The sequence below is a fragment of the Phyllobates terribilis genome, unplaced genomic scaffold (genome assembly GCF_046119375.1).
Source record: "Phyllobates terribilis strain yellow unplaced genomic scaffold, ASM4611937v1 Scaffold_2__4_contigs__length_985480577, whole genome shotgun sequence".
Lineage (NCBI taxonomy): Eukaryota > Metazoa > Chordata > Amphibia > Anura > Dendrobatidae > Phyllobates > Phyllobates terribilis.
The window spans coordinates 378,636,151-378,761,769 of record NW_027362762.1 but is presented as its reverse complement, the minus strand read 5'-3'; the positions used below and the strand labels follow the sequence as shown (position 1 = coordinate 378,761,769).

At 43.4% G+C, this 125,619-nt stretch overlaps 1 protein-coding gene across 2 annotated transcripts; it reads left to right on the top strand.

Annotated features, from left to right (window-relative positions):
- Positions 1 to 5,781: 5,781 nt before the first annotated feature.
- LOC141210786 (interleukin-18 receptor 1-like) lies at positions 5,782 to 117,391 on the top strand. 2 transcript variants are annotated; one of them, XM_073664765.1, is made up of 10 exons: positions 5,782 to 5,976; positions 35,291 to 35,480; positions 39,525 to 39,681; positions 40,164 to 40,311; positions 42,173 to 42,241; positions 62,296 to 62,440; positions 92,629 to 92,765; positions 100,469 to 100,630; positions 104,548 to 104,703; positions 112,159 to 117,391. In XM_073664765.1, exons 1-10 carry the CDS (start codon positions 5,919 to 5,921, stop codon positions 112,542 to 112,544), a joined length of 1,608 nt encoding a protein of 535 aa, XP_073520866.1. In that variant the 5' UTR covers positions 5,782 to 5,918; the 3' UTR covers positions 112,545 to 117,391. The 2 variants fall into 2 exon arrangements, with proteins under 2 accessions (XP_073520866.1, XP_073520865.1); XM_073664764.1 differs by having other exon boundaries at positions 42,164 to 42,241.
- Positions 117,392 to 125,619: the final 8,228 nt, after the last annotated feature.

Sequence of the window (125,619 nt, the reverse complement as noted above, 5' to 3'; positions counted from 1 at the left end):
AAATTATGGAATCACCCTGTAAATTTTCATTTCCAAAACTAACACATGCATCAAATTAGATCTGCTCATTAGTCTGCATCTAAAAAGGAGTGCTCACACCTTGGAGAGCTGTTGCACCAAATGGACTGACATGAATCATGGCTCCAACACGAGAGATGTCAATTGAAATAAAGGAGAGGATTATCAAACTCTTAAAAGAAGGTAAATCATCACGCAATGTTGCAAAAGATGTTGGTTGTTCACAGTCAGCTGTGTCTAAAATCTGGACCAAATACAATCAACATGGGAAGGTTGTTAAAGGCAAGCATACTGGTAGACCAAGGAAGACATCAGAGCTTCAAGACCGGAAACTTAAAGCAATATGTCTCTAAAAGAGGAAATGCACAACAAAACAAATGAGGAACGAATGGGAGGAAACTTTAGTCAATGTCTGTGACCGAACTGTAAGAGACCGCCTAAAGGAAATGGGATTTACATACAGAAAAGCTAAACATAAGCCATCATTAACACCTAAACAGAAAAAAACAAGGTTACAATGGGCTAAGAAAAAGCAATCGTGGACTGTGGATGACTAGATGAAATTCATATTCAGTGATGAATCTCGAATCTGCATTGGGCAAGGTGATGATGCTGGAACTTTTGTTTGGTGCCATTCCAATGAGATTTATAAAGATGACTGCATGAAGAGAACATGCAAATTTCCACAGTCATTGATGATATGGGGCTGCATGTCAGGTAAAGGCACTAGGGAGATGGCTGTCATTACATCTTCAATAAATGCCCAAGTTTACATTGATATTTTGGACAGTTTTCTTATCCCATCAATTGAAAGGATGTTTGGGGATGATGACATAATTTTTCAAGATGATAATGCATCCTGCCATAGAGCAAAAACTGAAAACATTCCTTGAAAGAAGACACATAAGGTCAATTTCATGGCCTGCAAATAGTCCGGATCTCAATCCAATTGAAAATCTTTGGTGGAAGTTGAAGAAAATGGTCCATGACAAGGCTCCAACCTGCAAAGCTGATCTGGCAACAGCCATCAGAGAAAGTTGGAGCCAGATTGATGAAGAGTACTGTTTGTCATTCATTAAGTCCATGCCTCAGAGACTGCAAGCTGTTATTAACCGCTTCCCGACCGCCCACTGTACATAAACGTCGGCGCTGCCTGGGCTCTGTGCAGCGCCGACGTTTATGAACGGTCGGTGGTCCTGCAAGTTCTGCGGTTGCGGTTCAGAGCGACAGCTCTGAGGGGACATCATCGGGACCTGATTGGATCAGGTCCCAATGATGTTAACCCTTTGCTATCTTCTATATGCCGCGATCTATAGTGATCGCGGCATTTAGAAGATAGTGAGAGGAGAGGGGGTAGTCCACTTACCTCTCCGATGGCCCCCTGATGTCTTCCAGGACCTGCCGTTGTTATGGCAGCCGGAGGTCACATGACTGCCTCCGGATCTGCCATATATGGTGTCCTGCTAGGTTCAGCCTGCAGCTAAACTCTAGCAGGAGACAGACAGTGTGAAACTGTCAGCAAAGCTCTCATGCAATGCAATACATGTCTATTGCATTGCATGAGAACAGTGATTAGAAAAATAAAAATTAATGTCCCATACAGGGACTAAGTAAAAATGTAAAAAAAAAAAGTCTAAAAAATGTTTTCAAACTGTTAAAAAAAAAAATCACAAAATAAATAAAAATAAATAAATAAAATATTAAACCAATAAATCCGTATATTTATGCAAAAACAAAAAAAGTACACATATTTGGTATCACTGCGTCCGAAACAACCCGATCTATAAAACTGTCACACTAATTAACTCCTTCTGTGCACACCGTAATAAAAATAAATAAAAAACGGAGCAAAAAACTATGCTTTTTCATCATATCGCCAAACAAAAAGTGGAAAAAAATGCGATCAAAAAGCAAAATAGAAATAAAAATGATACCGCTGAAAACGTCATCTTGTTCCGCAAAAAAAAGTCGCCATGCAGTTCCATCAGCCGAAAAATAAAAAAGTTATAGCTCTCAGAATAAAGCGATGCAAAAAAATGTTTTTTCTATAAAATTGTTTTATTGTGTAAAAGCGCCAAAACATAAAAAAAATATACAGTAAGTGTAGTATCGCTGTAAACGTACTGACCCGAAGAATAATGCTGCCTTATCACTTTTACCACACACAGAACGGCATAAAAATAAACCTCAAAAAACAATTCCTGCATTGTTTGTTTTTGTTAATTTTACCTCCCAAAAAACGGAATAGAAAGCGATCAAAAAATGTCACGTACCCAAAAATGGTACCAATTAAAATGTCAACTCGTCCCGCAAAAAACAAGCAGTCACATCACTCTGTCGGCCGAAATATGGAAAAATTATAGCTCTCAAAATATGGCGATGCAAAAACTAGAATTTGCAAAAAAAAGCGTCTGTGTGTGACAGCTGTCAGTCATAAAAACCCGATATAAATCTGGTATCTGTAATTGCACCGACCCGAAGAATAAAGTAATCTCATCACTTATACCGCACGAGGAACGGCGTAAAAAATAAATAAAACCAATTCTTCACCTGCTACTGATTTGTTTATGTCTCCCAAAGATCGCAGTAAGGCTCGGCGCACATTTATCCTGCGCTCTGCGCTGAGCACTTACACCAGAGTTTCCATGTAAATCTCTGAAATATGTGATTCAGACGGAACCCATGACTTAAGATTCCCTATAATGAGGCAGATATAGGCCACTGTGGATGCCATCTGGCCTGTGATCCCACGGTGTCAGTTTTTTTAGGCGTGCATAAAAGTGCGGTTGGCCACAGTTTTGTGCACTTCTTCTGAAAAAAAGGACACCGCTAAACAGAGGCCAAACGGAGTCCAGAGTAACTCTGCTGCCTCATTACAGTGAATGGATCCCGCAGGGGTTTCATCTGAATTACATCACTTGGAAACTTAGATGGAAACCCCGATGTAAGTGCTCAGTCTAGAGCGCCGGATAAATGTTACGTAAAATGTTCACAATAAAAGCTTCAACTCAGTCTTCAAAAAAAACTAGTCCTCACTCAGGTCCGTCATCTGTTAAAAATATAAGGGACTTACAAGTTACTGGTAGCAGAAAGGCTCTGCAAAAAAGTGAAATGGCCCTTGCCCCCCAAAAGAAATTCAGAAAATGTTGTGCTCCCAAATCCAAATGCCTATTCTACAATAATTTGTTCTCCAATTGTCAAATAGGGCTCCGTCCCTCCCAGATCTCGCCGTATGGCTAAGCGGTACGATACAGCCACATATGGGGTATTGCCACTTTTAGAAGAAATTGTGTGACACATTTCGGCACCATTTTTACCCATTGCCCTGTGTGAAAATGTAAAATCTGAGGGTAAAACATTTTTTTTGTGGTAAAAATATAATTATGTTTTCTTCACTGCCCAATGGTATAAATTTAAAAATTAAAAAATACTCACTACTTCCCTAGATCAATTCCTTGAGAGGTGTAGTTTACAAAATGGGGTCACTTGTGGGGGTTTCTGCTGCTTCGGCATGTCAGCGACTCTTCAAATGTGACATGGTGTCTGCAACCTATCCCAGCCAACATAGCGCTCCTTTCTCATCCGAACCCTGCCGTACACCAAAGCAGTGGTTTTCCCCCAGATATGGGGTATCGGCGTACTCAGGAGAAATTGCACAACAAATTTCATGGTGCAATTTCTCCTGTTATCCTTATGATAATGCAAAATTAGGGGATGAAAAACATTTTTTGTGGGAAAAATGTGAAAATTTTATTTTTACAGCTCAATATTATAAACTTCTGTGAAGCACCTGGGGGTGCAAGCTGCTCACCACACATGTAGATAAGTTCCCTAAGGGGTCTAGTTTCCAAAATGGTGTCACTTGTGGGGGGTTTCCACTGTTTAGGCACATCAGGGGCTCCCCAAATGCAACATGGCGTCCGCTAATTATTCAAACAAATTTTACATTCAAAAAGTCAAAAGGCGCTCCTTCCCTTCCAAACCCTGCTGTGCGCCCAAACAGTAGTTTTCCCCCACATATGGGGTATCAGCGCGCTCATGAGAAATTGCACTACAAATTGTGTATTCCATTTTTTCCAGGTTACCCTTGTGAAAATAAAAAAATTGGGTCTAAAGTAACATTTTTGTGAAAAAAAGTTAAATGTTCATTGTTTTCTTCCACATTCCAAAAATTTCCATGAAACAGCTGAAGGGTTAATAAACTTCTTGAATGTGGTTTTAAGCACCTTGAGGGGTGCAGGTTTTAGAATGGTGTCACTTTTGGGTATTTTCTGTCATAAAGGCCCCTCAAAGTCACTTCAAATAAGATGTGGTCCCTAAATAAATGTTTTTGTTAATTTTGTTGGAAAAATGAGAAATCGCTGGTCAACTTTTAACCCTTATAGCTCCCTAACAAAAAAAAATGTTTGGTCCAAAATTGTGCTGATATAAAGTAGACATGTGGGAAATGTTATTTATTAACTATTTTGTGTGACATATCTCTCTGATTTAAGGGCATGAAAATTCAAAGTTTGAAAATTGCAAAATTTTCAAAATTTTCGCCAAATTTCCGATGTTTTTCACAAATAAACGCAAGTGATGTTGAAGAAATTTTACCACTATCATGAAGTACAATATGTTACGAAAAAACAATCTCAGAATCAGGGGAATACGTTGAAGCGTTCCTGAGTAATTACTTCATAAAGTGACAGTGGTCAGAATTGAAAAAATTGGCCTGGTCATGAAGGCAAAAACAGGCTCTGGTGCGAAGTGGTTAAAGCCAGAGGTGGTACAACAAAATACTAGTGATGTATTGAAGTGTTCTTTTGTGTGTTTGTTTTTCATGATTCCATAATTTTTTCCTCAGAATTGAGCGATTCCATAATTTTTTCCCTCTGCTTGGTCTGAAAAAAAATTACCCTTACTGAGTATCACATTTTAATCTTTATTTCTTTTAGTGTTTCTTAAAGCCCTAAAGTTGCCATTTGAAATGACTTTAGTTTTGTGCCATGTCTGTGATCTGATTTTTTTCAACAACATTAAACAACTGAATGAACATCCTCCAAGCCCGGTGATTCCATAATTTTTGCCAGGGGTTGTAATAGCCTCTATGTTACACTGTCTATTGCTTGCTGACAAACGGGTTAACTTGAGAATTTGTTAGTGAGCTCATTCTGACGGTCAAACTGGAAAGTTATTTTAAATTCTATGATCTGACTTTTTTTTTTTTTTTAAATCTCCTCTTAGCTGATTTATGGTCGCAGACCACATCAAAATCTAATGTGAATTGAAACAAAGAGCCAGTAAAAGCAAAACTGCTACATTTTAATGAAACAATATTGAAAAAATGATTTTTTAGCCCCAAAGACATGCAAATAACCCTTTTTTTTTACTATTTCACCTGTGTATCAGAATTAATATTTTTATTTTAGGGCTTTCTAGAAATCGATTCTGCATATTATCTGGTTTATCTTACTACATACAGATATGCTTTTGGGTGCTTTACATCTTTCTTACCTGTAGATGTCATTGTCCTCTGTAATTTTGTGAAATATAGATTACACACGTTTGGAGCTTGGAAATCCTAATGACTGTTTAGTGGAAATTAAACGAAGAAATGACAAGGATGTATTAGTAGTATTCATGGGAAATTACACATGAATCAAAGCTTGAAATATACGTAAGCTGTTAAGTTTCCTCCTTGTAAAAAAAAAAAAAATCCCCACTGTGAAAAAAAAGCCTGTTCTACATTACAAGTCGAGCAATGTGACAGCACTGGTTGCGTAATTGCTTCCTTACATGTAAGTGCATGTGAGTCCAGGTACCGGAAACCAGTATAACACCAGAGAAGACGACACTGCACTCAGCCTAAATGAGGGACCACAGATGAGATCAAGCTTTGACCCTGTTTGCATAATATAATGTATAAAGCAAGTCTGGTCAGCTTCTTTTCTGTTCTTTTGTGTTTGCTCACATTAGGTAAGTCCCATTTTTCTTACTATTTGCACAGTGGTAACCAACAATACAGGAAAATTTGAAGGGATCTTTGGACTATTATGAAAGTTGCCACATAGAAGGGAATGTTAAAAAATAAAATATAATTAGTATTTAGTATTTAGCACCACTGGTCCCTGCTTACCCTATAACATACAATTATCTATTCATGTGACCGCTGCAGCCAGTCACTGCCTTCAGCTGTCATGTGCCTTAAAGAGCAGAACTGGTAAGGCCAGTGATTTGCTACAGTGGTCAAGTGAATTATAATTATGTATGACCAGCACAGCCGTTTTCTCTGGCCCGTAACCTGCCAGTAAAGAAACATCGGTTCTTTAATTCTAATCATTAGGCTATGAGGAAGGGTCGAAACGCGTGGTGATTAAAGGTTATGTACACAAGAGGTAGATTTGTTGCAGAAATTTGCATACATGTTGCTGAAACGACATTTAGATTTTTTTTTAAATTCGGTTGTAGAAAAGTTTGCAAAAATCTGCCATATGCGAGTATAGGGTTTTTTTTTTTTTGGGGGGGGGGCAATTATCTTGAAAAAAAAAAAAAATCAAGTGAATGTTTCCAATCATTGTCCAATGTACTGATTGATGAATCTGTAGTAATTCACTCAATGTAGTCTTTCATAATAACCTAAAAATTATCATTGTACTGTCTAATGCATCTGCCATTTGTTTGTACTGGAGAGAGCAGAAAGGAGGAAACAAAGTGATCGCCCGTAAGTAAAAAAATAACATCCGATCATTGCAACATAGAGATGCATGTTGTGAATCATTAAAGGGATTCTCCACTTTAATAAGTGGTTCCCAAATGCTTTTATTTATGTAAAATAACAAACAGAGCAGGTACTCACCCTCTTCCGCCACTCTGTAATTAGTGTATTAATTACAGCTGTGACCTCATGGCTTCATTGCACATCACCGCTGCAGCCAGTCAAAGAGAAGCCGCTTTGTCAATATAGATGGAACGAGCCACTGAGCTCAATGACTGGCTGCAGTGGTGATTTAAGCTATAGTTGTGACATCAGCACTGCAGCCAATATGCAGAGATCTGAGCAGCAGTGGAGAACCAGTGCAGAACCCACGGAAGGGAGAGTACCTGCTCTGTTGTGTTATATGAATAACAGAATTTGAGGACCACTTTTATTAAAGTGAAAAACCCCTTTAAATACTTATAGTTTCATTGTTTTTAAGGTCGAAGGTAGACTTAAGTCTATCAAGTTCAGCCTATATCCTAACATGCTGATCCAGAGGAAGGCATAAACCCCAAGGGGCAGACATTAATAGCTCCATATTGAAGGAAATTCCTTCCTGACTCCACATACGTCAATCAGACTAGATCCCTGGATCAACGCCCCATCTCAGGATCTAGTGACCATAACTTGTAATATCCATCCAGGCCTCCTTGTACTTTTGCAGTGAATCAACCATTACAACATCATGCGGCAGAGAGTTCCATAGTCTCACTGCTCTTACAGTAAAGAATCCGCGTCTGTGATTATGATTAAGCCTTCTGTCCTCTAGACATAGAAGATGCCCCCTTGTCTCCAGGTGTAAAAAGAGTATTAGAAAGCTCTCTGTACTGTCCCCTCATATATTTGTACATTGCAATAAGAGCCTAAGCCTTTGTTTTTCCAAACTGATTAACCCCAAATTTGATAACCTCTCTTGTTATTGCAAGGGGTATTAAAGGGGTATTCCCATCTCCAAGATCCTATCCCAATATGTAGTAGGTGTAATAATAATAATAACAAATACCTTTAATTAGAAATGAAGTATAGTTGTTCTGTAAAATAGAGAAAGGGGAGTATGTATACCTCAACACGCCGTAGAAATCCGTTTGCACGGTTGTAAATCCTCCGGACGGTGCCGGGTCCCGCTGCTGAAGGAGCCATGTGGAACGAAGAATGAAGAGGGGGGAGTGAATTCCAGCACAGACCATTCGGATAGTAAAAGTATAAACTTTGTTAGGATATCATATAAAAACAGTTAAAAGGAAGCCTGACGAGTTTCTGTTACAGAGTGTGCCCTTAGTCGTAGGATGTTTCTAGTGTTTCTGATTCACTATGTCTCTTACCTCATGTGCAGGCATTGCAGGACCTTAGGTAGCCATGGTTATGACCACTGATATAGTGACAATTAGTTAGCTAGTTGCTAATGGTTGTAACCAAGTATACCTAAGGTCCTGCAATGCCGTCACATGAGGAAATCGACATAGCGAATCAGAAAAACTATACTGCATTTCTAATTGGAGGTATTTGCTAATATTATTATTATTACACCTACTACATATTGGGATAGGATCTTGGAGATGGGAATAACTCTTTCATAACCTTGGTCCGCTCTTCTCTTCACCCGCTGAAGTTAAGCTATGTCTTTCTTATACACTAGAGACCAAAATTGTACACAATATTCTAAGTGTGGCCACACTATAGACTTGCATAGAGGCAAACCTATGTTCTTGTCCTGAGTATATATGCCTCCTTTAATGCATCTCATTATTCTGATTGCCTTGACACCAGCTGTTTGACACTGTTCATTAAAGCTTCCGTCCACCCATACGCCGCGGCCCAAGTCTTTTTCAGTGACCGTTTTACCCAGTATTTTACAATTTAGTACATAGTTAAACAATTTATTTATTCTGCTCAAGTGTATGACCTTACATTTATCTACATTAACAACTTATTGACAGGGCCATTTTCTGTTTTTTGTTTTTTTTTCTCCCCTTCTTCCAAGAGCCATATTTTTTTTATTTTTCTGTCCACATAGCCATATGAGGGTTTGTTTTTGAGTTGTACTTTTGATTGGCACCATTTATTTTATCATGCGATGCGCTGGAAAGTGTGAAAAAAATTTCAACAGCATTGAAAAAAAAGGAAAATTCCACAATTGTTTTTTGAGTTTTCTATTTACCATGTTCACTATGTGATAAAACTTACCTGGCAATATGATTCTACAGGTCAGTTCAATTATAAAGATACCAAACATGTATAGTTTTTTTTTATTTAATTGATGAAAAAACATTCTTAAATTTGTAAAAAAAAACAACTAATTTAGCTTTTTTGCCATTTTCCGAGATTTCCCAAATAGTTTTCAATTTTTAGGATATGGGGCTGTGTAAGGGCTTATTTTTTGCTACTGAGCTGATGTTTTTACTGATACAGTTTTGGGTAGATACGGTGTTTTTATCTCCACTTATTGCAGTTTATTGCAATGTTGCGGCGGATAAAAAAAATAAATTTTGGCATTTCAATTTTTTTTGCCATTACAACGTTTATTGATCGGATTAATTTATTTTATATTTTGATAGATCAGACTTTTCTGAAAGCAGGCATGGGGATTTCAGCAGACCCCTGGCTGTCATGGCAACCCATTGGCGTCCTGCGATTGGCAGCGGAATGAAATACCCCCGGCTGTTAGAGGCAGATGATAGCTGAATAAATCAGCCATCATATGACAGGAAATATGCAGGCTTGGCTTGCAAGCCCACATCAAATGCAGGGACACGACATATGACATAACTGTGCGCCATTTGTTGTGAAGGGGTTAAAATTAAATTGCCATTTCTCAGTCCAAGCCTTCAGCTTATATAAATCTAGGTGTAACAATAAATTATCCTCCTCTGTGTTGATTACCTTGCAGAGTTTAGTATTATCTTCAAATATTGAAATTCTACTCTATATGTCCTCTACAAAGTCATTAATAAGTATGTTAAAAAGAAGATGGCCCATTACTGACCCCTGTGGTACTCCACTGTTAACTGTGACCCAAGCCGAGTTTGTTCCATTAAAAACTACCCTTTCTTTCCTATCACTGAGATAGCTGTTAAGCCAATTACTCATATTTTCCCCTAGTCCAATTACTTCACTTTATGTACCAACCTTTTCTGTGTCACCATATCAACCGCCTTTGAAAAGTCCATATAGGCAACATCCACTGTATTTTTCTGGTCCACTCAGGAACTTACCGTCTTATAGAAGCTGATCAGATTAGTTTGACAGGACCAGTCCTTCATAAAACCATGTTGATTCTGAGTCATGAGGATATTCTTATTGAGATTCTTCAATAGAATATCTCTTAGGAAACCCTCAAGAATTTTACCAACAGCAGAGCTTGAACTTACGGGCCTATAATTTCCATGCTCAGATTTTGGCCCCTTTTTCAATATTGGTGTAACATCCCTGGCGGCGTGCTTGCATGGCTTACCACCTCCCACCATGCAAGACCGCAATCTTACCTATCAGGCCAGGCTGCACATTTTGCTCCAGTACCTGCTGTTTGTATGTCTCTTGTCTGCTGGCTTAGGGCGGCGGCGCTGTTGCTTTCTGATTCTTAAAGCTACAGTGTGCGCAGTCCTAATGCGTCCCCAGCCTATTGCTGTGAGTCACTGGATACTTAAACCCCCTCCACCCAGTAGGAGCAACACTTTCCATCTGTGTGTTTCTTGCAACTGAGTTGCCAGGTCCTGTCCTGTATCTAGTCTGTTTCTGCCACCCTGGGGGCTGTATACCCAGGCCTGTTACCTGTACCTGTGACTTCTAGTTAGTTTCTGCCACCCTGGGGGCTGAGTTCCCAGGCTCATTCCTGTATCTTGTTCCTGGTTCAGATCTTGTCTGAACAGTGTCCTAGTCAGTTACCTGTTTGTCTCTATGTCTGTACCTTTCCCTTTTCCTGCCATATCTGAACCTGCACCTAACTCCAACTCGTTGTCTCTGTAATTCTGTTTGTGAGTTGTGTCCACTCGCTACTTCATTGCCAGTACCTTGTGTGTATCTCGTTCTGCTCGTTCTATTTCCCTGCCTCCGTATCTAACTCCTGTGTTCCAGATATCTTCTTGTGTTTTCCAGTCTGTTCCATGTGAACAGAGCCCTGTCCTGTCTACCGCATCTGCGGGTTTTGCTCTGCTCTGCTTGTCTACCGCTTCTGCGGGTTTTGCTCTGCTCTGCTTGTCTACCTCTTCTGCGGGTTTTGCTCTGCTCTGGTTGTGTACCGCATCTGCGGGTTTTGCTCTGCTCTGCTTGTCTACCGCACCTGTGGGTTTTGCTCTGCTCTGCTTGTCTACCGCACCTGCGGGTTTTGCTCTGCTCTGCTTGTCTACCGCACCTGCGGGTTTTGCTCTGCTCTGCTTGTCTACCGCATCTGCGGGTTTTGCTCTGCTCTGCTTGTCTACCGCATATGCGGGTTTTGCTCTGCTCTGCTTGTCTACCGCACCTGCGGGTTTTGCTCTGCTCTGCTTGTCTACTGCACCTGCGGGTTTTGCTCTGCTCTGCTTGTCTACCGCAACTGCGGGTTTTGCTCTGCTCTGCTTGTCTACCGCACCTGCGGGTTTTGCTCTGCTCTGCTTGTCTACCGCACCTGCGGGTTTTGCTCTGCTCTGCTTGTCTACCGCATCTGCGGGTTTTGCTCTGCTCTGCTTGTCTACCGCATATGCGGGTTTTACTCTGCTCTGCTTGTCTACCGCACCTGCGGGTTTTGCTCTGCTCTGCTTGTCTACTGCACCTGCGGGTTTTGCTCTGCTCTGCTTGTCTACCGCAACTGCGGGTTTTGCTCTGCTCTGCTTGTCTACCGCAACTGCGGGTTTTGCTCTGCTCTGCTTGTCTACCGCACCTGCGGATTTTGCTCTGCTTTGCTTGTCTACCGCACCTGCGGCTCCGTTCCTGTGTGACAGTCTGTACTGGCCCCTATCCTGCCTGCGTTCCTACCTGCCAGTACCCGCCTGTCTGCATGCCAGCCGTGCCTGCCAGTGCCCACCTGTCTGCGTACCAGCCATGCCTGCCAATACCCACCTGTCTGCATATCAGTGTGCCTGCCAGTATCCACCTGTCTGTATGCCAGCCTAACCTGCCTGTTCCTGCATTCCCCGGTGTAGGTCAACAGCTGTGGCCGAGGTCTGACCTGGAGTAGCACCTGGTCCCTCTGCTCGGTTCCTCCCTGGTTCACAGAGTCGACTGAGCCGCCGTGTGACCTTGGTCGGACCGAGTTGATACTTCGTTACGCCCCTCCAGGCACTCCTCGGTTCATGGTATAGTGGGATCACTAATCAAGCTCACGCCAGTCAGTCCGGGCGCGAGCGTAACAATTGGCATCACATTTGCTATGCGCCAGTCGTGTGTATCATACCCTGTTATTATTGAAATTTTGAACATTTAAAATAATGGCCTGTCTATCACAGGAATTAATTCCTACATACGAGGGTGTATGTCGTCCAGGCCCAGTGATTTGTCTACATTAGTGATTTTGAGGCAGCGCCGTACTTCCTGCTGGGTTAAGCAGGTGACATTTAATTAAGAATTTTTGTTATCTCTGATCATGTAATGGGATTTTCTTGACTAAATACTGTAGAGAAGAAGTTGTTTAGCAGATTGGCCTTTTCCACTATTTCATCCATTTTGAGTTTCTTTCTGTTTAAGTAGTTGAAAAATATTTTTATATTATTTTCACTTTCTTTGGCAATGAGTCTTTCTGTCTCAATCATTGCTACCTTGATTTGCTTTTACACAATTTTTTTTCTATAATTTATTTAATGCCTTGTCACTACTCTGCTTACTTTGTTTAATTCTGTAAGCGCTTTCTTTTTATTATCTATTGCGCCATTTACAGCTTTATTTAGCCATAGTGGTTTCCTTCTATTTATTGCTTGTTTATTCCCATAGGATATACAGTATATTTTGCACATCTTATTCAGGATGTTTATAAAAGTGTCCCATTTGTTTTGCATACTTTTATTTCTCAGGACATTGTCCGACTCTATAGCACTAAGATCATCTCTTAGCCGTTGGAAATTTGTTTTCCTGAAGTTTAGTGTCCTTGTGGCCCCTCTATTATACTTTTTATTAAAGAATACATGAAAGCTAATTATTTTGTGATCACTATTACCAAAGTGACCCCCAACCAGTATATTTGATATATGCTGTCCGGCCTATTGATTAACGTTAATTCTAGAAGTGCCTCCAAACAATGATTGAGTACCAACTACCCCTTTTTGAACTCCCTTAATATAAAGTCATTCAATCACAAATCACATATTTAAGCCAAATCACACTTTAAAACAAATCACTCACAAGTTCTTTTACTCGCTCTATCAGATGATTTAAAAACAGTTGGTTTTAGCTGCAATAAAACCTGCAACTCCCTCCAAAGTCTGCAAAGGACTTACCATGTCATAAATTTGCATTCATTTTAGCAATATATTTTCTGGGATAACTGGTTCCTATTACTCTTCCATTTATAATGTGATGTGATTCATTAAAAGTATGACACCTGATCTGCTCTGTTCCATGTATAGGGGAGTATTTTTATTTTTTTTTTTATACAGATCAACAATTGGCTAATGACTATATTCCAAATATTCTATAAGAACCCCAAAGATCTTACCATGGATGTAAGGTCTTAGAAAGGAATAAATTCATTGTAACTGATCAACATTGTACTAACTACCTACCCAGACCCTTGGGTGATAGTCACAGTGAGTCCCCTTACTAAAAAAATCAATACGTACATGAAAAAAGCTAACAAAACAAAAGAAACCAAGATTTTTCTGCAACGCCAATCTACAGCAATTTACAAGTGGATAGGGCAGAATTTTTCTGTGTGTGGGGACTCATTCACCATGGGGTGAGTCTACAGATCTGCCTTAATTCACACGCATTGTACTTCATCTCACGTGGCTGTCAGCAGTGTCATGGATGGTAGATAGAGGGTCCACAGGGAAACTTTAGGATGCAGCATTTGCTTGTGTCCTTCTCTGGCTGCATGACATGACTGTGCGGTTCCAGAAGATTACTGTATAGTAGGTGGAGATAGGCTCTCCTTTTGTTAATAAAACGCTTTACAGTATTCTGACCCCACAACTGTCTTTAATTTGTCAGCCTGCTTACTATTATTATTATTAGACAGGTAAGCTACATACCAGGAGAGAAAAGGTGTATTATCTTAGTAAAGTACAAATACCCTCTTCCGCACACCCTCTTTAATATGAATATACTCTTAGCATACAGCCACAGATATGATCATAGCAAGGTCATCCATAGACCCCCCTATAAGTGTGCCAGCTACAGACCCCTCCATAAAAGTGTGTAATCCATAATATCTCCCATAACAAGGCCTAATCAATAAATCTCCCCAATAAGTGTGTCATCAATAGATCCCCCCCATAATAGTGTGCAATGCAAAGAGCTTCGTAACAATGTGTCATCCACAGATCTCCAATAATAATGCATCATCTACTCTATTAACCCCTTTGCAACCTTGGGTTTTGTCGTTTTTGCTTTTCCGTTTTTTGCTCCCCTTGTTCCCAGAGCCATAGCGTTTTTATTTTTTGGACAATATGGCCGTGTGAGGGCTTATTTTTTGCGGGACAAGTTGTACTTTTCAACGCCATTACTAGTTTTACCATATCATGTACGGGAAAACGGGAAAAAAATTCCAAGTACGGTAAAATTGCAAAAAAAGTGCAATACCACAGTTGTTTTTTATTTATTTTTTTTACCACGTTCACTGAATGCTAAAACTGACCTGCCATTCTTATTTTCCAGGTCATTATGAGTTTGTAGACACCAAACATGTATAGGTTATTTTATATTTAAGTGGTGAAAAAAAATTCCAAAATTTGGTAAAAAAAAACCTAAAAAAAAATAGCGCCATTTTCCGAGACCTGTAGGGTCTCCATTTTTCGTGATCCGGGGCTGGGTGAGGGCTTATTTTTTGCGCGCCCGGGTGACATTTTTATTGATAACATTTTGGGGTAGATCCGATGTTTTGATCGCCCATTATTGCATTTTATTGCAATTTTGCAGCAACCAAAAAACGTAATTCTGGCGTTTAGAATCTTTTTCTCGTTACACCGTTTACCGATCGGATTAATTATTTTTTTATATTGATAGATGGGGCGATTCTGAACGCGGCGATACCAAATATGTCTATGTAGGGGTTATTTTTTAATATTTTATTTTGAATGGGGCGAAAGGCGGGTGATTTAAACTTTTATATTTTTTTTATTTTTTTTATATTTTTAAAAACATTTTTTTTTTCACTTACTGCATGCTTCAATAGTCTCCATAGGAGACTAGAAGCAGCAGTTGTCTGATCGTTTCTGCTACATACAGGGGACGAGCAGATCCCCTGCATGCAGCAGAAATGGTCCTGTGCTATGAGCGCCGACCACTAGGTGGCGCTCATAGCAACCAGATCATGACAACCACAGGCGTCTGCTGCAGACCCTGGGTTGTCATGCCCACCCATCGGTCACCCGCGATCATGTGACGGGGTCGCCGATGGGCGGGGCTTATGACGCGCAACCCGGAAGCGCGCGTTAAATGCCGCTATCGGAGATTGACAGCGGCATTTAACATGTTAACAGCCGCGGGTGGATCGCGATTCCACCCGCGGCTGTTGCGGGCACATGTCAGCTGTAAGAATCAGCTGACATGTGCTCGGTTCAGTGAGGGCTCAGCGCAGCAGCCCTCACTGAACCGGGGATACGCAAATGTGCGTACTAATACGGCAAGGGTTGGAAAGGGGTTAAACATTGTAGCATATCATTTTTTTTTTTTAAAGCAGATGTTTTTATTGAAAAAAAACACTACATCACATTTTCCATTTTCCAAAACCTATCAAAATACAAACACTAAAACAAAATACAATAATACTTAAGGCACTATCCGTATAACACAATCTGAAAGTTGCATATTTCTTATGGGAACACTCTGAGTCAAGCCTATTGTCAAGCTCAAAATACTATATAGCAATATTTTCTATTTTTAGGCATAGGACAATTTATCATTTCCATCCCCCCACCTCTCATTAGTATATGTTTCTGTTCAAAAGCCAAATACAACCTCTATCAGTTTTCAGTTAGATACATCATAAAAGCACTTAAAACATCTGTATCATCTGTTCTCTTACTAACATAGTAGAAGGCAACTCTGGAGTATCCAACCATTTTTCCAATGTTTTTTTTAATTTGTACAGTGCATTTTTCAAGTCTTATTATATTATTTATTAATTCTGCAGTAGTAGGGGGACTGGAATCTACCCAGTGTAAGGCAAGTAATTTGCGATCTTGGAATAACATATGAAGCATGCCATTGCCTATCAATATCGGGAACTCTGGGTCCATCTCCTTTTCTAGTATACCCCAAATACACTCTTGGATCTAACCAAAGTTTTATATCATTGACCTGTTCTATCAGAGATACCACCTCTTTCCACAATACTCCCATGCATTCTCATAGCATGTGCATTAAATGGGCTTCATCATTACTACACCTCGGACAAAGTGAATTGTGCCTAATTCCCATTTTGTGGAGTAAACTAGGGATTTTGTATACCCTATAAATTAGGTATAATTGAGAGAGACGTTGAAACTCACGCAGTGACAGCCTGGAAGTGGATTCCAGGATATTTCCCCAACGTCTGCTTCCCATTTGTGTTTAGCATATACTGGGAATTTAGATAGATACGATAGCTCAACTGCAAGAGCAAATAGGAGGGGTGACAGCGGGCAAACCTGCCAGTACCCCTACCCAGTTTAAATGGCTCAGAGAGGTGCCCATTAACTCACAATCTGGCAGACGGAGATTGGTGTAATAATTTAATATATGAAATAAAGTTAGACCCAAACCATATCCACCCCAGAACTGCCCACAAGTAGCCCCACTCAATGCCATCAAAAGCTTTGGCAGCGTCTAGTGAGAGCACCGCTCTAGTCCCGGTATGTGCAAAAGTCAACTGTAAATTTAAAAACAACCAGCAAAGATTAATTGCTGTAGATTTATTGGGCCTGAAACCGGTTTAGTCTTCATGAATATCCTCATTTATTACTTTTGCCGATCTATTGGCCAAGATCTTGGCTATAAGTTTTGCGTCTATATTTAATAGGGCAATTGGTCTATATGATTCTGGTCTGTCCGAGTCTTTCCCTGGCTTTAATAGCAACACTATGATCTCCTCTTTCAGAGAGCTTGGTAAATGGCCTATAGCTATGGCTTCCTGAAAACTATAAGCATGTATGTGTAACGTGACATGGGGCGGTAGCCGTGGGTGAAGTACTTGTCTCGTCCGCTCCGGCACATTACATGAAGATGGGGGACCTGGCTGGGTGTGTGGGCTTCATCTATGAGGGCACAACGCCCTTGCAGGCCGCATGATGTTGGTGACTTTGGTTGGCCAGGACTAGATGTTGGGAAGTTCAATGAAGGAGACAAGCACTCAAAAAAAACAGTCTTTTACTCCACATTAACTTGGTGGGAACTATGTACAATAGATAGCGGGTGCATAACTTTAAGAATGTTTCTTTCACAATACAGAACATCTTCACACACAGTCTCTCTATTTCTTCAAGTCTACTTGCTCCTGCCTCAAGTTTCTCTGTGTTCACTACCTCCCAGCACACTACTAAAGTCCAGTTAGCGATAGTCCTATTCTCAACCTGCAGTTGCGCATCCTCTTTCCTCTTGAGGGAACCAGTTTGCCAATATGGTCAGTATTTTGCTTCTCTGCTTGCTGACACCTTCAAACTTCTGCCCAGGACACTCTCTTTGTCTTGCGTTCCCTGTTCTGTCCTGGCCCGTTACCTCTCTGAGTTATAAATAGTGATAAGCGAACGTGCTTGCCACTGCTCGGTACTTGCCCGAGCATCACGGTGCTCGATAAGCTCGGCAAGTATTTTCGGGTTGCTCGGGCGGGAACTTTGGTCCCCACCCTGCATGTTTGGCGCTCTTTAGAGCGCCAGTGAACATGCAGGGATTGCTTGCCATGCACTGTAATGCCGTAGCCATGTTGGTTGTGGGCATTACAGTGATTGGCTGGCCACACAGCGTCATCAAGTCTATATAAGACCTGGCGCCGCTGTGCTCGTCACAGTCTACCCTGGAAACAGGCAGAGTAGGGAGAGGTGCTGCTGAGTCAGGGAGAGATTTGCTTGTTTATAGTTAGTATAGGTATTCCACAACATATATATACAGTGCATTGTGAAAGTATTTGACCCCCTTGAACTTTTCTACCTTTTGCCACATTTCTGGCTTCAAACATAAAGATATAAAACTCTAACTTTTTTGGGAAGAATTAACAACAAGCGGGACACAATCGTGAAGTGGAACGAAGTTTACTGGATATTTCAAACTTTTTTAATAAATTAAAAACTGAAAAGTGGGGCCCCTTTGGGGAAGAATAGTATTAGTAAATTACAGGCCTGCTATTTAAAACCATGGTTCTCTGTCAGACATATCACATATAACTGTGTTCCAAAATCAGCCATTTCTCGTGAACATGGAAAATATTGTCCTCCATTTAATGAGCAAGGTGAGTGGCAAGGGACGGGAAAGTGGACGTGATGGTGATGTTGTATGCAGAGGCCGAGGACGTGGCCATGAGCAAGCTGAAATTATGCCACAACAAACACCAACATCTTGTCGCTCGACCTTCCTGTCGCAATTACTAGGGGACTGTAGCACACCACAATTGAACCCAGAACAGTGTCAAAAGGTTGTTGGTTGAATAGCAGATAATGCTTCCAGTCACTTTGCCACCACCACCACCACCCTGTCTTCCACATGGTCAAGTCTCAGTAACCGGGAGTCTGGACCGCATTTTTCTCACCCTGATCCTCGTTCCTCCCACCATGCCGAGTGCCCGGAGACAACTGATCCCACACTTGGACACTCCAAAGAGCTGTTCACTTTTCCATTTGTAGATTCTGCCTCTCGCCGGGCCAGCTTAAAGCGAGTCAAGAGAAGAATGCGTGTCGCGATGCCCAAATATTGGAGCAGCCATGGTCACACGAAGGCGACGGTGGGAAAGTGCTATTACTGTCGCAAGAGGTGGATGATGATGATGAGACACAATTGCCAGATAGTCAGGAGGAGGACCAGGGTGCGGAAGTGGAAGACGAGGTGGTGGATGATATGGTAACTGACCCATCCTGGCAGGGGGACATCCCGAGTGAGGACAGCAGCAGACAGGGGGAGGGAGGCATAGCACCACAACAGGCAGGAAGAAGCAGTGTGGCAGTGTGGTGGCCGCAGACACAAGGCGGAAAAGTGTTTCCCGTAACGCCAACACGATGGAAGTTGCCAGTACAACTGTTAGGTCTTCCCAAGTCTGGTTGTTTTTTAAAGACTTTGCACATAACCCCAAAAAGGCCATTTGCATCACCTGCCAGACCAACATCAGCAGGGTAGCAAAACTATCAGCCTGACCACCACCAGCATGATCAGGCACATGGCAGCAAAGCACCCGAGGGTGCACCCGAGGGTCCAGCAACAGTGCACGTGCCAATCCCCTGTCCATGGCGCATGTGAAGATGCCTCTCGCCCTGCACGTGTTGTTGCACACTCTCAACTAGCACCATCAGCAAGCACATCCTTGTCCCAGCGCAACTTTCAGTTGTCCCTACCCCAGTCCTTGGAACGCAAGCGCAAATAAGCAGCCAACGCTCTGCAGGCCACACTACTAAATTCACACATTTCACGAATGCTTTCACTCGAAATGTTGCCTTTTTTGGCTCGTGGAGACTGAAACTTTCCGCAACCTGATGGCGGCAGCCGTCCCTCGGTACTCGGTCACCAGTCGCCACTATTTCTCCAGGTCTGCCATCCACGCATTTAACGAGCACGTGTCCTACAACATTAGCCTTGCCCTCAACAACGTAGTTACTGGGAAAGTCCACCTAACCACGGACACGTGGACAAGTGCTTGTGGGAAGGGACGGTACATCTCGCTGATGGCACACTGGGTTAATATAGTGGAAGCTGGGACAGAACACGTCTTCCTGACGTCGAGAATTTCGGACCCTGGGTCAATCAGGGTTGCCCCCACATTCTACAGCTCCTGCACCTCCGCCTCTTTAGCCTCCATCTCCAAAATGATCACATCAATCACAAGCTGGAAGCACTGCCTCGGCAAAGCAGAAACAGGCTGAAGAGTTGTGGACAGCCCTGAAAGAGCAGGCATGGTCGTGTGTGACAATGGCTGGAACCTGGTGGTGGCTCTGAGGCAAGCTCACACACATACAATGCCTGGCCCATGTGCTTAACCTCGTATTTCAGCGGTTTCTCAAAACCTGGCGGATCTGCTAAATCAGCTTGTCAAAATACGTCGCGTGTGTGACCATTTCAGCTACAGCTTCCGCCGCTCTTTCCGTGCTTCAGCAGCGTTTGCAGCTTCCAGCTCACCGACTGGTGTGCGATGTCCCCACGTGTTGGAACTCTACATTACAGATGTTGGGAAGGATTTGTGAGCAGGAGAGGGCAGTTGTTGACTACCTGCATCAACAAGGCCGTCGGTATTCAGGTCAGACTCCACACATAAGATCTCAGGAGTGGACATGGATGTCAGACATCTGTACCATACTCCAAAACTTTGAGGACTTCACAAAGTTGGTGAGCGACGATGACACTATAATTAGTGTCACCATCCCGCTTGTCTGTTCTGAAACGCTCTCTGCTCACAATTAAAGAGGATGCATTGCAGGCGGAGCACGATGAGATGGAGCAAGGAACCATACAGGGTGATTACACACAGCTCATCCCAACGTGGATTGGATGACAATGAGGAAGAGGAGGAAGAACAGGAGCTAGTTTCCTGCGCTATAGACGGTACTACCAACTGCACAACTTTCATACCATCTGTTCAGCGAGGATGGCCTGAAGACAGGGAGGAGAAGGAGGAGGATGAGGAGGAGAGCATGGTCAGTCGTCCTCTTAGTGAGGACATGGAAGTCTTGCCTGTTAGCAGTCTGGCACACATGCAAGACTTTATGTTACGCTGCCTTTCCCATGACACTCACATTGTCCAAATTTTGGGTGACAGTCATTACTGGTTGGTGACACTTCTAGGCGCACGCTACAAGGAGAACTTTCTGTCTCTTTTTCCCACGCCAGACAAGCCTAATAAAATGGGGCAGTACCAGAATGCCCTTGTTGCGGAATTCCCATCTGAAAACGCTTGTGGCAGAGGTCACAGTTCGTTGGACAACCAAGGAGTACAGGAGAGAGACACAAATGCAATCCATCAGAGGCAGGGAAACACTGTCAAAGTTCTCTTGCAAGGGGCATTGGAGTTCCTCCAAATTTTTGGCACCCATTGCATTTACTGTATAGGCAAACAGTATGGGATTCCCACTTCCTAATAATGGGAGCATTTTTTTCAGAAAGCCCTCCAACCTCTATGTCTTTTGCAAGGGGCTTTGGAGTTACTCCAAATTTTTGGCAGCTGTTGATTCACTGCATAAGCAAACAGTATGGGAGACCCACTTGCTAATAATGGGAGCATTTTTTTAAGGAGGGCTTCCGACCTCTACGTCTCTTGCAAGGGGCATTGGAGTTCCTCCGAGTTTTTGGCAGCCATTGCATTGACTACATAGGCAAACAGTATGGGAGACCCATTTCCTAATAATGGGATAATGTTTATCTGGAGGACCTCCGACCTCTACGTCTCTTGCAAGGGGCATTGGAGTGCCTCCAAATTTTTGACAGCCATTGCATTCATTGCATATTCAAACAGTATGGGAAGCCCGCTCCTTTCTAATGGGAATATGTCATTACTGAGGCCTACCTCTATGTGTCTTTAAATTGTTATTGGGGTTTTTCCTAAATTTTGGCAGCCGTTGGACTCACTGAATACTCTATAACAGTATAGCAGACCCTCTCCTTTCTAATGGGAACATGTCATACTCGTTACTGTAGACCACTTTAAATGTCTTTAAATTGTTAGTAGGGTTTTTCATAAATTTTGGCAGCCATTGGTCTCACTGCATACCCTATAACTGTATAGCAGACCCTCTCCTTTCTAATGGGAAAATGTCGTTACTGTGGCCCAGCTCTATGTGTCATTAAATTGTTAGTAGGGTTTTTCCTAAATTTTGGCAGCCGTTGGACTCACTGCATACCTTATAACTGTATAGCAGACCCTCTCCTTTCTAATGGGAAAATGTCGTTACTGTGGCTTTAAATTGTTAGTAGCGTTTTTCCTAAATTTTGGTAGCCGTTGGACTCACTGCATACCCTATAACTGCATAGCAGACCCTCGCCTTTCTAATGGGAACTTGTCATACTCGTTGCTTTGGCCTAGCTCTGTGTCTTTAAATTGTTAGTGAGGTTTTTCCTAAGTTTTGGCTGCCGTTGGACTCACTGCATACCTTATAACTGAATAGCAGGCCCTCTCATTTCTAATGGAAAAATGTTGTCACTGTGGCCCAGCTCTATGTGTCTTTAAATTGTTATTGGGGTTTTTCCCAAATTTTGGCAGCCCTTGCAGTCACTGCATACCCTATAACTGTATAGCAGACCCTCTCCTTTCTAATGGGAACATGTCGTTACTGTGGCCCAGCTCTATGTGTCTTTAAATTGTTAGTAAGGTTTTTGCTAAGTTTTGGCTGCCGTTGAACTCACTGCATACCCTATAACTGAATAGCAGACCTTCTCCTTTCTAATGGGAACATGTCATACTCGTTACTGTGGCCCAGCTTGATGTGGCTTTAAATTGTTAGTGAGGTTTTTCCTAAATTTTGGCAGCCATTGGACTCACTGCATATGACGCGCCCCCAGGGCTGTGGGGTACTCGGTAGCCAGGCCGGTCGTTGGGGCTAGGGATGTCACAGTGGCAGTGACCCACTCCGTGACCCAGGGCAGTCAATGAAAAGGGGATTGATTTAATAAAGGGGATTTAAAGTTCTTTTAATGTTCATGAAGCCACCTGTGGTATGCGGCTAAAGGGAGCCGCCGCTGCGAAGCTGGTCCTCTGGAGCTGTTGTTAATGCAGCAGAGTTGGTTTAGCTCTCCACAGGTAGAGCTTAGCACCAGGGCAGTGAAGATGTTGAGGTAGCGGTTGTGGTGCAGTGTAGTTCAGGGAGTGATGGCTCAGCAGTAATAATTCACAGAGACAGTGGGGTGCAGTCTTCCGGATTTACTCACAGTTCTCACTTTGCTCCTGGTTACAACTGCAGATGATAACTTCCCACGTCGTGCTGCGCTCAGCGGGCAGGGGTTCAGCAATCCCTCAGGTATTTCAAGAGTGCCTTACAGGACCCCGTCCTATATGCCCTTCTCAGCCGTCTTCCTGCGCTGGCTCTCACCCTTCTTGCCCTGCGCCTCGCAAACAGTGTCCCAAGCCGGTATCCTAGGATCTTTCTGGGCAAACTGGAGTTCCCTGGATCCTATGTGGTTACCTTTTTGGCGACTTGAGTGCGGATGTGGCAACTGCACCCTGAAAGTACAGAAGCCTCCGGTTTCTAGTTGAACTTTGTAATTCTCACTAGTTAGGGGCCGGTCCCCTCTGCGGATCGATCCCTCCACCGCCTGGTAGATTCGGGTGTATGGGTGGCCTCCAGCACTGCCTGTATCCCTGGGATCCCTTCTTCACTCCTGGAGCCTTCCTTTCTGTTCCTCTCCTCTCTTCAGTCAGTCTCACCTCCTGGGCCTCTCACTAGGCCCGCTCCGCCTGAGCAGAGCTCCTGCAGAGCTCTTGCTCCCACTCACTGTCCTCCTCTGACTGGAAGCCTTCTAGATGGTTCCATCCCTTCTTATACACCAGCTGAAGTGCTCCCCTAAACTCCTTCCTCCACCCACACCCACTACATGGTTCCCCCCACTCCAGCCAGGGACAGGGCTCAGCAGAGGAGCAGCGCATCTTGCCCCTCCTGCTGGTCTGGAGTAGTGTAGTGTTGGATGCAGGTGTTAGGGTCCCGGGCAGTACTCTATCCTTACCTGAGAGTGAGATACCACACCTCTGGGTGAGATGCAGTACCTCTGTGGCGACTGAACTCGCAGGGGCGCCACACATACTCTATAACTGTATAGCAGACCCTCTCCTTTCTAATGGGAACATGTTGAACTCGTTACTGTGGTCCAGCTCTATGTTTCTTTAAATTGTTAGTAGGATTTTTCCTAAATTTTGGCAGCCATTGGACTCACTGCATACCCTATAACTGAATAGCAGACCCTCTCCTTTCTAATGGAAACATGTCGTTACTGTGGCCCAGCTTTATGTGTCTTTAAATTGTTAGTGGGGTTTTTCCTAAATTTTGACAGCCATTGGACTCACTGCATACCCTATAACTGAATAGCAGACCCTCTCCTTTCTAATGGGAACATGTCGTTACTATGGCCCAGCTCTATGTGTCATTAAATTGTTATTGGGGTTTTTACCAAATTTTGGCAGCCCTTGCAGTCACTGCATGGGCATTACCACTATAGGAGAACCACTCCTTTCTAATGGGAACCTTTTTTTAACTGAGACCCTCATCTGTCTCTTCAAAGGGGTATTGGGGTGCGTCCAAATTTTTGGCAGCCCTTGCAGTCACTGCTTACGTAATAACAGTATATGAGACCCACTCTTTAATAATGAGAACAACAAAGCATAGCCGACTGCTGGCCCTTTAAGAATAGTAAGGCTGTAAAAATAGTGTTTGTGACTTTGAGTCCCTCCTTCATAAATGAAACAGGATGTGTCTGACGATGTTTCACACACCACATGGCCAGATAAGGTTGTAAAATGTTAAAATGACATTTCCCAGTGAATGCATTTTTTACGGTTGAAAGCAATGCAAAAGTGCAAAAACGCATCAAAAACGCTACGTGTGAACATAGCACAAAGGTGTGGAGGAGCATTTTTGTTTGTGTAGATTTATTTTTCCTTATATAAAAGTAAATAGCCTGGAAAGTTTGTTCCTTAACATATTTCTCAGGAAAATCCATTTTGGTTTCGTTTTTGTATGTTTTATTGTGAGTCCGTAAAAGTGGCGTAATACCTCTGACAACTTTGTTGACAGCAGTGACCTGGGAGTCAGAAATTCTTCCAGGGGTCTTCCCCATGCTGTTTCCATGTCATTTGAGCACTGTTCCCATCGATTTGGGCAATTTTTAGGCCCCCTGCAGACCGACGGGGGGAGCCGCCGGAAAAATGCTTGAGTTTCCCATAGACTTACATTGGGCTCATTACTCGGACCGAGCACTCGAGCATTCCAATTTGCTCGACCCGAGCAACGAGTACCCAAGCATTTTAGTGCTCGCTCATCACTAGTTATAATCTCGGGGCTGTACTGCTTGGCATCCTGTCCCTGGACCCGCCCCCGTGCATCTCTCTGTTCTTTTATCTCTTCTCTTTTCTCTGCTCAATATCACGCTTTCCACTGTATTGGTCTTCACTCACATCAGAGACCAGGGCCGTCATCAGGACTTACTGCTGTTTGGGACCCGGTGACCAGAAGCAAAGAGCAGGGGCCCAGGCTGGGGTATCGTGTTCGTGTGCTGGGGCCGCGCCGTCGGCGGTGTACATCTCCTCGGCGCAGGGACCCTAGGAGCACTCACAGCCGTCAAAACTGAATGGCCGTGCAGCAGCTCCAAGGGAGTCCCTTCTCCCCTTCAGTGACGCACTGGTGAAGGCGCATATGCGATGACTCATCGTGCACGCGCCTGCATAGAGCACCAGGATGCCAGTACTGCTGCAGGGATCGTATGAGAGGAAAGTATGACAACTTTATTTTTTTAAATAATTATATGGACTTGGAGGAGAACACATGGAGAATTGGTAGTGGGGGGATGAGCACATGGAGAATTGGTAGTGGGGGGATGAGCACATGGAGAATTGGGAGTGGGGGAATGAGCACATGGAGAATTGGGAGTGGAGGGTGCGGTGAGCACATGGAGAATTGGGAGTGGAGGGTGGGGTGAGCACATGGAGGATTGGGAGTGGAGGGTGGAAAGAGCACATGGTGAATATGGAATGGAGGGTGGAGAGATCAAATGATGAACTGGGAGGGGTGGTGGGAGAGCAAATGATGAACTGTGGGTGGGGAGAGCACATGATGAACTGGGAGTGGGAAGAGCAAATGATGAACTGGGGGTGGGGAGAGCACGTGATGATTTGGGAGTGGGAGCTGGGGGAGAGCAAATGATGAATTGGGAGTAGGGAAGAGTAAATGTTGATGAATAGAGGGTGAGAGTGGGGAGAGCACAGACATGACATAATGAATTGGGGCAGAGGGTGCATGTAAATATAATGAATTGGGGGAGCAGGAGGTACAGAGTAGGGGGCGTTGAGGATGCAGGAGTGTGGGGGAAAGAGTACAGGTTCTAATAAATTTATATATTAGGTGGGGAAGTGGCTATTTACAATGGGGGGCACAGTGGTGGATTACAATTAATATTTGGAATGGTGGGTTCCATAATAACTAATTATATTAATGGTGGGTTCACATTTGTATTCAGCTGTGTAATGTAGAAGTTGGGGAATGTGCTCTAGATAACTGTGTGTTATTTTATGCAGAGATGAGTCCTGGCTGGAAGAAGTGATAGCGGTCTGTGCTGGATGAAGGAGAAAAGCGAAGATGAAGGACTTCAACTAGTGATGTCACCAGTGAGTCAGTGTGTTATCTGTACACTGACACTATACACTATATAATAGGCTCCTGTGTATAGTGTCACTGGTGATTACTGTATTACCTGTACACTATATACAGAGCTCCTGTGTATAATGTCACTGGTGAGCACTATATTACCTCTACACTTACATTATATACTGTATAACATGTACAGAGCTCCCGTGTATAATGGCACTTACGGTAATATTAGTATTGTGGGTTTTTTTTATCAATAATCAGTATTGTAGTATTCGGTCGCTATGTGTGGTAATATGTGGTTCAGTCATGGTGTGGCGGTATTTGTCCCTTGTATGTGGTATTATTAGGTGACAGTGTGGTGGTAATATGTGGTCTGGTCATGGTGTGGTGGTTTTTGTCCCTTGTATTTGCTATTATTCGGTCACTATGTGGTGGTAATATGTGGTCTGGTCATGGTGTAGTGGTATTTGATCCTTGTATGTGGTATTATTCGGTCACTATGTGGTGGTAATATGTGGTGTGGTCATGGTGTGGTGGTATTTGTATCTTGTATGTGGTATTATTGGTCATTTTAAAAAATGTATATGACACATTCCCTTGAAGAGAAATAAATAAAAATATATTTAAAAAGAGTATTGGATATTTTAAGAAATTTTTAATAGGTTAGAGTAGAGTAGTGCCGGCCAGAAGAGTCTACCTTGTCGTTGGGGCGGCTTTAAAAATCTTTTGGCCAAAACAAAAGTTGATGGCTATGTGTGTGATCTGGCGTTCAATGGGAACTGGTAATGTGTGATTGGTGAGGACGTGGTGCAGAAGTGGAGTTTTTCCAAGAGTGAGCGGTGGGAATATAGAAGGTTCGAGGGATGGAGTCAGAGATGGGATGGAGCCTGGTCGCGTCTCAAGGGGGCCCAAAAATTTTGCCAGTATAGGGCCTGACATTCTTGGTGGCAGCCCTATCAGGGACGCCCATGTCAGACGGCTCTGCTGAATAGTCAGACTTAAGGTCTGCTTCTGGCACACACTGGTCCCTCTCTAACTTTCTGACAGGAAACTGTCTCTGTCCCTTCACTTTGTACCCTCCCACTATGGGCTAGTCCCAAATATTAACCCTTACTCTTGGGCAGAACACAACACTAACACCAATAACACTTGTCACAATACGCATTACAAGAATACAAGTGTTTTCAACAAGGCTGTGGAGTAGGAGTTGGAGTCGTGGAGTTGGAGTCAGTGTCCATTTTGGTGGAGTCGGTATAAAATGGACTGTCTCCGACTCCTAAAATATATAATAAATTAGGTACAGTAGTTCAATTCAGTATGTGCTGTAAATTTTTTCATAAGAATTTGGGAAAGTTATGAATCGTCCTATAAATGTCTGTTCTATTCCTCATCTAAGGATCTAGGCTTTTAGTTGAGATGAATCTGTGCTGCACTTAATTTACATGCTCAGTAGTGAGGCAGTGCTGTGGAGTTGGAGTTGGAGTCAAAAGTCAGGTAAATTGAGGAATCGAAGTCAGAGGTTTGACTTACCGACTCCACAGACCTGTTTTTTGAGGAGAAACGTGGGCAGTATGTCCATCTCCTTACATACGGTAGCAAGATTTCTGCATAAAACTTCTAAAAAAAAACAGGGAAATTGTCTAATTTTCATTTTGCTTTTTCATTTTAAATTGATTGAAGAGCTATCTCCAATTCCTCTATGGTAGTATCTTTTTCTAAGCTATCCCTTGCATTATGCAAGGGCTGAGGGAGACAATCCTTCAACAAGTATTGGACTATTCCCAACTCCTGACCATGAGATCTATGTGAATATAGGGAGTTATAATACCTATATAATTCCTGCATAATTAAGGTATCATTATTCAGCACCACTCCGGATTCAGGTATTTACCTAGTTACAGGGCTGCCACTAGGAATTCCAGAGCCCCATACTGGAAAAATTTTCAGGCCCCTTTGAGACTCCATCCAGGCTCCACCCCAGCTCCACTTCCACCCCAACTCCACCTCCACCCATCGAACCTTACACAGTTCCACCACCAACTCTTGGAAAAACTCCACTTCTGCACCACATCCTCACCAATCACACATTACCAGTTCCCAATGAGCACCAGATCACACACATAGCCATCAGCTTTTGTTTTGGCCAAAAGATTTTTTTAAGCTGCCACCCGACAAGGTAGACTCTTTTGGCTGGGTCCTACTCTACTCTAACCTATTAAACATTTCTTAAAATGCCCAATGCTCTTTTTAGGTATTGTGGTAGATCAGCTCACTCAGCTACACATTGAGGTATAAACAGAACACTGTCTCTTTCAATTTTCAGTTGGTTTATTGTGCAGCATAAACCAATAAAAAGTTAATGGAAAATAAACATAGCCCATCCAGCCTAACAGCAAACAAAAATAGGAAAAGAGTCCAGCAAAGTACTTGCACCGGCTGGGGTCCGGCCATTCTGGGTTAGCAAAAACCACACTGTTCAGGTTCAGCAGGAACAAACACACGCTCCTCTCTCTGGAGCTGGCCTCCAGATACTGACCACAACTGAGTGTCAAGGCTGGCTATTTAAAGCCCAGACACTCCCCTGATTGGAGATATGGTGAATGACCTCCCACCCCTCACAATAATCATTCACAAAAAAACCACTCCCTTTTAGTATAGGCTTAACCCCTCTCAACAAATAATATGCTGGAGGAAATTTAATTGTTTTTAGTTCACTGAAGCGAACAGCCTCAGGGAAACATATCTCTCCTCTAGCACATTACCAGTGACTCTGTCACATATACCCCTCCAGAGCCCAAATCCGGGGGTTTTGGCACCCTCACTCACTAAACAGGGAAGTCTGGACAGAGCATCTGCATTTCCATGTACACTGCTCAAAAAAATAAAGGGAACACTTAAACAACAGAATGTAACTCCAAGTAAATCAAACTTCTGTGAAATCAAACTGTCCACTTAGGAAGCAACACTGATTGACAATCAATTTCACATGCTGTTGTGCAAATGGAATAGACAATAGATGGAAATTATTGGCAATTATCAAGACACCCTCAATAAAGGAGTGGTTCTGCAGGTGGGGACCACAGACCACATCTCAGTACCAATGCTTTCTGGCTGATGTTTTGGTCACTTTTGAATGTTGGTTGTGCTTTCACACTCGTGGTAGCATGAGACGGACTCTACAACCCACAGAAGTTGCTCAGGTAGTGCAGCTCATTCAGGATAGCACATCAATGTGAGCTGTGGCAAGAAGGTTTACTGTGTCTGTTAGCGTAGTGTCCAGAGGCTGGAGGCGTTACCAGGAGACAGGCCAGTACAGCATGAGATGTGTAGGGGGCCGTAGGAGGGCAACAACCCAGTAGCAGGACCCGCTACCTCCGCCTTTGTGCAAGGAGGAACAGGAGGAGCACTGCCAGAGCCCTGCAAAATGACCTCCAGCAGGCCACAAATGTGCATGTGTCTGCACAAACGATTAGAAACTGACTCCATGAGGGTGGTATGAGGGCCCGACGTCCACAGATGGGGGTTGTGCTCACAGCCCAACACCGTGCATGACGCTTGGCATTTGCCACAGAACACCAGGATTGGCAAAGTCGCCACTGGCACCCTGTGCTCTTCACAGATGAAAGCAGGTTCACACTGAGCACATGTGACAGACGTGACAGAGTCTGGAGACGCCGTGGAGAGCAATCTGCCTGCAACATCCTTCAGCATGACCGGTTTGGCAGTAGGTCAGTAATGGTGTGGGGTGGCATTTCTTTGGAGGGCTGCACAGCCCTCCATGTGCTCGCCAGAGGTAGCCTGACTGCCATTAGGTACCGAGATGAGATCCTCAGACCCCTTATGAGATCATATGCTGGTGCGGTTGGCCCTGGGTTCCTCCTAATGCAGGACAGTGCCAGACCTCATGTGGCTGGAGTGTGTCAGCAGTTCCTGCAATATGAAGGCATTGAAGCTATGGACTGGCCTGCCCATTCCCCAGACCTGAATCCGATTGAGCACATCTGGGACATCATGTCTCGCTCCATCCACCAACGTCACGTTGCACCACAGACTGTCCAGGAGTTGGCGGATGCTTTAGTCCAGGTCTGGGAGGAGATCCCACAGGAAACCATCCGCAACCTCATCAGGAGCATGCCCAGGCGTTGTAGGGAGATCATACAGGCACGTGGAGGCCACACACAATACTGAGCCTCATTTTGACTTGATTTAAGGACATTACATCAAAGTTGGATCAGCCTGTAGTGTGTTTTTCCACTTTAATTTTGGAAGTGACTCCAAATCCAGGCCTCCATTGGTTAATAAATTTGATTTCCATTGATGATTTTTGTGTGATTTTGTTGTCAGCACATTCAACTTTGTACAGAACAAAGTATTCAATGAGAATATTTCATTCATTCAGATCTAGGATGTGATATCTGAGTGTTCCCTTTATTTTTTTGAGCAGTGTAGTTTCCCGGGACTGTGCTCTACATGAAAATTAAAGTCTTGTAGTGCTAGGAACCACCTAGTTACCCAGGCATTTTACCTCTCTTTTCTCTCAACCATCTCAACAGGGCATGGTCTAGACTAGATACCAGTCTAAACTTCCGACCAAGTAGGTAGTATCTCAGTGTAGCTACAGTCCATTTTATGGCTAGACTCTCTTTTTCTACTATCGCATAGTTTTTCTCACAGGATGAGAGCTTCCAGCTCAGATAGAGAATGGAATGTTCTTCCCCATTTATCTATTGAGAGAGTATGGCTCCAAGACCAACTTCTGAAGCGTCTATCTGGACCACGAACTCTTTTTCAAAGTCTGGTGCGATCAGAACCGGCTGCTTACACAGTGCTAGCTTCAACTGTTGGAATGCCATCTCTGTTTCCTCCGTCCATGTCACCATTGTTGATCTGGTGCCTTTGGGGAGATCCGTAAGTGGCGCACGGCCATCATGACAAAATTTGGGATAAACTGCCGGTAATATCCCACCATTCCAGGAACGCTCTCACTTGCTTTTTGGAGAGCGGTTGCGGCCAGTTCTGGATTGCCTCCACTTTATTGACTTGTGGCTTTATCTCACCTCTCCCAACTACATAGCCCAAGTACTTGGCTTTTTCCTTTCCAATGGCGCATTTTTTAGGATTTATTGTAAATCCCACCTTCATTAGAGCATCCAGAATCGCCTGTACCTTATGCAGATGACTAGCCCAGTCTGGGCTAAAGATCACAATGTCGTCAAGGTATGCTGTGGTATACTTCTTATGTGGGGCTAGGATCCAATCCATAGCCCTCTGGAAGGTGGCTGGGGTCCCATACAGTCCAAACGGCATCCAAGTGTATTGGAGACACCCATCAGGTGACGAGAAAGCCGTCTTCTCCTTGGCTGTCTGAGACATGGGGATCTGCCAGTAGCCCTTCGTCAGGTTGAGGGTGGTGATATACCTCGCCGGTCCAAGCCTCTCGTTGAGTTTGCTGATGAGGGGCATCGGGTATGCGTCACATTTGGACACCTCATTCAGCCGGCGGTAGTCGTTACAACCTCCAATCCCCGTTGGGTTTTGGCATGAGGACGATGGGACTCGACCATCCACTCTTCGACTCCCCTATCACCCGCAGGTCTAGCATCCTTTTCACCTCGGTTGAGATCACCTCTCGGCGTGCTTTAGGAATCCTGTAGGGCTTCAGGATCACTCGTATATGCGGCTCTGTTAGCACGTCATGCTCTAAAACCTGAGTACGCCCCGGCAACTCTGAGAACAGGTCATGATTCCACTGTAGCAGTTCTCCACATTGTTGCTTCTGGGCCAGCAGAGTCCAGCAAACTCCTTGCACCGGCCGGGGTCCGGCCACTCCGGGTTAGCAAAAACCACACGGTTCAGGTTCAGCAGGAACAAACACACACTCCTCTATCTGGAGCTGGCCTCCAGATACTGACCACACCTGAGTGTCAAGACTGGCTATTTAAAGCCCAGACACTCCCCTGATTGGAGAGATAACGTGAATGACCTCCCACCCTTCACAATAGTCAAAAAAAACACTCCCTTTTTCTATAAGCTTAACCCCTCTCAACAAATAATATGCTGGAGGAAATGTAATAGTTTTTAGTTCACTGAAGCGAACAGCCTCAGAGAAACATATCTCCCTTCCAGCACTTTACCAGTGACTCTGTCACAGTACATTTTTATTTATTTTTCTTTAAGGGTATGTGCCATATACATTTTTTAAAATGATCAATAAAACCACATACAAGGGACAAATACCGTCACACCATGGCAAAACCACATATTACCACCACATAGTAACCGAATAATACCACATACAAGGGACAAATACTGTTACACTATGACCAGATCACATGTTACCACCACATAGTGACTGAATAATAGCACATACAAGGGACAAATACCGTCACCCCAAGATCAGACCACATATCACCACTACATAGTTACCTTATTACAATACTGATCATTAATAAAAAAACACAATACTAATATTAGCATAAGTGCCATTATACACAGAAGCTCTGTACATAATATAATAGTATACAGTGTATAGTGTCAGTGTACAGGTAATACATTGATCACCAGTGACATTATACACAGGAGCACTGTATACAGTGTCAGTGTACAGGTCACACAGTGGTCACCAGTGATATTATACACAGGATCCCTGTATATAGTGTCAGTGCACAGATAATACAGTGATCACAGGTGACATTATACACAGGAGCTCTATATATAGTGTCAGTGTACAGGTAATATAGTGATCACCAGTTACAATATACACAAGAGCGCTGTATATACTCTATAGTGTCAGTGTACCGGTAATACAGAGATCACAGGTGACATTATACATAGGAGCTCTGTATATGCTGTATAGTGTCAGTGTACAGGTAACACACTAACTCACCAGTGACATCTCTAATTGAAGTCCTTCATCTTCGCTTTCCTTCATCCAGCGCAGACCGCCACCATTTCTTCTAGCCAGGAGTCGTTTCTGCATAAAATAACAGTTAGCTTTAGCACTGCTTCCAGAGCACATTCCCTACTTTTCCCCCAACTTCTACACTCTGCCAGATGAATAAAAAAGTGACATAATGCCGCCCTGCACAATAACAGGACCCAGCCTCAATTCATCATTTGCTCTTCCCCATCTTCAATTCATCATCATTTACTCTCCCCCACCCCAAGTCTCAAATCATCACCATTTGCTGTACCCACCCCCAGTCTCAATTCATCATTATTAGCTGTACCCAATCCCCCAGTGTCAATCATTATTTGCTGTCCCCTATCCTACAGTCTCAATTCATCACCATTTGCTGTACCCCATCCCCAGTCTCAATTTATAATAATTTGCTGTCCCCCATCCCCCAGTCTCAATTCATCACCATTTGCTGTGCCCCATCCCCAGTCTCAATTCATAATCATTTGCTGTATCCCATCTCACAGTCTCAATTATCCATTATTTGCTGTCCCCCACCCTCAATCTCAATTCATAAACATTTGCTGTCCCCCACCTCCAGTCTCAATTCATAATCATTTGCTCTACCCCATCCCCCAGTCTTAATTAATCATTATGTGCTGTCCCCCACCCCCCAGTCTCAATCATTATTTGCTGTCCCCCATCCCCCAGTCTCAATTCATAATCATTTGCTGTACCCCATCCCTCAGTCTTAATTAATCATTATGTGCTGTCCCCCAGCTCCAGTCTCAATCATTATTTGCTGTCCCCCATCCCCCAGTCTCAATTCATAATCATTCACTGTGCCCCATCCTCCAGTCTCAATTCATCCTCATTTGCTCCTCTCTCCCCACTCTCATTTAATTAAAAAAAAAATGTTCATACTTACTTACCTCTCAGACGATCCCCTGCAGGTATAGTTCCACTTCTGCTGTCTTCCTGGCGAGTGGTGCGCATACGCGATGACGTCATTGTGTACGTGCTATCACCAGCATGTCACAGAAGAGGCGGAGGGAGCCCTGGAGCTATGTGGCTTTTCTGTATTGACGGTGCAGCACCAGGCAGGAAATCTCCCTGCGCCTAGATGGGCGCCACCGCAGGCCTGGGGCCCTGTGAGGAAAAGCACAAGAGCGGGTGGCCCAGACCGGGCCTGAGCCGCTCCTCTTTCTTTCAGCTCACCGGGCCCCATACAACAGTAAGGGGCAGTAATGCTCTGATGGCTGCCCTGTCTAGTAATATGAGTTGGATCATTTTGCGCCCTTACTATGGTGCCGCCAACAAATGGCCAGCGTTCTCTCCCTCTACAAAATATTTTTGTTTAATAAAAAAAAGTTTCTGAGTAGCCAGAGACATCAAATGATCATTTAATGATTGCTGAGCCTGTTCCCAACTGTTTCTATTAATTTCAGATGGCGAAATGACATATACCCATCATGTCCTCTCCCTTTTTTTTCAGTTTTTGTGTTATTTTCCTCATCTTTGTTTTACTTTGACTAATCTCTTTACTTTACAATCTCCTTATTTAGGGTCTTTTTAAACTTACTTGTATCTTCTATCCCTAGCCTGTAAAATCCTAAAATGCTTTCCCTGTCATTATCTTTTATGGTGGCTGGTTAGTCCCCCTCACACCATCGACCATGTGATATAATAGATTTAAGGCTTTTTAGAGAAGCCCACACGACCACTCCTGACGTCATGTGAGCCAGATCTCTGATAGATCCAATTTTCAGCAATGTGTAAAATGGTATCACTCTTTTTCTTTTGCGCGATCTTTGCAAATTGAATAGCAAATTGTTCGAATTCACCAGGAACTGCAAATTTTATTAAATTTGACTTCAAATTTGCAGCAGGTCGATTCAATTGTGTCTACTCATACCCTTGGCTTCCTAATAGAACTTTTAATTAATTCTGCAAACTGACTGAATCCTCTTGTCCATTTACAGCATATTATTAAAATATAACGATATATTGCAATGTAATTTTTATGTCTCTCACTTACTTCCTTTGTGTTTTCAGCATCTCTACGTCATGTTGAGAATGGGGACTGCATTCTTAATTGTGCTAGGAACAACAGCACATTTAAGGATTTAGCAAAAGCTGAAGAAAATAATTCTGATGACTGGAGACAAATCATGATGAAGAAGAATCTAACTGAATTTTGGCTGTTGTCGTCAAATCATTCTGTTCAAAATTTCTGTACTGCCCAGTAAGTGAATCTTTTGTCATCTTAATAAGCTGGGTATCAACAGCAGAATAGCAATTATATTATACTGCATTTTTATAGTTCTTGCCTGCTTGTAACAATAAGAGGTATCAACCATAATATGGAGATGGCACTATGGTTAACATTGAGGACCCAATTAATCAAGCAGTTTTGAACAGTTTTCTGCTTTTTGGTATTTTTTGGGTAACACAGCCAACTTTTTGAAAAGTGGATTGAGCTTAACAAGAGGGGTGTGGTTCATCATAATTTAAGCCAACAAAGTGACGCAAATTATGACAGAAATGTTCTCTAGTCCATGACTGGAATACATTTCTTGCGGTCGCACACAGCACAGGCGTCAAATTTGTTAACGAAGTGTACGGTAATGAATTGGGTGCATCTTACTCCAGTGCACTCTTCATTATGACTGGTGGACAAAGCATTAGTCTTCATGAATTGAGACCTAAATGTTCACTGCTGGCTATCAACTTGGTGGCTTTGTAGGACTTTCCAAAGTTATTTTGCCGAGGGTGCAGCTCTGTTCACACCAACATATTCTTATTTCATAAAATAACAATTCTGGAGCATTCTGTGTTACATCATTCCCCTACTATTTCTCCTGGAAAAGAATAAATTCCATTATGAATGAAGCATGTGTCTACATGACTCTATCCAATCAATGCTGACAGTGCCAGATTATGTAGGGAAACACCCTATATGCAACAAATTGATATTGAAACTAGACATTTAGGAGAGTTGACAGGTCAAATCAAGCTCTGAGCAATGATAAAGGTTTTTATGTTTCCACTAGGGCCCTTTCATAGTGGAAAACATTGATGCTCTCAAATGATAGTGATGACAACTGTTATCTTGTCACATGTATCTATTATATCTCAGAAGAAAATTTACACCGGATTCTCCCCAAATATAATGTGATTCTGTAGAACATAAGTGAGTGATGAGTGAAAGCTAAGATATTGCATAAAGGCATTGAATTTAAATTTCAATTATTCTAAAAATAAAATGTGAGTCGACAACAGAAAGTTTTAATATTCTCTTTTCCGCCAACCTAGTATAAATTGGTGGGCTAATTTCATGGCCTATTTTGCAAAAGCCCTTAAATTGCATACAGCTTTATATAGCACTGCACACAGTACCAATGCTGGCAGCACAAATCTGCTATGTGGCCAGTATACAAACAAATACATATACTATGTGTCAGTACACTGTCATTAATGAATACAACAGCTCCAATATTGCTATATATGTTAAAAAGGTAAGATACTTAGCAGGGCCGGCATCAGCACCCGGCCTACCCGGGCAAGTGCCGGGGCCCTGAGTAGGCGAGGGGGGGCCCACTCGCTGTCAGGCACCCCGCCGTGCTATGGGACCCGTGAGCGGAGGAGAGCGGTGTCAGCGCCCGAACGCCCCCGCTTGCTCAGGGCCCCGGCAGCCGTAACAATACTTACCTCTCCCTGTGCCTCCGCAGCAGCTCCGGTCTCTTCCGCGTCCTCTGACTGTGACGTCTCAGGTCAGAGGGCGCGGTGACATCTATACACCGCGCTCTCTCCTGAACTGTCACAGCGCAGAGCGAGAAGATGCTGGAGACGCTGAAGTCCAGAGCAGCAGCAGCAGAGAAGTGAGATGAGCATTTTTTTTTTTTTTTTTAATGTATGGAGGCATGGGGCATTATAAGGGAGGGAGGGGTGACATCCTGCATGGGGCATTATAAGAGAGGTGAGTGACATCCTGCATGGGGCATTATAAGGGAGGGGAGTGTGACATCCTGCATGGGGCATTATAAGAGAGGTGAGTGACATACTGCATGGGGCATTATAAGGGAGGGGAGTGTGACATCCTGCATGGGGCATTAAAAGGGGTGGAAGAGACATCCTGCATAGGGCATTAAAAGGAGGGGGAGGGACATCCTGCATGAAGCATTATAAGGGAGGGGGGGTGACATCCTGCATGGGGCATTATAAGGGGGGGTGACATCCTGCATGGGGCATTATAAGGGATGGTGGGTGTGACATCCTGCATGGGGCATTATAAGGGAGGGTGGGTGTGACATCCTGCATGGGACATTATAAGGGAGGGGGGTGTGACATCCTGCATGGGGCATTATAAGGGGGGTGACATCCTGCATCTGGCATTATAAGGGGGGTGACATCCTACATGGGGCATTATATGGGGGGAACAGCCTGCGTGGGGCATTATGTGGGGCGAACAGCCTGCATGAGGCATTATGTGGGGGCGCAGCCTGTATGGAGCGTTATATGGGGGCCAGTATCCTGTATGGAGCATTATATGGGGGCCAGTATCCTGTATGGAGTGTTATATGGGGGCCAGTATACTGTGTGGAGTGATTCGCTGGTTTCTGAGCTACTGTAGAATTTACATTAGATATCACTCATGTAACGTAAGAAGTGAAATATTTGGCCTTGTACTATATATATATTTATCTGCGGTATCTGTGCATCATGAATCAAATATGTGTTAAAAGGGTCCACTGAGACTCTTTCGCCCAGGGCCCACAAAACCCTGGAACCGGCCCTGCTCATGACCTGCGACTGAGACCAAGCTTTCTGACACTGTGCAGCACATTTCTCTCTAGAATCCCTTGATAGTCTTGAGATTTCATTGTACCCTGCACAGATTCAAGATACCCTGTGCCAGATGCAGCAAAGCAGCCCCAGACCATAACAGAGCCTCCTCCATGTTTTACAGTAGGGACAGTGTTCTTTTCTTGATATGCTTCATTTTTCCGTCTGTGAACATGGAGCTGATGTGCCTTGCCAAAAACTTCCATTTTTGTCTCATCTGTCCATAGGACATTCTCCCAGAAGCTTTATGGCTTGTCAACATGTAGTTTGGTAAATTCCAGTCTGGCTTTTTTATGATTTTTTTTCAACAATGGTGTTCTCCTTGGTCGTCTCCAGTGAAGTCCACTTTGGATCAAGCAATGACGGATGGTGCGATCTGACACTGATGTTCCTTGAGCTTAAAGTTCACCTTTAATCTCTTTAGACGTTATCCTTGGCTCTTTTGCTACCATTCGTATTTTTAGTTTCTTTGATTTTTCATCAATTTTCCTCCTGCGGCCACATCCAGCGAGTTTGGCTGCAGTCCCATAGATCTTAAATTTCTGAATAATATGTGCAATTGTAGTCACAGGAACATCAAGCTGCTTGGAGATGGTCTTATAACCTTTACCTTTAACATGTTTGTCTATAATTTTCTTTCTAATCTCCTGAGACAACGCTTTCCTTTGCTTCCTCTGGTCCATGTTGAGTGTGGTACACACCATGTCACCAAACAGCACAGTAAGTATCTGTAGCCCTATATACTGGCCCACTGAGTGATTACAAGATTGTAGACACCTGTGATGCTAATTAGTGGACACAACTTAATTTCACATGTCCCTTTTGTCACATTATTTTCAGGGATACCATCATTTCTGTCCAGGCCTATTTCATGAGTTTAATTTTTTTAAAAATTCTGTGGAAGCAGGGTTGAAAAGCAATGTCTGACTTTCATTTGTTCATTTTCATAGATTTCTAATTTATAGCTATTTTTGTCAGATTCAAGTTATTTCTGTGACCATTGTGGGTGTTTCTTTCATTAAACGAAGGGTACCAACAATTTTGACCACGTGTGTATCTACAGTGATGTAACAAATTATTTAAAAATATAATATAGTTACCCAACCTAGAGAGTGAGAGTATATGTGCATAGTGCAAAAAATCGATGTATATACATAATAATGCACCCAGAAAGGTCTAACACCTGTCACAGAAGGAAACCATCACAGGACAAAGTTTATCAAGTAGGGGGTCTCAGAAAGTGCAAAATAACACACACAGCTGCATATAAATAGTTTGGGGTGTGAAATCCTGCTGACAGATTACCTGTAAAAAAACGCTTTCTTTCTTTTGTGCCACATTGATATTGACAGTAACCACAAAGCTTTGTGTGTACGGACACATACCCTATGTGTGCCCTGATGTTTGCATTTTCAGTTCACTAAATAGTAGTTGTTTTCATTAGACAGAACAGAAGAGATGAAGTGCAGAAAAAGAATAGTGGTCACTATTGTAAAGACTCTTCTTCAGTCCAATCAGTAAGAAGACCTTTAGGAGAACCTGTGACAATCACTGTACCCGATCTGTATAGAACTTCTAACTTCTCCACAAGTTGGTATAAGGTAAGTAAACTATTACTCGTGGTATATTTTAATGAAAGTGATGTTGAATACTGTATACATCACTAAAGCAGTGGTCTCATACCGATGGTCTCTAGGTGTTGGGAGGCTACAGCTGTCAAGGCTTATTGGGAGTTCTCCGCAGTGCTGTATAGTGATGTGAATGGGCACTGCGTAATACATCATTTCCAGCAATTCTGTAGAGGAAATGTATGGCCGCCCACGGCTTCCTCTGGAATAACAGCAGATTTCTTGAGGTTTTTATATTATAAAATCCCTTTAAAGCTTGGGTTCAGTTTTAAGGCAGTGTGCTGAATATATCAGGAAATTTGTTTCATATCAATTCCCTAATATAGTTTAAGTGAGACTACCATAAAGCAGATTATATAAAGACCACACAGGATTTTATGGAACATATGGCTGTATGGTAATTTATTGCAAATTTTAATATTCATTGTATTTAAAGGTAGTCCTTGTGTTTTTAGGACTGTAAGGAGTATGTGACGAATACAAGTGAAGTGTCATTCACATCTTTACAACAATCAGACTCCGCTATATACACGTACATTATTACTTATATGTATAATGGGCAGAACTATGGTGTATGTGGAAAGAAAAGGCTCAAAGTGGAAGGTAATTAAACTGTACCAATTTCTGCAACTAATCTACCATATATGAACGTCCATGTATGCATCAGGTACACTTAATTTTATTGACATTTTACGACAATTATTTAAATTATTTATATGCAATTCTTTTTATTATTTACAGTATATTCTTTACTTATTTATATTTGCATACATTCAATGATTTATTATTATTTATTCTACAATAATATGGAGCAAAAGAGTTTAAGAAAAACTATGCTTATCTGAATGATCAGGATCTGTAACACAAACATCACTCACTATCTAGACTCCAGTAATTCAGATTTTATTTTCTCGCCTTTTATATGTAAAGAAGAGAAAAAAGGAAAACCTGATGACCAACCCGAATGATAAGTTAAAAAGACAACTCCAAAATGTAAATGGAGTCTGTCACCACCAATACCCAAATTTAACCATTTGTACATCCATATAGAGTACTTCGCCCTATAAAAATGAGCTGAGCGCATGCACAGTGTCAGTGTGTGTAGTTGCGTTCTCATGCCTCTCTTGGGAGGATGAATATAAGCGCGCTGACCCTTTGTGAGTTTGCACTCGCAGGACTCCTGCAGTGTCAATGTGTGCACACTCTCATCTTTCTCTCTAGTCGCCATCCACCACCCACTATGGTGTGATCCTGTGTAAATTAAATTAACTTTAATTTAAGTTTTTGGGGTGACAGACGCTCTATAAAAGGTACAAAATCCTAAGGAGGTTGCAAAATATATTCTCAGCATCATTTAAATTGTTACATTGCCAAAGTAATGAGACTTAGGGTTCCAGATATGAAATGTTCCAGTATCTTTTTTCCATACACCATATGGAGAAGTGAATCTGAAAGCGCAATATATGTTTTTTATGGGCGACATATACTGCTTAATGATAATACAGTGGCATATGATACAGCTTTCCATTGGTTTTATATATCATGAAATATTCTCAATGTATGACTCCAACAAAAAGCTGACACACACTGTAAACAGGACCTAAATACTAGAAGGATACCAGCCTTTTAGTTTAATAAAATCTTTATTTTGTTATCAAGCAACTGCAACAATTACAATTATATTTCAGATTTCAAAATCTCTGTAGTAGAGATGAACAAGTCTTCGGGAGAATTCGGGAGATTAGCTTGAATTCGGCCAAGAAATTCGCTATGTATCAAATTTATTTGATATGAATCAAACGGCCACCGACATTATAAGAGGTTTAGGTTGTTGGTGTGAATATATTTGAATGTCTCAAACCATCGGCCAAGACAGTCATGTGCAGCAGCTGGAATGGCCTCTTACCTGACGCATTCACGGCTCTTCTTTTCATTAGTTGGGCTGGCGCAAGATCATTGTGATGACGTTATGCACATGTGACCCCCGCGCCAGGACGATTAATCAAAAGAAGGCCCACGAATGCAATCAGGTAAGAGCCCATACTCCCTCTCCCATTACAGTGGTCACAGACCACTGTACTGACCTATAGAATGTGACGTGCAAATCGATTTGTACCAACTCTAATCATTATCTAAAACCCAACAGAAAATCACATTAATAATTATAATAAGTTAATGGGATTCATACATTTTCATTGATTTTTTAATTGTATTTTGTGCACAACAGCTTAAAAAGTCACTGTCAGATAAAATTTTCCTATAGTCATTTTTGTATAAAAACAAATATATTTATTATTAGTAATTTAGTGACAAACTAATCACTTACATATTGCAGTAGTAGAAATAAATGGCAGCAAGTAAAAGTTTATGGTTGACATCTGTAAATTATTATCTTTAGGCTAAAATGGATTTTTGTATTAATATAATTTATGTTTAACATTATTCTGTATTTTAGTTCCCATAGCTCGTAGAGAAAATATAAAGCCAAGAATCAATGGTATTGGGAATATGACAGAAATAGAAGTAGAAATTGGTAAGTACAGCACTATCTGATGACTTGTCAGAATGGAATATTAGGGATTGATTACAGTATAATAATAATAGGACTAGAAAAATTACATTTTCCATTTAACGGGACTGTTATTCTACAGATAGCCTGATTAAGTTTCTTTGGGAATTACACTGGAATTTCATGCATTTCTTGTAAAATGAAGTAATGGAAAATTCTTAAATAGTTCATGAATAAATTATGATTATACGGTTTTACTTTTTAGACCTGTGATTTTAAACTTGTTCAAATTTAGAAAAGAAATGTGATAGATCAATTAATATATGTATTATCTGTCTGTCCCTTTATGTATGTCTCTATACGCCTTGTTACTTTTTCTGCAACTGATTTTTTAGTGATTAACTTGAATTAATAAATGGAGGTTTAATCCCTTCACCACCTTGTGATTTTCTGTTTTTGTGCTTTTGTTTTTTGCTCTCCTTCTTTTCAGAGACATAACTTTTTTATTTTACCGTCAATATAGCCGTATGAGGGCTGTTTTTTTGCAAGACAAGTTTTACTTTTGAGTGACATTTTTGATGTTACCATCTATTGTACTGGAAAATAGGAAAAATTCCAAATGCTATGAAATTGCAAAAAAATGCAATTTCACAATGGTTTGTTTAGATTTTTCATTTACCATGTTCACTTAATTCTAAATGGCAATATGATTCCCCAGGTCATTACAAATATGCAGATACCAATCATTTATAGGTTCTTTTGAATTTAGGGGGTGAAAAAAAATCCAAAATTTGTAAGAAAATTTTTTTTTTACTTATTTACTATTTTTCAAGACATGTAGCTTCTCCACTTTTCGTGATCTGGGGCTGGGTGAAGACTTATTTTTTATGCCCCAAGCTTTTATTAATACCATTTTAGCGTAGATGCGATGTTTTGATCACCCATTATTGCATTTTATTCCAATGATGTGGCGACCAAAAAAATGTAGCTTTTATTTTTTTTTCTCGTTATGCCGTTTACAGATCTGATTCATTTACTTTATACAGTTCAGACATTTCTGAACACAGCGATACCAGATATGTGTATTTTTTAATTGTTTTATTTTCAATGGGGCAAAAGAGGATGATTTGAACTTTTGTATTTTAGGAGAGTTGAAGCTGCGATCATCCGATTGCTTGTGCTCAGCCCTGCTATGTGTAGAAAAAGTCACGATCTCCTATGAACACCGGCCACAAACCGGTGTTCATAGAAGATTCACAATGACAGGCATGTAGTCTTCTGCAGACCCCCAGCTGTCATGCTAACCCATCGGTGCCCTGCGATCACGTGACAGGAGATCCACCCGCAGCTGTTAGAGACACTTGACAGCTGATCAGCTGCCATGTGCAGGGAAAGATGTGGGCTTAGCGCCGGAGCGGGCATCAAAGGCAGGGACACGACCGATGATTGTCCTATACATCCAAGGTTGTGAAGGTGTTAAAGACCATATATTATCCATTCTTTGCGCAATTAACACCTATGCTGTTTGTAAATTCAGGTTTCTACCTCACTATGAGCATCCCTATCTCACTGCACAAAATCATATAATCAAGGTTGTGGTATGTACAGTTTTCCTATGTGTGATCACAGTAACAGATAAAATAGGAAGGTTAAATAAATATCTGTTCCTTGTGCATATCCTCTTCTAGCCTCATGTTAGGAAACCTTCTGCTCATTATTTTGTAAGTATGGAAGTCCGGCATTGAAGTTGCTGGTGAAATAGGTACAAAAAAGACATTGGTGATTAGAACAAAGTTTTGATAAAATGGTACGGGGCCAGGGGCGTAATGATCGCGATCGCAGAGGTTGTGACCACGACCCGGGCCCGCCGATGCCAGCAGAAACTTAAACTGGATGTGCGACCCTATTGGGCCCATGTGCTGCAATACATGCTTACATGCTGCTGGCCGATCAGAGGCCAGTAGTTGACGTTGACGTGCACGTGACTGGGGGCACATGGCAATGACGTCATGCGCTCCTGACGTTTGCACGCTGAAGTCATCTACTGACTTCAGAAGAGGACACTGAGCAGCAGGGGAGTGGTGGGAAGGTGAGTATTTATTTATTTATTTTTTAATTCAGTGAGTACACAGGGGCCATACTGCTACATGGATGACTATGGGCTGTGCATTATACTGTATGGAGGACTATGGGCTGTGCATTATATTGTATGAAGGATATGGGCTGTATATTATACTGTACGGAGGACTATGGGCTGTGCATTATATTATATGACTGATATGGGCTGTGCATTATATAATATGGAGGCCTATGGGCTATACATTATATTATATGAAGGATATGGGCTGTGTATTATACTAATATGGGGGAACATGATACTATATGGACAACTATGGGCTGTGCATGATACTATATAGAAGACTATGGGCTGTGCATTATTCTTTATGGAGAACTATGGGCTTTGCATTATACTACATGGAGAACTATGGGCTGTGGATTATACTATATGAAGGACAATGGGCTGTGCATTATATTTTATAAAGGATATGGGCTGTGTATTATACTAATATGGAGGACTATGGGCTATGCAATATGTATGGAAGTGTATTAGACAATATGAAAGACTATGGGCTGTTCATTATATTATATCAATATATGTGGCTACTTTGAAGAACCTAGAATATAAGACATATTTTCAGTTGTTCCACACTTTTTTGTTAAGTATATAATTCCACATGTGTTAATTCATAGTTTTGATACCTTCAGTTTGAATGTACAATTTTCATAGTCATGAAAATACAGAAAAATCTTTAAATGAGAAGGTGTGTCCAAACTTTTGGTCTGTACTGTATAGTGGGTAAAATAAGTATTTGATACATTGCCGATTTTGCAAGTTTTCCCACCTACAAAGAACGGAGAAGTCTGTCAATTTTATCAAAGGTACACTTCAACAATGAGAACATAATCTAAAAAGAAAAACCAGAAAATCACATTGTATGACTTTTACATAACTAAATTGCATTTTATTGCATGAAATAAGTAGTTGATCACCTACCACCAACCAGCAAGAATTCTTGCTCCCACAGATCTTTTAGTTTTTAGTTAAGAAGCCCTCCTACTCTGCACTAATTACCTGTATTAATTGCACCTGTTTGAACTTGTTACCTGTCCACACTGTAAAATGGCCGCTGGTCAGGTCCTTGAGGGGAGATATGTGTCACCGAGATTGGTAGCTTCGGTGATATAAAACTTGGATAGCATGCTCCAGCCCATTTAGTGCTGAGAGAATTAATAGGGCGTATCAGGGCCGGTTTTCACGAGCAGTCATAAGAGATGGGTGCGAATAACTGCTCACATATCCCCACCCTGGGGCGTAGTTTTGTGTAAATAAAATGGAGACCAAATGTCTCATTCAGAGTCTGTGTCTGGAGATGTGTGGATCTCCAGACTGTTGGTCTGTGTTAGGACCTAATGACTGGACACTAACCTGAGCGGGCGATCCCGCAACGTTGTATGGACATTTTACTTTGTGTTTCCACTTTGTGCTGGAAAAGGCTGTTTTTGTTTTGCTCCCTGAGTGGTTTATGCTGCTTAATAAACCAGCCTGGATTTCACTGAAAACACTTCTGTGCCTACCTCAACTGCAGCCGAGTGAGTACCAAACCCTAAAACACACTCAATCAATCACACTCTAACCTCTTCACCATGGCTAAGACCAAAGAGCTGTTTAAGAACACAAGGAACAAAATTGTAGACCTGAACAAGCCTTGGATGGGCTATAGGACAATAGGCAAGCAACTTGGTGAGAAGCCAACAACTGTTGTCACAATTATTAGAAAATGAAGAAACACAATATGAATGTCAATTTTCCTCGGTCTGGGGCTCCATGCAAGATTTCATCTTGTGGGGCAAGGATGATTCTGAGAAAGGTTAGGAATCAGCCCAGAACTACATGGGAGGACCTGGTCAATGACCTGAAGAGAGCTAGGACCATAGTCTCAAACATTACAATTAGTAACACACTATGCCGTCATGGATTAAAATCCTGCAGGGCATGCAAGGTCCCTTGTTCATGCCAGCACATTTCCAGGCCCGTTTGAAGTTCACCAATGATCATCTGGATGATCCAGTGGAGGCATGGGAGAAGGTCATGTGGTCAGATGAGACCAAAATAGAACTTTTTGGTATAAACTCCACTCGCCGTGTTTTGAGGAAGAAGAAGGATGAGTACGACCCCAAGAACACTGTCCTAACCATGAAGCATGGTTGGGAAACATCATACTTTGGGGGTGCTTTTCTGCAAAGGGGACAGGATGACTGCACTGCATTGAAGGGAGGATGGATGGGGTCATGTATCGCGAGATTTTAGCCAACAACCTCCTTCTCTCAGTAAGAGCATTGAAGATGGGTCGTGTCTGGGTCTTCCAACATGACAATGACCCAAAACACACAGCCAAGGGCAACTAAGGAGTGACTCCTTAAGAAGTATTTCAAAGTCCTGGAGTGGCCTAGCCAGTCTCCAGACCTGAATCCAATAGAAAATCTTTGGAGGGAGCTGAAACTCAATGTTGCCCAGCGACAGCCCCGAAACCTGAATGATCTGGAGAAGATCTGTATGGAGGAGAGGGCCAAAATCCCTGCTGCAGTGTGTGCAAACGTCAAGAACTACAGGAAATGTTTTACCTCTGTAATTGCAAAAGAAGGTTTCTGTACCAAATATTAAGTTCTGTTTTTCTATTGTATCAAATACTTATTTCATGCAATAAAATGCAAACTTATTATGTAAAAATCATACAATCTATTCTGTCTCTCACAGTTGAAGTGTACCTATGATAAAAATTACAGACCTTTCCATTCTTTGTAGGATGGAAAACTTGCAAAATCCACAGTGTATCAAATACTTATTTTCCCCACTGTATATATATAAAATATTCAGGATGGGGGGAACCCTGTCCAAATCTTGCACCAGGGCCCATCAGACTCTAGTTATGCCACTGTACAGGGCCTTTATATACATAATTGCAACAGATATATAAAATCCAGCACCTAGTATGCAGTCTACCATTACATACATTTGTGAATCTCACCGAAAAGGACATGTAATTAAAAAAACATAGCAGAAAAAAAGCCAGCGGTATTTACCAATACCGAATCCAAACATTAATGCAGTAAAGTTTGCTGCCTGCTAAAGGCGGAAGCAGCACAAGTACAAAATACTGATGAAACAACCACGCATACACCTACCATTGAAGGAAAGGTGATTACCTCAATGTCTTTAGCCAACAATAGAGGGTCTGGCTGCACCCTGCACAAAAATGAAAAAATGTGTAACAGAACTATATAAAAAAATCTCTAAAATGCATGAGGTATTGGCTGATATTTTGGCCAGACTTTGCAAGCTCGCAACCCATGTCAAGAGTCCTCATTGTCTTGTCCCTTCACTCAAATTATTAACCTAGTCACCCCAAAGCCTATTTTCACCTTCCTGACAAGGCGAAATTTTTCCATTCTGACCAGTCCCACTGTATGTGGTAATGTCGGAAGAGAAACAATAGGTGAGTCGTTTTCGCTGCTAATGGAGATCCGAAGAATGGTCCAAGATGCAAAGTAAACTTGATATTTTAAATGCGTTTTGAAGTTTTAAAACTTCTTCATTAGGATATAACCACATACAAATGCTATCAAATTGCCTTTGTATGTGGATATATCCTGAGGAAGAATTCTGAAGACTTTGAAATGCGTTGGTAATAAAACCACATCAAGTCTACTTTGTATCCTGGACTATTCTTTCGGATCTCCATCAGCATCGCAGACGACCCACCTATTGTTTCTCTTCTGGCATTTCAATGTTTTTTCAAAACTACATTCAAGAACTTTAGTAACCTTTTAATTGCTCCACAAGAATCAAAGCGATGTGAAAAAAATGAAAAATTATTTTTTTTCCCAAAAAATGTTGCATCAGGCTATGTGCCCACAATGCAGAAATGAAGCAGAAAATTTCTGCATCTCCCTGGCAGAAAAAACGCATGCAGATTGTGCATGCGTTTTTCCTGCAGAATACATGCGGATTCACATGCGTATCCACATGCGTTAACGCATGTTTCCGCATGCGGACTGACAAGCACTTTCCAGGCGATAGCATCACTTGGAAAGTGCTTGACAACTAGGTCACACTGTATAAATCCATGCAAACGGCATGGATTTATATAGTGTGACCTTAAAAATAAAAAAATAAAGCTATACTTACCTCCGATGCCCCGCCGCGTGTGCTGTCGCGCTCGTCCTGGCTTCTTCCTGGTTGCCGGGCTCTCGTGAGACAGCCTGCGGTCACATGACCGCGACGTCATCTCAGGTCCTAGAATATAAGCGCTGCCGGCAAGCAGAGAGAAGCCGCCGGACAGGTGAATATAAACTTTATTTATTATTTTATTCTTTTTTTCACAGGTACAATGGTACCCAGGTCTGGATGAGAGTCTTCTCTCCTCCAGGACTGGGAATCATCTGCACATTGAAACGCATATAATCCGCGTGTACAAATGTACAGACACGGATTATATGCCTCTCAATGCAAGTCAATGGCGGCAATTCCGCTGCACTTCCGCAAAATTAATGAACATGCTGCGGATTTATGAGCGCTGCAGAAACGCTGCGGAAAAATCCGCAGCATGTGCATTGACATTGCGGAATGCCATTGGGGACCATGGGGTGCGGATTATCAAGCGTTTTTGATGCGTTTCCGCTGCGGAAATTCAGCAGCGGAAACGCATGAAAAACACATCGTGGGCACGCAGCCTTAGATGTGTGGTGAACACCTTGAATCCACAGATGCTTCGCAGAATTGTGTAACGTTGATCCATGAAAATGAGAGTTACGATTTTTCCCACAGAAATGTTGCTTTAGCATCCAATTTTTAATTTTCACAAGGGTAAAAGGAGAAAACGGAATGCAAAATTTGTTATGGAATTTTTCCTGAATACACTGATAGACCATATGTGGTGGAAAACTACTGTTTGGGCACACAGTGGGGCTCAGAAAGGAAGCAGCAACATTTGACTTTTGGTGTGGAAAATTGACTGGAATAGATAGCGGACGCCATGTCGCATTTGCAGAGCCCATGATGTGCCTAAACAGTGGAAACCCCCTACATGTGACCACACCCCTCGTTGAATTTATCTAGAGGTGTAGTGAGCACCTTGATACCAGAGGTGCTCCACAGAATTTTATAACGTTGAGTCGTGAAAATGGAGATTAAGATTTTCCAACAAAAATGTTGCTTTAGCCCCAAATTTTTCATTTTCACAAGGGTAACAAGAGAATATATACCCCAAAATATGTTATAAAATTTCTCCTGAATATGCTGATACCCCATATGTGGTAGAAAACTACTGTTTGGGCACACAGCAGGTCTTTGAAGGGAAGGAGCAACATTTGAATTTTTGGGCACAAAATTGGCTGGAATATATAGCGGACACCATGACGTTTTCAGAGCCCCTGATGTGCATAAAAATGGAAACCCCCCACAAGTGACCACATTTTGGAAACTACACCCCTCAAGGAATTTATCTACACATGTGGTGAGCATCTTGAACCCACAGGTGCATCACAGTATTTTATAACGTTGAACCATGAAAATTACAAATCTGATTTTGCTCTAGCCCCAAATTATTCATTTTCACAAGGGTAACAAGAGATAATGGACTCAAAAATATGTTCGTAAATTTCTTTTGAGTACACCGATACCTAATATGTAGTGGGAAACTACTGTTTGGACACACTGCCAAGTTCCAAAAGGAAGAAGCGACATTTTGGAGCACAGACTTTGATGGAATGGTCTGTGGGCACCATGTCGCGTTTGCAGAGACCTGATGTGCTTAAACTGTGGAAACCCCCACAATTGACCCGATTTTGGAAACTACACCCATCATGGAATTTATCTAGATGTGTGGTGAGCAACTTGAATCCACAGGTGCTTCCCAGAATTTTATATTGTTAACCCGCTAAAATGAAAAATGTGATTTTTCCCACAAAAATGTTGCTTTCTCCCCACATTTTTCATTTTCACAAGGGCTGCAGGAGAAAATGGACCAAAATTTGTTGTGCAGTTTCTCCTGAGTACACCTATACTCCAAATCTGGTGGGAAACTACTGTTTGGGTACGCTGTCGAGTTCTGAAAGGAAGGAGCGACGTTTTGGAGTGCAGACTTTGATAGAAAGGTCTGTGGGCTCCATGTCGCATTTACAGAGGCCCTGATGTGCTTATACAGTGAAAGCCAGCCACAAGTTACCCCATTTTGGAAATTACTCCCTTCAAAGAATTTATCTAGAGGCATAATAATAATAATAATAATAACGCTTATGATTTTACTGAATTGATAATGTGGTAAGTAGTGTTGAGCGATACCTTCCGATATCAGGAAATATCGTATCGGATTGGATCGGACCGATACCCAAAAAGTATCGGATATCGCCGATTCCGATACCGGAAACCAATGCAAGTCAATGGGACACAAATATCGGAATGAAAATAAACCCTTTCTTTCCTTGTAGGTTAATTCTACATGAAGTAAAACAACTAAGAATAATGTAGAATGTATTACGCGAAAAGCTGGCAATTCATCAGCGGCATACACCGGTACCCGACAATTTACAACAGAAAGAATAGAGCTTCACACATAGATTATATAGATAGAAACATGTCAGTCACATATATAAGAAGTACAGTGACAGTGCTGATTACTGTACTTGTCATTTAGTGTAAAGGATTTATTTAAAAAAATAATTGTGTTTTCATGCACCGTCTCTTTAAAAAAGCCGGCCGGCAATTCAGCAGCGGTACCCGACAATTTATAACAGACAGAATAGAGCTTCACACATAGATTAGATAGATAGAAACATGTCAGTCACATATATATGAAGTACAGTGACAGTGTTGCTTACTGTACTTGTCATTTAGTGTAAAGGATTTATTTAAAAATATAATAGTGTTTTCATGCACCGTCTCTTTAAAAAAGCCGGCCGGCAATTCAGCATCTGTACCCGACAATTTAGAATAGAAGGAATAGAGAATCATACATAGATTAGATAGATAGAAACATGTCAGTCACATATATATGAAGTACAGTGACAGTGTTGATTACTGTACTTGTCATTTAGTGTTAAAATAAAGGATTTATTTAAAAAAAAATTGGCGTGGGGTTCCCCTTAATTTAATAGCTAGCAAAGGCTAGGCAGACAGCTGGGGGCTGATATTAATAGCCCAGGAAGGGTGCCATGAATATTGGCCCCCTCCCAGGCTAGAAACACCAGCCGTCAGCCGCCCCAGAAAGGCGCATCCACAGGATGCACCAATTCTGGCACTTAGCCTCGCTCTTCCCACTGCCCTGTAGCAGTGGCAGTGGGGTAATAGGGTTGGGGTTGATGTCAGCTTATAATGCCAGCTGACATCAAGCCCAGGTTAGTAATGGAGAGGCGTCTATAAGACACCCCCATTACTAACCCCATAGTCAAAGTTAAAAAAAAAAAAACACAAACACCCAGAATAAAGTCCTTTAATTGAAATAAACACACAGTTCTTTATTGTTCTAAATTAAACCATACTTACCATCACGCCCATTCCAGCTGAAGCCAACGATCTCCTGCAATAAAAGAAAAATAATAAAGCAACATCATCCTTACCTTTCCATGGTTCCCAGGATGGCTCCAGCTCTGCTACATCGAGATGACAGGCTGGACCGCAGCAGAACGATGCCATCCAGCCTGTCATCCCGCAGATACTGAGAAGCGCAGGCATGCTTGCGCTCCTCAGTGTCTCTCTGTGACGGCATCCAGATGAGCCGAGTTCATGTCCAATGAACTCAGCTCACCTCATGCACGTCACTGACAGCGTGGGAGAATTCTCCTGCACTCAGCGCTTCAGCGTGAGAATTCTCCCACGGTGTCAGTGACGTGCATGAGGTGAGCTCATGTCCAATGAACTCGGCTCACCTCATGCACGTCACTGATAGCGTGGGAAAATTCTCCTGCACTCAGCGCTTCAGCGTGAGAATTTTCCCACGCTGTCAGTGACGTGCATGAGGTGAGCTGAGTCCATTGGATATGATCTCACCTCATTCACGTCACTGACACCGTGGGAGAATTCTCACGCTGAAGCGCTGAGTGCAGGAGAATTCTCCCACGCTGTCAGTGACGTGCATGAGGTGAGCTGAGTTCATTGGATATGATCTCACCTCATTCACGTCACTGACACCGTGGGAGAATTCTCACGCTGAAGCGCTGAGTGCAGGAGAATTCTCCCACGCTGTCAGTGACGTGCATGAGGTGAGCCGAGTTCATTGGACATGAACTCGGCTCATCGGGATGCCGTCACAGAGAGACACTGAGGAGCGCAAGCATGCCTGCGCTTCTCAGTGTCTGTGGGATGACAGGCTGGATGGCAGCGTTCTGCTGCGGTCCAGCCTGTCATCTCGATGTAGCAGAGTTGAAGCTGTCCTGGGAACCATGGAAAGGTAAGGATGAGGTTGCTTTATTATTTTTCTTTTATTGCAGGAGATCGTTGGCTTCAGCTGGAATGGGCGTGACGGTAAGTATGGTTTAATTTAGAACAATAAAGAATTGTGTCTTTATTTCAATTAAAGGACTTTTTTCTGGGCGTTGTGTTTTTTTTAAATACTTTACTACTTTACTAGAAATTCATGGTGGTCATGTCTAATATTGGCGTGACCCCATGAATTTCGGGCTTAGGGCCAGCTGATAATGCCAAGCTGGCGTTAACCCCTTTATTACCCAGTGAACCACCGCACCAGGGCCCTGGATGAGTTGGGTACAGCGCCAGAAGATGGCGCTTCTATGAACGCGCCATTTTCCGGGGCGGCTGCGGACTGCAATTTGCAGCGGGTGGGGCCCAGAAAGCTTGGGCCTCCCTGCGCTGCGGATTCCAGCCCCCAGCTGCCTAGTTGTACCTGGCCGGACACAAAAATAGGGCGAAGCCCCACGTATTTTTTTTTTAATTATTTCATGAAATTCATGAAATAATTAAGAAAAAAAGGGCTTCCCTATATTGTTGTGTCCAACCAGGTACAAATAGGCAGCTGGTGGTTGGGGGCAGCCCGTTCCTGCCTGCTGTACCTGGCTGGACACAAATATAGTGCCAAGCCCCACGTCAATTTTTTTTAAATTATTTCATGAATTTCCTGAAATAATTTAAAAAAAATTGACGTGGGGCTTCGCACTATATTTGTGTCCAGCCAGGTACAGCAGGCAGGAATGGGCTGCGCCCAACCACCAGCTGCCTATTTGTACCTGGCCGGACACAACAATATAGGGAAGCCCTTTTTTTCTTTATTATTTCATGAATTTCATGAAATAATGTAAAAAAAAAATACGTGGGGCTTCTCCCTATTTGTGTGTCCAGCCAGGTACAACTAGGCAGCTAGGGGATGGAATCTGCAGCACAGGGAGGCCCAAGCTTTCTGCCCCCCCCGGTGCAAATTGCAGTCCGCAGCCACCCCGGAAAATGGCGCGTTCATAGAAGCTGGATGCTGTACCTGGCTGGCATACAAAAATATGGCAAAGCCCACGTCAAAATTTTTGGGAAAAATTAATTAAAAAATAAATAATAATTTAGGGACTGCATCTTTATTAACTCCTCAAATGTCATTTAGTGTTAAAATAAAGGATTTATTTAAAAAAAAATTGGCGTGGGATTCCCCGTAATTTTAGTCTCTAGCGGAGGTTAAGCAGACGGCTGGGGCAAATGTTTGAAGCCTGGGAAGTGGGTAATACCCACGGAGCTTCCCAGACTACTAATATCAGCCCCCAGCTGAATACCTAGCCTTTACTAGCTATTAAAATGGGGGACCCCCCCAAAAAAATGACGTGGGGTACCCCCTATTTAATAGCTAGCAAAGGCTAGGCAGACAGCTGGGGGCTGATATTAATAGCCCAGGAAGGGTGCCATGAATATTGGCCCCCTCCCAGGCTAGAAACACCAGCCGTCAGCCGCCCCAGAAATGGCGCATCCATAGGATGCGCCAATTCTGGCACTTAGCCTCGCTCTTCCACACTGCCCTGGTGCGGTGGCAGGGGGTAATATGGTTGGGGTTCAAGTCAGCGCCAGCTGCCATGAAGCCCAGGTTAGTAATGATGGGCGTCTATAAGACTCCCCCATTACTAACCTACAAAGTGTTAAAAAGAAAAAACACACTACACCCAGAAAAAAATAATTTATTTGAAATAAAACACACAATTTTATTTAATTCTTAGTTTACTTAAAAAAAATAGTTACCTGTCCACGTTCCTGCGCTGATCTCCCATGCACAGCTGTCACATCTGGAGATGGTGACAGCTGTGCATGGCTGCTGTAAGCTCACGCTGCTGGGAACACGTCCGCTCCCGGCAGCGGGAGCCACTGACTGAGGTCACCGGAGTGCATTCAGTCAGCGCAGCTCCGAAGACCTCCTTTTCGGCACTGCTGTACCGTGGGAATTTCTCACGGTACAGCAGGCCCGTAAGGAAGCTAACCGGAGCAGCGCTGCCTGAACTCCGACGAACCCGCTTATGCAATGACGGGGCTGCTTTACGGCTCCATCATTCTAGCGGCGGCAGTGGTTCAGAGCGGTCACATTCTATGTGGCTGCTCTAAACTGGAGATCATCGTGGGACACTCGTGGACTACTACGGAGGGGTAAGGATAAGGTTGTGGTTTATTATTTTATATTTTATTACAGGAGATCGATGGCTTCAGGGAATTAGGTGTCTAGGTGAGTATAGGTGTAGTTTTTTATTTTTTACTTTATTTTAGGTGGCGATCAGCGGGGACAGGTAATGTATAAACTAATTTATTGTAGGTAACCACTGGCCACCAATGACATGTATTTAAAATTTATTGGGGACACAGTAGGGCAATTTAAATAGCAGGATCAGGCTGATGGGAACTACTGCTCCCATTGAGCTGATCCTGCTGGCACGAGTGGACGGGGGACAGACATAGGCCGATGGGAGTAGTAGTGTCACATCGGCCTATGTCTGCCTGCACGCACACACCCGCACACATCGCACAGACACCGCACACACTCGCAGACACACGCACAGACACCCCGCACACACCAATCATGATGGGTCTGATCGTCTGGGAGGTGAGGCTGACCTGTGCGGCCGTGTGAAAGTTCATGTGAGTTCATGCAATGCAGTCAAGCATGAACTCACATGAACCCTCTGAGGGCACCGCGGCTACTTCAAATGAACAGCTGATCTGCATCACCTGATACCTCAGCTGTTCATTTGAAATAACCGGCGGGAAAGCGCAGCACAGAACGGGAAAGCCGGTGGTGAAGTCTTTTCACTGCCGGCTTCCCCGCCCGGGTCCTTCGCTCCCCGCTCCTTGGTGCTGCGCTCCCCGCCCGGTCCTAACTTACGATCGGGATGGGAGGTGGCGAGGGGAGAGGAGGATCGGGGTGGGAGGCTGCGGGGAAGCAGTATGGGGCTGTGCGATTGTTTAAAGGCCGGCGGCTTTTTACCGCCCGCCGGCTTTTAAGCGATCAGGAGAATTCTCCCACGCTGGGATGGCATTCTGATGACAGGCTGGATCTCAGCTGAGCGCTGCCATCCAGCTTGTCATCCTTCAGAGACACTGCAGAGCGCAGGCATTATGGGAACTTCCGATTCCGGTATTCGATATTGTAAAAGTATCGGAATTAAGTATCGGAATTCCGATACCGCGAATATCGGCCGATACCCGATATTTCAGTATCGGAATGCTCAACACTAGTGGTAAGTATATGTAAGTTGTGCAGAGTGCATTAAGCTATAAAAGGGTGTTGTGTTAACAGGGTATAACCAAATCTTAACAATTCATGGATGTGTGGTATGCTTTGAAGCAATCTATAATGCAAAGTCTAGGTTTCTTAGGGTAGACATCACAATGCTACGAGGGTCAGTCAATAAGTAATGTCTCCTAATTTTTTTTCTCCTTTTAATTGGTAAGAAATTCAAATGCAATTACATAGGTTGAAAACCACAACATTAACGATTAATTTGTCACTTTTCAATATAATCTCCATCCATTTCCACAGTCTTGGTTCACCGTTTAACAAGGGCATGTATTCCAGCATGGTAAAAAGCATTCTTGGGACCCACCGTGCACAAACTTTTCTGTATCCCAGTTGTCCAATAATTTTCATCACACTGCCTTTACTGAGGCAGATAATGCCACACAATTCATCTGCAGTCACCCGGCGGTCACCACGAATGATATCATCGACTCGCTGAATGTTGCTTGGAGTTACTGCGGTTACTGGCCTGCCACTCCGCATTTTGTCAGCCAACGGTGATGGCCCTTCAGCTGTGTTACAGCGATGAACCCATCGTCTAACAGTACTGACATCCACTGTTGCATCACCGTACACATTTTTCAGTCTCTCATGAATTCGAATGGGCGCTTCACCTTCTGCATGCAAGAATTCAATCACAGAACATTGTCTAATACGAACATCGATGTCAGCCATTTTGCAAACGGATACAGTCCTGCCACCTGTTGGTGCAGGAAGTTGCAATTTCTGTGGATTGGAGAAGAAGGTTTGAGGAATTGTGCCAAATTCGAATATTTAACATAACTACCTTATTTAAGGAGAAAAAAAATAGGAGGCGTTACTTATTGACTGATCCTCGTAAATTGTGTTCTTTTGTATTCGGCTTTTGGAGCATACTCTGCACCTTTTCTGTGTTCTTCCCTTCCTCACAGTTTGGGGAACCTCACTGGGAAAATGTTTCAATGGTACAATAAGCGCACCATCAGTTTCAGAAGTACTGGGACCCTCACCTTTTGGACTGCCAAACATTAGGGCCTTGATAACTACCTCCTGAAACTGAAGAAAGGTCCCCGTATTGCCTGCACTTCAAAACAGCACAAAAGCATTCTATAGTGCCATCTGTACAATATGCACAGCTGTTTATTTGTACCATACTTTTCCTTTTCGCATGGCACTGTCTGATTTCAGAACCTGTTGTGGTATCTTGGACTGTAACAGAGGAGCTGTTGTCACAGTGTATTGTGGTCAAGATTAGGACATCCCTTGCTACATTGGGCTCTGCTTTCACCCTTTCACGGCAATTGCCCAATTAGCGGCTTGGAAAGCCTCTCTGACCTCTGTACCTCTGACAGAGAGGGATTTGAAGAGTGGGATGCTGGTGTAGAAGTTATCCACATAGAGGTGATAACCCTTATCCAACAATGGGTGTACCAATTCAAGCACAATTTTCCCTCTCACTCCCAGGACAGAGAGGCATTTAGGGGGGGTCAATCTGAGTGTCCCTCCCTTCATAAACCCTAAATCTGTGGGTGTACCTTGAGGTACACTCGCACATCTTGTAAAATAACCCATGTAAAATGTGGGGCAGGTAGTCAGAAATCATCTGATTTAAAAATACTTGTGGGAGAGTTTAGACTTACTTTCTGCCATGACATGCATTGAACTTTGGTTGGTTGGCCGGCTTTAGGGGCACCATGGGAATTGTCTCTTGTGCTCCTATTATGACCACTAGGGTCTAAATAAGTATATTTTTTAGGCCAACTTCCTACCACTGATCAGATGATTTCTGACTACCTGCCCCACATTTTACATGGGTTATTTTAATCCAATTCCCAGCTGGTCCTTACTTAGGGGTTATTTTTGCGTTATTCTACTGCACATGGATTTTATACTGTCCAATGTTATTTGTATTTACTTGTTATTAATAAAGATTTTGTTATACTTTTTCTAAAAACGCTCCAAGTTTCTCCACCTTCTTTTCAGTGTTCAGCGCATGTAGTCAAGGGATTAAAAGCACTTCACAAAAAAGGACATAAAATTCCAAGAACATTAACAAGCACAATGCCAAGCATTGGATGGAATGATGTAAAGCATGCAGCCAGTAGACTCAAAAGCAGTGGAAAGTTATGCGGAGTTATGCCATCTCTCTCTGGCAGTCTGATGGACGAGTCTGTTTTTATAGAACGTTACATACCTGGCTGCATTATTTTAATTGTAAAGTTTGCTGGTGCTGGGATAATGCTAAAGGCATTATTTGAGCTGTTCGTCCAAGACCCTTATAATTCCAGTGAAGAGAAAGCCTCCAACTTTGTGGGAACATTTTTGGGAAAGCCCTTTTCTGTCCCATAAGTCCATAAGCCCACGGTTGTTGGGAGGTTGGTGTGCACAGAGCCCTGACGTTAACCCTATCAAACACCTGTGGAAAGGACACCGGGAGCCAGAACCTCTCAGAAAATATCAGCATGTGACTGCACAACATTCCCACAGACACACCCCACAATCTTAGAGAAAGCCTTCCCAGAAGAGTGGAAGCTATTTTAACTGCAAAGATGGAACCAATTCAATAAAATGCCTATGGATTTTGAATTTGATTGGATGAATGGGGGTTTGTTTATACAAATCGACCGGTAGCACTACAAGACTGCCAATCATTTACCGTACTTGTTTGCTGATCAGTGGCCATTTACCCTAATAGACTTGAGGCAAAATCGGGAGTCCAGACCAGAAGTCCACAGAGGAGGGCTGAAGAAAACAAATTCAGGGTATGTGCACACAACGTGAACATATGCACAGCAGTGTCAAAACAACTTGCTGTTCAGTCGTTTTCAGCTTCTTTTAACTGCTTAAAGTTTTGATTGCCATAAAGATGCTGAAAGAAGTTAGCGGTCCATTCTTCAGGAGGCGTCTGTCGGGAAGACACTCGCTACTTTATGTATAGATAACAAAAAAAAAAGAAGTCTGTGGCAAAGCCCCCTCAGAAACAGCAAAAATTATGCCAAAGAATACACTTCAGGAAAAACACTACTGATAGTTTCCTGAAGCATGTTCCTTTAGCAAAAACTCAGCGGTTACTGCGGCATCTGTAAGACGCTGCGTGCACATAACCTGGGTAGAGGCCTGGTTCAATGTGAAAGCAAGGTCAACACGCAGGAAAGCAGCAATAGGAATACACAGACCTTTTTTTTGTCTCAAGGGGTGATTCTCAGGGGTCCACAGGCATGTGTTTAAATAGTCCACCTAAACAAATGTTGCTCTTATTGTCTATGCCCCAATGTGGTGTGCTCCTCTCTGGAAAGCATGGCAATAACATTTAGCATAAATTACATAACAAAGCTGCCCAGGTACTTCCATTTTCCAGATAATTGGTACTAGTATCTTCATAGCTAATCTTATTTAGTGTCAAGAAAGTTACATATTTTTAACATACAATTATTATTCTTTTATCACCACAATTGATTTAGAATGTGTAATGTACTATGCTGTACTCCCGAAATGTAAGCTTGCACGTCACACCCATTAATCCTCATACTGTCATTTCTGCCGAGGTTACATTAAATATACGGTATGTTGTGGTCTCGGCGGATCTAGTTCTTAGTATTTGGTATATATATAAGTAGTATCTTATTTTTACAGTAACTTTCAATGATATTGATTTGAGTTCAGATAATGGCCTGCGGTTGATGATGGGTTGCTTTTGATGGTGAATCACTCTTTCCTTTACCTCTCTTTAACCTATTTTACCCAAATTAAAGACTCATCTTAAAGATAATCTTAATGTAAATGCTATTTAGGTTGCATAGTTCCTGGTCTCGTCAGAGATGTGACAAATATGTAATATGTATTTTTTCCTCTTTTTTCCTCTCTATGGAAAGACACTTCATTAAACAAGCACGACAATATTAGCAAATAAAGCTTATTCACTGTATGATTAAAATTATACAATTGTCCTATATATTTATATTCATTTTTCACACTTTTCAAAATCGCTACTTGCTTTCATTAACTTGCAGCCTTTATTATTATTATTTGTTTACTTCCAGTGCATAAGAAATGTATCCAGGTCACATTATAGGATTTTTTTCTAGCAATCTAAGAGAATCCAAGAGCAAATCTATCTAAGGCTATGTTCACACATTGCTTTTTTGTTGAATTTTTCTGCAGCTAAAACCTGATCTCTTAGCAGTAAAAAAGCTGCAGCCAAAACTCAGGTTTTACTGCTTTTTTGCTGCTTTTCGTGCTGCGTTTTTTTGCTGTGTTTTTCAGGATTCCCAAGTTTAGCTTTGCTTCCACCTTGGAAGCATAAACAATACAAGGTGTTAGGTCACCAATGCAGCCCATATATGAAACCATAAGACATTTTTGGAAAAAAAAGGTAATTTTATCAAATTATTTAGAGGAAAACGTTTTCATGTCTGAAAAAATAGTTACTACTCTGAACATCATGCATGAAGTGCAGCCAGGAACTAATATGACATGAGTTCATGAACAAATATTAAAACAGCAGGGGGAAGTTGAATTGGTGGTGCATTGTTTACTTAGCACATTGGTAAGGTATTGTTTTTTTAACACATTTGTAGGGCATTGAAGTGGTAGGGCATTGTTTACTTAACACATTTGTAGGGCATTGAATTGGTAGGACATTGTTTACTTAACACATTGGTAGGGTATTGAACTGGTAGGGCATTGTTTACTTAACACATATCACTAATTTAATTACCAGGGTTGCGTTAAAAAATAAAATGCACATTAAATTACAGTGAAAAAAATACTCATTTGAGAATACCAAGACATTATGATTTATACTTGGGCAAATCACAAAAATAAATGTTTTACATCATGCTGTACCTGCATTTTTTGCACCAAAAACGCTGCAAAAACTGATAGCTGCGTTTTTGCACTTACTCATTGCTTTTTGTGGGTGAAAAAATCTTCAAAAGTGCTGAAAGAATTGACATGCTGCAGTTATCAAAAGCTCAGCAATTTTCCAATTCAGTCAGGAAAAAAACAAATGTGTGCATTAGATTTCTGAAATCTTATAGCTTTTGCTGGAAATGTATGTAAAAAGCAATTTTTAATTTGCATTAAATATTCAGCAAAAACACAATGTGTGAACATAGCCTAACTATTCATCAGTCCTGACCTAGTTGGTTCAGGAACTTGCAATGTGGATTCAGCATCATGATACAGCTCAGGACAAAGCCACTGAAGCATTGATGACTACTTCCAAACTGGAGGTGAATTTACCAAACCATTTTTTCTGGTAATCAAAAACATTTTCACTCTTAGGGAAAGTTGTCAGCTGTACTTCAGATTCAGCCCCCAATCTTCTGATTCCATGAACCAGTGTGTAGGACCCCACATCTTTGCTGCAAGGTGATCCCCAGGCTTGATCCCTTTCCCTACCTCCTAATGAACCCAAACTCTCCATAGTTGACTTGTTCTTTTAGGTCCTTGACTCCTGTTTGATGACTCTGACTAAGTAGCTGTGGTCTTGGGCATACCATGATTATGCAAACATAACCCGGTTATTGACTGGCACCAGTGTCAGTCAATATTGTTTGCTGGAATACAGATGTATTTCCTGATCTGTAATTTTTTCTAAAAATTTGCCCAGTGGTTTACCTGAAAAACTTTGAAATTTTGCTGATGTTTTTTTCTGTCTGAATCTGAAAAATTACCCCCACACAGGGTTTATGACTGTCCCGTTGATTCGGTACCTAACTCACAAAGGGTAAAATATATAATCTTTTATATACAGTAGAAGCCAGTCTGTAAAAGGGTTCATCACGTCAGGTTTCTTTTTTGTTCATAAAAAAAGATGGTGGTCCAAGACCATGTTTTGGCTTGGGCCCAGATATGCAAATGAGGAGTCGTCGTGGTGCACCAAACTTTTGATCACCTCAAATTTGCACCAAAGCCTCCTCGTTTGCAAAAAAAAAATCTCAGGCCCTCTGCTAGTAACAGGTATAGTGCTAGTATGGTTGTTATGGGGGCTAAATCACCTACAACACTGTATAGCTCATTTAAAATGCATTTGGGGGTGAGGGACTCCCTGTAAACACTTGCAGATAGCTTACCCACAAACTGCAGACAATAGCTATTGTGCACAAGCATAATTATTATTTTATTTTTAGTGACCTGTATGCAGAAATAAATAATGACTATTGGTGGAAGATAGAGTTTATCAGAGCTGTACTGATAGTTGTTACAGCTCCATCCTAACAGAATATCCTTGTTAGTGAATACTGAACATTTTGATTTTGATCTTCTTAGGACAGAATCATAGCCTAAAATGTGAGGCTTTTATTGGTGACAATCCATTTGCAAACCTCTATTGGGTGACAATAAACGGAACTAACGCGGAAAACCTTGTGGACCCCTGCCCTTCATTCAGGGATAAAATGTGCATGGAGAAAATGTAAGTACTAATGATTTCCATACATTAGTGTTCACTGATTTTGTACATCACAATGCACAATTTACCCAAACAATCAGCGTTTTCCACTAAAACTAGTGTACTTCTTTTACACATAGGATCACTAGTGCATTCTGGCATCATTTTTTACAATTCAGATGATTTTAGGAGAATTTTCCAGCTGGGTTAAAAAGGAGTCAATAAGATGGACAGAGTCAATATGACTGACTGAATCCTTTCAGATTTAATACAAAACGGATAAAAATGGATTTATCATATCCATCATGGATCATTTAAAATGAAAGCCATGGAACCCATGATCATTTTATATAATTTATAATGCATAAAATAGCTGAAAATTTGGCAACGATGAATTACAATGCTTTAGAACGCAGTGGTGCATTATACATTCTCTGCTACTTTCATAGTACACATAAACAACGATGCTACATCCATTGTACATTCATATAGCTCTGCTACATCCATAGTGCACACACAGCTCTGTTAAATCTCTAGTACACCCCTGTTACATCAATAGTACACATATACAGCTCTGCTACATCCAAGATACACTCATACAGCTCTGCTACATTCATAGTACCCTCATACAGCTCTGCTACAGCCATAGTACTCCCATACAGATATGCTACAACAATAGTTTACAGAGTCCTGTTACATCCATAATACACATATACAGCTCATCTACCTCCATAATATACTCACACAGCTCATATACAGTACAGACCAAAAGTTTGGACACACCTTCTCATTTAAAGATTTTTCTGTATTTTCATGACTATGAAAATTGTACGTTCACACTGAAGGCATCAAAGCTATGAATTAACATATGTGGAATTATATACTTAACAAAAAAGTGTGAAAGAACTGAAAATATGTCTTATATTCTAGGTTCTTCAAAGTAGCCACCTTTTGCTTTGATGACTGCTTTGCACACTCTTGGCATTCTCTTGATAAGCTTCAAAAGGTAGTCACCGGAAATGGTTTTCACTTCACAGGTGTGCCCTGTCAGGTTTAATAAGTGAGATTTCTTGCCTTATAAATAGGGTTGGGACCATCAGTTGTGTTGTGCAGAAGTCATGTGGATACACAGCTGATAGTCCTACTGAATAGACTGTTAGAATTTGTATTATGGCAAGAAAAAAGCAGCTAAGTAAAGAAAAACGAGTGGCCATCATTACTTTAAGAAATGAAGGTCAGTCAGTCCGAAAAATTGGGCAAACTTTGAAAGTGACCCCAAGTGCAGTTGCAAATACCATCAAGCGCTACAAAGAAACTGGCTCACATGAGGACCGCCCCAGGAAAGGAAGACCAAGAGTCACCTCTGCTTCTGAGGATAAGTTTATCCGAGTCACCAGCCTCAGAAATCGCAGGTTAACAGCAGCTCAGATTAGAGACCAGGTCAATGCCACACAGAGTTCTAGCAGCAGACACATCTCTTCAATAACTGTTAAGAGGAGACGACTTTGTGCAGCAGGCCTTCATGGTAAAATAGCTGCTAGGAAACAACTGCTAAGGACAGGCAACAAGCAGAAGAGACTTATTTGGGCTAAGGAACACAAGGACTGGACATTAGACCAGTGGAAATCTGTGCTTTGGTCTGATGAGTCCAAATTTGAGATCTTTGGTTCCAACCACCGTGTCTTTGTGCAACGCAGAAAAGGTGAACCATCCGTGAAGCATGGAGAAGGAGGTGTGATGGTGTGGGGGTGCTTTGCTGGTGACACTGTTGGGGATTTATTCAAAATTGAAGGCATACTGAACCAGCATGGCTACCACAGCATCTTGCAGTGGCATGCTATTCCATCCGGTTTGCGTTTTGTTGGACCATCATTTATTTTTCAACAGGACAATGACCCCAAACACACCTCCAGGCTGTGTAAGGGCTATTTGACCAAGACGGAGAGTAATGGGGTGCTACGCCAGATGACCTGGCCTCCACAGTCACCAGACCTGAACCCAATCGAGATGGTTTGGGGTGAGCTGGACCGCAGAGTGAAGGCAAAACGTCCAACAAGTGCTAAGCATCTCTGGGAACTCCTTCAAGATTGTTGGGAGACCATTTCCGGTGACTACCTCTTGAAGCTCATCAAGAGAATGCCAAGAGTGTGCAAAGCAGTCATCAAAGCAAAAGGTGGCTACTTTGAAGAACCTAGAATATAAGACATATTTTCAGTTGTTTCACACTTTTTTGTTAAGTATATAATTCCACATGTGTTAATTCATAGTTTTGATGCCTTCAGTGTGAATGTACAATTTTCATAGTCATGAAAATTCAGAAAAATCTTTAAATGAGGTGTGTCCAAACTTTTGGTCTGTACTGTACATCCATAGTACACACATACAGCTATGCTACAACCATCTTACACATAAAAACACAAATTTGCTACATCCATAGTAATCACATTCAACCTTGCTACATCCATTGTACACATATATAACTCTGCTACGTCCATACTTCACGTACATAACTCATCTACATCCATAGTACACACAGCTCTGCTACAACTAAAGTACACATACAAACACAGCTCCGCTACATCCATAGTACAAACATTCAGCCTGCTACATTCATGATACACGCATACAGCACTGCTACATCCATAGTACACTCCTACAGTTCTGCCACATCTATAGTACTATGTTGTGCTACAACCATAGTACACACCAATAGCTCTGCTACATTCATAGTACATTCACACAGCCCTTCTACATCCATAGCAGGGATATACTGCTCATCTACATCTATAGTACAAACAAGCACATCTCTGCTACAACCATAGTACACACACACCAACAGCTCTGCTACATTCATAGTACATTCACACAGTCCTTCTACATCCATAGCAGGGATATACAGCTCATCTACATCTATAGTACATACAAGCACATCTCTGCTGCAATCAAAGTACACACACAAAAGCAGCTCTGCTACATCCATAGTACATGCACACCTACACACACGCGCACACACACATACATTCTCTTTTTGCAGGGCAACCCACACATAATGTGAAATAACCATTACCATCACACTGTTTCCTGGCTGCAATACGATCATTTATTGATGTGTGCTGACAATACAGGATGGACTGCATAGCTTCCAACTTTCCCAGATATAGAGGGACAGTCCCGATGTCCCTGGAAGTCTGCCAGATGAGTAGGTTCCTGAGTGCAACATGAGTGTGTTAAATATATCCAGAGGAAAAATCAGATCAATTTTAAATGCATTGCTGTCTTTTAATAAATGTTCTTAGTTTTTCTACACCTTCTCATCCTTGTCTTCATCATAGGAACGCCCACCGCAACCTTTTTCGTTCCATTATTTTCTTGTAAATAGAAACATCAGCACAGCCAAGGCTTCTATTAGATCCAGTGGTAACAGGATCCCTGGGTCTCTGCCTATCTATCTATCTATCTATCTATCTATCTATCTATCTATCTATCTATCTATCTATCTATCTATCATATAGTTAATACACAGTAATTTGTATGTACTCCAAAACAGAGGCAAAAAATAATACAATTACTCTGACATAAAACAATGCTAGATACAGCCATGCCAGTGATAAGATACAAGATAATTACTTCTGAATTAATTCTGAAAGGCAGAGAGAGAAAAAAGCAAAAATTGTCCTGTCATTAAACAAACGGGTTTTCTCTGTCCACCTCCTGCTCATCCTCAGCATCTTCATTATAAAAATATTATCAGCAAAACCTAACTTCCACTGCTAAAGTCCTACTTTGCTCTTTGCTTCCAGGCTTCAACGGTGATCTCATGTCTGTAGTGCATGTGACTAAAGATGAGCGATTATTTCAGTATTCGGTTCGGATTACGATAGTTGAATTTGCAATATTCCGCGATTTATTCTTCGAATATTCGTCGAACATTGCCGAACGCCATTGGCTTCAATGGGGGGTAAAACCAAACGCATCTCAAGAGACTTTGCCTAAAGAACTGTTTACTTTGCCTGAACTGAAGGCTGTTTATTTTCCTTTGCATATGGCTGGTTTATGACACCGCAATAAACCAGAATGGATTTTTAAATGGAAACGCTTCTTGTTTTGCCTACTGATGCTCCCATGTGAGTAGAAACCCCACAGCAGCCAGTCTACTAAATAAAATTCCTCAGATATGGAAATTGTGGATGGCTTCACTTCTGGTAGTGGGTGCTCATACCAAACCATGGCGTGCCATTTGCTGGATATTCCTGGCTGGTTGGAGCCAAGCTCATTCCCACAGAAAAGTACCAGCAAGCTAAGGAGATGGTGGCCTCTACCATCATGAAGGAGTTTGCTTGTTGTCTAGGGGAGCGACCACCGCTGCTGTCTATTGTGTGAACATTGTGTTGAAGCTTGCAAAGATTAAGAGGTTACATTGAGTCTGGTTTTTATACTAAAGATCCTGCTGTGTTTTTATAGTTTTTTTTTCTAATTTATTTGGCCTTATGTACAAGTCATCACCCTGCAAAGAATGTTTCTTAACATATCTTCCAGGAAAATCCATTTTAGCTTTGTTTTTGTATGTTTTATTCTCCGTCCCTAAAAGTGACTTAATACTCTGACAACATTGTCACAGATATGATATTGGTCAGCGACCAACTGTGAATAGGTTTGAACACACCACTGCCAGACTTTAAATGGAGTATAATATCTTACACATTCCCTAAAAATTTATGGATTAGTACCGCAGTAATATGGGATCATGTCTGATGACCACGGTTCTAGGAAGTGGCCTTATAGATGTGATATTGGTCAGCGACCAAGTGTAAATGGGTTCAACAAAACACAGCTGGCTGACTTTAAATGGAGTGTAATAGTTGGCACGCTCCACAAAATGTCTATATTATTACCGCAGTGATATGGGATCACATCTGATAATGGAAAAGTTTCTCTGCTTCCACAATACAGCAATGTGAATAAAATCAAAAAAATCTGGCTCTATTCTGCTAACAAGAAAATGGAGCAGTAAAATGGTGTACTGTATTGCTTTTTAAGCAAATCATCGGGATTAAGAGCAAAAAAAATAGACCTGATATGTAAGGCTATGGATATCTGCAACAGCAGCAGATCGAACGTGCAATGGACCCTATTGTGCTGTATACAGTGTCCACAAACCCTGCCTGCCTAACTCCTGCTATCACCAGTAATATATGCAGCTGGATTAGTCCTCAGAAGGACTGTTAGTTCAGATGGAACTATATCTTGCTGTGGAATACCTATACCTAACTATTAAAATGCCAATTCTATTAATCACACAGCAGCACCTCTCCCTATTCTGCCTATCTGAAAGGTAGACTGTGACGAGCATAGGGTCGTAGACCTGATGACGCTATGTGGCCAGCCAATCACTGTAATGCCAAAACCAACATGGCTACGGCATTACAGTGCGTTGCAGGCAATCCCTGCATGTTAATGGGCTGTCTAAAGAGCACCAAACATGTGGGGCGGGGACCCAGGAAATACTCTCCGAGCACATCGAGCAGTGAGATGCTCAGGCCAGTACCGAGCAGTGGCGAACACGCTCGCTCATCACTAATGGAGACCCAATCAGGAGTCTCCACATTTCCAAAAATTAGTGGCAGACACCACCAAAGTGACATCAATTTCACCAGAGTAGGACTAGTATAATGGGGACTGACACCCTTCCAGTACAGCCAACCCAGCAGATGGAGTCTCCACATTTCCAAAATTAGGGGCAGACACCACCAAAGTGGCATCAATTTCACTACAGTACAAATAGAATAATTAGGACCGACACCTCTTCCACTACAGCCAACCCAGCAGATGGAGACTCAATCATGAGTCTCCACATTTCCAAAAATTTGTGTTAACACCTGCAGCAGCAGCAACAGCAGGCACAGACGCCATGCTAAAGATATCACAGACTGCAATTACACAAGATCAATGCACCACATAAAAACTACAACATCGCCTAGTGTGTACAGTCTACGATTGGGGTGAAAAAGTCGTTGGAAATCCATGACTTCTTCATCTTGATGAAAGTTAGGCGGTCTACACTTTCAGGGGACAGTCAGCTGTGCTTATCCGTCAGGACACCACCAGCAGTACTGAAGACACATTCTGAGAGAAAGCTGGCTGCCGGGTATGATAAAACCTCCAAAGATTGACAGTCAAGCTCAGGCCACTCATTCATTTTTGAAGACCAAAATGTGAAAGGGTCCAAACCCTCCATGATGGTATTGATATTGATCTCTAGATCCTCCTGCACCATCCTCTCCAGTCGTTCACCACGTGTCAGATTTGTACTCTGTTTTGCTGGTTCGTAAGCTGGCGTAAAAAATTTGTGAAAGGACTCACAGAAATAATAGCTTCTGCTACTTACAGTGCTGCTGCTGCTAATGTTTTCGCGTTGATGAATTGACATGCCGGAGGTTGAAAGTCTTCAGCTGTGATGCACACTGTGTGCCTCACTGCTGTCTTGGTGAAAACCTTGTTTCGATAGTCCAGCATTCGTGGGGTCCCTTTCCAGGACGGGAAGCATCTAGCAATATTTACACTTATAATGTGGATCTAACAAAGTGGCAACCCAGTAGTCAGCATTATTTCGAATCATAACTATACGCATGAGTGCAGAGTGGAATTCCACCATGTCGGCACATCGCATATCAACCTGTTAACTGACATGGACAAATACCTCTGTATCGATGCAAGTCGATGATATGAGGGGTGCGAACGTGGAAGTGAACACACAGCTTCCGTGCTTTCTGCAGCAGCTCATCCAGTCCAGGATAGTGATGGAGAAATCGCTGTACCACCAGGTTGAGGATGTGAGCCATGCAAGGCACGTGTGTGAGCTCGCCTCGGCATAGGGCCGCCACCAGGTTTGCACCATTATCGCATATGGCCTTCCCTGGCTCCAGGTTCATCGGAGACAGCCATTGCTCAAACTCAGCCTGGAGAGCTGTCCCCAACTCTTCAGCTGTATGACTGCGATCTCCAAGGCATAATTATTTTAAGACTGCCTGATTGCGGGGAGCCTTGGCTGTGCAGTATGGAGGTGGAGTGGATTTGCTCTGCACTGTTGGAATGTGTGTCTCATTAAGTCAGATGGAGGCCCAAGAGGAGATGGAGGAGGCAGAAGCAGTGGAGGAAGTGTGAAATACAGAGGTTTGTTTTGCAAATCTTGGGGATTCCGAGACTTGTGAAGCATCCCCTTCCCCGCCTGCCCCCACAGCGACCAGAGTCATCCAGTGCCCAGTCAGCGAGATGTAACACCCTTGGCCATGCTTACTCGTCCAGGTGTCTGAGGTGAAATGCACCCTGGCAGACATAGATTTAGTCAAGGAATGGGTGATGTTGTCTGCGACATGCTGATGTAACGCAGGCACAGATTCCTTAGATAAGTAATGTCGACTGGGCAGCTGGTACTGGGGGACTGCGGCGGCCATCAGCTTTCAGAAACCGTCTGTATCTACCAGGCGGAAAGGCAGCATTTCTGTGGCCAGCAGATTGGAGATGGTGGAGTTCAACCTCTTAGCTTTCTCATGTGTAAGTGTGACGCCTCTACTCAGAAAGCCCGTGTTTTACCCTGGGTGTTGGGGGACTTGGTGTCGGGCCCTGTGTTGAAGAGTTGGGATGCAGCCGTGGCCCGGGCCCGACCCGTGCTCAGGGCCGTCACATTAGAAAGAGATGGTGTGGGCTATTCCGGGTTGAGTGGCTTAATTAACGACTACGCCACCTGTGGTGTCTGGTGAAGGGGCCACCAGCGCCGCTACAGTCCGCTGAGGCCCGATGTCATGACGGCTAAAGTTCTTGCTGCTCCCCACAGGCAGAGCAAGGCCTCAGGGCAGGTAAACAGGATGAAGGGGGGTTAGCAGTAGCAGCGCGGGGAGTACGGGCACCGCGTCGCGTGGTATGGCGCGTAATGAAAAGTCTGGAGGCCATAGGGGTGAACTTCCAAGGCTTTACTCACTCAGAGATATTAGCGGGAAGGCGACTCCCTGCTCCTCGCGGAGTCCTGCGGCCACCAGGGACGGGGGTCCGACTACCTCCGAGGAAGTCCAGTGTTCGGTAGCGACCCTACACCAGAGTGTTCCTGAACTACAGACTTCACCCTTTCCCGTCTGTGCGTGTGTGGCTAGGCCGGGTCTCCCTCTGAGCTCCTCTCAGGTGTAGGGCTCGGGTGGCAATTCCTCTCCATCCGACGCCCGGTGGGATCCTCAGGGCCTAACCGGGCTTTCCCGTCCTGGACGTAGAGTACGAGGTCGGGTGTCGGGGGCCGGTACCCCTCTTGCAGCCGGAATCCCTCTGAATAGATCAGGTAGGCAAGGACAGGTGGCGTGCTCCGCTCCGTTTGCATCCTCCCCGGGACCCATTTGCTAGGGAGCCACACTCTAAAGCTCCCGGGCCTTCTTGATCCTGGTCCTCGGCCGGGTTGAGACATTCCTTGTCTGCAACCTACCTCTCGTCCCAAAGATCGGGGTACGAGGGCTGTGTCCCATGCCGGTGCAGGCTCACACAGGATCTGCGCTCCCAGAGGGAAGTCACATTACACACAGTAGGTGACGGCACACGAACCAAGATCAAAGATGGCATTCTATTAAATATGAAATTTGAAGTGTAACTAACTAACTGTTCCTCCACCCACATCCACTAACTGGTTCCTACCACTTTGTGTTCCCCAGTCTCCCTGTAACCAGGGGAGCAGCACCTAGTGCATAATAGCTCCCTCTGGTGGAAATGTGGTGTTGGATGCAAAAGGCTAGATCACTACCATCACACCGGGCTTAACTCAGAGGAGGAACACCACACTCCATTGGAGAAGTGCAGCATTCCTGTGGCGGTCGAACCCTCAGGGGCGCCACATAAGATGAAACAATCTTTTACATGACCACAACTGCGGGACCGAGGGCTAGCTGCAGTGCTGAGAGAGGGTGGAGTACAGTGAACCGGACAAACTACTGGACAGTGAGTGAGGTGCAGGTGGAGATATTATGGTGGATTGAGAAACATGTGGTGTGCTCGTTGAAACAAACACAGCAGGCATGTCCACTTCCGTTACAGCTGACGGGCTTTCACTCAGCCTGACTAAAGCTGGTAAAGAACCGGAAGTTCTGCAGTCAGAGACCTGCGTGACAATACTTGGCACAGTAACAGAGAAGGAGGAAGAAGCAGCAGATGCGGTTGATGGGGCGGGTGATGGTTCTTGAGTTACGCTGGTCCGCATTTTATCACAGTGAGTTTGCCAGGGTAACGCATGTTGATTACACATGTGATGGTTCATGAATGTAGAGGTCAAATTATTGAACTTTTTCCCTCTACTGAGTTTTTTTTTGCAAAGTTTGCAGATAACGTGATTTGGCTCATTATTTGCGGTGACAAAAAAGGCCCAGGGTAGGCAATCCTTGCTGCCCCTGCGTGCTGCAGACTCAGGACTGCTGCTTGCCACAGCCACAGTTCTGGCTAAGGATGCAATGTTCCTCGTGCTTGCATCGCTCAGTGTCTGCACTGTAGGGCGCAACGTAACCTCCTCGTCTTCCTCCTCCTCCACTTTCTCATATGAGCTACTCAGCTGCGTGCCTCTGGGTTCACACCAAGTGGGATCTGCAACCTCATCATCATTATTCAATGTGTAATCTCATTCCACAACCTGAGAGTCACCCTTCTCCTCTTCTTGCCCTGACAGCACAGTACTGTCCGCGTGAGTCTCATCAGTTATCTGAGTCTCATCAGGATCACCTCCCCCCAGGCTGTTAACAACTGTTGACGAGGGTCATGAAGCTGCTCGGACCTTACTTTGTCCTGCCCAGAATCCAACCTGAAATAATTTTGGGCATCGGTGCAGATGCTTTCCTCCTCTTGACTCTGTGAATCTTTGAAGTACACTTCTGATACCCATGGCATAGAATGTGTGAAAAGTTCAGCAGGCTCACCCATCTGTGGTTCCCTACAGTCAGTTGGGCGGTTGGACAGTTGTGACGCGGGCGGAAGCAAGGGTAATTGGGGTGCCACCTCTGTGGACTGTACTGTGTGTGATGTTGAGGTGGAGGAAGAGGAGGAGAGGCCACTTGCAGCAGTGCTTGCCATCCGCTGGAGCACATGCTCTTTCTGGTCCTCATCAACAAGGCGTGCCGCTTTGCGGCTGCCAAAGAAAGGGAGTGGAGTAGCTTGTCCAGTAACAGAAGTTGTCAGTTGTCTTTGGATAGGATGTGACTGTGTTGGTTCACTAGTGCTTTCACTAACATTATCACCTACCCCACGTATACCTTGAACACCAAGCCTATTCCACCTTCCACCACGACCTCGCTTTTTCCCATTCATGTTGCTCAGATAGTGTGTGAGGAGCACGCTATTATTACTCTGCACCAGCTCTGCAAACACCTGAATTTCAGTGGCACTAAATGACAAGGTGAGATCTCCCCTACTGTATCACATTAGTAACAGAAGAATTTTTTTAGTGTGGATGAGGCCTGTATAATATACAAGATATGCTCCAAACAATTTCAAACTGAGATGTCCTCTGCTGTATCACGTTAGTAACAGAAGAAAATATTTTTTTAGTGTGGATGAGGCCTGTATAACAAAGGAGATATGCTCCAAACAATTTCAAACTGAGATGTCCCCTACTGTATCATGTTAGTAACAGAAGAAAATATTTTTTTTAGTGTGGATGAGGCCTGTATAACAAAGGAGATACAGTTATATGAAAAAGTTTGGGCACCCCTATTAATCTTAAGCTTAATGTTTTCTTAAAATTGGTGTTTTTGCAACAGCTATTTCAGTTTGATATATGTAATAACTGTTGGACACAATAATGTTTCTGCCTTGAAATGAGGTTTATTATACTAACTGAAAATGTACAATCTGCATTCAAACAAAATTTGACAGGTGCATAAGTATGGGCACCTCACCAGAAAAGTGACATTAATATTTAGTAAATCCTCCTTTTGCAAAAATAACAGCCTCTAGTCGCTTCCTGTAGCTTTTAATGAGTTCCTGGATCCTGGATGAAGGTATTTTTGACCATTCCTCTTTACAAAACAATTCCAGTTCAGTTAAGTTTGATGGTCGCCGAGCATGGACAGCCCTCTTCAAATGATCCCACAGATGTTCAATGATATTCAGGTCTGGGGACTGGGATGGCCATTCCAGAACATTGTAATTGTTACTCTGCATGAATCCCTGAGTAGATTTGGAGCGGTGTTTTGGATCATTGTCTTGCTGAAAGATCCATCCCCTGCGTAACTTCAACTTTATCACTGATTCTTGAACATTACTGTCAAGAATCTGCTGATACTGAGTGGAATCCATGCGTCCCTCAACTTTAACAAGATTCCCAGTGCCGGCATTGGCCACACAGCCCCAAAGCATGATGGAACCTCCACCAAATTTTACTGTGGGTAGCAAGTGTTTTTCTTGGAATGCTGTGTTTTTTTGACGCCATGCATAATGCCTTTTTGTATGACCAAACAACTCAATCTTGGTTTCATCAGTCCACAGGACCTTCTTCCAAAAAGAAATTGGCTTCTCCAAATGTGCTTTTGCATACCTCAGCCGACTCTGTTTGTGGCGTGCTTGCAGAAACGGCTTCTTTCGCATCACTCTCCCATACAGCTTCTCCTTGTGCAAAGTGCGTTGTATAGTTGACCGATGCACAGTGACACCATCTGCAGAAAGTTGATGCTGCAGCTCTCTGGAGGTGGTCTGAGGATTGTCCTTGACTGATCTCACCATTCTTCTTCTCTGCCTTTCTGATGTTTTTCTTGGCCTGCCACTTCTGGCTTTAACAAGAACTGTCCCTGTGTTCTTCCATTTCCTTACTATGTTCCTCACAGTGGAAACTGACAGGTTAAATCTCTGAGACAGCTTTTTGTATCCTTCCCCTGAACAACTATGTTGAATAATCTTTGTTTTCAGATCATTTGACAGTTGTTTTGAGGAGCCCATGATGCCACTCTTCAGAGGAGATTGGCTAGCCGCGATTTGCACACATAAAGTTAGGGAAAATAAGATTACAAGCATAGCGCTGCTCTGAGCTTGTGTGAGTTCTCCCCTGCTCACAGTTTCAGTCTGTAAATATAGACCAGAGCGGCGGCAAAGAGCCAACATTGGAGCAGTGGAAGGTGAGTAATGATGATATTATATTTAATATGGGCACGCTGATGATGTATTGAAGACTGAAATGGTAAAATCCCTTTAAGAAGTTGACTAACAAAACAGTCTTTATTGAGACCCTCCTATCTGCCCTTAGTCTAGGGCACATAATGAAACAGATCGAACATGCCTTGGTCTGAGGGCAAAAAGGAGCATTGAGGAGATCACCTGAACACAGATAGGAATGCTGAGGAGATGGCAAGAGGGCAGGGAGGAGCACAAGCAGATGGTCTAAGGGAAGAGAGGAAGGCTGAGGAGATGGACCATGGGTAGAGAGGACCACTAAGGAGATGGCCTGAGAGCAGAAAATAACACTGAGCAAATGGCCCGAGAGCAGAGATGAGTGCTGAAGAGATGGCCTGAGGGCAGATAGGAGTGCTAAGGAGATGGCTTGAAAGCCTTGAGGAGAGCTAAGGAGATGGCCTTAGAGCAGAGAGGAGCAGTGAGGAGATGGCCTGAGAGCAGATAGGAGCACAGAAGAGATGGCCTGAAAGTAGGGAGGAATGCTGAGAAGACAAGGTGAAAATATAGAGGAATGTTGAAACGATGACCTGAGGGCAAAGAGGAACACTGAGGTGATGGGCTGAAACCAGATAGGAATGCTGACAAGAAGACCTGAGGGCACAGAGGAACTCTGAGCAAACGACATTAAAGCAGAGAGGAATGCTAAGGATATGGCCTCAGGGCAGAGAGGAAAGCTGAGCAGACAGCCTGAGGTCAGAAATGAGCAGTAAGAATGTAGCACCCCGAGGGCTCGGCTGCTACAGGGGTACTGCACCTCGACCCAGAGGTGTGGTATTCCACTCCCGGGTAAGGATGGAGTGTGGGACTGAGCTCAGTAGGCTGCATGCACTACATACATCCCATTTCCGGGGGACAGAACTACGGTACTCCCACCAGATAAATGTGCAGGTACGACAGCGTCTGTCCCTGGCTGGAGTGGGAGGGGGGTGGAACATCCCAGTAGTGTAGGGGCAGATAGGGGAGGGGCTCTGGGCATAGAGGTAGGAGCCCATTGGGTGCTAGTCACCTGGGCTCACACATAGAGGGAGTATATAAGGTGGGCACCATCTTAGATCAGGGTCAGTCAGTCAGAGAGTCCAGGAGAAGCAGAGCAGAGGAGCTCAGCCAGGAGGGCTGACAGGGAGCTGTGGCTCCGGCTGGGCCCAGCTCCAGGGCCAGGCCTGAAGCAGAGAGGAAGAAGAAAGGCCCAGAGACGCAGAGCCAGAGGGAACCCTGAGATCCCAGAATTAAGCCAAAAGGGTGAAGGGTTGGCAGAAGAGGGCACCGGATCCCAAGCTGGTGGAGGCAAAAGTAACCCTTAGCCAGGAACCGGAGGTCGTGGTCAAGCTTTGCCACGACCCTCACCACATCCACCAGGAAGGTACACCAAGAATAGGGTCAGGAAAGCCAGAGAAGGTTTTGCCACCAGGAGGCCCAAGGGAACCGGACAAAGGTGGATCCCTGGTGGGGACGGCCAGCAGAAAGAGAAAGAGAAGGGAGCTCAGGACCACACTCCGGAACTGCCTGGGGGTTAGCCGAGTCCCACACCTGGTGAATGCAGCACGGCTCGGGTGGTCACTCAAGGCCGGAGTGACTGAAAGAACTACTGTGAGTAAAAACCCTGAAACTGCATCTCACGCCTCTGACTCTCCTTTCTGCACTACCACTACCTCCATCATCCACACCAGCTGCCCTGAGGCCATACCCCTCCCGTTGGGGGTTATACCACCATCGCTGCACACATACTACCGGCCTCAGCGGACTGTTCTGCAGCGGCGGCCTTGTGACCGCAAATCAACGGGTGGCGTAGTCGACACTTAACAACATCTACAAAGACTGCCACACACTTAGTTTGACACCCTGGGCACGGACCGGGTCACCGCCACGAGGACTACTACCCCTGTCAGATCCGGCTCCGGGTATCCCCTGAACATGGCCCAGGGAGGGCGTCAACTTTGGCGTAGTCGGCAGGATCACGTGCCCGCAACTACCGGGTACTGCGTGCCTGAAGAAAAGTCTAAATGTACCGTAAAAAGAAGTCTCCCGCCAGTTCCGGAGGGTCCCCGCCATCGGACGCCGTCTCGGATCGGTTCCTGCCATTTGCCTGTCATCTGCGGTCTTTTCCCGCCATTTGCAGTGTTTCCCGCCACTGGGAAGCGATTCCCGCCATCTAAGAAGATTTCCCGCCCTGGCAGAGCGGACGCCATTATGGGCGTGCCAGAGGGTGGCAAGAGACCACCTCCCATCGTGGGCCAGGTCGAAGAATGGCGCCAAAAGCGGAGACCGCCCCCACCAGCAGAGACTGTAATGATTGAGATGTCCATCAGTGTGAGAGAACTGCCCCTGGAGCTGACAATCACCAAGTTGCCCCGGAACCACCCTGAATGGGGGAGGAGAAAGGACAAAAGAGAGAAGATGGGAGCAGCTTGGAGGAGTCTAGAGAGATCGCACCCGGAGATGGAGGGAGAGTCAGGCAGCACCGACCCTGTGGTCAGGAGCCTGTTGCAGGCCGCCACTCCAGAAGGCCTGCTGGAGATCCTGGCGCAGCTCCCCGGAGATCGGGAGCGTGCACAGACCGCGCTGGAGGGCCTCGCACGGAAGATGGCCCGGGTACAGCAGGAAGCGCTGGCGGAGTGGAGCAAGGAGATGGCCCAGCAGGCTGGAACCCGCCAGCGAAGCACGCCACCCACGACAAGGAGCATGTCCGCCTCTGAGGAAGGTGCAGGAGGGACGACGGCTGGAGACGACGCCGCGGAGGGAGTTGAAGAAAAGGGAGCAGGTAATGGGGACGACAACACCCCGTGCCCGATGGTCGCAAGCCTGCCCCAGCTCCCCGTCGCAGAGCCCGAGACCCCACTCACCACTCACGTTGCTGCATCGTCACCGCTCCGAGCTAGGCCTCAGGCGACAGGAGCCGCGGCCACGCCCCCTGCTACGTCATGCGCCTCGACTCAGAGCGCGGCCAAGCAAGAAGCGCCCCCGGCCTGGTCGCAAGGCCAAGTACCCCCGGGCGCCGCCGTCTTCACAGCGCCCTCTACCTCCATCATGCCACCGGTCTGGTCGCAAGGCCTGGTAGACCCGGGCGCCGCAGCCTTTAAAGCGCCCTTTGTATTCAGACTACCTTCGGCCTGGACGCAAGGCCAGGAGCCCCTGGGCGCCGCAAACACCACAGCGCCCTCTGCCTCCACAGCATCCCGTCTGGGCGAAGACCGCTCCGCACAAAACACCACCCAGGACGGGCTGCTCTTCGTGTGGCCACCTGAATATATTCACCCTCGATTCCGGAGGGAACGGCCTCTGGATGAGCCTCTAATTCCGGCTCCTGCGGCCGCCAAACTCGATCCGCTTCCGTTGGAGGACGCCCAATTTGAGTGGGACCCTACCGGTGAGGACCTGATGGGATTCACCGAGGAGACCCGGGCAGCCGCAGCCCAGCGTACGGAGTGCTGCCGGCAACAATTGGAGGTTTTTGCTAAGGAGCGACGAGAGAGGCGGGTCCGCGAGGAGCGGCTCCAAGTCCAGAGCGCCGAGCAAAAGCGCCGGGCTCGCAGAAACCCCCGTACTGCCCACGGTCCCCGTGCCAGCGGGACTGTAATAAAATTCCAAATGGAGCACGGGTGGGGTTTTATACGGGACCACAGAACCCCCGGCGACGTCTTTGTCACCCGCAGAGACGTAGAAAGCCATCTGCCGGAGGGACACAGAGGTCGTGACCTTTACCTGGGAGATGAGGTCACCTTCACCCGGCACCAGTGTGCCAAAGGACCCTATGCCCTTCATGTACATCGCCTGACTGAGGAGGAGCTGCGGTGTGAGGAGGAACAAGAGGACCCGGACGGGTCTGAAGATTACCCTCAGGCAGGAGCAGGAGGACGTCACCACTGATGTACAGTAGGAGCACTGTAAATAGTTACCCGTGAAGGTACAATAACTGTTGCCAGTAAGATATAGTCCCCGTTGGGACCAGTGAACTGTTCCAGTGTGTCCCATCTCCCCACAGGCTGAGGACTGTGAGCAGCCACTCCCTTATCCCCACTGGCCGAGGACTGAGAGCGGCCATATCCCTTGTAAATAGTTGCGCTTCTTAAAGCGCCCCCTACTGGTTTTATAGGAAACTGTTTTTTCTACAAGAGACTGTGGCACTTACCTGGTCACAATTTGCACAAGTGGCCAGAGGTCAAAATTGTTTTATATGAAAAGTTTTATTATGCTGAAAGAGTTAATATTATTTTATGATGTGTCTGTAACATTTTAAGAGAGAAGTACCTCCCATAAAGGGACGGGTTGAAAGTTATATTTTATATGTAAGTGCACTTTCAAAATTTGTATGTTTTATGTTTTGCTCTTTTACAGCCCGAGGACGTGCTGTGATTTACCAGGGAGGAATGTAGCACCCCGAGGGCTCGGCTGCTACAGGGGTACTGCACCTCGACCCAGAGGTGTGGTATTCCACTCCCGGGTAAGGATGGAGTGTGGGACTGAGCTCAGTAGGCTGCATGGACTACATACATCCCATTTCCAGGGGACAGAACTACGGTACTCCCACCAGATAAATGTGCAGGTACGACAGCGTCTGTCCCTGGTTGGAGTGGGAGGGGGGTGGAACATCCCAGTAGTGTAGGGGCAGATAGGGGAGGGGCTCTGGGCATAGAGGTAGGAGCCCATTGGGTGCTAGTCACCTGGGCTCACACATAGAGGGAGTATATAAGGTGGGCACCATCTTAGATCAGGGTCAGTCAGTCAGAGAGTCCAGGAGAAGCAGAGCAGAGGAGCTCAGCCAGGAGGGCTGACAGGGAGCTGTGGCTCCGGCTGGGCCCAGCTCCAGGGCCAGGCCTGAAGCAGAGAGGAAGAAGAAAGGCCCAGAGACGCAGAGCCAGAGGGAACCCTGAGATCCCAGAATTAAGCCAAAAGGGTGAAGGGTTGGCAGAAGAGGGCACCGGATCCCAAGCTGGCGGAGGCAAAAGTAACCCTTAGCCAGGAACCGGAGGTCATGGTCAAGCTTTGCCACGACCCTCACCACATCCACCAGGAAGGTACACCAAGAATAGGGTCAGGAAAGCCAGAGAAGGTTTTGCCACCAGGAGGCCCAAGGGAACCGGACAAAGGTGGATCCCTGGTGGGGACGGCCAGCAGAAAGAGAAAGAGAAGGGAGCTCAGGACCACGCTCCGGAACTGCCTGGGGGTTAGCCGAGTCCCACACCTGGTGAATGCAGCACGGCTCGGGTGGTCACTCAAGGCCGGAGTGACTGAAAGAACTACTGTGAGTAAAAACCCTGAAACTGCATCTCACGCCTCTGACTCTCCTTTCTGCACTACCACTACCTCCATCATCCACACCAGCTGCCCTGAGGCCATACCCCTCCCGTTGGGGGTTATACCACCATCGCTGCACACATACTACCGGCCTCAGCGGACTGTTCTGCAGCGGCGGCCTTGTGACCGCAAATCAACGGGTGGCGTAGTCGACACTTAACAACATCTACAAAGACTGCCACACACTTAGTTTGACACCCTGGGCACGGACCGGGTCACCGCCACGAGGACTACTACCCCTGTCAGATCCGGCTCCGGGTATCCCCTGAACATGGCCCAGGGGGCGCGTCAAGAACACAGCCTGATGGCAGATAGGAGCACTGAAAAGACAGTCTGGGGGCAGATAGGAACATTGAGGAGATGGCCTGAGGGCAGAGAGGAACGCTAAGAACATGACCTGAGAGCAGAGGAGGGCAGAGATGAATGCTGAGGAGATGGCCTGGGAGCAGATAGGAATGCTAAGGAGACATCCTAAAGAAGAGAGGAGCAGTGAGGATATAGCCGGGGGCCGAGAGGAACACTGAGGAGATGGCCTGATAACTGAGAGGAATGCTGAAGAGGGAGCCGGAGAGCAGAGGGGACAGCTTGAGGATAGAGAGGAATGCTAAGAAAAGGGCCTGAGAGAGGAGCACTGAGGTCACGGGCTGAAAGAAGATCAGAATGCTGACGAGAAGGCCTGAGGACAGAGAACACTGAGGAAACTACCTTAGAGCAGAGAGGAACGCTAAGGAGATTGCCTGAGGGCAGAAAAAAAAGCTGAGCATACAGTCTGAAATAAAACATTAGCTGTAAAAAGACAGACTAATGGCAAAGGGAAGCGCTGAAGAGAAAGCCTGAGAGTAGATAGGAACACTGAGGAGATGGACTGAGAACAGAGAGAAATGTGGAAGAGATGGCCTGAAAGCAGAGGAGCATTGAGGAGACTGCTTAAGGGCAGAGAGGAATGCTAAGGAGATGGCCTGAGGGCAGAGAGGAGCACTGAGGAGGTAGCCTGAGAGTAGATAGGAACACTGAGGAGACAACCTGAGGATAGATAGAAACACTAAGGAAATTTTTTGAGAGCAGAGGAATGTTGAGGAGATAGCTTGTGGGCAGAGAGGAATGCTGAGGAGATGGCCATGGTGGCAGATAGGAACGCTAAAGAGACAGCTGAAAAGCAGAGAGAAATGCTGAGGAGACAGCCTGAGGACAGAGTAGAATGGTGAGGAGACAGCCTGAGAGCAGAGGGGAGAACTGAGGATGGTTATAGGAAGTTTCGCCCCCAGGTACATTTCGCCCCTGCACATTTCGCCCCTATCATTTTGCCCCCAGGAAGATTCGCCTCCGCACGTTTCGCCCCTGGACCGGGGCGAACTGGGGTTGATATGTGGGGGGTGAAATGTGCGGGGGCAAAACATCCTGGGGGCCAAATTCTGGGGACGAAATGTGCGGGGGCGAAATGTACCCGGGGGCGAACTGCTGTGGGCGAACTGCTGGGGGCGAAACATCCAATTCCCACTGAGGATATGGTCTGAAAGCAGAGCAGCGTTGAGCAGACAGCTTGACAACAGATAGGAGAGCTGAGGAGATGGCCTGAGAGCAGAGAGAAACGTTGAGGAGATGCATGAAGACAGAGAGCAATGCTGAGGAGATACCCTGAGAGCATATACAAACACATAGAAGAAAGACTGAGGAAAGAGAGGAACCCCAAAGAGATGACCTGAGAGCAAAGAGGAATGCTGAGGAAACAGCTTGAAAGCAGAAAGGAATGTTGAAAAGATTGTCTGAGGGCAGAGAGTAATGCTAAAGAGATGGCAAGAGTGCAGAGAGGAGCACAGAGGAGGAGGCCTGAGAGTAGATAGGAATGAAGAGAGATGGCCTGAGAGCAAAGAGGAATGCTAAGCACATAGCCTGAGACCAAATAGGAATACTTGGGAGACTGCCTGAAGGCAGAGAGGAGTTCTGAAGAGACGGTCTCAGGTCAGTTAGGAATGCTGAGGAGATGGCCTGAGAGCAGAAAGAAATGCTGAATAGATTGACTGAGAACAGAGGAACGCTGACGAGACAGCCTAAGAGCAGAGAGGAATGTTGAGGAGATGCCCTGGGAACAGATAGGATTGCTGAGGAGAAGGCCTGAGGGCAGAGAGAAACCCCGAGGAAATCACCTTAGAGCAAAGAAGAATGCTAAATAGATGACCTAAGAGCAGAAAGGAGCGCTAAGGAGATAGCCTGAGAGAAGAGAGAAGCGCTAAGGAGATGGCCTGAAAGTAGAGAGGAATGATGAGAAGACTGCTTGAAAACAGAGAGGAATGTTGAGGAGGCGGCCTGAGGGCAGAGAGGAACACTAAAGTTATGGTCTGAGAGCAGATAGGAATGCTGAGAAGAAGGCCTGAGGGCAGAGAGGAACACTGAGGAAAAGACCTTGGAGCAGATGGCTTGAGGGCAGAGAGGAATGCTGAGGAGATGGCCATGGTGGCAGATAGGAACGCTAAAGAGACAGCTGGACAGCAAAGAGAAATGCTGAGGAGACAGCCTGAGGACAGAGTAGAATGGTGAGGAGACAGCCTGAGAGCAGAGGGGAGAACTGAGGATGGTTATAGGAAGTTTCGCCCCCAGGTACATTTCGCCCCTGCACATTTCGCCCCTATCATTTTGCCCCCAGGAAGATTCGCCTCCGCACGTTTTGCCCCTGGACCGGGGCGAACTGGGGTTGATATGTGCGGGGGTGAAATGTGCGGGGGCAAAACATCCTGGGGGCCAAATTCTGGGGACGAAATGTGCGGGGTCGAAATGTACCCGGGGGCGAACTGCTGTGGGCGAACTGCTGGGGGCGAAACATCCAATTCCCACTGAGGATATGGTCTGAAAGCAGAGCAGCGTTGAGCAGACAGCTTGACAACAGATAGGAGAGCTGAGGAGATGGCCTGAGAGCAGAGAGAAACGTTGAGGAGATGCATGAAGACAGAGAGCAATGCTGAGGAGATACCCTGAGAGCATATACAAACACATAGAAGAAAGACTGAGGAAAGAGAGGAACCCCAAAGAGATGACCTGAGAGCAAAGAGGAATGCTGAGGAAACAGCTTGAAAGCAGAAAGGAATGTTGAAAAGATTGTCTGAGGGCAGAGAGTAATGCTAAAGAGATGGCAAGAGTGCAGAGAGGAGCACAGAGGAGGAGGCCTGAGAGTAGATAGGAATGAAGAGAGATGGCCTGAGAGCAAAGAGGAATGCTAAGCACATAGCCTGAGACCAAATAGGAATACTTGGGAGACTGCCTGAAGGCAGAGAGGAGTTCTGAAGAGACGGTCTCAGGTCAGTTAGGAATGCTGAGGAGATGGCCTGAGAGCAGAAAGAAATGCTGAATAGATTGACTGAGAACAGAGGAACGCAGACGAGACAGCCTAAGAGCAGAGAGGAATGTTGAGGAGATGCCCTGGGAACAGATAGGATTGCTGAGGAGAAGGCATGAGGGCAGAGAGAAACCCCGAGGAAATCACCTTAGAGCAAAGAAGAATGCTAAATAGATGACCTAAGAGCAGAAAGGAGCGCTAAGGAGATGGCCTGAAAGTAGAGAGGAATGATGAGAAGACTGCTTGAAAACAGAGAGGAATGTTGAGGAGGCGGCCTGAGGGCAGAGAGGAACACTAAAGTTATGGTCTGAGAGCAGATAGGAATGCTGAGAAGAAGGCCTGAGGGCAGAGAGGAACACTGAGGAAAAGACCTTGGAGCAGATGGCTTGAGGGCAAAGAGGAAAGCTGAGCAGAGAGTCTGAGGGCAGAAATGAGCAGTAAGAACACAGCATAATGGCAGAGAGAAGTGCTGAAGAGACGGCTTGAGAGCAAATAGGAACACTGAGGAGATGGCCTGAGGGCAGAGAGGAACACTGAGAACATGGCCTGAGAGCAGAGGAGATTTGAGGAGTCGATTTGAGGGCAGAGATGAATGCTGAAGAGATGGCCTGGGAGCACATATTAATGCTAAAGAGACAGTTCCGGTGATGATATAGCCGGGGGCAGAGAGGTGTTGGAATAATGCTTATTAATTGTATATATTGCATAAACTACTAATTACTACTGTTTAATAGTGCATGAGTTTCTGTCTCCAGTAGCAGTAGTAGTAGTAGTTGTATTGTCAATAATGCATTGTTGAAAATACAGAAACAAAAGAACCAGGAAGTTCCTGCTCACAGTGTGTGTAGTTGAAGCACAGTTTGCTTTTTACTTTGCAAGTTGACAGACAAGATGCTACAATCCTAAGCTATAAGAAATACGAGTTGTAAGCTGTGTTTCCTTTGTTCCTGAATAAATATATATACACTGTTGAAAGGCTGAACAGTACAGAGATGAATTCGCTGCCAACAGGTTATGGGCCCAGAGACCCAAAAAGTCAAAGACAAAGAGAACAGCCCAGAGGAGAGAGGACCACAGTGTACTAAGAAAAAAAGCAAAGATGGTCACCAGCAGCAACTCTGTGAAGTTCACAGTGCCAAATCTGACTACCCAGAGCTATCAATCTTGGAAATTCAAGGTAAAGATGCTGCTGATAAGAGAAGGTACTTGGAAATGAAAAACTGCAAAAGAAATGTGGAAACAGTTGCAGAAAGTTCATGAAAGGATAAATCTCAGCAATAAGCTCTTTTTAATGAGAAAGCTGTATCAGTCTAAGCTAAATAAGGGCCAATATATGCATAATTACATAAGATAAACTCTTCAAATTGTGGAGCACCTGTGGGGCATTGGGGAAGAGCTAAAGGATTTCCATATTGCTGCACTACTACTAAGCAGTCTACCAGAAAGCTATGACATACTTGTAACTACACTAGATGTGCACACAGATTATGAGCTTACATTGGAGTATGTCAGAGGAAAGCTTGTAGATGGATATAAGCGAAAGACAGAAAGTGTAAGCAGCAGTGGAGCATTCAAAGAAGAATTCACTTTAAAAACCTAAAGATCTACCCAAAAATAAAGTTATTTGAAGGAAGCATGTGAGAGTTTTTTCTGCAGGAAATCAGAGCACCTAAAGGCTGACTACTAAGTGTGGAGAGCTAGAATGAATCAGCTGAAAAAGCAAAATAATCATCAAAGGGTTAAAAGTACCATTACTGAAGAATATGACACTTTACATACTGAAGCTTTGTTTAGTGTTAATGCTAGTACATTAAATCATGCATGGTGTATAGACTCTGGTGCAACTAGTCATATGACTAATGACAAAAGCTTCTTCTCTAACCTTGACCAAAGTAAGCTAGAAAAAGTGATTTTGGTTAATAGTCAGTACATGAATTCAGAGGGAATAGGAGATGGTTACATTAATTGTCAAATTTCCCCAACACAAAGCAGAAAGATCCCAGTAAAGGACGTTCTCTATGTCCCTAGTCTTGAAAGCAATCTGCTATCTGTGAAAAAACTCACAAGGCAAGTTAGTGAAGTTACATTTAAAGATGACAGCTATATCATCCCAAAAGAAGGTCATACAATAGGAGAAGGAAAAATCAAAGATGAGTTGTACCAGCTAAAATGCAAGAAAAGTGTATACACTGCTAAACATGAACATCACACAAATTGCATCCATGTATGGCACAGGCGACGCAGAAGCAATAAGAAAGTTAGTTCAAAACCATCTTGCTGATGGTATTACAGTCAATCTGTGTAATCAGACAATGAAATGTACTAGCTTTTTTAACGGGAGTGGTGGAACCACTGTGCCGTGATCCAGAGAGAGCCTGGAGGGGCGTAACTAGGTACTACACCAGGACTAGATGCACAGCAACTGACCCCCAGGGGACAGGAAGCTGGTACAGCCAAAAAGGGAAAGTTCAGCTGTTACAGGCAGGCATGGCAGGAACCCAGGCATGGCAGGTGCTGGCGGGCATGGCTGGTAGACAGGCAGGCACTGGATTATGCAGGTAAGTATGGCTGGTATTTAGGTGGGCACAGGCAGGTGTGGCTGGTATACAGGTTTGGCAAAGGCCGGTGCAGATGGGTACAGCTGGAATAAAGGTGGGCACGGGCATGTGCAGGCAGGTACAGCTGGTATTCATGTGGGTAGGTGCAGGCAGGTATACAGGTGGGCACAGACAAGGGCATGCAGGAACAGCTGCAACACAGTTGGCCATGGGCAGGTGCAGGCGAGTACGGCTGGAATACAGGAGGGCACAGGCAGGTATGGCTGGTATAGAGGTGGCACGGCTGATGCAGGCAGGCACGGCTGGTATGCAGGTGGCATGGTTGATGCAGGTGGGTAGCTGGAAGGCACAAGCAAGGACATACAGGAACGAGGCAAGAACAAGTGAATATGGGCAGGTACGGGCAGACGCCAGCGGGAATTAGCGGATACTGGCAGATACTAACAAACTGGGGCAATCAAGAAGAAATTGTCAGCTCACCGATATACCAGATTAGTGCACGGAACTCTGTTCTGATACTCACGTGACAAGATAATGAATTTGAAGAAAAAAAAATTGTTCCAGCTTCCAACTAATGAATTGATAAAAAAATGTAGTTTTTTAGAAGCAACTTAAAATTGGCAAAACACGAGGGCCGCAGTGGCTAAAACCAAATATCATCAAATGACAGGCATGAAAAATGCAACAGAGACAGGAGTAGAAGGCTACACGTTTCAACTGCAACTGCAGTCTTTGTCCCAGCTAAGGGACTAGCAAACTGGGGACCTGAGAACTAGCAAGTGAGCAGGGAACAAACTAAAAATAATGCTCAAGCACCTCCGAACAGGTGGAGGTGCTTTAAATAATAGGTGTCTCCCAGTCATCAGCTGGGTACACTTTAGGACGGAGCGTGCTGTTGCTTTAAGAGGGAGAGAGCACGTGCCCTAAGCACAGTGCTCGGGGATCTGTGCGCTGTGTGCAGACCCTGGGCTGGAGCTGGAGGAGGAGAAAGTGTGGGAGGGGAGCCACTGTGGTGAGTAAGTCAGTGTTCCTGCTGGGGAGGAAGGGAGTGTGCAGGGACGCCGTCACTACAGTTTTCTTAAAGGGAAAATTTTAATATTTCCTAATAATAGTACTAGAAAATTAGAACAGCTTTTGGACTTAATACACACAGATGTTTGTGGTGAAAACAGTACTCAAACTCCTGGAAATAAGAGATATTTTCTCAAATGTATAGATGATTATTCAATATATACAGTTGTCTATCTGCTTCACTGCAAAGATGAAGTTGCAGAGAAACTTGAAATATGTCTGGCTGAAGCATATAACAAATTTGGGAAAATGCCCAAAATTCTGCATGCAGATAATGGAACTCAATATACAAGTAATGAGACACAAAGTGTTTTAAGGAAAAATGGAATCGTGTTTCAGACTACTGTACCATACAACCCTGAACAAAATGGTGTAGAGGAAAGAAGGAACCGGAAGAAGCATCCTATTTGATGCAGATTTGCCGACAACATATTGGGGTGAAGCAATCATGACAGCTTGCTATCTTTAAAACAGACTACCAGATAAAGCTACTGAGAAAACTCCATTTCAGCAATGGAACAGCAAGAAACCTGAATTATAATATATAAGAATATTTGGAAGTAAAGTATTTGTACACATTCCCAAAGAAAAAACTTATGAAGTGGGAATTTTATGCAAAAGAAGGTATCCTGGTGGGCTACAGTGAAACCCAGGAAGGATATAGAATCCTGCACCCAGAAACGAACAAGGTCACAATAAGCAGAGATGTAATGATTGATGAGAACTTCATGTCGCTCAAGATTCATGACATCATACCAGTAGTGCAGCTGAAGCAATAACAATCTCAGTCAGAATTTTAAAATTACAAAAAAAAGGATGTAGAAGTTTGGTAAGGTTCTTCAACCACTGAAGAAGCAACAGAAAAATCAGGTGAACCTGAAGTCAGGAGATCGTCGAGATCAAACAAGGGTATTGTCACATAGTGACTAGGGATGGTGGGTGCCTACCTTATCCCTCGAACTAGGGGGCATCCTTGTCTATCCCTGACCCCTGGATTACCCCGGAAGGTGGAGACACCGGGGTCACGTACCTTGCTATGCTCCAAAAGAAAAGGCCGGTCTTGCTATTAAACGCTCTTCCAAATAACAATATAGCCCAAAAGAGATAAGAATCAGGAGCTTCTTGAATAAATTATTACTAATCTTTATTGATGTACAATACAAAGTTATATTGTGGTACCATGTTAGCCAGAAAAATCAATGTAAATATTTTTATGCCCAAAAATGACTAAAGTATTCTCGGAGTGATACCTTTATTGGCTAACCAGAAAAAATATATATATGCAAGCTTTCAGAGCACAAAGGCTCCTTTCTTCAGGCTGGAGGATTTGCAATCCTGCCTGAAGAAGGAACCTTTGTGCTCTGAAAACTTGCATATACATATATATATATATATATATATATATATATATATATATATATATATATACAGTATTTTTTTCTGGTTAGCCAATAAAGCTATCACTCCGAGAATACTTTAGTCATTTTAGGGCATATAAGTATTTATATAAATCTTTATTGAGAATTTTTTTTTATAAAAAAGATATATTAAATCAGAGGGAAGATAGATATGACTCACCCACTGGGCCGTGGGGTACTCAAAACCGGGTCTTCTGGTGTACGATGCTGATGGGGGTAGTAGTGGCAACCTGGTCCCGTGGCTCAGGGCGGTCAGACCAATGTTGTGGCAGTCTATTTATAGATTTATGAATGTCCGACTACGCCACCCGTGGATTGCGGTCAGAGATAACCGCCGCTGCGAGGCAGACCGCTGAGGCTGGTGTTGGTGTGCAGCACAGGGGTAGGATAACTCCCCACGGGAAGAGTGTAGCCTCAGGGCAGTGTAGGTGGATACTGGGGGTGATAGTGCCGGCCGCAATAGTAAAAGTTCAGAGCCCGTGTCAAACAGTTCTGGGTCTTTATTGTAGATGTTACTAATGACCCAACAGTAGTACCGGGTAGGAATGGGCCTGGGTATCTGAGAGCATTCGGGCGAACCCCACTGGTCAGGGTGAGTGTGTAGGCCTACCGTTCTCTCTATGCTCTTTCTGACTATCCCCCGCTTCGTGGTGTAATAGCCCACGTCCCTGAGCTGGCCGTGTACTTCTCGCCTGTATGACTTGCGACTCGGGCCTTGGGTACCTTTTGCTTTCTCCTCGCTGTACTGGTCCCTCTGTGTGGTGGAGCCTCCAGGCTTCTTAGGCCAAGGGACCTGAAATCCCTCGCGGGTTGGTTCTCTGCTGCTGGGCTTGATAACCCGGGGCAGACTCGGACCCCAATGTCCGGTTAGATTGGTTCTCTGCCAGGACCAGCTCTCGTCGCCTCTGTCCCTGGCTTGCAGTTTCTCCTCTGCTTCACGGACTCCTCAGCTGCTGCTGACCTGTCCCTCTTCTCTGAGGACCCTTCTGGACACTTCAGAAGTGGATTCTGGTCTTTCTAACCCTGCCCCAGTTCCAGGTTTTATAGGGCAGCCAGCTCCCCCTACTGGCCTGGGACAGGAGGTGCTGCATGCTAATTGTCCCTAACCAGGGAACCTCCCTCCTGCTCTCAGACACAGATTATTGTTTGTGGCATCCAGGCCTGGGGTGACACAGATACAACAAGTGTCATGTTACACCAGGGACTACATAATAAGGCAGATAGCTGAGAGTAACAGAGACAGTGGCTATACCTAAAAGTTTAGTCAATAAAGTATATGTCATAAATAGTGATAAGCGAGCATGCTCGTCACTACTCGGTACTCGCCCGAGCATCTCAGTACTCGAGATGCTCTGAGCTCGCCGAGTACTTGTGCGATGCTCGGGCAGATGCTCGGGTCCCCGTCCTGCATGTTTGGTGCTCTTTAGAGTGCCAATCAACATGCAGGGATTGCCTGCCACTCACTGTAATGCCGCAGCCATGTTGGTTGTGGCATTACAGCGATTGCCCAAATCAATGGGAACAGTGCTCAGTGAAACAAGGAAAGCCGGCAATTCATCAGCCGCATACAGTTATAACATCGGTACCCGACAATTTAGAACAGAAAGAATAGAGCATCACACATAGATTAGATAGGAACATGTCAGTCACATATATAATAAGTACAGTGACAGTGTTGGTTACTGTACTTGTCATTTAGTGTTAAAATAAAGGATTTATAAAAAAAAATTGGCGTGGGGTCCCCCGTAATTTTAGTCTCTAGTGGAGGTTAAGCAGACGGCTGGGGCAGATGTTTGAAGCCTGGGAAGGGGGTAATACATGACAAGTACAGTAACCAACACTGTCACTGTACTCATTATATATGTGACTGACATGTTTCTATCTATCTAATCTATGTGTGATGCTCTATTCTTTCTGTTATAAATTGTCGGGTACCAATATTATAACTGTATGCGGCTGCTGAATTGTTGGCTTTTTTAAAGAGACGGGTGCATTAAAATTGGAAGGCACCAGTGTGTTCCGAGTGCCCTGCTATGTTTTTCATGCACCCTCCTATATACCCTGCCTATCTGCCTATATATTCTGCCTGCCTGCCTGACATGTTTAATTGAGCAATGTTCCCATCGATTTGGGCAATTTTTGACCTTCTGCAGACCGCCGGGAAGGACTGCCAGAAAAATGCTCGAGCTTCCCATAGACTTACATTGGGCTCGTTGCTCGGGTCGAGCACCCGAGTGTCACGATGTGCTCGGTCCGAGCTTCGAGCACCCGAGCATTTTAGTGCTCGCTCATCACTAGTCATAAACCTTCAGTGGATAAGCTCAATATGAGAGACAATACTAAACATGTGTACCATAATCTCTGTGTGTTTTAAAGTACCAGTGCTGTAAGCAATCCAGATGGGATAATAAAAGAAAGATCAAAATAATGGTTCAGAGGCAAGGAAATGAAGACACCATCCAAAGAGTAAGATCTATATGACACAGTGATCAATCTACATATAATAAAAAAAATGGTAAGGGTCAGAATAAGAACAAATACCAAAATCTACAGCAAGTCTTCCAGGTCCTGAAGCAGCAAAACAGCCCCAGACCATCAAACTACCACCACCATATTTTACTGTTAGTATGATGTTCCCTTTCTGAAATGCTGTGTTACCAGATGTAATGGGACACACACCTTCCAAAAAATTCAACTTTTGTCTTGTCAGTCCACAGAGTATTCTCCCAAAAGTATTGGCGATCATCAAGATGTTTTCTGGCAAAACTGAGATGAGCCTTTCTGTTCTTTTTGCTCAGCAGTGACTTTTGTCTTGGGACTTTCCATGCATGCCATTTTTGCCCAGTCTTTCTTATGGTGGAGTCATGAACACTGCCTTAACTGAGGCAAGTGATGCCTGTAGTTCTTTGGATGTTGTTGTGGGGTCTTTTGTGACCGGTTACTCCTGGGAAGATTCACCACTATTCCATGTTTTTGCAATTTGTGGAAAATAGCTCTCACTGTGGTTCACTGGAGTCCCAAAGCTTTAAAAATTGCTTTATAACGTTTTCCAGACTGATAGATCTCAATTACTTTGTTTCTAATTTTTCCTGAATTTCTTTGGATAGCAGCATGCTGTCTAGCTTTTGAGGATCTTTTGGTCTACTTCACTTTGCCAGGCAGGTCCTATTTAAGTAATATCTTGATTGAGAACAGGTGTGGCAGTATCAGGCCTGTGTGTGGCTAGGGAAATTTAACCCAGCTTTCCAAAGATGTGATAAACCACAGTTGTTTTATGTTTTAAGGGGGCAATTACTTTTTCACACAGTGCCCTGTAGGTTTGGACTTCTTTTCCCTTAATAGTAAAGACTTTGATTTAAAAACTGCATTTTGTGTTTACTTGTGTTATCTTTGTCTAATATTTAAATTTGTTTTGTGATCTGAAACATTTAAGTGTGACAAACATGCAAAAGAATAAGAAATGAGGAAGGGGGCAAACACTTTTTCACACCACTGTATTGCATCAACTACTATTTAACACTGTTTAAAGGGAATCTGTCACCCCATTTTTATCCATTATACTGGCCCCAGTGTGCTGTTAGTGATGCAAAGTGCATGTTGCATGCAACCGAATGCAGTGGGAAGAAAATGAACTTCATTCTCCATGCCAGCATTCGGCATTCAGTCAGGAGGGCAGGTGCAGCGCGGGCTCAGTCACCGCTCTGAGTATACAGAGCGCCCAATGTAGCCATACCCCCTTTATGCTCCCTGCTCTCACCTCACACAGGTCTGACAGTGAGCCCAGGGAGCAGATTGCTGAGAAACACAGAAGCGTGTCAGTGATTCTTCCTCTGCGCTCACACAGCTCTGCCCTCTGTGACACAGCTCTAACTGCGCACATAGTGTATGAAGCAGAACGATCTCATCCAGAGGTCAGCGCTGTGTGAGCGCAGTGGGAAGAATCACTGACACGCTTCTGTGCTTCTCAGCAATATTCTCCCTGTGCTCGCTGTCAGACCTGTGTGAGGTGAGCACAGGGAGCATACATTATGCACACTGGGGGTGGGGAGTTGGGGGGCACTCTTATGATGACAGGAACTGTGCATGCTCTGACAGCTGATAGGCCACTGGGTGGACAGAATGGAATAGCACCAGGGATCATACTTCAGCGGATGAAAGCTTGTTATGTTTTGAATGAAGCATAATTTTTAATAACTGTAAATTACAAAACCATTTATTTCCACATTTTCTGCTTAGTTTGATGTATTTTTTATGGTGGCACAACCTCTTTAAGTAAGCATTTTAAAAAACTTAAAATGATGATGAAATTGAGAAAACATTACATTTTTACTTAATAAACGTTGCTTTGCCATTGCTTTAATTTAGAGACGACATGGGTTCAATTTGGATTTCTGAGCTGCACATAATTAATGTAAGCAACAATGATATCAAGTATCGCTATAAATGCAAACTTGATAGCTCTAAAAGCAATGACGAAAGGATATTTGTTATGAAATTGAAAGGTAAGACATTGAATTTTATCAAGTCCATAACTGTTATTCAAGTTCAAAGAGCCTTTTGTATCCCATATTCTTTTCTGTTTAGATAGAAAGAGAAGTAGAGGTTATAGGTAATGTTCCTTGGAACCAATGTAGAAACCTTTAATAAGGCCCCCACCGACCATATGCCATTTTTAATAGTGGTGTCTTCTTGTGGCAACCTCTGTATTCCTTATAGTTACATCTTTAGTACATTATAGATAAGCACATCGGTTAAAGGGATATTCTTAACCCCTTTAAAGCCCAAGACGTATTAATACCCGTCTGCGCCCTGGGCTTCAAGAGCCTGACCCGTATTAATACGTCATATCTTTAATGCGGCACCGCGTCCGAAGTCGCATTTCTCACCGTTTCCGGCAATGTGATTGCCGGAAACAGTGATCTGCTCCTAAGAGCACCGATCCTAGGCTGTTGCTAGGACACCCTAGCCCCGGACCCAAAGCGCCCGATCGTAGGGCAACCGTGCGGTGACAGGGCGGTCATGGGGCGGTAACCGGCTTGTGACCTGCCTGTTACCGCCCCATGACCCCCTGTAATGTGATCAAAGCCCCCAGACTGCTGTGATTGGAGCGATCGATGATGACATTGATCGCTCCAATCAGAGTACCTGAATACAGGTGCTCTGCCCCAGCCATGTCTGATTGGTGCGATCAATGTCACCAATCAAATGGCTAGGGCAGAGCATGCACCACAGGGGTGCATACGCTTTTCTTGCCTCCGACACTGACAGCGAGGGCGAGGATCCCACATATCTTTATTTTTCCTCCTCCTCGTCGTCTTCCTCCTCCTCTTCTTCCTCCTCTTCCTCTTCCTCCTCAGGTGCTGCTGGACCGCCCCGCAGTCGTCGCAGGAGAGAAGACGATCCAGAACCCCCCACTACTGACCTCATATGGACCTTGCCCCCCGAAAATTATGAGCCACTGATTCCTGATTTCGGGGCGGAATCAGGAATCAAGTTTGACACCACCGGCCTCACAGAACTAGACTTTTTCAAAGTCTTTTTCTCTGAGGATTTTGTAAATCTCATGGTGGGCCAAACTAATTTATACGCTCATCAATTTTTGGAACAAAACCCCTCTTCATCATTTTCTAATTGGTCTCCTGTAGACGCTGTAGAAATGATGATGTTTTGGGGCCTGGTCCTTCTTAGGGGGATCCTGAAGAAGCCAGAAGTTCGGCAATACTGGAGTGTTGATGTTTTGTTTAACACTCCAGTGTTGCAAATGGTCATGATCCGGAAACGTTTTCAGGCCATCCACAAGTTCTTGCATTACCAAGATAATGCAAGGTGTCCTGCACGCGATGACCCCAACTTTGATCGTCTTTTCAAAGTTCGGCCGGTCATCGAACACTTCAACAACAATTTTGCTGAAGTGTATGTGCCCCAAATGGACATCTGTGTGGATAAGTCCTTAATCCATTTAAGGGGCGGCTTGGATTCCGGCAGTACCTGCCAGTAAGAGGACAAGGTACGGGATCAAGCTGTATAAACTTTGTGAGAGTACCTCAGGGTACACTCACAAGTTTAGAGTTTATGAAGGGAAGGACTCCAGGATTGAACCCCCTGAATGCCCCCCTGTTCTGGGAGTGAGTGAGAAAATTGTGTGGGACTTGGTGCTGCTGAATAAAGGTTATCACCTGTACGTGGATAACTTTTATACAAGTATCCCGCTCTTCAAGTCTCTCTCTGTGCGATGTAGCGCAGCCTGTGGTACTGTCCGCAAAAATCAGAGAGGCCTCCCAAAGACGCTAATTGGGCAGCTGCTCAGAAGGGGTGAGAGCAGAGCCCAATGGAGCAACCACCTGCTGATGGTAAAGTACAAGGGCAAAGGGGATGTCCTTTTCTTGACCACCATACATGGTGATGGCAGCACCCTCAGCACTGCACGAGGTTCCACTACACAGGTCGCCAAACCAGACTGTGCAGTGGGGTACAACAAGTACATGGGGGGAGTTTCTCTCTCTGATCAAGTCCTCCAGCCGTACAGTGCTTTGAGAAAGGCCAAGTTATGGTATAAGAAGCTGGCTGTGCACATTGTACAGATGGCAATGCACAACGCTTTCCTTCTGTCACAATGTGCAGGCCAGACTTCTACGTCCTATCTTCACTTCCAGGAGACAGTTATCAAGGCCCTGATATTTGGCAGCGGTGACAGAGCAGGCCCCAGTACTTCCGGAACTGAAGGACCTCGAATTGTACCAGGCCAGCATTTCCCGGGGCAGATCCCTCACAGCAGAAAAAAAGGTAAGTCACAAAAGAGGTGCCGAGTGTGTTATAAAAGGGGAATACGCAAGGACACCATTTATCAATGTGACACCTGCCCCGGCAAGCCTGGCCTGTGCATGGAAGACTGCTTCAAAAGGTACCATACTTCCATGGACTATTAAATTAATTTCTGACGTATGACAACTTGACGAACACTACACAGCTGACGTAGTGTTCGTCAGGTTGTCATACGTCAGTTGTGTAGTGTTCGTCAGGTTGTCCTACACAACTGACGTATGACACTACATTATAGAATTCAAAAATCAGCTACCACTTCGAAAAAGGGGGCACTTGTTAGGCATTTCCACTGTTTAGGTACATCAGGGGCTGTGAGAACGTGTCCTGACGCCCGCAGACCATTCCATCAAAGTCTTCATTCAAAAGCGTCACTCCTTCCCTTCCGAGCCCTGACATGCGCCCAAACAGTAGTTTTCTCCAACACATGGGGTATCTGCGTACATGGAAATTGCACAACAACTTTTGGTGTCCAATTTCTCCTAGTACCCTCGTGAAAATAAAAATATTGCGGCTAAAAGATAATTTTTGTGGAAAAAAAATGATTTTTTTTTTTCACGACTCTAGGTTATAAACTTTTGCAAAACACTTGGGGGTTTAAAATGCTCACCATACATCTAAATAAGTCCCTTAAGGGGTCTAGTTTCCAAAATTGGGTCACTTGAGTTTTTTTTTCACTGTTTAGACACATCAGGGGTTCTCCAAACGCGACATGGGGTCCGCTGTCAATTCCAGCGAGTTTTGCATTGAAAACGTAAAATGGCGCTCCTTCCCTTCTGAGCCCTGTCGTGCGCCCAAACAATGGTTTTCCCCCACATATGGGGTATCAGCGTGCTCAGGAGAAATTGCAGAACAACTTTTGGTGTCCAATTTCTCCTATTGCCCTTGTGAAAATAAAAATATTGCGGCTAAAAGATCGTTTTTGTGGAAAAAAAATGATTTTGGCTCTACGCCATTAACTTTTGCAAAACACTTGGGGGTTTAAAGTGCTCACCACACATCTAAATAAGTTGCTTAAGGGGTCTAGTTTCCAAAATGGGGTCATTTGTGGGGGGTTTCTACTGTTTAGGCACATCAGGGGCTCTCCAAACGCGACATGGGGTCAGCTGTCAATTCCAGTGAGTTTTACATTGAAAACGTTAATTGGCGCTCCTTCCCTTCCGAACCCAAACAATGGCTTACCCCCACATATGAGGTATCAGCGTACTCAGTAGAAATTGCACAACAACTTTTGGGGTCTAATTTTTCCTGGTACCCTTGTGAAAATAAAAAAATTGGGGTCTAAAATAAAATTTTAGTGAAAAAAAGTTAAATGTTCATTTTTTCCTTTCACGTTCAATTAATTGGTGTGAAGCACCTGAAGGGTTAATAAACTTCTTGCATTGGTTTTGAGCACCTTGAGGGGTGCAGTTTTTAGAATGGTGTCACTTTTGGGTATTTTCTGTCATAAAGACCCCTCAAAGTGACTTCAAATGTGATGTGGTCCCTAAAAAAAATGGTTTTGTAAATTTTGTTGGAAAAATGAGAAATCGGCTGGTCAATTTTTAACCCTTATAGCTCCCTAATAAAAAAAAATTTGGTTCCAAAATTGTGCTGATGCAAAGTAGACATGTGGAAAATGTTATTTATTAACTATTTTGTATGACATATCTCTCTTATTTAAGGGCATAAAAATTCAAAATTTGAAAATTGCAAAATTTTCAAAATTTTCGCCAAATTTCCATTTTTTTCACAAATAAAAGCAAGTGATATCGAAGAAATTTTACCACAGTCATGAAGTACAATATGTCACAAAAAAACATTCTCAGAATCAGGGGGATCCGTGGAAGCGTTCCAGAGTAATTACCTCATAAATTGACAGTGGTCAGAATTGTAAAAATTGGCCTGGTCATTAACATGCAAACCATCCTGGGTTGTAAAGAGGTTAAATTTGGATGTTATCCCCTATCTATCGGATCGCTGGGACCCCCACTGATCCGGAGAATGAGAGCTCAGAAGGGCCCTGTGTGCATGTAGCAGTGATCAGTCATGCGCACTGCTGCTCCATTCATTCATGCTGAAGATCAACCAAGCACAGTGCCCAACTATCTCTGACGGGACAACAGAAATATGACAGGGCGCCACTCAAATATATATAAATAATGGGCTCAACCTATCGCATACTAGTGAACAGCACATAAAGGAGAAAAAGAAGTTTGTGAATTCAGGGATACACCAAATATTAAATATTACATATTTATTGAATAACAGACAAGTCAAAAGTAGAAAATATAAAAACATTTAAAAAGCACAACTGGCTATAGCATATAAACAAGATCAAGTTGGAATACAACAAGACCTCCACTGCGTATATAAGATTATATTATAGGGTACCTACACAAATATTGTCAGTCCAATTTATGTCAGAATCTGATAAGTGAGTTCTGTAGTGGGGGCACTCTTCTCAGTTGGCTGTTCATGCCAGGCGGAGGACGGCTATGCAACTCTTTTCTCGTCATTATTGGTGGCATACAATGAGAAAGGATATTTTGAAGTATGTTTCTGCCTGTCCGTCCTGTGCTTGAAACAAGACCCCTAAGCATCTTTCGTCTGGGCGTCTTTTATTGCTTCTTGTTCCTTCAGCTCCCTGGCAGCACATCACAATGGACTTTAGTACGGACCTCCCTATGTTCTCTGGTTGCTCCATCATCTGGGTTGTGGTAGACCACTTCTCAAAAATTGCTCACTTTACTCCATTGCCTGGTCTCCCGCCTCCTACTGAGCTCGGTGGGAGGTTTATACAGCACATCTTCTGCCTTCATGTGTTTCCTCTTCACATTGTGTCTGACAGGGGTGTCCAGTTCACATTCAGGTTCTGGAGAGCTACTTGTAAACTGTTGAATGTGGTCTTGGCATTTTATGAATATGCACCATGACAACTGAGTCAAGCTGTTGCCTTGGGCGGAGTTCTCTTATAATAATCATGTTAGTGATGCCTGTGTGAAATTACCATTCTTCATCTTTATGGTCACCGGCCTGGTATTCCTCTTTAGTTGGTGGCTGCTATTGGCGTCCATGCAGCCGATGCTCTCACTAAAGAATTCTCCAAAATCTGGAGGGATACCAAAGCCACTATAGAGATATAGAGAAGTCCTCCGAACGGATGAAAATGCATGCCGACAAGAGACGCCTGGATCCACCAACCTTCCAGGCACGAGATAAGTTGCGGCTCCCTTCGAAATTCATCCGTCTGAAGATGCCGTCTTAAAAGTTGGGTCCCTGCTTCATCGGTCCTTTCGAGGTACTCAAGCAGATCAATGCGGTATGCTACAAATTGAAGCTACCGGCTTCATTACGCGTGCCTAATTCCTTTCACATATCTCTCCTCTAGCTAGTCATCTTAAGTCCCCTCTTTTAGGATCCAGGTACCACTCCTGCGCCTGTCAGCTCTGAGGATATCTTCGAGGTAGAGAGCTTCTTTGCCATGAAGAAGGTGGGAGGAAAAGCCTTTTTTCTAGTGGATTGGAAGGGGTTTGGTCCCAACGAGAGACCGTGGGAACCCAAGGAGTATATTCAGGCCCCACTTCTTCTGGAGAAATTCCTCATGGGCTTGATGAAGAGGGGGCATAAAGGGAGGTACTTTAATGCCAGGGTCCCTGCATGCCTCCTCTCCTCTCTCCCAGCAAGGATGCCTACTTACCGTCTAGGCCATCCTGCTGCATCCCCTGCTTCGGCACCTATGTCCCTGGGTCTGCGCATGACGCGCAGTTCTCCTGGTACCTGAACCAGGACCCGTGCTTGAGACCCACTATATCTATATCTGCTTCAGTGCCGGTCCTGTCTGAACCTGCTCCAATATTGGTTCCATCTGAATTCAGTCCTGCCTTGGACTCAGAGTCCATGTCTTCTGTCCTGACCCTTGGGGGTCAGCTGCCGCCGTATTGGTATCTGTCCTGGGTTGGCACTTGGCATCCAACTGTGGCTCAAGTCTAACCCCACCATCAGGGGCTTTAGGGAAAACCGAGATGTTTGCCTAGTTAAGCCCCTCCAGGTTCTCCCCGGTCCATGGCGTAGTGGATTCACGATCCGCCAGCGTGACAGTGTGCAAGGTATCATGAAATCATGAAATCTGAAGATTATCAAAGGATTTTGGGTCTCAATGTAGTGTCCAGTGTCAGAAAGCTGAGTTTGTGTCCTAGGTCATGGGTCTTCCAGCAGGACAATGACCCCAGACATACCTTAAGAAACACCAAGAAATGGATGGCAACAAAGCGTTGGAGAGTTATGAAGTGGCTAGCAATGAGTCTGGATCTAAATCTCATTGAACACCTGTGGAGAGACCTTATAATTACTGTTTGGAGAAGGCATCCTTCATATATGAGAGACCTAGAGCAATTTGCAAAAGAATAGTGGCCCAAAATTCCAGTTGAGAGGTATAAGAAGCTTGTTGATGGTTATTTAAAGATCTATTGATTAAAATGTTGATTAAAATTAACTTTATTTGTGGGAAAACCCCTTTTTACAACAAATATGCAAATGCTTGTGGATTGGAAAGCATGGGGGACCTGTCAGGTTCCCTTTAAAGATTTCTTACTTTACTTACCTTGCTAGTCTATACAGAAGCTAAGCTGGCCATTACATTGGGCATCATTGTAATAAGATTCTTAAAGTGCCTATACACATTAGACTAAAGTTCTTAAAAATGTCTGATTTTTAACCATAGCGTACATGCATCCGGTGAAATCTAACAATAAAGTATCTTTTAGGTGGCCAGCCACAGACCATTATCATCTATGATGAAGGCCACTGTACTTGAAGTTTTCACACAATAATCTTTTTTTTTTAATAGATAAGCAAATGTTTCTTTTTTTAAAAAAATATACTCAGAATGTTTATTTGTTCACTGCACTATGTCATTGAACATGTATGAACAACACCAATAGCCATTACAAATTAATATTTGAATGAATGTGTCTGTGTATGAGACTTCAAACCTCCTTTAGGTAACATTCCTATAGCAGAATAAGCATTTCACATCAGTATTTGTAAACTAAAAGCAGGAGTTAGACAAATATGAAGAACTACATGTGTTTCCATTACATTTTTTTTATGCTTTTCTATTACTGGTTTTGGCTTCCAAATACTAAAGTGAAATACATTGCTAACCAAATATTGACATGTGAAGGTAATAAAAAAACTTGCAATCTACATCACTAAATGTCAATATGATAACTGAATAGCACAGTCAACCGTCACCCATGGGGTAGTATAGGAAGCACTTTACTGTATTTTATGGATATTACATTTACTTGCTAAGCCTTACAATGCTTATGTTGCATGAGAAATCAGTCACTGTGGATCAGTAGCAGCTTTGGGTTATAATGAAATTTGTTTTTTCGTCCAACAGATAAGAGCCAAGATATTTCTAAGACAGTCTTTATAACATCAGTTATTGCATCTATCATTTGCACTGTCTGCATTCTGTTTCTGGTTGGCTTGTGCATACTGTTTAGGATACAAATTGTTCTCTTATACCGGAGTATTTCTGGAATTGATGAAACAATTGGAGGTAAGTGTCACATTTGTTTTTTTAAAGGGAATGTGTCACCAGAAAGTGGCCGATAAGCCTGCAGTCACTCTGTGTGACTGCAGACCTATGAATCCCCCCAGCGCATGCACTGTGCGCTATGAGGATTCGCTGGTTTCTGAGTCGGGACCGGAAGATATTTATGAGTTATACATACTCTCAGCCAGTGGGTGTGACCTCGCACCATACACTTTCTATTACTTTACAAGTGTATGAAAAGCAAGGCCGTGCTCACTGGCCGGGAGTATGTACAGTATAACTCATACATACCTTCTGGTCCCGACAATGCGTGCGCTGTGGTGGATTCATAGGTCTGTAGTCAGACAAAGAGACTGCAACATTTGTCTTCAGAAGTGGATTGCTCCCCAGCCTCCTGGCTTCCTGGTTGCTGTGCGGAGGGCCAACTTCAAATGTAGCTACTTTGTATGGATGGCCACCCTCTGATGGTCTGTCCCCTTGGCAACGAGCTATAGACAATATAAGACAAAAGCTCTCATAGAAAAAAAAAGCAGATAAAAAGCAAGTCCATTACAAACTTGCTTATTTTCATGCTGTCTAACTAAATATAACAATTTCATAACTTGAGAATACCCCTTTAAATGTCACTTAGAGAATTTTAATTTAAGATTTTCTAAGTCTCTAGTTCATATTGGCTTTATAGTTTCCTTTTATAACAAAAGCCATGCCAGTATGGTGGATCCATATGTAAACAGGTTACTTGAATGCAACAGCGCAGACAATGAGGAGCCAGTGGTACTTAACCAACACTATTTATTTGACTAACACAGAAAGAAAATCTATCTATACAAATATGTATAAATGTGTATATCTATATATATATATATATATATACAGTACAGACCAAAAGTTTGGACACACCTTCTCATTTAAAGATTTTTCTGTATTTTCATGACTATGAAAATTGTACATTCACATTCAAGGCATCAAAACTATGAATTAACACATGTGGAATTATATACTTAACAAAAAAGTGTGAAACAACTGAAAATATGTCTTATATTCTAGGTTCTTCAAAGTAGCCACCTTTTGCTTTGATGACTGCTTTGCACACTCTTGGCATTCTCTTGATGAGCTTCAAGAGGTAGTCACCGGAAATGGTTTTCACTTCACAGGTGTGCCCTGTCAGGTTTAATAAGTGGGATTTTTTTGCCTTATAAATGAGGTTGGGACCATCAGTTGTGTTGTTCAGAAGTCTGGTGGATACACAGCTGATAGTCCTACTGAATAGACTGTTAGAATTTGTATTATGGCAAGAAAAAAGAAAAAAACAGCTAAGTAAAGAAAAACGAGTGGCCATCATTACTTTAAGAAATGAAGGTCAGTCAGTGCGAAAAATTGGGAAAACTTTGAAAGTGTCCCCAAGTGCAGTTGCAAAAACCATCAAGCGCTACAAAGAAACTGGCTCACATGAGGACCGCCCCAGGAAAGGAAGACCAAGAGTCACCTCTGCTTCAGAGGATAAGTTTATCCGAGTTTATCCGAGTCACCAGCCTCAGAAATCGCAGGTTAACAGCAGCTCAGATTAGAGACCAGGTCAATGCCACACAGAGTTCTAGCAGCAGACACATCTCTTCAACAACTGTTAAGAGGAGACTTCATGGTAAAATAGCTGCTAGGAATCCACTGCTAAGGACAGGCAACAAGCAGAAGAGACTTGTTTGGGCTAAAGAACACAAGGAATGGACATTAGACCAGTGGAAATCTGTGCTTTGGTCTGATGAGTTCAAATTTGAGATCTTTGGTTTCAACCACAGTGTCTTTGGGCGACGCAGAAAAGGTGAACTGATTGACTCTACATGCCTGGTTCCCACCGTGAAGCATGAAGGAGGAGGTGTGATGGTGTTGGGGTGCTTTGCTGGTGACACTGTTGGGAATTTATTCAAAATTGAAGGCATACTGAACCAGCATGGCTACCACAGCATCTTGCAGCGGCATGCTATTCCATCCGGTTTGCGTTTAGTTGGACCATCATTTATTTTTCAACAGGATAATGACCCCAAAAACACCTCCTGGCTGTGTAAGGGCTATTTGACCAAGAAGGAGAGTGATGGGGTGCTACGCCAGATGACCTGGCCTCCACAGTCACCAGACCTGAACCCATTCAAGATGGTTTGGGGTGAGCTGGACCGCAGAGTGAAGGCAAAAGGGCCAACAAGTGCTAAGCATCTCTGGGAACTCCTTCAAGATTGTTGGAAGACCATTTCCGGTGACTACCTCTTGAAGCTCATCAAAAGAATGCCAAGAGTGTGCAAAGCAGCCATCAAAGCAAAAGGTGGCTACTTTGAAGAACCTAGAATATAAGACATATTTTTAGTTGTTTCACACTTTTTTGTTAAGTATATAATTCCTCATGTGTTAATTCATAGTTTTGAAGCCTTGAGTGTGAATGTACAATTTTCATATTCATGAAAATACAGAAAAATCTTTAAAGGTGTGTCCAAACTTTTGGTCTGTACTGTATATATCCTGGCTCCCCCCCATATATCTGTCATGCCAGGTGTGTGAAAGACTAAGTGCAACACAAAGGGAAGGGGGAAAGGAAGCCCAGACTCTAGGGAAAGGGGGGAGTAGAGACCTCCTGGGCTGATCTGATATCACCCTGTCTCCACTAACGTCCCTATATTGGTTCCTCACCAATTGCCGCACGTGAACCTAAACCCTGTATTTCCCTAGTGCTTGGCCCTGGATAGGGAAGAGGAATGAACAGTAGTCGATCCCCACTAACGACTAAAGACAACAAGGGAGATAAACACGGGGAAAGTAGCTTAGGTTTAGACGACTTCAGAGAGATAACTCCAAGCATCTTATTAGCACCACAGAGGAAAATAGCAGTCTGAGAGCTCCAAGCATTCACAAGGAAATGTGAGTATCACCGGCACCTTCCTGCTTCAAAGTGAAACTATTTAAACACCCAGGCCAGGGTGTTAATTAGCAGGGAGGAGGTAGCCGCTGGGTCCTAGAGTGAAACAGTTAAGAAGGTGTCTGTAATGCCAAACAAAGAGATCTTCTGCAACCAACTGCAGGGTGACTGTCTGTCACATCTGACACACCCGTGACAAGATCCATCCTGGCTCCCATATGTGTCTTGTCCTGCCCCCCCATATGTGCATCCTGGCTCCCATATGTCCCTTGTCCTGCCCCCCTATATGTGCATCCTGGCCCCACATCCCATTACAATTGTCAGCTTCATTGAGACGTGCGACGAGGCAGTTCAGGTAATGAACGCTGTGTGCGTGCCCCTGCATATACTCTGCCTGCTCTTTTAAAGGGCATGTGTCCCTAAAAACCACGGCTTTTTCTTTTGTTTTTATTCCTCTCCTCCCCTCTCGTCCTGTTGTGGAGTATCCATCCAAACCCCTCCTGCTTCTTTGAAGCTCCATTTTCTTTCCATTAAGGTTTGGAAAACCCAACTGAGGACTCAGGACACTAACAGCCAACATATCCAACTGTTTCTTCCATGCCCTTATTGGAGCTGTGCCCATTTCAGCACAACTCTGTAAGGTGAGACTTCTACCTGACAATCTTGTCCTTTAATTACCTTGACATACTTACCGTGGAGAGTATTTTTGTCTGATTCACATGCTGTTTGATCTTAGACCATGGGGCCCAAAAGTTCAACCACTACATCTATGAAACAATGTAGCTGTTTTTGAAGGTAGTAGAGTATTGATGAGTGATCCTACTGGATCTTACCTGATCACCTTTTTTTAAAATAATTAAGCTGAGTGTCTTGATGTCTTAAGGCTTGTATACACATAAAGCAGTGAAACCCGCTGATATTGGCAGAATCTGTGAAAGATAATATATATCAACTTTATATGTTTATATAAACCATCATCTGTTCAGATAAACATAATATAGTTTTCTTTTTCACTTAGATGGGAAAGAATATGATGCTTATCTGTCTTTAGAAAGTTTTTCCACCTTTGAATCTGAAGAGAGACATTTTGCACTTCAAACTCTTGCTCCAGTGTTGGAAAACTATTTTGGGTATAAACTATGTATCTTTGAGAGAGATGTAGTTCCAGGAGGAGGTAAGAATACATGTGTTTGATCTGTTATCTAGCAAGTCATAGGCAAAGTTTGTAACATTGTCCATCAGAAAAATTGTATAACATAATATATTCAAGCTAAGTCACATCGCTTGGTGCTTCATGGGGGAGCCAAATATTTAAATACACCTTCCCACCTGCTTGTTTTCCCTCAATCTCCACCTGCCCCTCTTATTTGGTTGACAGCTATTCCTTCATAGGGTCAGAGAAGAGTGGAGATAGATGGAAACAAGTAGGTGGGAAGGTGTATATAAATGATTGGCCCCGTCATTAGTGAACAGTCATCCTGTGTGGACAGAGTCCCCTTAAAGGAAATCTGAACTCAAAATCTGAAAACTTAGCTTAGAAAATTTCTATAGCTTTTGTGACAACCCTGGGTCTTCCTTGGGCGTAATACTACTCAGAGAGGGTAAAACAGTGTGGCAATACTTTATTGAACCACAAAACGGACAATAAAAAGGTAGAACAGTCCCAGCTAATACCCAAGATGGTACAACATTACACAGTTCTCACCCTTCCGCTAGCCTGCCTGGGATCGAACAGCTGAGATTTTGGGACTTCCAGGGCCAGCGACCTCAACCAGTGGCCCCCCGTTTCTGGTGGGCCCCCATAGAGAGAAGGTAGCGGCAAGTTTAGGAAGCCGACAGTCCATCCAGGTACAAGGCCAGGAGACCAGAGGGTCCCACCCTGGCCTCTCTGTTTCAAGTCTCTCTGCTAGGCAGGCACATATTCCTTAAAAATAGTTACAGTTCTCCATTCAAGTACACATTGACAGGTAAGGGGATAGGGCATTACTCACGGGGCTCAGGTCTCATTGTTTGTGCATTTAATGAATTTACATAGTTGGTATAGGAGGGGCCGCTTTAATTAAACATCATTGTTTCAGAATCAAAGAGAAGAAAACATTCAGGGTTATACAAATAATCATATGTCCTTCTTGATCAGATACAGAAATACACATACATTTATAAATCAACACAAAAATAATAGTTAGTGATGAACGAGCACTAAAATGCTCTGGTGCTCGTTGCTCGAGTCGAGCAAATTGGAATGCTCTTATGCTCGACCCAAGCAACGAGTCCAATGTAAGTCTATGTGAAACTCAAGCATTTTTCCTGCGGCCCTCCCCCAGAGGTCTGCAGGGGGCCTAAAAATTGCCCAAATCAACGAGAACAATGCTCAAATTAAATGGGAAGAGGATGGGGAAGACCCCTGGAAGCATCTCTGACTCCAAGGTCACTGCTGTGAACAATGTTGTCAGAGTATTATGCCACTTTTACGGGCTCACAATAAAACATACCAAAACGAAAACAAAATGGATTTTCCTGGGAAAAATTTTAAGGAACATTCTTTCCAGGGTAATGACTTGTATATTAGGCAAAATAAATAACCAAAACCAAAAATGATCTTCAACACCTTGGGCTATGTTTACACATGGCATTTTTGATGCGTTTTTGCACTTTTCCATTACTTTCAATGGTGAACAAAACATTTACCAGTAAATATCATTTTAACATTTTACTAACTTATCTGACCATGTGGTGTGTGAGACATAATCAGACATATCCTGTTTCATTTATGAAGGAGGGACTCTGAAAGTCACAAAGCCTATTTTTATAGGGCCATCAGGCAGCCCTTACTATTCTTAAAGGGTCAGCAGTCGGCCCTCACTATTGTTAGAGGGCCATCAGCTGGCTATGTTCCCATTATAAAGGAGCGAGTCTCCTATAGTGTTATAGTGTATGTAGTGACTGCAGCGACTGCCTTAATTTAGGAAAAACCCCAATACCAATTTAAAGAAAATAGATCAGGGCCTCGGTAACAAAATGTTCCCATTACAAAGGAGCGGTTCTGCTATATGGTTATTGCGTATACAGTAACTGCAACGACTGCCTAAATTTTGGAAAAACCCCAATACCAATTTAAAGGGACATAGAGGAGGTCCTCGGTAACAAAATGTTCCCATTATAAAGGAGCGGTTCTGCTATATGGTTATTGCGTATACAGTAACTGCAACGGCTGCCTAAATTTTGGAAAAAACCCAATACCAATTTAAAGAGACATAGAGGAGGTCCTCGGTAACAAAATGTTCCCATTATAAAGGAGCGGTTCTGCTATATGGTTATTGCGTATACAGTAACTGCAACGGCTGCCTAAATTTTGGAAAAACTCCAATACCAATTTAAAAAGACATAGAGGAGGTCCTCTGTAACAAAATGTTCCCATTATAAAGGAGCGGTTCTGCTATATGGTTATTGCGTATACAGTAACTGCAACGACTGCCTAAATTTTGGAAAAACCCCAATACCAATTTAAAGGGACATAGAGGAGGTCCTCGGTAACAAAATGTTCCCATTATAAAGGAGCGGTTCTGCTATATGGTTATTGCGTATACAGTAACTGCAACGGCTGCCTAAATTTTGGAAAAACCCAATACCAATTTAAAGAGACATAGAGGAGGTCCTCGGTAACAAAATGTTCCCATTATAAAGGAGCGGTTCTGTTGTACGGTTATTGTGTATGCAGTGACTGCAACGGCTGCCTAAATTTTGGAAAAAACCCAATACCAATTTAAAGACACTTTTAGGAGGGCCTCGGTAACAAAATGTTCCCATTATAAAGGAGCGGTTCTGCTGTACGGTTATTGCATATGCAGTGACTGCAAGGGCTGCCAAAAATTTGGACTCAATCCAACGCCCCTTGGGAGAGACGTAGAGGAGGGCCTCATTAAAAAAAATGTTCCCATAATAAAGGAGCGGGTCTCCTATACGGTTATTGCGTATGCAGTGACTGCAAGGGCTGACAAAAATTTTGACGCACTCCGATGCTCCTTGGAAGAGACATAGAAGAGGGCCTCATTAAAAAAATGTTTCCATTGTAAAGGAGCGGGTCTCCTATACTTGTTATGCCCATGCACTAAGTGCATGGCCTGAAAAACATTTACCCCTGTGGGGTATACATGAACATAGTGTATGACAAACATTTCCTATGGGCATCATAAACACCCTTGAAAAATGTTAGTGGGTTTTGCATCATGGTCACCCTGGTGATATGGAGGAGAAGGAGGAGGACAACAGAAAATAGACAAAATCTTCTGAGTGTGAAGAGGTGCATGGGAATAGACCTCCTAAAAAAAAGACACTGGATTTGAATATATGTTCTGCTGCTATCATTCGGTGGTGTTGAGAAGTCTCGCCCAATCCAGCCCTTGTTCATTTATATTTTCAGTTGACAGCCGGATGTGCCTATCACTTATAATTACCCTGGCGGCTCTAAAAATACGCTCTGACAAAACTCTAGCGGCAGGGCAGGCCAGGACCTCCAAGGTGTAGAAAGCCAGTTCATGCCACGTGTTCAGCTTGGATACCCAATAATTATAAGGCACAAAGGAATCACGGAGGATGTTGGTACGGTTGGCAAGGTACTCCTTTAGCATCTTTGTAAAATTATCCCTCCTTGTGAGAGTACCCTGCACATCAAGGCCTCTGCGATGGGAGGGTCTGAGAAAACTCTCCCTGACCTTTGACAGTGTTCCCCTGCCTCTGCTGGATCTTATTTGTGTCTCCCTAACCTGCTCTCCTTGGTTGTCCAATGAACTGTGACCTCTGCCGCCAGCGTTTTCAGATGGGATTTTTTTTAATAATTCCGCAACAAGGGCCTTCTGGTTCTGCATCATTTTAGCAGACCTGTCTGCCGCAGGAATGAGAGACAAAAAGTTCTCCTTGTAATGTGGGTCACCAACCAGTAATGACTGTCACCCAAAATTTGGAGAACGCGAGGGTCACGGGAAAGGCAGCGTAACATGAAGTCAGCCATGTGTGCCAGACTGCTAACAGGCAAGACTTCCGTGTCCTCACCAAGAGGATGACTGACCATGCTCTCCTCCTCATCCTCCTCCTCCTCTTCCCTCTCCTCAGGATATCCACACTGAACAGACGGTATGACAGCTGTGTGGGTAGTACCGTCTATAGCGCAGGAAACTAGCTCCTGTTCTTCCTCCTCCTCCTCTTCCTCATTGTGACCCAATCCACATTGGGATAAGATGAGGCAGAGCTGTGTGTAATCACCCTGTATGGTTTCTTGCTCCATCTTATCGTGCTCTGCCTGCAATGCCTCCTCTTTAATTGTGAGCAGCGATCGTTTCAGAAGACAGAGAAGCGGTATGATGATGCTAATTAAGGCCCCATCGCCGCTCACCATCTGGGTGGAGTCCTCAAAGTTTTGGAGGACGGAACACATATCTGACATCCATGTCCACTCCTGAGCTCTTATGTGCGGAGGCTGACCTGAATACCGACTGACGTTTTGAAACTGGTACTCAACAACTGCCCTGTGCTGCTCACAAATCCTTCCCAACATATGCAACGTTGAGTTCCCATGCGTGGGGACATCGCACACCAGTCGGTTAGCTGGAAGTTGCAAATGCTGCTGAAGCACAGCAGGGGCGGTGGAAGCTGTAGCTGACTTTGTAAAATGGGCACACACGCGGTGTACTTTGACAAACAAATCCAGAAGATCTGGGTAGGTTTTGAGAAACCGCTGAACCCCTAGGTTGAGCACATGACCAGTCATGGTAAGTGTGAGAGCTCGCTTTGCTTCAGAACCGCCACCAGGTTTCAGCCATTGTCACACACTACCATGCTTGGCTGTAGGTTCAGCAGTGACAGCCACAGATCTGTCTGCTCTTTTAGAGCTGTCAATAACACTTCAGTGGTGTGCGGTTGTCACCTAAGCATATTAGCTTCAGCACAGCCTGTTGCGGCTTTCCCGAGGCAGTGTTGCAGTGCTTCCAGCTTCCGGCGGATTTGGTCATTACGGAGATGGAGGCTGAAGAGGAGAAGGAGGTGCAGGAGCTGTAGAATGTGGGGGCATCCCTGATTGATCCAGGGCCCACAATACTTGGCGTCGGAAGGACGTTTTCCGTCCCAAGGTCCGACTGGGCCCCAGATTCCACTATATTAACCCATTTCGCAGTCAGAGAGATGTACCCTCCCTGCCCACAAGCATTTGTTAACGTGTCCGTGGTTAGGTGGACCTTCCCAGTAACTGCATTGTTGAGGGCACGGCTAATGTTCTGGGACATGTGCTTGTGTAATGTAGGGACAGCACACCGGGAGAAATAGTGGAGGCTGGCGATCGAGAACCGAGGGACAGCCGCCGCAATCAGGTTGTGGAAAGCTTCCTTCTCCATAAGCCTAAAAGGCAACATTTCAAGGGCAAGCATTCGCGAAATGTGTGAGTTTAGTAGTGTGGCCTGTGGGGCGTTTGCTGCGTATTTGCGTTTGCGTTCCAAGAACTGGGATAGGGACTACTGAATGCTGCGCTGGAACAAGGACATGGTTGCTGATGGTGGTAGTTACGAGTGTGCAGCGACAGGTGCAGGGAGGGAGGCATCTTCGCCTGCACCATGGACAGGGAATTGATGTGTACGCACAACAGCAGAACAAGCAGTGGTGTCATCCGCAGACACTGTTTCTGGACCCTGGCGTTTGGCCCACCAAGTAGGGTGCTTTGCTGTCATGGGCCTGAGCATACTGATGGTGGTCAGGCTGCTAGTTTTGCTACCCATGATGATGCTGGCCTGGCAGATGTTGCAAATGGCCTTTTTGGGGTTATCTGCGCCTTTAAAAAACAACCAGACTCAAGAAGACCTAACAGTTATACTGGCAACTTCCTTCGTTTTGGTGTTCTAGGAAACGGTTGCCCGCCTGCCTGTTTGTTCCTGCCTGTTGTGGTGCTACACCTCCCTCCCCCTGTGTGTTGCTGTCCTCGCTCTGCATGACACCTTGCCAGGTTGGGTCAGTGACTTCATCGTACACCACCTCATCTTCCACTTCCGCACCCTAGTCCTCCTCCTGACTTTCTGGCAAATGTGTCTCATCATCGTCCACCTCTTGTGACAGTTTCCCACCATTGCCTTTGTGTGACTGTGGCTACTCAAATATTTGGGCATTGCTACATGCAATCTCCTCTTGCACCACTTCAGGCTGGCCAGGCGAGAGGCCAGAATCTATAAATGGAAAAGTGAACAGCTCTTCGGAGTGTCCAAGTGTAGGATCAGTTGTCTCTGGGCACTCAGCATGGTGCAAGAAAGGAGGATCAGGGTGAGGAATATGCGGTCCAGACTCATGGCTACTGAGACTTGACCGTGTGGAAGACAGAGTGGTGGTGGCAAAGTGACTGGAAGCATTATCTGCTATCCAACCAACAACCTTTTAACACTGGTCTGGGTTCAATAGTGGTGTGCTGCGGTCCCCTAGTATTTGGGACAGAAAAATTATTTCTAATATCATTATTAATGACCCTGTGAATAGGATTGAAAATAAAGTGTCAGTCTGTGCTGGTTACATAACACTATAATAAATAATAAAAACCGAGAGAGATTGTATAATATTACGAAATGATCTGGATGTCTGCATGGGTAAACACATGGCAGATGAGGTTTAATGTTGATAAATGTAGAGTAATGCTCCTAGGATGCTGTAATCGCATTGCGGCTTATACATTAAATGGAAATATACTCGGGACTACAGAGCAGGAAAAGGACTTGGGTATTCTGGTTACAAGTAAGCTGAGCAGCAGTACTCAATGTCAAGCAGCAGCCTCAAAAGCAAACAAGATTTTAGCATGTATAAAAAGAGAGAGAACATCTTGCAATTCCAATGTATTATTAGTTACCACTCTATAAATCACTGATAAGGTCACATCTATAATATGGGATCCATTTTTGTACTCCACATTTTAAAAAGGATGTCTAGATTATTACATGGGATGGAAGGCTTCTCCTATAATGAGAGGTTGGAAAAGTTGGGCTTCTTTGACTTAGAACAATGACACCTCAGAGGAGATCTCATTTCTATGTATAAATATACACGTACATGTGTGGTCAATACAAAGGACTGACATATGACTTATTCCTTTCAAAGACCCTACAGAGGACCAGAGCACATTCATTACATGTGGAGGAAAGGTTATTCCAGCAGCTGAATGGGATTAGGTTCTTTACAGTTAGAGCAGTCGGACTGTGGAATGCCCTACCACAAGAGGTAGTGATGGCTGACACTATAACAGCTTTTAATAAAGGGCGGGATGATTTCCTCAAGACACATAACATTGTGGGTTATAGATATTCTAGTGATAGAGGATGTATAACTGGTGGAGAAAGGCTGAACTTGATAGACCTATATCTTTTTTCAACCTATATAATTATGTAAATATAGTAAACTCGAATCCTAGGTGTATGACAAAATGCCATATCTTTAGCATTAAAAGTCACAGGCCAGTTTCATATATTTTTTCAGGATTTCTACAGAAAACTTCTTTCAAACTTCAATTGATTTTGTAATTTCACTTGAATTTCACTTTGTCACCTTATGTACTGAGCACTGAGTAATTCTAAGAGGAGTACCAGCTAACCTACATTTTCCTGTTTTGCAGCTTTGGTCGATGACATGAACTCATTTCTTGAAAAAAGCAGAAGATTAATCATTGTCTTAACCAAAGACTTCACTTCTTGTAAAGCAATGTATGAACTTGAGAGTGGGTTATATAAAGCGATGGTGGAGAGGAAGATCAAAGTCATTTTGATTGAATTCACACTTTTAAGTGAGCAAAGTTTCCAACCAGAATCTTTGCAACTTCTAAAGATGAAAAGTAAGGTCAAATGGAAAGGAGATGAGTCTCAACCTCTTAATTCAACATTTTGGAAAAAAATTCAGTATTTAATGCCAGCAAAGCCTATAAAGTCATGTAGTAGTTCTCTGGCACTTAAAACAATTCAGCCTGCTGATAATAGAGACATTCTAATTTTGAATAGCCTGTAAAGGTAGGAGGTAGCCCTTATTCTAACTTGAGCTTTTTGTGTCTTTTTGGCTTGCCAAAAACAACATGATTTTCATACACGTTAACAAACATTTTTTTGGTGCATCGCCCTTAGGTTTGGTTTACACGTTGCATTTTTGCTGCAGAAAAAAATGCAAGATTTTACAGTACCAGCAAACTGAATGAGATTTCTGAAATGTCATACACACACTGCTTATATTTTTCTTGCAGTTTTGAACCTTCAAAACCTTTTTTTCTAATTTGCGCCATATCAATTCTTACAGAGTTTTTCACCCATTCAGCTTAAGGGAAAAAATGCAGGTGAAAACGCATAAAAAAACGCACGCATTTTACACAGTGTTTTTCCTGCCATCACTCTGGTTTTTGCAGCAGAAAACTTGTACACATTCCTTGATGCTGTTTTTGTGTTCCTCTCTTTGATCTGGAGAACCCCTTTATTATGCTTTGCATCGGAAAGAATCTAAGTGCTTATAAAGCCCACATACACGTTAGACTAATTCTAATGTGTATGAGAGCCTCGGACAATATATTATTGGGGGAAATATCAATCCAGGATGTCTGATTTCGGACTGACGATCATATTGTCTCCCAGAAATAAGCTGCCGCCAGACATGTCTGTCGATCATCTAAGCTTCCGAATGAGTGATGCTGTGTATGGGAGAGCCGGCCAAGATGTCTGATAGCCAAACGATAACGATTGGCAGAAGCATTGTTTGGCCAACAGCCTTCCAATGTTACCAGTATTGAGGACTTTTTCATTGACAGAACATGTGTTGCATACAAGTGCTTGTCTTATGCAGACATAACGAGAAGTTATTTTTTTGTCTTTTATTTCATATAACCTTAAAGGAGTTGTCTACTACTAGGCCTAAATGTTTGGCCTCGATAAAATAAAAAAGCTTCTACTCTCCTCCCGTGGCAGCGCTGTTCCAGCAGTGTCGGCACTCTTGCTCTCGGGACTCTTGTGCGGTTGTTATGAAACGTGAGCTCAGCGCCCAATCAGCGCTGGTGTCACTGTCCCAGCCTTCGTGCGAATTGAACATGAAGATGAAGCTAGGGCTGCGGCTACTCTCTCACTTCCTCTTTATGTTCAATTCATATGGAGGTGGGGACAGTGACACCAGCGCTGATTGGGACTATGGACACATCCTATATATCATACATTCTGTATATCTTTTTTTTTTTTTTTACTCCCTTGTTCTTAATGGTCGCCAAAACAATAATGTTTTAACATACTTACCTCATTTCCTATTGATGCTGGATTTCCCTGTTTGCTGCTAGAGAGCTGAAACCTGGTATAAAACCTTCCAAAGTGCATAATTTTTCTGTATGCCAATTTTAGAGGAGATTGGTCAAGTTGTTTGGCCGTGCATAAAGAACAGATATCATACAACGGAAATTCATATATACAGTGCTCAACATAAATGAATACACCCCCTTGAAAAGTAAGATTTTAATCAATATCTCACTGAGCACAAGAACAATTTTCCAAAATTTTGACAAGACTGAGTTTCATAGAACATCATAGCACATGTCTTAACCTATAATATGAAAGTAAGGTTAATAATATAACTTTTATTACAAAATCTTCAGTTTTACTCAAATTATTTGATGCAAAAATGAATACACCCAATATCAAAAACTACTACATCTAGCATGACCTCTATGATCTTTAAGCACAGCAACAAATCTTCTAGGCATGAAATGTACAGGTTGACGACACATCGCAACATCTATCTTTTTCTATTCTTTAAGAACAATCTCTTTTAGAGCCTGGATGCTGGATACAGAGTGACGCTCAACTTGTTGTCTTTTCAGAATTTTCCATAAGTGTTTTGGTTGAGTCCAGATGACGAGACATACTTGACCACTGATTCACGCTCACCCTGTTCTTCAGAAATGCAACAGATGTGTGTTTTGGATCATTGTCATGTTGGAAAAGTGCACGTCTACCCAGGGCACGGAGTGTTGGTAGCATCTTCTCTTTCAATAAAGAGTAGTACATTTGTGAATTCATGATACCATCAATGAAATGTAGCTCATAGACACCAACAGCTCCCAACATAAGGACATTGCCATCACCATGTTTCCCTGTAAGCACCATGTATATTTGTTTGTACTCCTTGAACTTTGCAATTCCATGCAGTTTTGAAGATTTGGTGTGTGCGGCGTTATACGCAGCCCAGAAATCTTAGCTCTACAGTCATGGCCAAAAGTTTTGAGAATGACACCAAAATTATATGTTCACATGATCTGCTGGCCTCTGGTTTTTATTAGTGTTTGTCTGATGTTTATATCACATACAGAAATATAATTGCAATCATATTATGAGTACCAATAGGTTATATTGACAGTTAGAATGAGTTTATGCAGCAAGTCAATATTTGCAGTGTTGCCCCTTCTTCTTCAAGACCTCTGTAATTCTCCCTGGCATCCTCTCAATCAACTTTTGGACCAAATCCTGACTGATAGCAGTCCATTCTTGCATAATCAATGCTTACATTTTGCCAGAATTTGTTGGTTTTTGTTTGTCCACCCGTCTCTTGATGATTGACAACAAGTTCTCAATGGGATTAAGATCTCTGGAGTTTCCAGGCCATGAACCCAAAATCTCTATGTTTTGTTCCATGAGCCATTTTGTTATCACCTTTGCTTTATGGCAAGGTGTTCCATCATGCTGGAAAAGGCATTTTTGGGTGCCAAACTGCTCTTGGACGGTTGGGAGAAGTTGCTCTTGGAGAACATTCTGGTACCATTCTTTATTCATGGCTGTGTTTTTAGGCAAGACTGTGAGTGAGCCGATTCCCATGGCTGAGAAGCAACCCCACACATGAATGGTTTCAGTATGCTTTACAGTTGGCATGAGACAAGACTGGTGGTAGCGCTCACCTCTTCTTCTCCGAATAAGCTGTTTTCCAGATGTCCCAAACAATCGAAAAGGGGATTCATCAGAGAAAATGACTTTGCCCCAGTCCTCAGCAGTCCACTCCCTGTGCCTTTTGCAGAATATCAGTCGGTCCCTGATGTTTTTTCTGGAGAGAAGTGGCTTCTTTGCTGACCTCCTTGAAACCAGCCCTTGCTCAAAGAGTCTCCGCCTCACAGTGCGTGCAGAAGCACTCACACCAGCCTGCTGCCATTCCTGAGCCAGCTTGGCACTGCTGGTAGTCCGATCCCACAGCTGAAACAGTTTTAAGATACGGTCCTGGCGCTTGCTGGTCTTTCTTGGGGGCCCTGAAGCCTTTTTGACAACAATGGAAGCTCTCTCCTTGAAGTTCTTGATGATGCAATAGATTGTTGACTGAGGTGCAATCTTTGTAGCTGCGATACTCTTCCCTGTTAGGCCATTTTTGTGCAGTGCAATGATGGCTGCACGTGTTTCTTTAGAGATAACCATGGTTAACTGAAGAGAAACAATGATACCAAGAACCAGCCTCCTTTTAAAGTATCCAGTGATGTCATTCTTACTTAATCATGACTGATTGATCGCCAGCCCTGTCCTCATCAGCACCCACACCTGTGTTAATGGATCAATCACTAAAACGATGTTAGTTGCTCCTTTTAAGGAAGGACTGCAATGATGTTGAAATGTGTTTTGGGGGTTAAAGTTCATTTTCTGGGCAAATATTGACTTTGCAAGTACAGTAATTGCTGTTAAGCTGATCACTCTTTGACATTCAGGAGTATATGCAAATTGCCATTACAAAAAATGAAACAGTAAACTTTGGAAAAATTACTATTTGTCTCATTCTCAATACTTTTGGCCATGACTGTACATCAGAAAAATCAGGTATTCTATAAAAACTACACCAAGCAAATGATACATCACTGGAATCAGGATTTCATGTCCAATATTTTGCTCCTTTCAAATTATATAGCAAGAACCTGCTGAAAGAATTGACTTTTTGAATCTCATTCACTTTGTCGCGTCTAGGAAATCCTTTAGGTTTTGTGACAAAACTGCGCAGAACAGACAAAAACACCTTGCGCGCACAGACCATTAATGAATAATTAGGGTCTGTGCACACAGTGTGTGCTTGTCACGTTTTTCTGTGTAGTTTTGTCACAAAACCTGAAGGGTTTCCTAGTAACAACAAAGTGTATGAGATTGAAGAAGTCTCATGCAATGTTGTTTTTTTTTCCTTGTAAGTTTGCAGCAGATTTAAATCTGCAGCATGTCAATTCTTTCAGCGTTTTTGCTACAGATTTCACCCATACTAACGAGTGGGAAAAAATCCACAACAAAGATGCATGTAAAAAAAAAAAAGCAGCAAAAACGCACATATTTAAAGCAGCGGTTTTCCTGCCACGAGATGCAGAAATGGTGCAGAAATTTAAGCTACAAATTCTTAACATGTGTACATACCCTTAGGGTATGTGCACACCGTCCGGAGCCGCCTGCGGCCCTGACACAGCACGAATGCCGCCGGCAGCTTCCATTCATTTTATGCAAATGAGCGGCGCCATTTTTTTTTTCACCTGCGGACTTTTCTCATAGAGGTTAGGTTCATATGGAAACCCCACATGCGGACCCGCCACAGAAATTGACATGCTGTGGTCTTGGAAAGACACTCCGCTTGTCAGTTTCCGAAGGTGTGCCGCAGACACATAGTGGACATGGGATTTCTACAAAAAACAAAAACAGAAATTCATCTTTATCTACTGTATGAAGATTGTATGTCCTATATTCATCGATGTACTGTTAGAGAACGCATGCATACACTGTGACAGATCATATTTTGTTTTTATTGGAATCGTTTTGTTAATGTTAAAAAAAATTGTATTTTATATATTGAGTTTTTATTCTTTTAATAAACAGTATTTTATGAAAGTTTGTGAATTTAAAAGTTTTTGTTTTATTCTACTAGTTTGTAAATTGATTTATTGTTCACAGTTTGGGTTTGTGATCATTTCTTGCATACATGTGCAGATATAGCAGACAAAAGAGCATGCTCACTACGCTACTCTAAGACCATACATACCCAAACTGTATTACAGATATGTTTTGTGTGAATTTATATATTCTAGTATATTTATTCTCTAAAATAATTTGTAATGACTGAGATTTCATACAAATTTCAACCCTAAAAATGTAGCATGCTCTGTTTGATGCCATATGTATAGTGGTAGACTCCTCTAATGGCATTGCCACACTGAGAATAGCTTTGAGTAGCACTGTGACTCCTTACTAAGCAGTGTTACCACGACATTTAATTCTAGAAGGGTTATGTGCTCTAGCATGAGATTCAGGCAAGCAACATAGTTTGTCCTGACATAATTGTCATTTTTACGTAGAAAAAGCCCACATAGAAAGTACTACAAGCTTTCCTCTCCAGGAAGATTAGTTGCAACCAACTTGGTGTTCTTTACGTGTCCCTTATATCTCTGATCAGACCATGAACTGGAAGCACAGACAGTGTACAATATAGTTTTCAAGGGATGGACTTGGACAAAAATTCAGCCCTGGCATTTGAAAGCACACAGGCTCCGTCCCCTTCCCCAGATTGAGGTCTCTATTATTTAAATTACCCTGCTTGCAGGAAATCAAGATTTACTACTTCTTATATTTCTAATAACATCGCTATATAAGATTTAATAACAAAAACAACAGCATATACAGCAGTGATAATACCGCCATGCTGGTTATTAAAGAAGTACTCCCATCTATATTTTTTATTAAATGTGTGGATATATGCATGTAGTGTATTGTGAGCATATTAATATAATCACCTACAGCCGCCTTCTCTGAGATTCAGCACCGTACTGCTACGCTTCTCAGTGGTGTTACCACAATTCTGACTAGCCAGCTCACTCTATGCGTAAATTGAAAGTAGCTTTTACAATGTAAGTCTAAGAAGCATCAGAACGAGGCTTCATTGGCTTACATTGTATAAGCCACTTCCGGAGAGCCGACTAATCGGAAATGCAGTAACTTCACTGAGAAGCGGAGCAGAACGGCGTTGGATCCCAGAATGTAACACACACACACTCATTTGTAACAGGAAAAGGGAAGACCTACTACAGTGAAAATACATACCCAAACCCAACTTGTTCCTGTATAGACTAGAAAGACCCTATCGCACAACACAAAAATACCACCTCAGACCTGGCTCCCTAAAAGGCCATCAAGGGGTTTCTCGTACCTCCTGAGGAGCCAGAGGGGAGGCCGTAACACACTGCCAACAAAAGGAGAGGAAATTGCCCAGGAAAATAAAAATCCCAGGGTGGAGAAATTAAAACACATTTATATAGGGTGAAAAGAGAAAGCTAAAGAGAGACAAAAGTAAACAGAACAATTATAACATCCCAGACATCTAAAGAGGTGAAAGGAAGAGGAACTGGACTCACTGCAGGAATTCAACTAGTGTTTACCATGCAAGGTAAACGTCTTAGCTGAAGGGCTGGAACTCCTATATCCAAGTCCACCTGGAGGTATAGCCATCAAGGAAGTGCAGTGAAAGTTGAACATATAAAGCACAACCCAGAATGTGATAGGGCAGATCAAAATGGGAAACATGGAAAACACCTGGAGAGGAGAAAATCAAGAAGGGGGAACAAACACAATTGGAACTATTAACAGAATTGCCAGACGGCCAGTTTGGCCTTGATAGTTCTAATCACAATTATAGATAATAATGATCTATTATGGTTAAGGCATAAAAAACACATCCTATTGTGTGGAAAGGGTTCATTGATTTGATAGTTTCAAAAAGTTGCTAATAAAAACTCCTTAGGTTTGTTAAATATAGTTCAGGTAACATCTATGAACTCCATATGTCCTACCTGAACAATTTTTGTTGAATAACGACATAATTAAGTGTATTACTAATATTTAGATTCAACTTGGAGACTTACATCAATCAGCTATAAAATTAAAAAAACACAGATAAGCAATGTGAATAACAGTAATCAGGGATACAGTATGTGAGGCAGCAAATGAAGAGTTAATTCTTAAAGTTGGGTGAATGAGCGGACATAATGATCTGAGCAACTTCAAAAGGCCGAATTGTGAAAGCTACACTACGAAATGGGCCAAAACTATTGCCAAATGGATGTGAGTACTCCGACAAAAATATAGTTTAAAACTATTAAGGAGCAGAGAGCCATTGTCTCCCTGCCCTGCACTAGGTAAACAATTCACAGAAAAAAGTAGAGAAACAAAGTCCAGCTCACCATTAATATTAATCGCAGGCCTATCTGAAGCCAGCAGGAGTGAATGTTGGCATCCTGTCCAAAGCGATACAACCACACCAGTGCATTGTGCTACATGCACTAGGCGAAGGAGGAAGACGCTCGTCACAGAGGTAGGGTTGTTTTTTTCAATGGCTATTAGCACAAAAGACTCACATCATGGAGTTAAAATATGGGTTATTACTACAGGATAAAGGCCACAAATAGGAACATTATTATTGTATGGGGCCACAAATGAGGGACATTGTTAACATACAGCACAGACCAAAAGTTTGAACACACCTTCTCATTTAAAGATTTTTCTGTATTTTCATGACTATGAAAATTGTACATTCACACTGAAGACATCAAAACTATGAATTAACACATGTGGAATTATATAGTTAACAAAAAAGTGTGAAACAACTGAAAATATGTCTTATATTCTAGGTTCTTCAAAGTAGCCACCTTTTGCTTTGATGACTGCTTTGCACACTCTTGGCATTCTCTTGATGAGCTTCAAGAGGCAGTCACCTGAAATGGTTTTCACTTCACAGGTGTGCCCTGTCAGGTTTAATAAGTGGGATTTCTTGCCTTATAAATGGGGTTGGGACCATCAGTTGTGTTGTGCAGAAGTCTGGTGGATACGCAGCTGATAGCCCTACTGAATAGACTGTTAGAATTTGTATTATGGCAAGAAAAAAGCAGCTAAGTAAAGAAAAACGAGTGGCCATCATTACTTTAAGAAATGAAGGTCAGTCAGTGTGAAAAATTGGGCAAACTTTGAAAGTGTCCCCAAGTGCAGTTGCAAAAACCATCAAGCGCTACAAAGAAACTGGCTCACATGAGGACCGCCCCAGGAAAGGAAGACCAAGAGTCACCTCTGCTTCTGAGGATAAGTTTATCCGAGTCACCAGCCTCAGAAATCGCAGGTTAACAGCAGCTCAGATTAGAGACCAGGTCAATGCCACACAGAGTTCTAGCAGCAGACACATCTCTTCAACAACTGTTAAGAGGAGACTTTGTGCAGCAGGCCTTCATGGTAAAATAGCTGCTAGGAATCCACAGCTAAGGACAGGCAACAAGCAGAAGAGACTTGTTTGGGCTAAAGAACACAAGGAATGGACATTAGACCAGTGGAAATCTGTGCTTTGGTCTGATGAGTCCAAATTTGAGATCTTTGGTTCCAACCACCGTGTCTTTGTGCGACGCAGAAAAGGTGAACGGATGGACTCTACATGCCTGGTTCCCACTGTGATGCATGGAGGAGGAGGTGTGATGGTGTGGGGGTGCTTTGCTGGTGACTCTGTTGGGGATTTATTCAAAATTGAAGGCATAATGAACCAGCATGGCTACCACAGCATCTTGCATTGGCATGCTATTCCATCCGGTTTGCGTTTAGTTGGACCATCATTTATTTTTCAACAGAACAATGACCCCAAACACACCTCCAGGCTGTGTAAGGGCTATTTGACCAAGATGGAGAGTGATGGGGTGCTGCACCAGATGACCTGGCCTCCACAGTCACCAGACCTGAACCCAATCGAGATGGTTTGGGGTGAGCTGGACCGCAGAGTGAAGGCAAAAGGGCCAACAAGTGCTAAGCATCTCTGAGAACTCCTTCAAGATTGTTGGAAGACCATTTCCGGTGACTACCTCTTGAAGCTCATCAAGAGAATGCCAAGAGTGTACAAAGCAGTCATCAAAGCAAAAGGTGGCTACTTTAAAGAACCTAGAATATATAAGACATATGTTCAGTTGTTTCACACTTTTTTGTTAAGTATATAATTCCACATGTGTTAATTCATAGTTTTGATGCCTTCAGTGTGAATGTACAATTTTCAAAGTCATGAAAATACAGAAAAATCTTTAAATGAGAAGGTGTGTCCAAACTTTTGGTCTGTACTGTATGGGGGCACAATGGGGGACATTATTAATGTAGTGAAAGAAAGGAAATCCTCCAGCGATGACGACACAAGTTGTGGATTTAAAACTTCACATTTATTTAACATTTCACATATAAAAAATGGCAGTGCCTCCATCATGAGAACAAAACTACACATTTCAGCTACAAAGCCTTAATCATGGTCCAAGTATTGCTGAAAATACCATCATTAAATAGTGTATGTTGAAAATCACATGTCTGGTTAACAGCCAATGGGAGTAAAGAACACATTATGCACACACCTGATGGCAAACATATGATATGAACGAGTGTTATAAACATACTAGATTAAAATACTGAAGCAACTTATAATACATTACATATATTGAAGAATGATATCCTGTCTTGCGTTCAAGCCTAAAGGGGTTCTTGTATTCAGTCTAAAAATCCAGAAGGATTCTCTGCTGAGAATTTTCCTTGTCAGATTTCCACTCCAAATTGGTTTGAACACCCTTTCAATGCCAACAAATTTCAGAGTGTAAACATCTCCTTTGTACACATTCTGCAAAAAGTGATTGGAGACCGCAGAGATATTAACAACTGTAGTGCTGACTACGTGTGACATGTGTCTCCTGATTCTTTTCTGAAGTGGCCCTACAGTGCATCCCACATATTGTACCTGGCATGTTGTACAGGCAATTAAATAAACAACTCCCGCAGTATTCCAGTTTGTGAAACTTTTTATGTTTTAACTCTCACCCATGGTGAATGAAAAAAAACTTGTAATTTTAAGAGCATGTTCATATGAAACACATCTTGAATGACCACATCCAAAAAAACCTATAAATGTAAGCCATTATTAACTATGCTGGATAACTTAGGATCTTGATACAAAATGGGTAGATATTTTTTGATAATGGAAACTATGGCATAGTGTTGTGGGCTAAATTGGGTACAAAAAGTAATAGGATTGTTTTGATAACCTGTATTATTTCCGGTGTGGAGATTTTTTTTTACCGAGACTTTGTTTATTGTCCCCCAACAAATCCTGCCTGTCTATTTCAGCAAGTATTCCATTGACACGACTTAGGATGTTATCTGTATAGCATCTGTCTCTAAGTCTGTTTAGGACTTTTTTGGATTCTATTTGGCAAACCTCAGATCTATTACAATTCCATTTAGTGCGTGCGAGTTCCCCTACTGGAATATTCCTGATAAAATGGGAAAGGGGCAGGACTGTGCTTGTAAAGCCATAGCCCCACTATCAGTATTTAGTCAGTATTCGGTCAGTATTTTTTCTTAGGAGTGGGTGATAAATGCAGAATTGGTGACTTGTTTCTATTATACCTTTTCTCTGATTGTTCCTCACCTGGTTTTGGCTCCCACTCCTGAGAAAAAATACTGACCAAATACTGACCAAATACTGATAGTGGGGCCGAGGTCTAATAATAAGTTTCTAACCGTGGACTTTTTATATGTAGAAATAATGATGGAATTGCTGGAAAAGTCCCCATGCAAAGTAACATCCAGATAATTAATTTTTGTTCCATCAAAACAATGGGTGAAACTCAGATTAAAATAATTATTGTTCAGCTAGTATAATTTTTTTTTACATCAATCTGGGACCCCTTCCAAATAAACCACAGGTCATCTATAAAGGGACTGTACCATTTTATATGGTTATGTAAGGGATTTGTATCACTGAACAAATATTTCTCTTCCCACATCGCCATTACCAAATTCGCTAGGGAAGGTGAGAACTTACCCCCCATGCTCACTCCCTGTTTCTGTAGAAATAATTCTTTGTCAAAAGAAAAAAAAATTGTAAGTAAAAAAGAAACACCCATAATCAAAAATTATTGAATCTGCAAGTACTGTATTTAAGGTAAAATGTAAGACTATTGATAGCAACTTGGTATGGTATGGAAGGATAGTGTCCTACCACATCACAGGTGATCCAGATAAAATTAGACTGCCACGAAAAATTATTGAATGTTGAAACAATGGTTATGTGTCCTTGATATAGCCAGGAATATTTTGAACATAGGGTTGTAAGTAGTGATCCACCAATGCTCCCAATCTCTCACTAAGTGACCCTATTCCAGAGATGATGGGTATAAATGGGGCAGGAAAAATATTTTTATGAACTTTAGGTAGAGAGTGTTATATAGGTATAATTGGATGTTCCACATACAGATATTCAAATAATTTTTGTTCAAAATCCCCCTAGTAACACCCTCTTCCAATAATTTAAATATTTCCTTCTGAAAACGATTAGTTGGATCAGAAAGCAATTTCATGTAAACAGAGGTCACTCAAAATTTGCATATTCAATTCATAATATAGTATGGAATTGATCATAACAATAGCCCCACCCTTGTCTGCAGGGCATATAGTAATGTTATTATTTTGTTTCAATTCTTCCAATCCTGTAATTTCCTCCTTAGATAAATTGTTATGATGGAGAGAAAAGTTATTATCCAGAAGTACTAAATCTGTCTCTATCTGTTCTTGGAACTGATCTGAAATAGGTGGTCTGGATTGAATGGGATAACAAAATGGGTTAGTCATGAAGGAATCATTGAGAGAATGGGTCGATGTTATTGATTTGGCTTGAGGTTATCTAAGGCTAGACAGATTGCTAAATTTCTTGAAGGAAAAATGTGTAGATGAAAAAAAGGAACCAGTTTCAACATTCGTAGTATCCTGTTTCCATATCTCTTCTGAAAAATTACACTTTAAGGTGAGGTTTCCCGCTAGCTGATTTACATCCAGAATGATCTGGAAAATATTTAATTTCTTCTTTGGTGAAAAGTTTAGTCCATTGGAGAGCCAGGATAATTGTGCAGCAGAGAGAATATAGCTTAACAGGTTCCAGATAAGGCAAGTTAATATCGATTTTTCAGACGCGGGAAATATCTCCTTGTGTTTGTGTTTCCTCCCTGCCATCGTGTGCCGTTTTTTTGGTTGAGATTTGTAGAATGTCCTAGGTCCAGATTTGTAAGTGGATATTTCTGCATTGCCTGTTGAAGTGTTCAAATTTTCATCACAGGTATATGATAAAGAAGATCCTGCTGATGTATTAGGACTGGCAAAGCAGACTCTCCTTTGCTCTCTGTGGGATTGGTCTCCCCTCCTATTTTTGGGAATCGATCTGTTCGATCTGTTATATACTTGGTTATTGGCAAAATGCCCTGAATCCCTCTGAAATTTGCATTTTTTGTATACACAACAGTAGAATTTTTCAGGTATAATCTCATACATTCCTATTCATGACCGGTCAGTACGATATACAATTAGAACACCAATAATCCATAACGCTAGTCACTTGGAGAATTTCACACTTACATAGTTGTACATTCCCATAGCAGTCAGCATAAATGATTTCCTGCATCTTTCCTTCTTACACCTTAGTAGGATTAGATGATTACTGAAGGTTCTCCTCTGCCTCATGAACAGCTCATATAATGGGAGTGCGTTATTGCTCATTATTGCCAAACACTTCTTCTGAATTCTTTCCTCCACTACCTTCTTAAAAGTGGCAAGATGGTGGCCAACAGCCGAGCTTGCTTTCTTGATAAGCTTATTAGCATCAGACACCCGCACACTACTTCCTCAGCAATTGCCACTATGGACTCGTAGAATATTTCTAACATTTTTACATATTTAATGTATTATATGTTGCTTCAGTATTTTAATCTAGTATGTTTATAACACTTGTTCGTATTATATGTTTGTCATCAGGTGTGTGCATAATGTGCACTTTACTTCCATTGACTGTTAACCAGACGTGATTTTCAACATTCACTATTTTATGATGGTATTTTTAGCAATACTTGAACCATGATTAAGGCTTTGTAGCTGAAACGGGTAGGTTTGTTCTCATGATGGATGTACCACCTTTTTTTAATGCAGAAATAAATGTGAACTTTTAAATCCACAACTTGTGTCATCGCTGGAGGATTTCCTTTATTTCCATGCTGATTGCTACGCCTGGACCCGGG

What these genes read in the sequence shown, in the direction of transcription:
- LOC141210786 (XM_073664764.1), top strand. Translation starts at nt 5,919, where the DNA reads ATGTATAAAGCAAGTCTGGTCAGCTTCTTTTCTGTTCTTTTGTGTTTG. An exon ending in TTTGTGTTTGCTCACATTAG is followed by an intron (nt 5,977 to 35,290) that starts GTAAGTCCCATT and finishes TTGTGTTTTCAG; the next exon opens with CATCTCTACGTCATGTTGAG. An exon ending in ATTTGTTATGAAATTGAAAG is followed by an intron (nt 92,766 to 100,468) that starts GTAAGACATTGA and finishes TTCGTCCAACAG; the next exon opens with ATAAGAGCCAAGATATTTCT.